The sequence below is a fragment of the Parasteatoda tepidariorum genome, chromosome 1, assembly GCF_982258835.1.
Source record: "Parasteatoda tepidariorum strain Cologne lab strain chromosome 1, Ptep-v5.0, whole genome shotgun sequence".
NCBI lineage: Eukaryota > Metazoa > Arthropoda > Arachnida > Araneae > Theridiidae > Parasteatoda > Parasteatoda tepidariorum.
The window spans coordinates 122,497,364-122,630,303 of NC_141755.1; the positions used below are offsets into that span (position 1 = coordinate 122,497,364).

At 29.9% G+C, this 132,940-nt stretch overlaps 1 protein-coding gene and 2 long non-coding RNA genes across 27 annotated transcripts; 1 reads left to right on the forward strand and 2 right to left on the reverse strand.

Moving 5' to 3' along the window:
* Window positions 1-43,455: 43,455 nt before the first annotated feature.
* LOC147816853 (uncharacterized) lies at window positions 43,456-81,737 on the reverse strand. Of its 8 annotated transcripts, none has more exons than XR_015429264.1 (8): window positions 81,393-81,714; window positions 79,229-79,350; window positions 67,272-67,460; window positions 62,860-63,069; window positions 60,973-61,087; window positions 58,856-59,028; window positions 49,815-49,939; window positions 43,456-43,620 (listed from the first exon to the last, which is right to left on the reverse strand). It is a non-coding gene; the product is annotated as an uncharacterized LOC147816853 (long non-coding RNA). The 8 variants fall into 8 exon arrangements; XR_015429267.1 differs by having other exon boundaries at window positions 80,370-81,701; XR_015429258.1 differs by lacking the exon at window positions 67,272-67,460 and having other exon boundaries at window positions 81,393-81,737.
* A 137-nt stretch (window positions 81,738-81,874) lies between these two features.
* On the forward strand, window positions 81,875-102,440 carry LOC147816854 (neurofibromin-like). Of its 18 annotated transcripts, none has more exons than XM_087161070.1 (7): window positions 81,886-82,006; window positions 85,056-85,227; window positions 86,812-86,968; window positions 88,328-88,629; window positions 92,948-93,157; window positions 94,527-94,655; window positions 101,035-102,440. In XM_087161070.1, the coding sequence occupies exons 5-7, from the start codon at window positions 93,089-93,091 to the stop codon at window positions 101,158-101,160; spliced, it is 324 nt and encodes a 107-aa protein (XP_087017196.1). In that variant the 5' UTR covers window positions 81,886-82,006; window positions 85,056-85,227; window positions 86,812-86,968; window positions 88,328-88,629; window positions 92,948-93,088; the 3' UTR covers window positions 101,161-102,440. The 18 variants fall into 18 exon arrangements, 17 of the variants coding, with proteins under 17 accessions (XP_087017441.1, XP_087017196.1, XP_087017385.1 ...); XM_087161259.1 differs by having other exon boundaries at window positions 94,527-94,610; XM_087161096.1 differs by having other exon boundaries at window positions 81,895-82,012.
* Window positions 102,441-105,135: 2,695 nt separating this feature from the next.
* On the reverse strand, window positions 105,136-121,648 carry LOC147816855 (uncharacterized). The gene is made up of 3 exons (XR_015433147.1): window positions 121,551-121,648; window positions 117,731-117,902; window positions 105,136-113,316 (listed from the first exon to the last, which is right to left on the reverse strand). It is a non-coding gene; the product is annotated as an uncharacterized LOC147816855 (long non-coding RNA).
* Between the last annotated feature and the right edge of the window lie 11,292 nt (window positions 121,649-132,940).

Consider the following 132,940-nt stretch of genomic DNA (forward strand, 5'->3'; position numbering starts at 1 on the left):
TTTTATTCGAGAAATTTCAAATAATGCTTAAAAACTGGTAAAATCCCGGAAAATTAGTTTATTTTTATTATATTATTTTTTTAAACTCCTTTTACCATACTTTCATGATAGTTTAACAAGTGAAATATGTTGTTCTTAGTATAAAATCAAGGGTGTCTCTTTGTGAAAGAAAGCATAATGGAATAAAAAATAAAAGAAAAGAAAATGGCTGGAAAAAGGATCAAATTTCAAGCCAACCTACTTCCCTTTAATATTAAGTTATAATTTTCAAACTCGGACCGAATATAGGCCTCTATGTGCCGGACCCGTCTACCGAAGCAAAATGTTATAACCCAACTAGGGGGGCCGCAATGGCCCCTTAAGTCTTCTGTTTAGCAAACCGGGAGAGGGTACTTGAAGCTATGTTGTAGCGGGAGCCTCGCATAAGCGTGATCCAGCGGCTAAGACCGTGAGCTAGTGATTTACGCATGGAGCGAGAGGGCGTTGGTTCAAACCCCAGCTGTGATATATTTTTATTTTTTTTTATTTTTTTCTTATTTTGTTTATTTTACATTATATTATTTATTTAATGTGTTTTTCGATACATTAAAGGATCCTATAAGGAAAAAAAAATTTTATTCGGGAAATTTCAAATAATGCTTAAAAACTGGTAAAATCCCGGAAAATTAGTTTATTTTTATTATATTATTTTTTTAAACTCCTTTTACCATACTTTCATGATAGTTTAACAAGTGAAATATGTTGTTCTTAGTATAAAATCAAGGGTGTCTCTTTGTGAAAGAAAGCATAATGGAATAAAAAATAAAATAAAAGAAAATGGCGGGAAAAAGGATCAAATTTCAAGCCATCCTACTTCCCATTAATATTAAGTTATAATTTTCACACTCGGACCGAATATAGGCCTCCATGTGCCGGACCCCTCTACCAAAGCAAAATTTTATAACCCAATTAGGGGGGCCGCAATGGCTCCTTAAGTCTTCTGTTTAGCAAACCGGGAGAGGGTACTTGAAGCTATGTTGTAGCGCGATTCTCGTGTAAGCGTGGTCCAACGGCTCAGACCATGTGCTAGTGGTTTACGCATGGAGCGAGGGGGCGTTGGTTCAAACCCCAGCTGTGATCAATTTTTAATTTTTTTTATTTTTTTCCTATTTTGTTTATTTTACATTATGTTATTTATTTAATGTGTTTTTCGATACATTAAAGGATCCTATAAGGAAAAAAAAATTTTATTCGGGAAATTTCAAATAATGCTTAAAAACTGGTAAAATCCCGGAAAATTAGTTTAGTTTTATTATATTATTTTTTTAAACTCCTTTTACCATACTTTCATGATAATTTAACAAGTGAAATATGTTGTTCTTAGTATAAAATCAAGGGTGTCTCTTTGTGAAAGAAAGCATAATGGAATAAAAAATAAAAGAAAAGAAAATGGCGGGAAAAAGGATCAAATTTCAAGCCAACCTACATCCCATTAATATTAAGTTATAATTTTCAAACTCGGGCCGAATATAGGCCTCTATGTGCCGGACCCGTCTACCAAAGCAAAATTTTATAACCCAACTAGGGGGGCCGCAATGGCCCCTTAAGTCTTCTGTTTAGCAAACCGGGAGAGGGTACTTGAAGCTATGTTGTAGCGCAATTCTCGTGTAAGCCTGGTCCAACGGCTCAGACCATGTGCTAGTAATTTACGCTTGGAGCGAGGGGGCGTTGGTTCAAACCACAGATGTGATATATTTTTAATTTTTTTTTATTTTTTTCTTATTTTGTTTATTTTACATTATATTATTTATTTAATGTGTTTTTCGATACATTAAAGGATCCTATAAGGAAAAAAAAATTTTATTCGGGAAATTTCAAATAATGCTTAAAAACTGGTAAAATCCCGGAAAATTAGTTTATTTTTATTATATTATTTTTTTAAACTCCTTTTACCATACTTTCATGATAGTTTAACAAGTGAAATATGTTGTTCTTAGTATAAAATCAAGGGTGTCTCTTTGTGAAAGAAAGCATAATGGAATAAAAAATAAAAGAAAAGAAAATGGCTGGAAAAAGGATCAAATTTCAAGCCAACCTACTTCCCTTTAATATTAAGTTATAATTTTCAAACTCGGACCGAATATAGGCCTCTATGTGCCGGACCCGTCTACCGAAGCAAAATGTTATAACCCAACTAGGGGGGCCGCAATGGCCCCTTAAGTCTTCTGTTTAGCAAACCGGGAGAGGGTACTTGAAGCTATGTTGTAGCGGGAGCCTCGCATAAGCGTGATCCAGCGGCTAAGACCGTGAGCTAGTGATTTACGCATGGAGCGAGAGGGCGTTGGTTCAAACCCCAGCTGTGATATATTTTTATTTTTTTTTATTTTTTTCTTATTTTGTTTATTTTACATTATATTATTTATTTAATGTGTTTTTCGATACATTAAAGGATCCTATAAGGAAAAAAAAATTTTATTCGGGAAATTTCAAATAATGCTTAAAAACTGGTAAAATCCCGGAAAATTAGTTTATTTTTATTATATTATTTTTTTAAACTCCTTTTACCATACTTTCATGATAGTTTAACAAGTGAAATATGTTGTTCTTAGTATAAAATCAAGGGTGTCTCTTTGTGAAAGAAAGCATAATGGAATAAAAAATAAAATAAAAGAAAATGGCGGGAAAAAGGATCAAATTTCAAGCCATCCTACTTCCCATTAATATTAAGTTATAATTTTCACACTCGGACCGAATATAGGCCTCCATGTGCCGGACCCCTCTACCAAAGCAAAATTTTATAACCCAATTAGGGGGGCCGCAATGGCTCCTTAAGTCTTCTGTTTAGCAAACCGGGAGAGGGTACTTGAAGCTATGTTGTAGCGCGATTCTCGTGTAAGCGTGGTCCAACGGCTCAGACCATGTGCTAGTGGTTTACGCATGGAGCGAGGGGGCGTTGGTTCAAACCCCAGCTGTGATCAATTTTTAATTTTTTTTATTTTTTTCCTATTTTGTTTATATTACATTATATTATTTATTTAATGTGTTTTTCGATACATTAAAGGATCCTATAAGGAAAAAAAATTTATTCGGGAAATTTCAAATAATGCTTAAAAACTGGTAAACTCCCGGAAAATTAGTTTATTTTTATTATATTATTTTTTTAAACTCCTTTTACCATACTTTCATGATAATTTAACAAGTGAAATATGTTGTTCTTAGTATAAAATCAAGGGTGTCTCTTTGTGAAAGAAAGCGTAATGGAATAAAAAATAAAATAAAATAAAATGGCGGGAAAAAGGATCAAATTTCAAGCCAACCTACTTCCCATTAATATTAAGTTATAATTTTAAAACTCGGACCGAATATAGGCCTCCATGTGCCGGACCCCTCTACCAAAGCAAAATTTTATAACCCATTTAGGGGGGCCGCAATGGCCCCTTAAGTCTTCTGTTTAGCAAACCGAGAGAGGGTACTTGAAGCTATGTTGTAGCGCGATTCTCGTGTAAGCGTGGTCCAACGGCTCAGACCATGTGCTAGTGGTTTACGAATGGAGCGAGGGGGCGTTGGTTCAAACCCCAGCTGTGATCAATTTTTAATTTTTTTTATTTTTTTCTTATTTTGTTTATATTACATTATATTATTTATTTAATGTGTTTTTCGATACATTAAAGGATCCTATAAGGAAAAAAAAATTTATTCGGTAAATTTCAAATAATGCTTAAAAACTGGTAAAATCCCGGAAAATTAGTTTATTTTTATTATATTATTTTTTTAAACTCCTTTTACCATACTTTCATGATAATTTAACAAGTGAAATATGTTGTTCTTAGTATAAAATCAAGGGTGTCTCTTTGTGAAAGAAAGCATAATGGAATAAAAAATAAAAGAAAAGAAAATGGCGGGAAAAAGGATCAAATTTCAAGCCAACCTACTTCCCATTAATATTAAGTTATAATTTTCAAACTCGGGCCGAATATAGGCCTCTATGTGCCGGACCCGTCTACCAAAGCAAAATTTTATAACCCAACAAGGGGGGCCGCAATGGCCCCTTAAGTCTTCTGTTTAGCAAACCGGGAGACGGTACTTGAAGCTATATTGTAGCGCAATTCTCGAGTAAGCGTGGTCCAACGGCTCAGACCATGTGCTAGTAATTTACGCTTGGAGCGAGGGGGCGTTGGTTCAAACCCCAGCTGTGGTATATTTTTAATTTTTTTTATTTTTTTCTTATTTTGTTTATTTTACATTATATTATTTATTTAATGTGTTTTTCGATACATTAAAGGATCCTATAAGGAAAAAAAATTTTTATTCGGGAAATTTCAAATAATGCTTAAAAACTGGTAAAATCCCGAAAAATTAGTTTATTTTTATTATATTATTTTTTTAAACTCCTTTTACCATACTTTCATGATAGTTTAACAAGTGAAATATGTTGTTCTTAGTATAAAATCAAGGGTGTCTCTTTGTGAAAGAAAGCATAATGGAATAAAAAAGAAAAGAAAAGAAAATGGCGGGAAAAAGGATCAAATTTCAAGCCAACCTACTTCCCTTTAATATTAAGTTATAATTTTCAAACTCGGACCGAATATAGGCCTCTATGTGCCGGACCCGTCTACCAAAGCAAAATGTTATAACCCAACTAGGGGGGCCGCAATGGCCCCTTAAGTCTTCTGTTTAGCAAACCGGGAGAGGGTACTTGAAGCTATGTTGTAGCGGGAGCCTCGCATAAGCGTGATCCAGCGGCTAAGACCGTGAGCTAGTGATTTACGCATGGAGCGAGAGGGCGTTGGTTCAAACCCCAGCTGTGGTCAATTTTTAATTTTTTTTATTTTTTTCTTATTTTGTTTATTTTATATTATATTTTTTATTTAATGTGTTTTTCGATACATTAAAGGATCCTATAAGGAAAAAAAATTTTTATTCGGGAAATTTCAAATAATGCTTTAAAACTGGTAAAATCCCGGAAAATTAGTTTATTTTTAATATATTATTTTTTTAAACTCCTTTTACCATACTTTCATGATAGTTTAACAAGTGAAATATGTTGTTCTTAGTATAAAATCAAGGGAGTCTCTTTGTGAAAGCAAGCATAATGGAATAAAAAATAAAATAAAAGAAAATCTCGGGAAAAAGGATCAAATTTCAAGATAACCTACGTCCCTTTAATATTAAGTTATAATTTTCAAACTCGGACCGAATATAGGCCTCTATGTGCCGGACCCGTCTACCAAAGTAAAATTTTATATCCCAACTAGGGGGGCCGCAATGGCCCCTTAAGTCTTCTCTTTAGCAAAGCGGGAGAGGGTACTTGAAGCTATGTTTTAGCGGGAACCTCGTATAAGCGTGGTCCAGCGGCTAAGACCATGAGCTAGTGATTTACGCATGGAGCGAGGGGGCGTTGGTTCAAACCCCAGCTGTGGTCAATTTTTAATTTTTTTTATTTTTTTCTTATTTTGTTTATTTTATATTATATTTTTTATTTAATGTGTTTTTCGATACATTAAAGGATCCTATAAGGAAAAAAAAATTTTATTCGGGAAATTTCAAATAATGCTTAAAAACTGGTAAAATCCCGGAAAATTAGTTTTTTTTTTATAATATTATTTTTTTAACCTCCTCTTACAATACTTTCATGATAGTTTAACAGGTGAAATATGTTGTTCTAAGTATAAAATCAAGGGTGTCTCTTTGTGAAAGAAAGCGTAATGGAATAAAAAATAAAATAAAATAAAATGGCGGGAAAAAGGATCAAATTTCAAGCCAACCTACTTCCCATTAATATTAAGTTATAATTTTCAAACGCGGACCGAATATTGGCCTCTATGTGCCGGACCCGTCTACCAAAGCAAAATTTTATAACCCAACTAGGGGGGCCGCAATGGTCCCTTAAGTCTTCTGTTTAGCAAACCGAGAGAGGGTACTTGAAGCTACGTTGTAGCGCGAGTCTCGTGTAAGCGTGGTCCAACGGCTAAGACCATGTGCTAGTAATTTACGCTTGGAGCGAGGGGGCGTTGGTTCAGTCCCCAGCTGTGATAAATTTTTAATTTTTTTTATTTTTTTCTTATTTTGTTTATTTTACATTATATTATTTATTTAATGTGACTTTCGATACATTAAAGGATCCTATAATTAAAAAAAAATTTTATTCGAGAAATTTCAAATAATGCTTAAAAACTGGTAAAATCCCGGAAAATTAGTTTATTTTTATTATATTATTTTTTTAAACTCCTTTTACCATACTTTCATGATAGTTTAACAAGTGAAATATGTTGTTCTTAGTATAAAATCAAGGGTGTCTCTTTGTGAAAGAAAGCATAATGGAATAAAAAATAAAAGAAAAGAAAATGGCGGGAAAAAGGATCAAATTTCAAGCCAACCTACTTCCCTTTAATATTAAGTTATAATTTTCAAACTCGGACCGAATATAGGCCTCTATGTACCGGACTCGTCTACCAAAGCAAAATGTTATAACCCAACTAGGGGGGCCGCAATGGCCCCTTAAGTCTTCTGTTTAGCAAACCGGGAGAGGGTACTTGAAGCTATGTTGTAGCGGGAGCCTCGCATAAGCGTGATCCAGCGGCTAAGACCGTGAGCTAGTGATTTACGCATGGAGCGAGAGGGCGTTGGTTCAAACCCCAGCTGTGGTCAATTTTTAATTTTTTTTATTTTTTTCTTATTTTGTTTATTTTATATTATATTTTTTATTTAATGTGTTTTTCGATACATTAAAGGATCCTATAAGGAAAAAAAAATTTTATTCGGGAAATTTCAAATAATGCTTAAAAACTGGTAAAATCCCGGAAAATTAGTTTATTTTTAATATATTATTTTTTTAAACTCCTTTTACCATACTTTCATGATAGTTTAACAAGTGAAATATGTTGTTCTTAGTATAAAATCAAGGGAGTCTCTTTGTGAAAGCAAGCATAATGGAATAAAAAATAAAATAAAAGAAAATCTCGGGAAAAGGATCAAATTTCAAGATAACCTACGTCCCTTTAATATTAAGTTATAATTTTCAAACTCGGACCGAATATAGGCCTCTATTTGCCGGACCCGTCTACCAAAGCAAAATTTTATATCCCAACTAGGGGGGCCGCAAGGGCCCTTTAAGTCTCCTATTTAACAAACCGGGAGAGGGTACTTGAAGCTATGTTGTAGCGGGAGCCTCGTATAAGCGTGGTCCAGCGGCTAAGACCATGAGCTAGTGATTTACGCATGGAGCAAGGGGGCGTTGGTTCAAACCCCAGCTGTGGTCAATTTTTAATTATTTTTATTTTTTTCTTATTTTGTTTATTTTATATTATATTTTTTATTTAATGTGTTTTTCGATAGATTAAAGGATCCTATAAGGAAAAAAAAATTTTATTCGGGAAATTTCAAATAATGCATAAAAACTGGCAAAATCCCGGAAAATTAGTTTATTTTTATTATATTATTTTTTTAAACTCCTTTTACCATACTTTCATGATAGTTTAACAAGTGAAATATGTTGTTCTTAGTATAAAATCAAGGTAGTCTCTTTGTGAAATCAAGCATAATGGAATAAAAAATAAAATAAAAAAAAATGGCGGGAAAAAGGATCAAATTTCAAGATAACCTACGTCCCTTTAATATTAAGTTATAATTTTCAAACTCGGACCGAATATAGGCCTCTATGTGCCGGACCCGTCTACCAAAGCAAAATTTTATATCCCAACTAGGGGGGCAGCAATGGCCCCTTAAGTCTTCTCTTTAGCAAAGCGGGAGAGGGTACTTGAAGCTATGTTTTAGCGGGAACCTCGTATAAGCGTGGTCCAGCGGCTAAGACCATGAGCTAGTGATTTACGCATGGAGCGAGGGGGCGTTGGTTCAAACCCCAGCTGTGGTCAATTTTTAATTTTTTTTATTTTTTTCTTATTTTGTTTATTTTATATTATATTTTTTATTTAATGTGTTTTTCGATACATTAAAGGATCCTATAAGGAAAAAAAAATTTTATTCGGGAAATTTCAAAGAATGCTTAAAAACTGGTAAAATCCCGGAAAATTAGTTTTTTTTTATAATATTATTTTTTTAACCTCCTCTTACAATACTTTCATGATAGTTTAACAGGTGAAATATGTTGTTCTTAGTATAAAATCAAGGGTGTCTCTTTGTGAAAGAAAGCATAATGGAATAAAAAATAAAAGAAAAGAAAATGACGGGAAAAAGGATCAAATTTCAAGCCAACCTACTTCCCTTTAATATTAAGTTATAATTTTCAAACTCGGAGCGAATATAGGCCTCTAAGTGCCGGACCCGTCTACCAAAGCAAAATGTTATAACCCAACTAGGGGGGCCGCAATGGCCCCTTAAGTCTTCTGTTTAGCAAACCGGGAGACGGTACTTGAAGCTATGTTGTAGCGGGAGCCTCGCATAAGCGTGATCCAGCGGCTAAGACCGTGAGCTAGTGATTTACGCATGGAGCGAGAGGGCGTTGGTTCAAACCCCAGCTGTGGTCAATTTTTAATTTTTTTTATTTTTTTCTCATTTTGTTTATTTTATATTATATTTTTTATTTAATGTGTTTTTCGATACATTAAAGGATCCTATAAGGAAAAAAAAATTTTATTCGGGAAATTTCAAATAATGCTTAAAAACTGGTAAAATCCAGGAAAATTAGTTTATTTTTAATATATTATTTTTTTAAACTCCTTTTACCATACTTTCATGATAGTTTAACAAGTGAAATATGTTGTTCTTAGTATAAAATCAAGGGAGTCTCTTTGTGAAAGCAAGCATAATGGAATAAAAAATAAAATAAAAGAAAATCTCGGGAAAAAGGATCAAATTTCAAGATAACCTACGTCCCTTTAATATTAAGTTATAATTTTCAAACTCGGACCGAATATAGGCCTCTATGTGCCGGACCCGTCTACCAAAGCAAAATTTTATATCCCAACTAGGGGGGCCGCAATGGCCCCTTAAGTCTTCTCTTTAGCAAAGCGGGAGAGGGTACTTGAAGCTATGTTTTAGCGGGAGCCTCGTATAAGCGTGGTCCAGCGGCTAAGACCATGAGCTAGTGATTTACGCATGGAGCGAGGGGGCGTTGGTTCAAACCCCAGCTGTGGTCAATTTTTAATTATTTTTATTTTTTTCTTATTTTGTTTATTTTATATTATATTTTTTATTTAATGTGTTTTTCGATAGATTAAAGGATCCTATAAGGAAAAAAAAATTTTATTCGGGAAATTTCAAATAATGCATAAAAACTGGTAAAATCCCGGAAAATTAGTTTATTTTTATTATATTATTTTTTTAAACTCCTTTTACCATACTTTCATGATAGTTTAACAAGTGAAATTTGTTGTTCTTAGTATAAAATCAAGGGAGTCTCTTTGTGAAATCAAGCATAATGGAATAAAAAATAAAATAAAAGAAAATGGCGGGAAAAAGGATCAAATTTCAAGATAACCTACGTCCCTTTAATATTAAGTTATAATTTTCAAACTCGGACCGAGTATAGGCCTCTATGTGCCGGACCCGTCTACCAAAGCAAAATTTTATATCCCAACTAGGGGGGCCGCAATGGCCCCTTAAGTCTTCTCTTTAGCAAAGCGGGAGAGGGTACTTGAAGCTATGTTTTAGCGGGAGCCTCGTATAAGCGTGGTCCAGCGGCTAAGACCATGAGCTAGTGATTTACGCATGGAGCGAGGGGGCGTTGGTTCAAACCCCAGCTGTGGTCAATTTTTAATTTTTTTTATTTTTTTCTCATTTTGTTTATTTTATATTATATTTTTTATTTAATGTGTTTTTCGATACATTAAAGGATCCTATAAGGAAAAAAAAATTTTATTCGGGAAATTTCAAATAATGCTTAAAAACTGGTAAAATCCAGGAAAATTAGTTTATTTTTAATATATTATTTTTTTAAACTCCTTTTACCATACTTTCATGATAGTTTAACAAGTGAAATATGTTGTTCTTAGTATAAAATCAAGGGAGTCTCTTTGTGAAAGCAAGCATAATGGAATAAAAAATAAAATAAAAGAAAATCTCGGGAAAAAAGATCAAATTTCAAGATAACCTACGTCCCTTTAATATTAAGTTATAATTTTCAAACTCGGACCGAATATAGGCCTCTATGTGCCGGACCCGTCTACCAAAGCAAAATTTTATATCCCAACTAGGGGGGCCGCAATGGCCCCTTAAGTCTTCTCTTTAGCAAAGCGGGAGAGGGTACTTGAAGCTATGTTTTAGCGGGAGCCTCGTATAAGCGTGGTCCAGCGGCTAAGACCATGAGCTAGTGATTTACGCATGGAGCGAGGGGGCGTTGGTTCAAACCTCAGCTGTGGTCAATTTTTAATTATTTTTATTTTTTTCTTATTTTGTTTATTTTATATTATATTTTTTATTTAATGTGTTTTTCGATAGATTAAAGGATCCTATAAGGAAAAAAAAATTTTATTCGGGAAATTTCAAATAATGCATAAAAACTGGTAAAATCCCGGAAAATTAGTTTATTTTTATTATATTATTTTTTTAAACTCCTTTTACCATACTTTCATGATAGTTTAACAAGTGAAATTTGTTGTTCTTAGTATAAAATCAAGGGAGTCTCTTTGTGAAATCAAGCATAATGGAATAAAAAATAAAATAAAAGAAAATGGCGGGAAAAAGGATCAAATTTCAAGATAACCTACGTCCCTTTAATATTAAGTTATAATTTTCAAACTCGGACCGAGTATAGGCCTCTATGTGCCGGACCCGTCTACCAAAGCAAAATTTTATATCCCAACTAGGGGGGCCGCAATGGCCCCTTAAGTCTTCTCTTTAGCAAAGCGGGAGAGGGTACTTGAAGCTATGTTTTAGCGGGAGCCTCGTATAAGCGTGGTCCAGCGGCTAAGACCATGAGCTAGTGATTTACGCATGGAGCGAGGGGGCGTTGGTTCAAACCCCAGCTGTGGTCAATTTTTAATTTTTTTTATTTTTTTCTTGTTTTGTTTATTTTATATTATATTTTTTATTTAATGTGTTTTTCGATACATTAAAGGATCCTATAAGGAAAAAAAAATTTTATTCGGGAAATTTCAAATAATGCTTAAAAACTGGTAAAATCCCGGAAAATTAGTTTTTTTTTATAATATTATTTTTTTAACCTCCTCTTACAATACTTTCATGATAGTTTAACAGGTGAAATATGTTGTTCTAAGTATAAAATCAAGGGTGTCTCTTTGTGAAAGAAAGCGTAATGGAATAAAAAATAAAATAAAATAAAATGGCGGGAAAAAGGATCAAATTTCAAGCCAACCTACTTCCCATTAATATTAAGTTATAATTTTCAAACGCGGACCGAATATTGGCCTCTATGTGCCGGACCCGTCTACCAAAGCAAAATTTTATAACCCAACTAGGGGGGCCGCAATGGCCCCTTAAGTCTTCTGTTTAGCAAACCGAGAGAGGGTACTTGAAGCTATGTTGTAGCGCGAGTCTCGTGTAAGCGTGGTCCAACGGCTCAGGCCATGTGCTAGTAATTTACGCTTGGAGCGAGGGGGCGGTGGTTCAATCCCCAGCTGTGATAAACTTTTAATTTTTTTTATTTTTTTCTTATTTTGTTTATTTTACATTATATTATTTATTTAATGTGATTTTCGATACATTAAAGGATCCTATAAGGAAAAAAAAATTTTATTCGGGAAATTTCAAATAATGCTTAAAAACTGGTAAAATCCCGGAAAATTAGCTTATTTTTATTATATTATTTTTTTAAACTCCTTTTACCATACTTTCATGATAGTTTAACAAGTGAAATATGTTGTTCTTAGTATAAAATCAAGGGTGTCTCTTTGTGAAAGAAAGCATAATGGAATAAAAAATAAAAGAAAAGAAAATGGCGGGAAAAAGGATCAAATTTCAAGCCAACCTACTTCCCTTTAATATTAAGTTATAATTTTCAAACTCGGACCGAATATAGGCCTCTATGTGCCGGACCCGTCTACCAAAGCAAAATGTTATAACCCAACTAGGGGGGCCGCAATGGCCCCTTAAGTCTTCTGTTTAGCAAACCGGGAGAGGGTACTTGAAGCTATGTTGTAGCGGGAGCCTCGCATAAGCGTGATCCAGCGGCTAAGACCGTGAGCTAGTGATTTACGCATGGAGCGAGAGGGCGTTGGTTCAAACCCCAGCTGTGGTCAATTTTTAATTTTTTTTATTTTTTTCTTATTTTGTTTATTTTATATTATATTTTTTATTTAATGTGTTTTTCGATACATTAAAGGATCCTATAAGGAAAAAAAATTTTTATTCGGGAAATTTCAAATAATGCTTAAAAACTGGTAAAATCCCGGAAAATTAGTTTATTTTTAATATATTATTTTTTTAAACTCCTTTTACCATACTTTCATGATAGTTTAAAAAGTGAAATATGTTGTTCTTAGTATAAAATCAAGGGAGTCTCTTTGTGAAAGCAAGCATAATGGAATAAAAAATAAAATAAAAGAAAATCTCGGGAAAAGGATCAAATTTCAAGATAACCTACGTCCGTTTAATATTAAGTTGTAATTTTCAAACTCGGACCGAATATAGGCCTCTATGTGCTGGACCCGTCTACCAAAGCAAAATTTTATATCCCAACTAGGGGGGCCGCAATGGCCCCTTAAGTCTTCTGTTTAGCAAACCGGGAGAGGGTACTTGAAGCTATGTTGTAGCGGGAGCCTCGTATAAGCGTGGTCCAGCGGCTAAGACCATGAGCTAGTGATTTACGCATGGAGCGAGGGGGCGTTGGTTCAAACCCCAGCTGTGGTCAATTTTTAATTATTTTTATTTTTTTCTTATTTTGTTTATTTTATATTATATTTTTTATTTAATGTGTTTTTCGATAGATTAAAGGATCCTATAAGGAAAAAAAAATTTTATTCGGGAAATTTCAAATAATGCATAAAAACTGGTAAAATCCCGGAAAATTAGTTTATTTTTATTATATTATTTTTTTAAACTCCTTTTACCATACTTTCATGATAGTTTAACAAGTGAAATATGTTGTTCTTAGTATAAAATCAAGGTAGTCTCTTTGTGAAATCAAGCATAATGGAATAAAAAATAAAATAAAAGAAAATGGCGGGAAAAAGGATCAAATTTCAAGATAACCTACGTCCCTTTAATATTAAGTTATAATTTTCAAACTCGGACCGAATATAGGCCTCTATGTGCCGGACCCGTCTACCAAAGCAAAATTTTATATCCCAACTAGGGGGGCCGCAATGGTCCCTTAAGTCTTCTCTTTAGCAAAGCGGGAGAGGGTACTTGAAGCTATGTTTTAGCGGGAACCTCGTATAAGCGTGGTCCAGCGGCTAAGACCATGAGCTAGTGATTTACGCATGGAGCGAGGGGGCGTTGGTTCAAACCCCAGCTGTGGTCAATTTTTAATTTTTTTTATTTTTTTCTTATTTTGTTTATTTTATATTATATTTTTTATTTAATGTGTTTTTCGATACATTAAAGGATCCTATAAGGAAAAAAAAATTTTATTCGGGAAATTTCAAAGAATGCTTAAAAACTGGTAAAATCCCGGAAAATTAGTTTTTTTTTATAATATTATTTTTTTAACCTCCTCTTACAATACTTTCATGATAGTTTAACAGGTGAAATATGTTGTTCTTAGTATAAAATCAAGGGTGTCTCTTTGTGAAAGAAAGCATAATGGAATAAAAAATAAAAGAAAAGAAAATGGCGGGAAAAAGGATCAAATTTCAAGCCAACCTACTTCCCTTTAATATTAAGTTATAATTTTCAAACTCGGACCGAATATAGGCCTCTATGTGCCGGACCCGTCTACCAAAGCAAAATGTTATAACCCAACTAGGGGGGCCGCAATGGCCCCTTAAGTCTTCTGTTTAGCAAACCGGGAGAGGGTACTTGAAGCTATGTTGTAGCGGGAGCCTCGCATAAGCGTGATCCAGCGGCTAAGACCGTGAGCTAGTGATTTACGCATGGAGCGAGAGGGCGTTGGTTCAAACCCCAGCTGTGGTCAATTTTTAATTTTTTTTATTTTTTTCTCATTTTGTTTATTTTATATTATATTTTTTATTTAATGTGTTTTTCGATACATTAAAGGATCCTATAAGGAAAAAAAATTTTATTCGGGAAATTTCAAATAATGCTTAAAAACTGGTAAAATCCCGGAAAATTAGTTTATTTTTAATATATTATTTTTTTAAACTCCTTTTACCATACTTTCATGATAGTTTAACAAGTGAAATATGTTGTTCTTAGTATAAAATCAAGGGAGTCTCTTTGTGAAAGCAAGCATAATGGAATAAAAAATAAAATAAAAGAAAATCTCGGGAAAAAGGATCAAATTTCAAGATAACCTACGTCCCTTTAATATTAAGTTATAATTTTCAAACTCGGACCGAATATAGGCCTCTATGTGCCGGACCCGTCTACCAAAGCAAAATTTTATATCCCAACTAGGGGGGCCGCAATGGCCCCTTAAGTCTTCTCTTTAGCAAAGCGGGAGAGGGTACTTGAAGCTATGTTGTAGCGCGAGTCTCGTGTAAGCGTGGTCCAACGGCTCAGGCCATGTGCTAGTAATTTACGCTTGGAGCGAGGGGGCGTTGGTTCAATCCCCAGCTGTGATAAATTTTTAATTTTTTTTATTTTTTTCTTATTTTGTTTATTTTATATTATATTTTTTATTTAATGTGTTTTTCGATACATTAAAGGATCCTATAAGGAAAAAAAATTTTTATTCGGGAAATTTCAAATAATGCTTAAAAACTGGTAAAATCCCGGAAAATTAGTTTATTTTTAATATATTATTTTTTTAAACTCCTTTTACCATACTTTCATGATAGTTTAACAAGTGAAATATGTTGTTCTTAGTATAAAATCAAGGGAGTCTCTTTGTGAAAGCAAGCATAATGGAATAAAAAATAAAATAAAAGAAAATCTCGGGAAAAAGGATCAAATTTCAAGATAACCTACGTCCCTTTAATATTAAGTTATAATTTTCAAACTCGGACCGAATATAGGCCTCTATGTGCCGGACCCGTCTACCAAAGCAAAATTTTATATCCCAACAAGGGGGGCTGCAATGGCCCCTTAAGTCTTCTCTTTAGCAAAGCGGGAGAGGGTACTTGAAGCTATGTTTTAGCGGGAGCCTCGTATAAGCGTGGTCCAGCGGCTAAGACCATGAGCTAGTGATTTACGCATGGAGCGAGGGGGCGTTGGTTCAAACCCCAGCTGTGGTCAATTTTTAATTATTTTTATTTTTTTCTTATTTTGTTTATTTTATATTATATTTTTTATTTAATGTGTTTTTCGATACATTAAAGGATCCTATAAGGAAAAAAAAATTTTATTCGGGAAATTTCAAATAATGCATAAAAACTTTTAAAATCCCGGAAAATTAGTTTATTTTTATTATACTATTTTTTTAAACTCCTTTTACCATACTTTCATGATAGTTTAACAAGTGAAATATGTTGTTCTTAGTATAAAATCAAGGGAGTCTCTTTGTGAAAGCAAGCATAATGGAATAAAAAATAAAATGAAAGAAAATGGCGGGAAAACGGATCAAATTTCAAGATAACCTACGTCCCTTTAATATTAAGTTATAATTTTCAAACTCGGACCGAATATAGGCCTCTATGTGCCGGACCCGTCTACCAAAGCAAAATTTTATATCCCATCTAGGGGGGCCGCAATGGCCCCTTAAGTCTTCTCTTTAGCAATGCGGGAGAGGGTACTTGAAGCTATGTTTTAGCGGGAGCCTCGTATAAGCGTGGTCCAGCGGCTAAGACCATGAGCTAGTGATTTACGCATGGAGCGAGGGGGCGTTGGTTCAAACCCCAGCTGTGGTCAATTTTTAATTTTTTTTATTTTTTTCTTATTTTGTTTATTTTATATTATATTTTTTATTTAATGTGTTTTTCGATACATTAAAGGATCCTATAAGGAAAAAAAAATTTTATTCGGGAAATTTCAAATAATGCATAAAAACTGGTAAAATCCCGGAAAATTAGTTTATTTTTATTATATTATTTTTTTAAACTCCTTTTACCATACTTTCATGATAGTTTAACAAGTGAAATATGTTGTTCTAAGTATAAAATCAAGGGAGTCTCTTTGTGAAAGAAAGCATAAAGGAATAAAAAATAAAAGAAAAGAAAATGGCGGGAAAAAGGATCAAATTTCAAGCCAACCTACTTCCCTTTTATATTAAGTTATAATTTTCAAACTCGGACCGAATATAGGCCTCTATGTGCCGGACCCGTCTACCAAAGCAAAATTTTATAACCCAAATAGGGGGGCCGCAATGGCCCCTTAAGTCTTCTGTTTAGCAAACCGGGAGAGGGTACTTGAAGCTATGTTGTAGCGGGAGCCTCGCATAAGCGTGGTCCAGCAGCTAAGACCATGAGCTAGTGATTTACGCATGGAGCGAGAGGGCGTTGGTTCAAACCCCAGCTGTGGTCAATTTTTAATTTTTTTTATTTTTTTCTTATTTTGTTTATTTTATATTATATTTTTTATTTAATGTGTTTTTCGATACATTAAAGGATCCTATAAGGAAAAAAAAATTTTATTCGGGAAATTTCAAATAATACTTAAAAACTGGAAAAATCCCGGAAAATTAGTTTATTTTTATAATATTATTTTTTTGACCTCCTCTTACAATACTTTCATGATAGTTTAACAGGTGAAATATGTTGTTCTAAGTATAAAATCAAGGGTGTCTCTTTGTGAAAGAAAGCGTAATGGAATAAAAAATAAAATAAAATAAAATGGCGGGAAAAGGGATCAAATTTCAAGCCAACCTACTTCCCATTAATATTAAGTTATAATTTTCAAACTCGGACCGAATATAGGCCTCCATGTGCCGGACCCCTCCACCAAAACAAAATTTTATAACCCAATTAGGGGGGCCGCAATGGCCCCTTAAGTCTTCTGTTTAGCAAACCGGGAGAGGGTACTTGAAGTTATGTTGTAGCGCGAGTCTCGTGTAAGCGTGGTTCAATGGCTCAGACCATGTGCTAGTAATTTACGCTTGGAGCGAGGGGGCGTTGGTTCAAACCCCAGCTGTGGTCAATTTTTAATTTTTTTATTTTTTTCTTATTTTGTTTATTTTATATTATATTTTTTATTTAATGTGTTTTTCGATACATTAAAGGATCCTATAAGGAAAAAAAAATTCTATTCGGGAAATTTCAAATAATGCTTAAAAACTGGTAAAATCCCGGAAAATTAGTTTATTTTTATTATATTATATTTTTAAACTCCTCTTACAATACTTTCATGATAGTTTAACAGGTGAAATATATTGTTCTAAGTATAAAATCAAGGGTTTCTCTTTGTGAAAGAAAGTGTAATGGAATAAAAAATAAAACAAAATAAAATGGCGGGAAAAAGGATCAAATTTCAAGCCAACCTACTTCCCATTAATATTAAGTTATAATTTTCAAACTCGGACCGAATATAGGCCACTATGTGCCGGACCCCTCTGCCAAAGCAAAATTTTATAACCCAATTAGTGGGGCCGCAATGGCCCCTTAAGTCTTCTGTTTAGCAAACCGGGAGAGGGTACTTGAAGCTATGTTGTAGCGCGATTCTCGTGTAAGCGTGGTCCAACGGCGCAGACCATGTGCTAGTGATTTACGCATGGAGCGAGGGGGCGTTGGCTCAAACCCCAGCTGTGATCAATTTTAATTTTTTTTTATTTTTTTCTTATTTTGTTTATTTTACATTATATTATTTAATGTGTTTTTCGATACATTAAAGGATCCTATAAGGAAAAAAAAAATTTATTCGGGAAATTTCAAATAATACTTAAAAACTGGAAAAATCCCGGAAAATTAGTTTATTTTTATAATATTATTTTTTTAACCTCCTCTTACAATACTTTCATGATAGTTTAACAGGTGAAATATGTTGTTCTAAGTATAAAATCAAGGGTGTCTCTTTGTGAAAGAAAGCGTAATGGAATAAAAAATAAAATAAAATAAAATGGCGGGAAAAGGGATCAAATTTCAAGCCAACCTACTTCCCATTAATATTAAGTTATAATTTTCAAACTCGGACCGAATATAGGCCTCTATGTGCCGGACCCGTCTACCAAAGCAAAATTTTATATCCCATCTAGGGGGGCCGCAATGGCCCCTTAAGTCTTCTCTTTAGCAATGCGGGAGAGGGTACTTGAAGCTATGTTTTAGCGGGAGCCTCGTATAAGCGTGGTCCAGCGGCTAAGACCATGAGCTAGTGATTTACGCATGGAGCGAGGGGGCGTTGGTTCAAACCCCAGCTGTGGTCAATTTTTAATTTTTTTTATTTTTTTCTTATTTTGTTTATTTTATATTATATTTTTTATTTAATGTGTTTTTCGATACATTAAAGGATCCTATAAGGAAAAAAAAATTTTATTCGGGAAATTTCAAATAATGCATAAAAACTGGTAAAATCCCGGAAAATTAGTTTATTTTTATTATATTATTTTTTTAAACTCCTTTTACCATACTTTCATGATAGTTTAACAAGTGAAATATGTTGTTCTAAGTATAAAATCAAGGGAGTCTCTTTGTGAAAGAAAGCATAAAGGAATAAAAAATAAAAGAAAAGAAAATGGCGGGAAAAAGGATCAAATTTCAAGCCAACCTACTTCCCTTTTATATTAAGTTATAATTTTCAAACTCGGACCGAATATAGGCCTCTATGTGCCGGACCCGTCTACCAAAGCAAAATTTTATAACCCAAATAGGGGGGCCGCAATGGCCCCTTAAGTCTTCTGTTTAGCAAACCGGGAGAGGGTACTTGAAGCTATGTTGTAGCGGGAGCCTCGCATAAGCGTGGTCCAGCAGCTAAGACCATGAGCTAGTGATTTACGCATGGAGCGAGAGGGCGTTGGTTCAAACCCCAGCTGTGGTCAATTTTTAATTTTTTTTATTTTTTTCTTATTTTGTTTATTTTATATTATATTTTTTATTTAATGTGTTTTTCGATACATTAAAGGATCCTATAAGGAAAAAAAAATTTTATTCGGGAAATTTCAAATAATACTTAAAAACTGGAAAAATCCCGGAAAATTAGTTTATTTTTATAATATTATTTTTTTGACCTCCTCTTACAATACTTTCATGATAGTTTAACAGGTGAAATATGTTGTTCTAAGTATAAAATCAAGGGTGTCTCTTTGTGAAAGAAAGCGTAATGGAATAAAAAATAAAATAAAATAAAATGGCGGGAAAAGGGATCAAATTTCAAGCCAACCTACTTCCCATTAATATTAAGTTATAATTTTCAAACTCGGACCGAATATAGGCCTCCATGTGCCGGACCCCTCCACCAAAACAAAATTTTATAACCCAATTAGGGGGGCCGCAATGGCCCCTTAAGTCTTCTGTTTAGCAAACCGGGAGAGGGTACTTGAAGTTATGTTGTAGCGCGAGTCTCGTGTAAGCGTGGTTCAATGGCTCAGACCATTTGCTAGTAATTTACGCTTGGAGCGAGGGGGCGTTGGTTCAAACCCCAGCTGTGGTCAATTTTTAATTTTTTTATTTTTTTCTTATTTTGTTTATTTTATATTATATTTTTTATTTAATGTGTTTTTCGATACATTAAAGGATCCTATAAGGAAAAAAAAATTCTATTCGGGAAATTTCAAATAATGCTTAAAAACTGGTAAAATCCCGGAAAATTAGTTTATTTTTATTATATTATATTTTTAAACTCCTCTTACAATACTTTCATGATAGTTTAACAGGTGAAATATATTGTTCTAAGTATAAAATCAAGGGTTTCTCTTTGTGAAAGAAAGTGTAATGGAATAAAAAATAAAACAAAATAAAATGGCGGGAAAAAGGATCAAATTTCAAGCCAACCTACTTCCCATTAATATTAAGTTATAATTTTCAAACTCGGACCGAATATAGGCCACTATGTGCCGGACCCCTCTGCCAAAGCAAAATTTTATAACCCAATTAGTGGGGCCGCAATGGCCCCTTAAGTCTTCTGTTTAGCAAACCGGGAGAGGGTACTTGAAGCTATGTTGTAGCGCGATTCTCGTGTAAGCGTGGTCCAACGGCGCAGACCATGTGCTAGTGATTTACGCATGGAGCGAGGGGGCGTTGGCTCAAACCCCAGCTGTGATCAATTTTAAATTTTTTTTATTTTTTTCTTATTTTGTTTATTTTACATTATATTATTTAATGTGTTTTTCGATACATTAAAGGATCCTATAAGGAAAAAAAAAATTTATTCGGGAAATTTCAAATAATACTTAAAAACTGGAAAAATCCCGGAAAATTAGTTTATTTTTATAATATTATTTTTTTAACCTCCTCTTACAATACTTTCATGATAGTTTAACAGGTGAAATATGTTGTTCTAAGTATAAAATCAAGGGTGTCTCTTTGTGAAAGAAAGCGTAATGGAATAAAAAATAAAATAAAATAAAATGGCGGGAAAAGGGATCAAATTTCAAGCCAACCTACTTCCCATTAATATTAAGTTATAATTTTCAAACTCGGACCGAATATAGGCCTCTATGTGCCGGACCCGTCTACCAAAGCAAAATTTTATATCCCATCTAGGGGGGCCGCAATGGCCCCTTAAGTCTTCTCTTTAGCAATGCGGGAGAGGGTACTTGAAGCTATGTTTTAGCGGGAGCCTCGTATAAGCGTGGTCCAGCGGCTAAGACCATGAGCTAGTGATTTACGCATGGAGCGAGGGGGCGTTGGTTCAAACCCCAGCTGTGGTCAATTTTTAATTTTTTTTATTTTTTTCTTATTTTGTTTATTTTATATTATATTTTTTATTTAATGTGTTTTGCGATACATTAAAGGATCCTATAAGGAAAAAAAAATTTTATTCGGGAAATTTCAAATAATGCATAAAAACTGGTAAAATCCCGGAAAATTAGTTTATTTTTATTATATTATTTTTTTAAACTCCTTTTACCATACTTTCATGATAGTTTAACAAGTGAAATATGTTGTTCTAAGTATAAAATCAAGGGAGTCTCTTTGTGAAAGAAAGCATAAAGGAATAAAAAATAAAAGAAAAGAAAATGGCGGGAAAAAGGATCAAATTTCAAGCCAACCTACTTCCCTTTTATATTAAGTTATAATTTTCAAACTCGGACCGAATATAGGCCTCTATGTGCCGGACCCGTCTACCAAAGCAAAATTTTATAACCCAAATAGGGGGGCCGCAATGGCCCCTTAAGTCTTCTGTTTAGCAAACCGGGAGAGGGTACTTGAAGCTATGTTGTAGCGGGAGCCTCGCATAAGCGTGGTCCAGCAGCTAAGACCATGAGCTAGTGATTTACGCATGGAGCGAGAGGGCGTTGGTTCAAACCCCAGCTGTGGTCAATTTTTAATTTTTTTTATTTTTTTCTTATTTTGTTTATTTTATATTATATTTTTTATTTAATGTGTTTTTCGATACATTAAAGGATCCTATAAGGAAAAAAAAATTTTATTCGGGAAATTTCAAATAATACTTAAAAACTGGAAAAATCCCGGAAAATTAGTTTATTTTTATAATATTATTTTTTTGACCTCCTCTTACAATACTTTCATGATAGTTTAACAGGTGAAATATGTTGTTCTAAGTATAAAATCAAGGGTGTCTCTTTGTGAAAGAAAGCGTAATGGAATAAAAAATAAAATAAAATAAAATGGCGGGAAAAGGGATCAAATTTCAAGCCAACCTACTTCCCATTAATATTAAGTTATAATTTTCAAACTCGGACCGAATATAGGCCTCCATGTGCCGGACCCCTCCACCAAAACAAAATTTTATAACCCAATTAGGGGGGCCGCAATGGCCCCTTAAGTCTTCTGTTTAGCAAACCGGGAGAGGGTACTTGAAGTTATGTTGTAGCGCGAGTCTCGTGTAAGCGTGGTTCAATGGCTCAGACCATGTGCTAGTAATTTACGCTTGGAGCGAGGGGGCGTTGGTTCAAACCCCAGCTGTGGTCAATTTTTAATTTTTTTATTTTTTTCTTATTTTGTTTATTTTATATTATATTTTTTATTTAATGTGTTTTTCGATACATTAAAGGATCCTATAAGGAAAAAAAAATTCTATTCGGGAAATTTCAAATAATGCTTAAAAACTGGTAAAATCCCGGAAAATTAGTTTATTTTTATTATATTATATTTTTAAACTCCTCTTACAATACTTTCATGATAGTTTAACAGGTGAAATATATTGTTCTAAGTATAAAATCAAGGGTTTCTCTTTGTGAAAGAAAGTGTAATGGAATAAAAAATAAAACAAAATAAAATGGCGGGAAAAAGGATCAAATTTCAAGCCAACCTACTTCCCATTAATATTAAGTTATAATTTTCAAACTCGGACCGAATATAGGCCACTATGTGCCGGACCCCTCTGCCAAAGCAAAATTTTATAACCCAATTAGTGGGGCCGCAATGGCCCCTTAAGTCTTCTGTTTAGCAAACCGGGAGAGGGTACTTGAAGCTATGTTGTAGCGCGATTCTCGTGTAAGCGTGGTCCAACGGCGCAGACCATGTGCTAGTGATTTACGCATGGAGCGAGGGGGCGTTGGCTCAAACCCCAGCTGTCATCAATTTTAAATTTTTTTTATTTTTTTCTTATTTTGTTTATTTTACATTATATTATTTAATGTGTTTTTCGATACATTAAAGGATCCTATAAGGAAAAAAAAAATTTATTCGGGAAATTTCAAATAATACTTAAAAACTGGAAAAATCCCGGAAAATTAGTTTATTTTTATAATATTATTTTTTTAACCTCCTCTTACAATACTTTCATGATAGTTTAACAGGTGAAATATGTTGTTCTAAGTATAAAATCAAGGGTGTCTCTTTGTGAAAGAAAGCGTAATGGAATAAAAAATAAAATAAAATAAAATGGCGGGAAAAGGGATCAAATTTCAAGCCAACCTACTTCCCATTAATATTAAGTTATAATTTTCAAACTCGGACCGAATATAGGCCTCCATGTGCCGGACCCCTCTACCAAAACAAAATTTTATAACCCAATTAGGGGGGCCGCAATGGCCCCTTAAGTCTTCTGTTTAGCAAACCGGGAGAGGGTATTTGAAGCTATGTCGTAGCGCGATTCTCGTGTAAGCGTGGTCCAACGGCTCAGACCATGTGCTAGTGGTTTACGCATGGAGCGAGGGGGCGTTGGTTCAAACCCAGCTGTGATCAATTTTTAATTTTTTTTATTTTTTTCTTATTTTGTTTATATTACATTATATTATTTATTTAATGTGTTTTTCGATACATTAAAGGATCCTATAAGGAAAAAAAAATTTATTCGGGAAATTTCAAATAATGCTTAAAAACTGGTAAAATCCCGGAAAATTAGTTTATTTTTATTATATTATTTTTTTAAACTCCTTTTACCATACTTTCATGATAATTTAACAAGTGAAATATGTTGTCCTTAGTATAAAATCAAGGGTGTCTCTTTGTGAAAGAAAGCATAATGGAATAAAAAATAAAATAAAAGAAAATGGCGGGAAAAAGGATCAAATTTCAAGCCAACCTACTTCCCTTTAATATTAAGTTATAATTTTCAAACTCGGGCCGAGTATAGGCCTCTATGTGCCGGACCCGTCTACCAAAGCAAAATTTTATAACCCAACTAGGGGGGCCGCAATGGCCCCTTAAGTCTTCTGTTTAGCAAACCGGGAGAGGGTACTTGAAGCTATGTCGTAGCGCGATTCTCGTGTAAGCGTGGTCCAACGGCTCAGACCATGTGCTAGTGGTTTACGCATGGAGCGAGGGGGCGTTGGTTCAAACCCAGCTGTGATCAATTTTTAATTTTTTTTATTTTTTTCTTATTTTGTTTATATTACATTATATTATTTATTTAATGTGTTTTTCGATACATTAAAGGATCCTATAAGGAAAAAAAAATTTATTCGGGAAATTTCAAATAATGCTTAAAAACTGGTAAAATCCCGGAAAATTAGTTTATTTTTATCATATTATTTTTTTAAACTCCTTTTACCATACTTTCATGATAATTTAACAAGTGAAATATGTTGTCCTTAGTATAAAATCAAGGGTGTCTCTTTGTGAAAGAAAGCATAATGGAATAAAAAATAAAATAAAAGAAAATGGCGGGAAAAAGGATCAAATTTCAAGCCAACCTACTTCCCTTTAATATTAAGTTATAATTTTCAAACTCGGGCCGAGTATAGGCCTCTATGTGCCGGACCCGTCTACCAAAGCAAAATTTTATAACCCAACTAGGGGGGCCGCAATGGCCCCTTAAGTCTTCTGTTTAGCAAACCGGGAGAGGGTACTTGAAGCTATGTTGTAGCGTTAGCCTCGCATAAGCGTGATCCAGCGGCTAAGACCGTGAGCTAGTGATTTACGCATGGAGCGAGAGGGCGTTGGTTCAAACCCCAGCTGTGATATATTTTTAATTTTTTTTATTTTTTTCTTATTTTGTTTATTTTACATTATATTATTTATTTAATGTGTCTTTCGATACATTAAAGGATCCTATAAGGAAAAAAAAATTTTATTCGGGAAATTTCAAATAATGCTTAAAAACTGGTAAAATCCCGGAAAATTAGTTTATTTTTATTATATTATTTTTTTAAACTCCTTTTACCATACTTTCATGATAGTTTAACAAGTGAAATATGTAGTTCTTAGTATAAAATCAAGGGTGTCTCTTTGTGAAAGAAAGCATAATGGAATAAAAAATAAAATAAAAGAAAATGGCGGGAAAAAGGATCAAATTTTAAGCCATCCTACTTCCCATTAATATTAAGTTATAATTTTCACACTCGGACCGAATATAGGCCTCCATGTGCCGGACCCCTCTACCAAAGCAAAATTTTATAACCCAATTAGGGGGGCCGCAATGGCTCCTTAAGTCTTCTGTTTAGCAAACCGGGAGAGGGTACTTGAAGCTATGTTGTAGCGCGATTCTCGTGTAAGCGTGGTCCAACGGCTCAGACCATGTGCTAGTGGTTTACGCATGGAGCGAGGGGGCGTTGGTTCAAACCCCAGCTGTGATCAATTTTTAATTTTTTTTATTTTTTTCCTATTTTGTTTATATTACATTATATTATTTATTTAATGTGTTTTTCGATACATTAAAGGATCCTATAAGGAAAAAAAAATTTTATTCGGGAAATTTCAAATAATGCTTAAAAACTGGTAAAATCCCGGAAAATTAGTTTATTTTTATTATATTATTTTTTTAAACTCCTTTTACCATACTTTCATGATAGTTTAACAAGTGAAATATGTTGTTCTTAGTATAAAATCAAGGGTGTCTCTTTGTGAAAGAAAGCATAATGGAATAAAAAATAAAAGAAAAGAAAATGGCGGGAAAAAGGATCAAATTTCAAGCCAACCTACTTCCCTTTAATATTAAGTTATAATTTTCAAACTCGGACCGAATATAGGCCTCTATGTGCCGGACCCGTCTACCAAAGCAAAATGTTATAACCCAACTAGGGGGGCCGCAATGGCCCCTTAAGTCTTCTGTTTAGCAAACCGGGAGAGGGTACTTGAAGCTATGTTGTAGCGGGAGCCTCGCATAAGCGTGATCCAGCGGCTAAGACCGTGAGCTAGTGATTTACGCATGGAGCGAGAGGGCGTTGGTTCAAACCCCAGCTGTGGTCAATTTTTAATTTTTTTTATTTTTTTCTTATTTTGTTTATTTTATATTATATTTTTTATTTAATGTGTTTTTCGATACATTAAAGGATCCTATAAGGAAAAAAAATTTTTATTCGGGAAATTTCAAATAATGCTTAAAAACTGGTAAAATCCCGGAAAATTAGTTTATTTTTAATATATTATTTTTTTAAACTCCTTTTACCATACTTTCATGATAGTTTAACAAGTGAAATATGTTGTTCTTAGTATAAAATCAAGGGAGTCTCTTTGTGAAAGCAAGCATAATGGAATAAAAAATAAAATAAAAGAAAATCTCGGGAAAAGGGATCAAATTTCAAGATAACCTACGTCCCTTTAATATTAAGTTATAATTTTCAAACTCGGACCGAATATAGGCCTCTATGTGCCGGACCCGTCTACCAAAGCAAAATTTTATATCCCAACTAGGGGGGCCGCAATGGCCCCTTAAGTCTTCTCTTTAGCAAAGCGGGAGAGGGTACTTGAAGCTATGTTTTAGCGGGAGCCTCGTATAAGCGTGGTCCAGCGGCTAAGACCATGAGCTAGTGATTTACGCATGGAGCGAGGGGGCGTTGGTTCAAACCCCAGCTGTGGTCAATTTTTAATTATTTTTATTTTTTTCTTATTTTGTTTATTTTATATTATATTTTTTATTTAATGTGTTTTTCGATAGATTAAAGGATCCTATAAGGAAAAAAAAATTTATTCGGGAAATTTCAAATAATGCATAAAAACTGGTAAAATCCCGGAAAATTAGTTTATTTTTATTATATTATTTTTTTAAACTCCTTTTACCATACTTTCATGATAGTTTAACAAGTGAAATATGTTGTTCTTAGTATAAAATCAAGGGAGTCTCTTTGTGAAAGCAAGCATAATGGAATAAAAAATAAAATAAAAGAAAATCTCGGGAAAAAGGATCAAATTTCAAGATAACCTACGTCCCTTTAATATTAAGTTATAATTTTCAAACTCGGACCGAATATAGGCCTCTATGTGCCGGACCCGTCTACCAAAGCAAAATTTTATATCCCAACTAGGGGGGCCGCAATGGCCCCTTAAGTCTTCTCTTTAGCAAAGCGGGAGAGGGTACTTGAAGCTATGTTTTAGCGGGAGCCTCGTATAAGCGTGGTCCAGCGGCTAAGACCATGAGCTAGGGATTTACGCATGGAGCGAGGGGGCGTTGGTTCAAACCCCAGCTGTGGTCAATTTTTAATTATTTTTATTTTTTTCTTATTTTGTTTATTTTATATTATATTTTTTATTTAATGTGTTTTTCGATACATTAAAGGATCCTATAAGGAAAAAAAAATTTTATTCGGGAAATTTCAAATAATGCATAAAAACTGGTAAAATCCCGGAAAATTAGTTTATTTTTATTATATTATTTTTTTAAACTCCTTTTACCATACTTTCATGATAGTTTAACAAGTGAAATATGTTGTTCTTAGTATAAAATCAAGGGAGTCTCTTTGTGAAAGCAAGCATAATGGAATAAAAAATAAAATAAAAGAAAATGGCGGGAAAAAGGATCAAATTTCAAGATAACCTACGTCCCTTTAATATTAAGTTATAATTTTCAAACTCGGACCGAATATAGGCCTCTATGTGCCGAACCCGTCTACCAAAGCAAAATTTTATATCCCAACTAGGGGGGCCGCAATGGCCCCTTAAGTCTTCTCTTTAGCAAAGCGGGAGAGGGTACTTGAAGCTATGTTTTAGCGGGAGCCTCGTATAAGCGTGGTCCAGCGGCTAAGACCATGAGCTAGTGATTTACGCATGGAGCGAGGGGGCGTTGGTTCAAACCCCAGCTGTGGTCAATTTTTAATTTTTTTTATTTTTTTCTTATTTTGTTTATTTTATATTATATTTTTTATTTAATGTGTTTTTCGATACATTAAAGGATCCTATAAGGAAAAAAAAATTTTATTCGGGAAATTTCAAATAATGCTTAAAAACTGGTAAAATCCCGGAAAATTAGTTTTTTTTTATAATATTATTTTTTTAACCTCCTCTTACAATACTTTCATGATAGTTTAACAGGTGAAATATGTTGTTCTAAGTATAAAATCAAGGGTGTCTCTTTGTGAAAGAAAGCGTAATGGAATAAAAAATAAAATAAAATAAAATGGCGGGAAAAAGGATCAAATTTCAAGCGAACCTACTTCCCATTAATATTAAGTTATAATTTTCAAACGCGGACCGAATATTGGCCTCTATGTGCCGGACCCGTCTACCAAAGCAAAATTTTATAACCCAACTAGGGGGGCCGCAATGGCCCCTTAAGTCTTCTGTTTAGCAAACCGAGAGAGGGTACTTGAAGCTATGTTGTAGCGCGAGTCTCGTGTAAGCGTGGTCCAACGGCTCAGGCCATGTTCTAGTAATTTACGCTTGGAGCGAGGGGGCGTTGGTTCAATCCCCAGCTGTGATAAATTTTTAATTTTTTTTATTTTTTTCTTATTTTGTTTATTTTACATTATATTATTTATTTAATGTGTTTTTCGATACATTAAAGGATCCTATAAGGAAAAAAAAATTTTATTCGGGAAATTTCAAATAATGCTTAAAAACTGGTAAAATCCCGGAAAATTAGTTTATTTTTATTATATTATTTTTTTAAACTCCTTTTACCATACTTTCATGATAGTTTAACAAGTGAAATATGTTGTTCTAAGTATAAAATCAAGGGTGTCTCTTTGTGAAAGAAAGCATAAAGGAATAAAAAATAAAAGAAAAGAAAATGGCGGGAAAAAGGATCAAATTTCAAGCCAACCTACTTCCCTTTTATATTAAGTTATAATTTTCAAACTCGGACCGAATATAGGCCTCTATGTGCCGGACCCGTCTACCAAAGCAAAATTTTATAACCCAAATAGGGGGGCCGCAATGGCCCCTTAAGTCTTCTGTTTAGCATACCGGGAGAGGGTACTTGAAGCTATGTTGTAGCGGGAGCCTCGCATAAGCGTGGTCCAGCAGCTGAGACCATGAGCTAGTGATTTACGCATGGAGCGAGAGGGCGTTGGTTCAAACCCCAGCTGTGGTCAATTTTTATTTTTTTTTATTTTTTTCTTATTTTGTTTATTTTATATTATATTTTTTATTTAATGTGTTTTTCGATACATTAAAGGATCCTATAAGGAAAAAAAATTTTTATTCGGGAAATTTCAAATAATGCTTAAAAACTGGTAAAATCCCGGAAAATTAGTTTATTTTTAATATATTATTTTTTAAAACTCCTTTTACCATACTTTCATGATAGTTAAACAAGTGAAATATGTTGTTTTTAGTATAAAATCAAGGGAGTCTCTTTGTGAAAGCAAGCATAATGGAATAAAAAATAAAAGAAAAGAAAATGGCGGGAAAAAGGATCAAATTTCAAGATAACCTACGTCCCTTTAATATTAAGTTACAATTTTCAAACTCGGACCGAATATAGGCCTCTATGTGCCGGACCCGTCTACCAAAGCAAAATTTTATATCCCAACTAGGGGGGCCGCAATGGCCCCTTAAGTCTTCTCTTTAGCAAAGCGGGAGAGGGTACTTGAAGCTATGTTTTAACGGGAGCCTCGTATAAGCGTGGTCCAGCGGCTAAGACCATGAGCTAGTGATTTACGCATGGAGCGAGGGGGCGTTGGTTCAAACCCCAGCTGTGGTCAATTTTTAATTTTTTTTATTTTTTTCTTATTTTGTTTATTTTATATTATATTTTTTATTTAATGTGTTTTTCGATACATTAAAGGATCCTATAGGGAAAAAAAAATTTTTATTCGGGAAATTTCAAATAATGCTTAAAAACTGGTAAAATCCCGGAAAATTAGTTTATTTTTATTATATTATATTTTTAAAATCCTCTTACAATACTTTCATGATAGTTTAACAGGTGAAATATATTGTTCTAAGTATAAAATCAAGGGTTTCTCTTTGTGAAAGAAAGCATAATGGAATAAAAAATAAAATAAAATAAAATGGCGGGAAAAAGGATCAAATTTCAAGCCAACCTACTTCCTTTTAATATTAAGTTATAATTTCAAAACTCGGACCGAATATAGGCCTCTATGTGCCGGACCCCTCTAATAAAGCAAAATTTTATAACCCAATTAGGGGGGCCGCAATGGGACCCTTAAGTCTTCTGTTTAGCAAACCACGAGAGGGGACTTGAAGCTATGCTGTAGCGCGATCCTCGTATAGGCATGGTCCAACGGCCAAGACCATGAGCTAGTGATTTACGCACGGAGTTAGGGGGCGTTGGGTCAAACCCCAGCTGTGGTCCTGTTTTAACTTTTTTTATTTTTTTCTTATTTTGTTTATTTTATATTATATTTTTTATTTAATGTGTTTTTCGATACATTAAAGGATCCTATAGGGAAAAAAAAATTTTATTCGGGAAATTTCAAATAATGCTTAAAAACTGGTAAAATCCCGGAAAATTAGTTTATTTTTATTATATTATATTTTTAAACTCCTCTTACAATACTTTCATGATAGTTTAACAGGTGAAATATATTGTTCTAAGTATAAAATCAAGGGTTTCTCTTTGTGAAAGAAAGTGTAATGGAATAAAAAATAAAATAAAATAAAATGGCGGGAAAAATGATCAAATTTCAAGCCAACCTACTTCCCATTAATATTAAGTTATAATTTTCAAACTCGGACCGAATATAGGCCTCTATGTGCCGGACCCGTCTACCAAAGCAAAATTTTATAACCCAACTAGGGGGGCTGCAATGGCCCCTTAAGTCTTCTGTTTAGCAAACCGGGAGAGGGTACTTGAAGCTATGTTGTAGCACGAATCTCGTGTAAGCGTGGTCCAATGGCTCAGACCATGTGCTAGTAATTTATGCATGGAGCGAGGGGGCGTTGGCTCAAACCACAGCTGTGATTAATTTTGAATTTTTTTTTATTTTTTTCTTATTTTGTTTATTTTATATTATATTTTTTATTTAATGTGTTTTTCGATACATTAAAGGATCCTATAAGGAAAAAAAAATTTTATTCGGGAAATTTCAAATAATGCTTAAAAACTTTTAAAATCCCGGAAAATTAGTTTATTATTATTATATTTTTTTTTAAACTCCTTTCACAATACTTTCATGATAGTTTAACAGGGGAAATATGTTGTTCTAAGTATAATATCAAGGGTGTCTCTTTGTGAAAGAAAGCATAATGGAATAAAAAATAAAAGAAAAGAAAATGGCGGGAAAAAGGATAAAATTTCAAGCCAACCTACTTCCCTTTAATATTAAGTTATAATTTTCAAACTCGGGCCGAATATAGGCCTCTATGTGCCGGACCCGTCTACCAAAGCAAAATTTTATAACCAAACTAGGGGGGCCGGAATGGCCCCTTAAGTCTTCTGTTTAGCACCCGGGAGACGGTACTTGAAGCTATCTGGTAGCGCGAGTCTCGTGTAAGCGTGGTCCAACGGCTCAGACCATGTGCTAGTGGTTTACGAATGGAGCGAGGGGGCGTTGGTTCAAACCCCAGCTGTGATCAATTTTTAATTTTTTTTATTTTTTTCTTATTTTGTTTATATTACATTATATTATTTATTTAATGTGTTTTTCGATACATTAAAGGATCCTATAAGGAAAAAAAATTTATTCGAGAAATTTCAAATAATGCTTAAAAACTGGTAAAATCCCGGAAAATTAGTTTATTTTTATTATATTATTTTTTTAAACTCCTTTTACCATACTTTCATGATAATTTAACAAGTGAAATATGTTGTTCTTAGTATAAAATCAAGGGTGTCTCTTTGTGAAAGAAAGCATAATGGAATAAAAAATAAAAGAAAAGAAATATCGGGAAAAAGGATCAAATTTCAAGCCAACCTACTTCCCATTAATATTAAGTTATAATTTTCAAACTCGGGCCGAATATAGGCCTCTATGTGCCGGACCCGTCTACCAAAGCAAAATTTTATAACCCAACAAGGGGGGCCGCAATGGCCCCTAAAGTCTTCTGTTTAGCAAACCGGGAGAGGGTACTTGAAGCTATGTTGTAGCGCAATTCTCGTGTAAGCGTGGTCCAACGGCTCAGACCATGTGCCAGTAATTTACGCTTGGAGCGAGGGGGCGTTGGTTCAAACCCCAGCTGTGATATATTTTTAATTTTTTTTATTTTTTTCTTATTTTGTTTATTTTACATTATATTATTTATTTAATGTGTTTTTCGATACATTAAAGGATCCTATAAGGAAAAAAAAATTTTATTCGGGAAATTTCAAATAATGCTTAAAAACTGGTAAAATCCCGGAAAATTAGTTTATTTTTATTATATTATTTTTTTAAACTCCTTTTACCATACTTTCATGATAGTTTAACAAGTGAAATATGTTGTTCTTAGTATAAAATCAAGGGTGTCTCTTTGTGAAAGAAAGCATAATGGAATAAAAAATAAAAGAAAAGAAAATGGCGGGAAAAAGGATCAAATTTCAAGCCAACCTACTTCCCTTTAATATTAAGTTATAATTTTCAAACTCGGACCGAATATAGGCCTCTATGTGCCGGACCCGTCTACCAAAGCAAAATGTTATAACCCAACTAGGGGGGCCGCAATGGCCCCTTAAGTCTTCTGTTTAGCAAACCGGGAGAGGGTACTTGAAGCTATGTTGTAGCGGGAGCCTCGCATAAGCGTGATCCAGCGGCTAAGACCGTGAGCTAGTGATTTACGCATGGAGCGAGAGGGCGTTGGTTCAAACCCCAGCTGTGGTCAATTTTTAATTTTTTTTATTTTTTTCTTATTTTGTTTATTTTATATTATATTTTTTATTTAATGTGTTTTTCGATACATTAAAGGATCCTATAAGGAAAAAAAATTTTTATTCGGGAAATTTCAAATAATGCTTAAAAACTGGTAAAATCCCGGAAAATTAGTTTATTTTTAATATATTATTTTTTTAAACTCCTTTTACCATACTTTCATGATAGTTTAACAAGTGAAATATGTTGTTCTTAGTATAAAATCAAGGGAGTCTCTTTGTGAAAGCAAGCATAATGGAATAAAAAATAAAATAAAAGAAAATCTCGGGAAAAGGGATCAAATTTCAAGATAACCTACGTCCCTTTAATATTAAGTTATAATTTTCAAACTCGGACCGAATATAGGCCTCTATGTGCCGGACCCGTCTACCAAAGCAAAATTTTATATCCCAACTAGGGGGGCCGCAATGGCCCCTTAAGTCTTCTCTTTAGCAAAGCGGGAGAGGGTACTTGAAGCTATGTTTTAGCGGGAGCCTCGTATAAGCGTGGTCCAGCGGCTAAGACCATGAGCTAGTGATTTACGCATGGAGCGAGGGGGCGTTGGTTCAAACCCCAGCTGTGGTCAATTTTTAATTATTTTTATTTTTTTCTTATTTTGTTTATTTTATATTATATTTTTTATTTAATGTGTTTTTCGATAGATTAAAGGATCCTATAAGGAAAAAAAAATTTATTCGGGAAATTTCAAATAATGCATAAAAACTGGTAAAATCCCGGAAAATTAGTTTATTTTTATTATATTATTTTTTTAAACTCCTTTTACCATACTTTCATGATAGTTTAACAAGTGAAATATGTTGTTCTTAGTATAAAATCAAGGGAGTCTCTTTGTGAAAGCAAGCATAATGGAATAAAAAATAAAATAAAAGAAAATCTCGGGAAAAAGGATCAAATTTCAAGATAACCTACGTCCCTTTAATATTAAGTTATAATTTTCAAACTCGGACCGAATATAGGCCTCTATGTGCCGGACCCGTCTACCAAAGCAAAATTTTATATCCCAACTAGGGGGGCCGCAATGGCCCCTTAAGTCTTCTCTTTAGCAAAGCGGGAGAGGGTACTTGAAGCTATGTTTTAGCGGGAGCCTCGTATAAGCGTGGTCCAGCGGCTAAGACCATGAGCTAGGGATTTACGCATGGAGCGAGGGGGCGTTGGTTCAAACCCCAGCTGTGGTCAATTTTTAATTATTTTTATTTTTTTCTTATTTTGTTTATTTTATATTATATTTTTTATTTAATGTGTTTTTCGATACATTAAAGGATCCTATAAGGAAAAAAAAATTTTATTCGGGAAATTTCAAATAATGCATAAAAACTGGTAAAATCCCGGAAAATTAGTTTATTTTTATTATATTATTTTTTTAAACTCCTTTTACCATACTTTCATGATAGTTTAACAAGTGAAATATGTTGTTCTTAGTATAAAATCAAGGGAGTCTCTTTGTGAAAGCAAGCATAATGGAATAAAAAATAAAATAAAAGAAAATGGCGGGAAAAAGGATCAAATTTCAAGATAACCTACGTCCCTTTAATATTAAGTTATAATTTTCAAACTCGGACCGAATATAGGCCTCTATGTGCCGGACCCGTCTACCAAAGCAAAATTTTATATCCCAACTAGGGGGGCCGCAATGGCCCCTTAAGTCTTCTCTTTAGCAAAGCGGGAGAGGGTACTTGAAGCTATGTTTTAGCGGGAGCCTCGTATAAGCGTGGTCCAGCGGCTAAGACCATGAGCTAGTGATTTACGCATGGAGCGAGGGGGCGTTGGTTCAAACCCCAGCTGTGGTCAATTTTTAATTTTTTTTATTTTTTTCTTATTTTGTTTATTTTATATTATATTTTTTATTTAATGTGTTTTTCGATACATTAAAGGATCCTATAAGGAAAAAAAAATTTTATTCGGGAAATTTCAAATAATGCTTAAAAACTGGTAAAATCCCGGAAAATTAGTTTTTTTTTATAATATTATTTTTTTAACCTCCTCTTACAATACTTTCATGATAGTTTAACAGGTGAAATATGTTGTTCTAAGTATAAAATCAAGGGTGTCTCTTTGTGAAAGAAAGCGTAATGGAATAAAAAATAAAATAAAATAAAATGGCGGGAAAAAGGATCAAATTTCAAGCGAACCTACTTCCCATTAATATTAAGTTATAATTTTCAAACGCGGACCGAATATTGGCCTCTATGTGCCGGACCCGTCTACCAAAGCAAAATTTTATAACCCAACTAGGGGGGCCGCAATGGCCCCTTAAGTCTTCTGTTTAGCAAACCGAGAGAGGGTACTTGAAGCTATGTTGTAGCGCGAGTCTCGTGTAAGCGTGGTCCAACGGCTCAGGCCATGTTCTAGTAATTTACGCTTGGAGCGAGGGGGCGTTGGTTCAATCCCCAGCTGTGATAAATTTTTAATTTTTTTTATTTTTTTCTTATTTTGTTTATTTTACATTATATTATTTATTTAATGTGTTTTTCGATACATTAAAGGATCCTATAAGGAAAAAAAAATTTTATTCGGGAAATTTCAAATAATGCTTAAAAACTGGTAAAATCCCGGAAAATTAGTTTATTTTTATTATATTATTTTTTTAAACTCCTTTTACCATACTTTCATGATAGTTTAACAAGTGAAATATGTTGTTCTAAGTATAAAATCAAGGGTGTCTCTTTGTGAAAGAAAGCATAAAGGAATAAAAAATAAAAGAAAAGAAAATGGCGGGAAAAAGGATCAAATTTCAAGATAACCTACGTCCCTTTAATATTAAGTTACAATTTTCAAACTCGGACCGAATATAGGCCTCTATGTGCCGGACCCGTCTACCAAAGCAAAATTTTATATCCCAACTAGGGGGGCCGCAATGGCCCCTTAAGTCTTCTCTTTAGCAAAGCGGGAGAGGGTACTTGAAGCTATGTTTTAACGGGAGCCTCGTATAAGCGTGGTCCAGCGGCTAAGACCATGAGCTAGTGATTTACGCATGGAGCGAGGGGGCGTTGGTTCAAACCCCAGCTGTGGTCAATTTTTAATTTTTTTTTTTTTTCTTATTTTGTTTATTTTATATTATATTTTTTATTTAATGTGTTTTTCGATACATTAAAGGATCCTATAGGGAAAAAAAAATTTTATTCGGGAAATTTCAAATAATGCTTAAAAACTGGTAAAATCCCGGAAAATTAGTTTATTATTATTATATTTTTTTTTAAACTCCTTTCACAATACTTTCATGATAGTTTAACAGGGGAAATATGTTGTTCTAAGTATAATATCAAGGGTGTCTCTTTGTGAAAGAAAGCATAATGGAATAAAAAATAAAATAAAAGAAAATGGCGGGAAAAAGGATCAAATTTCAAGCCAACCTACTTCCCTTTAATATTAAGTTATAATTTTCAAACTCGGGCCGAATATAGGCCTCTATGTGCCGGACCCGTCTACCAAAGCAAAATTTTATAACCCAAATGGGGGGGCCGCAATGGCCCCTTAAGTCTTCTGTTAAGCAAACCGGGAGAGGGTACTTGAAGCTATGCTGTAGCGCGATTCTCGTGTAAGCGTGGTCCAACGGCGCAGACCATGTGCTAGTGATTTACGCATGGAGCGAGGGGGCGTTGGTTCAAACCCCAGATGTGATCAATTTTTAATTTTTTTCATTTTTTTCTTATTTTGTTTATTTTACATTATATTATTTATTTAATGTGTTTTTCGATACATTAAAGGATCCTATAAGGAAAAAAAATTTTATTCGGGAAATTTCAAATAATGCTTAAAAACTGGTAAAATCCAGGAAAATTAGTTTATTTTTATTATATTATTTTTTTAACCTCCTCTTACAATACTTTCATGATAATTTAACAGGTGAAATATGTTGTTCTAAGTATAAAATTAAGGGTGTCTCTTTGTGAAAGAAAGCGCAATGGAATAAAAAATAAAATAAAATAAAATGGCGGGGAAAAAGGATCAAATTTCAAGCCAACCTACTTCCCTTTAATATTAAGTTATAATTTTCAAACTCGAACCGAATATAGGCCTCTATGTGCCGGACCCGTCTACCAAAGCAAAATTTTATATCCCAACTAGGGGGGCCGCAATGGCCCCTTAAGTCTTCTGTTTAGCAAAGCGGGAGAGGGTACTTGAAGCTATGTTTTAGCAGGAGCCTCGTATAAGCGTGGTCCAGCGGCTAAAACCATGTGCTAGTGATTTACGCATGGAGCGAGGGGGCGTTGATTCAAACCCCAGCTGTGATCAATTTTTAATTTTTTTAATTTTTTCTTATTTGGTTTATTTTACATTATAGTTTTTATTTAATGTGTTTTTCGATGCATTAAAGAATCCTATAAGGAAAAAAAATTTTTATTCGGGAAATTTCAAATAATGCTTAAAAACTGGTAAAATCCCGGAAAATTAGTTTATTTTTATTATATTATATTTTTAAAATCCTCTTACAATACTTTCATGATAGTTTAACAGGTGAAATATATTGTTCTAAGTATAAAATCAAGGGTTTCTCTTTGTGAAAGAAAGCATAATGGAATAAAAAATAAAATAAAATAAAATGGCGGGAAAAAGGATCAAATTTCAAGCCAACCTACTTCCTTTTAATATTAAGTTATAATTTCAAAACTCGGACCGAATATAGGCCTCTATGTGCCGGACCCCTCTAATAAAGTAAAATTTTATAACCCAATTAGGGGGGCCGCAATGGGACCCTTAAGTCTTCTGTTTAGCAAACCACGAGAGGGGACTTGAAGCTATGCTGTAGCGCGATCCTCGTATAGGCATGGTCCAACGGCCAAGACCATGAGCTAGTGATTTACGCACGGAGTTAGGGGGCGTTGGGTCAAACCCCAGCTGTGGTCCTGTTTTAACTTTTTTTATTTTTTTCTTATTTTGTTTATTTTATATTATATTTTTTATTTAATGTGTTTTTCGATACATTAAAGGATCCTATAGGGAAAAAAAAATTTTATTCGGGAAATTTCAAATAATGCTTAAAAACTGGTAAAATCCCGGAAAATTAGTTTATTTTTATTATATTATATTTTTAAACTCCTCTTACAATACTTTCATGATAGTTTAACAGGTGAAATATATTGTTCTAAGTATAAAATCAAGGGAGTCTCTTTGTGAAAGAAAGCATAAAGGAATAAAAAATAAAAGAAAAGAAAATGGCGGGAAAAAGGATCAAATTTCAAGCCAACCTACTTCCCTTTAATATTAAGTTATAATTTTCAAACTCGGGCCGAATATAGGCCTCTATGTGCCGGACCCGTCTACCAAAGCAAAATTTTATAACCAAACTAGGGGGGCCGGAATGGCCCCTTAAGTCTTCTGTTTAGCACCCGGGAGACGGTACTTGAAGCTATCTGGTAGCGCGAGTCTCGTGTAAGCGTGGTCCAACGGCTCAGACCATGTGCTAGTAATTTACGCATGTAGCGAGGGGGCGTTGGTTCAAACCCCAGCTGTGATCAATTTTTAATTTTTTTCATTTTTTTCTTATTTTGTTTATTTTACATTATATTATTTATTTAATGTGTTTTTCGATACATTAAAGGATCCTATAAGGAAAAAAAATTTTATTCGGGAAATTTCAAATAATGCTTAAAAACTGGTGAAATCCAGGAAAATTAGTTTATTTTTATTATATTATTTTTTTAACCTCCTCTTACAATACTTTCATGATAGTTTAACAGGTGAAATATGTTGTTCTAAGTATAAAATTAAGGGTGTCTCTTTGTGAAAGAAAGCGCAATGGAATAAAAAATAAAATAAAATAAAATGGCGGGAAAAAGGATCAAATTTCAAGCCAACCTACTTCCCTTTAATATTAAGTTATAATTTTCAAACTCGAACCGAATATAGGCCTCTATGTGCCGGACCCGTCTACCAAAGCAAAATTTTATATCCCAACTAGGGGGGCCGCAATGGCCCCTTAAGTCTTCTGTTTAGCAAAGCGGGAGAGGGTACTTGAAGCTATGTTTTAGCAGGAGCCTCGTATAAGCGTGGTCCAGCGGCTAAGACCATGAGCTAGCGATTTACGCATGGAGCGAGGGGGCGTTGGTTCAAACCCCAGCTATGGTCAAATTTTTAATTTTTTTTATTTTTTTCTTATTTTGTTTATTTTATATTATATTTTTTATTTAATGTGTTTTTCGATACATTAAAGGATCCTATAAGGAGAAAAAAAAATTATTCGGGAAATTTCAAATAATGCTTAAAAACTGGTAAAATCCCGGAAAATTAGTTTATTTTTATTATATTATATTTTTAAACTCCTCTTACAATACTTTCATGATAGTTTAACAGGCGAAATATATTGTTCTAAGTATAAAATCAAGGGTTTCTCTTCGTGAAAGAATGTGTAATGGAAAAAAAAAAAAAAAATAAAATGGCGGGAAAAAGGATCAAATTTCAAATCAACCTACTTCCCTTTAATATTAAGTTATAATTTCAAAACTCGGACCGAATATAGGTCTCTATGTGCCGGATCCCTCAAAAAAAGCAAAATTTTATAACCCAATTAGGGGGGCCGCAATGGCCCCTTAAGTCTTCTGTTTAGCAAACCGAAAGAGGGTACTTGAAGCTATGCTGTAGCGCGATCCTCGTGTAGGCGTGGTCCAACGGCTAAGACCATGAGCTAGTGATTTACGCATGGAGCGTGGCCGCGTTGGTTCAAACCCCAGTTGTGGTCAATTTTTAATTTTTTTTATTTTTTCTTATTTTGTTTATTTTATATTATATTTTTTATTTATAGTGTTTTTCGATACATTAAAGGATCCTATAAGGAAAAAAAAATTTTTATTTGGGAAATTTCAAATAATGCTTTAAAACTGGTAAAATCCCGGAAAATTACTTTATTTTTATTATATAATTTTTTTAAACTCCTTTTACAATACTTTAATGATAGTTTAACAGGTGAAATATGTTGCTCTAAGTATGAAATCAAGGGTGTCTCTTTGTGAAACAAAGCATAATGGAATAAAAAATAAAATAAAATAAAATGGCTGGAAAAAGAATCAAATTTCAAGCCAACCTACTTCCCTATAACCCAATTAGGGGGGCCGCAATGGCCCTTTAAGTCTTCTGTTTAGCAAACCGGGAGAGGGTACTTGAAGCTATGTTGTAGCGGGAGCGTCGTATAAGCGTGGTCCAACGGCTAAGACCATGTGCTAGTGAATATAGGCCTCTATGAGCCGGAATGTAAAATAAACAAAATAAGAAAAAAATAAAATTAGAAGAAAAGTAGTATAGGCTAACAGAGTTGGCCAAAAATGTAATCGATTACATTTTTTGATTACAGTAATCAATTACTTGTAATCATGATTACAATTTTCAAAAATTTAGATTGCAGCTGTAATCATGATTACAATATTGATTACAGTAATCAATTACTTATAATCGTGATTACAAAGTTTGATTACAGCTGTAATCATGATTACATAGTCGATTACAGTAATCAATTACTTGTAATCATGATTACAATTTTCAAAAAATTTTGATTACAGCTGCAATCATGATTACAATTTTGATTACAATAATCAATTACTTGTAATCATGATTCCAAGTAATTGCGATTACAAGTAATCACAACAAAAACGATTACAAGAAATTATGATTACAAGTAATCAAAATATATGATTACAAGTAATTTGATTACATGTAATTTGATTACATGTAATTATGATTATATGTAATCTAATTACTCGATTACAAGACTATTGTATTCTTATAAATGATTATATTTTACAGCAGATAGTAGAATGTATTTTATAATGATACATTTTGCACGTATTAACATGTACTGCATTTTGTACGTATTTGTATACGTACAAATGAATGTAACTAAAATGTATGTACATATGATTTTATCTAGTGCATATGTTCAGACATTTTAGTTTCACACACATGTACATACACTTATATTGTAGGTATAAAATATATGTACGTATGTATATAGATAATAATTACGTATGTAAGTGCAAACAATGTAGACATGTACATTTATACACAATGAATATATGCATTTTATGCAAATATTTGTGTATGTAAAATGTATATCTATGTTCATGTACGCATGTATATACAAGTACTTGTAGTTTTACGAACATACATACATGGTCTGTACAATGTATGTCCCATGCATGTATGTGCAATTTATTTATGAACAGTACAATATATGTATGCATGTACAATATAGGTATATCTGTAGGATGTACAATATATGTATGTATACATGTACATGATATGCATGTCCAGTGTATTTATGTACATGTACATAATATGTTCATGCTCAATGTAAGTATCCAAATATGCATAATACATTTGTGTACGATTGTACGTACATTGGGCGTATTTATGTTTCACATATATTCATACTTGCATTCGATGTAGGGGTCTATGGTCCAATCAAGGCTGCTGAAGATAATTTTTATAGGCCAATTAGGAGGGTCACAGTGGGCCTCTAAAGGTTTATTGCGAAGATGAGAGGAGATAGCTTTTGAAGCGAAACTGTGGTAGGCTTCTCGTATCACCGTGGACTGGAAGGTAGGCCACCAGACACGCAAATTCGCTGAAGGAGGGAGGGGTCCTGGGTTCGAATCCCAGGGATGGACAAATTTTAAAAAAAATTTCTTTTTTTTTTGTTTATTTTAAATTATATTATTTTTTTTAATTTGTTTTTCGATATTCTGGAGGTTCCTGCATGTAGGAGAAAAAAAAATTTTGTTGGGAAAATGGGAAAAATCCAGGAAAATCAGTTTATTTGCTCTTTTTCGACTTCTATTGTAACATTTTGGATATTCTAGCATGCATGGGTTGTTTTCTGCGTGTGAAGTCCAGCAAAGAAAGCGTAATGGAATAATAAAAAAAAAGAATGGCTCGAGAAAGGTTCAAATTTCAAGACCCCCTAGCTCCCTTTAATATCAAGGTATAATTTTCAAACTCGAACCCTAAGTAAGGGTCTATGGTCCAAACAAGGCTGCTGAAGATAATTTTTATAGGCGAATTTGCACTTGCGAAGATGAAAGGAGAGAGCTTTTGAAGCGAATCTGTGGTAGGCTTCATGTATCACCGTGGACTGGAAGGTAGGCCAGCAGACAAGCAAGTTCGCTGCAGGAGGGAGGGGTCCTGTTTTGGAATCCCTGGGACGGTCAAATTTTCAAAAAATTTTCTTTTTTTATGTGTTTTTCGATATTGTGGAGGGTCTTGCATGTAGGAAATAATTTTTTTTATCGGGAAAAAACTGGAAAAATCAGTTTATTTGCAACATTTTGGAGAATCTAGTGGTTATTCACGTGTGGGATGCTCTGTGTGTGAAGTCCAGCAAAGAAAGCGTAATGGAATGATAAAAAAAAAAGAATAAAATGGCGCGAGTAAGGTTCAAATTTCGAAACCCCCTAACTCCCTTTACTATCAAGGTTTAATTTTCAAAGTTGGACCATAAGTAGTACACTATTACCCGGTAATATAATACGTGTTCCAATTAAAATATTATGGGTCAATATTAAGGTTTTATATCGGGCCTTGTGCTAATATTGAAAAATGACTTCGAATCGCCCCGTTTTAAAGGTTTCTAGAAGACAAATCTCCTCATTTTAAAGCGATTGAACGCACTATTTAAGATATGCGTAGATAGTAAACTACAGGGCCACATTGTGAACCCCAGATGAGGTTTATAATTACTTCCCTCTGGTAGGTTACACTTTTACCCGGTAATATAATACGTGGTCCAATTAAAATATTATTGGTCAATATTGACGTCTGGTATCGGGCCTTGCGTTAGTTAATACTGAAAAATGACTTCGAATTTTTAAAGCTCTTTAGAAGACGAATTTCCTCATTTTAAAATATACATATATAGCAAACTACAGGGCCACATTGTGTACCTGATACAAAGTCTATTATTATTTCCTCTGGTGGGGTACACTATTACCCGGTAATATAATATGTGGTCCAATTTGAATATAATAGGTTAATATTAGAGGGAGGTATAGGACCATATTTTTATACAGGTTAAATGCAGGCAACACATATTTTTTTTTACCTCGTCTCATATCATAAATGCAACATTATTTTAGAGACACCTGTTTCAACTACCTATTATTATATGGACAAAATAAAAATGTTCAATAATTATTTAACATATGTATCTGTTTTTGAAAATTTTGGCACCAGTCCTTTGACTCGGGATTTATATCAAAGAAGTTCCCTTGTGAACCAAAAATTAATTAAAAATCATTAATGTATCTATCAAATGATCCCCTCAAATGCAGCAATTAATAAAAATTAGAAACAAAAGAGAACAATGCCAATAACCGAAATAGACTCAAGTAGACACTAAATGAAGGGTACAGATTTTTTTTAAAACCCGCGTCATATCTTACTTGCATCATCATTGATTTTAGCAATACCAGTATCTAGGGTGAAATGGACAAAATAAAAAAATGTTTAATAAATATTTTTTTATGCTTTTGAAAATTTTGACATATATGCTTGGATTTGGTATTGATATCAATCTCTTTTGATCCAAAAATTATAAAGAAATTAGTGTTCGACCTCTCAAAGGCAGCTATTAATAATAATTAGTTGTAGTTGTCGCACTAGAGCTTATCGTTAAGACATGGTTCCCAGTAGATCATCGAAGTTAAGCATCACTGGCTTCAGTGTGCGGGAGGGTAACCATCTTGGCTCAGTCTGCGAAGGTTGTGAGACAATAATAATTCGAAAATAAAGGAGTGTAATGCTTATAATTGAAATAATTTAGATATAAATAGTTTGTAGTTTAAATATGAATCCTCATTCGATATCTTAAGGACAAACCCGACCTTCGATCCACACATTCATGAGGGTGTCGAGCTTGATTAAAAGCAACCATGTATAACAACTTTATTCAGTGATTAGTTTGTATTAATTGCATATTTATTTTAACCACTTTAAGTTAGAAACAGTAACTCTTTAGTTACATTGTTATTAATTAATTATTATTAAGTAAATAATATAACTTTTATCTGAGCTTTGATTTAATAAATGTGAAAGAAATAAAACTAGATTTAAAAAATGTTTTTTTTCTTCAAATAACTTCTGACAACCTTGTTTTCGGAAGTAAAGGAGAACACATATTGAATTATATTTTTATTACATACAGAGCCATTAAAATATTTAGAAAATAAGTACAATATATTCTGCAATAGGTGAAAAAAATAACATGAATATAATTATTTCTTGTATCTTTTCTCAGAAGACGTTTCAGACTTAGCTTCTTTACAGGACTCTCGATACATATACTGCAATAAAAAGTAAATTGTTATTACCTTTTTATAACATAGATTTACAATTATAGAATGATAATGAAGTTTTATAGTGCCCTGTTTTATACATTTCAGATTTTCAAATACATGGCTTACCATGAATAATTTCAAGAAATTTTTATGAAGAAATTTTCACTTACTGAAGTTACAATTTTTTTACAAATTTTTTTTTAAAAGTGTAAAATAAAAATTATAAATAAATAAAAAAAATTTGAAATCACTGAAGTTTAAAAGATAATTCCCTCTAGAAATGATGTTCTTTCTTTCATTTTTAGAAAGAACATCATAATTTAATAAAGAACAGGGAAAAAAAAAAACATTTTACATTTTAATGAAATATGACTGTGAGTGGGGATTTTGTTACTAATTCAAATATTCTGAATTTTCAGTTTTAAAAAATAAGATTTTTTTTTGGCGATCTAAATCTATGACTTTCTATGATTTAAAAAAAAACAAACTAAAATCACCAAATTTCATGACAAATTTTGTTCAGTACTGAAACTTTTGAAAACTTTTAACTGAGTACAAATGCTTTAGGATCTCAGCTCAAGTTGTCCGTAACCAAAATTGTTCACAGTTAACCATTTGAAATAAATAAATAAATAAAATAAAAAGATGTAAGTTATTTTAATTAATTAATATTATTTTATAACGTAATTATGGCTCATTCTTAATGATACAATTCATGGATTCAGTTGGCTGGATTTCAATGAAAATATCTTGATATACATTAAAAATAGTTTGCGAATTTAACTATATATACGTGGATCACACTCTAGAACAATGGTTCCCAAATGGCATTCCGTGGAAAGCGTGGAACTTTTCAAAGCGCTTTGTTTTTTAGAAACATTTTTTGAAATCTGTAATTATATTTAAAATAATATGTCAAAAAATGAGAAATGAAATTGTTTAAAAAAATATATAATTTTTCTAACAACAGTTTTAAAAAAGTATGAAAAAAATATGCATTTATAAGAATTTGCAATAGTATTTTACATCGTGCTTTTCAAATCAAAATAAAATAACTGAATTTTTTAATAAAGAAAATTTTTTCCCTAATAATTATTTTCAATATTTAAAACAGTTTCTAATAGCAATATAAAAACAAATTTTCAACTAGACTAGATTCATCTCTAAGACAGTGTATTCAATTGTTGAACATAAAACCTAAATTAAAATTATTAAATATAATGAAATGAAAATTTTCTATTTCTCTTTTTGAATATTAAAAGTTAAAAATAAAATATTTTATTTTAATTACAGAGCTACATACTACCTTCCTTTAATCAGGATAAATATAAATACTAAAAGGTCTTTCATGCTCTATCCATTCTTTAAATAAAAATTAAAATGGATCATGAAAAAAAAACTATGATTACCACATATATTAAAAATTTAAAACTAAGTTGTTTCTTTATGTTTCACTGCATTTTAAAAATATTTTTGCACTAAGTTTGACTTCACAGCATTTTACATCTTTACCATTCAACAGTTTCATGGCCACTTGTAACTCAAATAACATTTATTCTTAGTAGCAGCTGATTTAGAATGAAAAAAGAATATTTGTATGGAAATATTTAGCAATCTTGCTTAGGTATATTGAATAATAAAGTAAGTTGAACCATTTTTATTGCTGTCATTAACATCCTTACCCTTTATGAGTTGATTTTAATATTATTGTAAATTTTTGTTTTTTATTAGTTTATACTAGATAAGTCTTTGTACAAAATATATAAAAGTTTTTACAAAAGTAACAATATTTGGTTTCCGGCAGAATGTACTAAATATTTTACAGATAAGGAATTTTAGGGATTTTTATTGTCACCAAAATACGAAACCTTTATTACACTAATACATAATGCATGTACATAAATGGTCTGCAATATTTTTCATTCGTGATTGACATTATATGAATTCGAAACTTTCAGTTTCATGTTAACTCATAATTTTAAATAGCAGTAGAGAAGTAAATAATCATTGATAATTAGAAGATTTTATAATTTAAAAAGGGTGTTCTGAATAAAAAGAAACTGAAATTTTTAGAACAAAGAAAAAGAAAGATAGGAAAGCTTCAAACTGATTACTCTCAGTGAGATCCACTTCATTATGTATTCATAATACTTATCTAAATATTCAAGCGAGACATAAAATGTATAAAAATTCTATTCGAATAGGGATTTTTTTTTTTACTAGAAAACTCCCTCAATTATAGAGAATTTTCAAAAATGTACAAAAATGAGGAAAATTTTTATTACATCCAGAAAAAAATGGCAAATTCCAGTAGAGTTGGTAGCTATGGTGTAGGACAAATTCCATACATCTTAAACTATATCATTATCATACATCTTAAAATTTGTATAAGAATGGTAATGACAGTTTGAGAATTTTAATGACAAAAATCAAAATAGAATAATACAATGCAATTTTTATTTATTTTACAATCTTAATTTAAATTTAGTACATTGAATTGTATACATAATTTTACATGCTAAAATTTTGGCCATTTTTTGTATAATAATTTTGAATTTTAATATTTTATTTAATGTTAAATGGAAACTCATTAAAAATACTTTTGCATTTTGTTTGATTTTATTTTTTATCATTTAAAATTGCTACAATAATTTGTAACCATCAGAGATACCTTATTTTTTTTTATTCATCTCAAAGAGTCATTAAGTTATAGGATATTTTTTTAAAGACTCGGTCATCAAAGGAAATAAAGTTCTTTTTTTGTGTGAATAATAAGCTATTTTTATAACTGCTGTGTGTTTGCAACAACTATTGGGTCATCCTAGATGCCACTCAATTTCAGAAAAAAATTCCCTGATTTTTCCAGGTATATCAGATAAATTTCAATGGAAATTAATATCATATTTTATTAATACCAATACCATGCAATTTTTTATCAGAAAACTTTGATTTGTTTTATTCGTTATGTCAAAAAATAGATTTTGTGAGCAAAACCATATAATTGAATGGGAATGGATACGTAGAAAAGTTTCACTTAAAAGTAGAATTTTATAAAATAATTGTAATAAACATTAGAATTACTTAACTCGAATCTCAATCACTGATTATTGTCATTGAAAATTCTGGGAACGGTTATTTTCTAGGTATGATGTAGGAATTTTCCAGGTATTTTATAAAAAAACTGTTTTCCCTGTCCTCTATAACACATGAAAGCCCCACTCATGTTTGACCTTTCTTCAGTCAATATTATTATCCATGCTAATTCTGAAAACGAAGTAAAGCATCAATATGAAGAAAAGTCACTTTTGGGAAACTGGTTTTACATTTTAATACTTGAACAATTATTCCAATGCTACATTATCTGAGCTAAGAATAAGTCTTCGATTTAAATAATTTTCATTAAGAAAAATTTCTCTAAGTTGACAGTTTTAAAAAAGCTGAATAACTTTTAAAATATTTAAATTTTTTGCTCATTCTATGGTCAGGATAATTCACTAAGGCAAGATAGTGTTGTGATGCCACAATGGACATTACATATTTTCTAGCTTTTAAAATTTCTTTGATTTCTTAAACTTGCTTTTTTACACATTCTTAATCAAATTATAATTAAATTAAATCAATTAGTTAATTTTTATAAATAGCGAATATAAAATATTTTATTCTTTTCTCATTGATCAATGTAATGGCTAACTTTTTATTTCAATACTAATGCAGACTCATTAATTCACTGTTGCGCTTAATAGAATTTTTTTTAATTTCATTTATAACTCTTCATTCTTAAAATTCTTACCACAAATATGTTTCAGACCTATGAAAAAAGAGATTATAAAATGCAAAGTAAGGGGGGGGGGGAGGAATACCTAGCAGATTGGGTAAAAACTTCACATATAGGAAATTAATTTTTAATAGTTTGCTCTGTGCATCATAGACAACAACAATAATACCGAGCAAATACCTTCAAGTTTTTTAAGCAAAATGTATCAGTAAAAGATGCATTTGTAAAAAAACATGCACATTTCAACATTAAACTTAAAACACATTCTGGCATTTTTTGTCCTTTATTCCTCAGTAGATTTAAGATGTTAGATTTTAAATATGAATCCATCATTACAGTTTTTCCGCAATAATTATCATCCATGATACTAAATTGTTTGTTTTCAAACTATTTATGTTTGAAATTTTTATTTTAAGTCTTTTAAATGCCAAATTTTAACAGTATTTTATGAAATAAACATTATTTGGGCATTAAGACTTTCAAATGCTAAGTAAAAATAAAATAATATGTATTCAAATCTGAAAAGTGATATAAATTCAGACTTTGTTTACATTTATAGGAAAAAAACTTACCAACATGTTATTTTTTCTTGATACTTTTAGAGATTTTAAAACAACTCACAAAAACTGAATTTTTGGAATTTATTCATGATTTATGACAAAGAATGATAAGAACAGTTTTTGACAAATATATAAACACAAAATCCTTTGGATCAGAAATCATTTTGAAAAGCATGTTATGATTAATTATAAATTTAAAAAAAAAGAAGTTTATCCCCTGACAACATTCACAACACAGAAACATACATCAAGCTTGCAGGTTTTCAGGGCAAGACAGATTTTTTACAAAACTATTTTTAAAAAAATGCATATGATAAAAAAAAATTATTGTTCCAATTGTTTAGTCAGGAAAGCCTCCAAAAAATGCAGAGGCTCATGTTTTATAACTCTTTTTACATATTTTGCAAAAACTCAAGAATTTTTTTAAAATAAAGTTTCAGAGAATGTTCAGCTCCTTCACTTTATTTTAATTAACGCAAATATGCTGAATATGTATGTAAAATAATAAATGGACTACCTTGAATAACTTTTGATCTAATGATCAGATCTTCATGTTCTAAGACTCAATCTTAATGGCTCGTGCGGGTGACATAAAATATGTTAAGTAATTAAGGCAGACAATATTTTATGTTACGAAATTACAAACTTTCTCTGAATAAACATACCTTTGATTCAACGGATTCGGATTTCTGACACCTAAAATATAGGAGTAGCGGAAGTTTGGGAAATATTGTCTAAATAGTTTGGACCCTTTAATCTTAATTTTACTTTTAACATATTTTACCATATTTCAAGAAATTTTAGGCAGATTGAAGAATTTTACACACAATACATCCAATTGTTAACATAATTTAGTGAAAGATAATTTCATGCAAAAATTACTTCTAGTGAGAATTTATTGTTTATTATTTTAATTAATAATAGTAAAAAAAATTGAATTGTAAAGGATATAATTTTGATACCATTCTAAAAACTATACTTTTGAGTGGAAAAATAAAAAATTCGAGCATACTCGGTCGAATAGTTCCTGAGAAATCGAATTTTAAAAATATGTCAAAATTCGATTTCTCAGAAACTATCCGACCCATTTCGCTATAATTTTGTATTTTAAAAATTTAAAGCTTAATTCTTTAAAATTATCCAAAAAATTATATACCTTAGAATCCAATCATTTTTTTTGACTATTTTTAAATAAAATAATAAAAAATAATAGATATATACTAAAAGTTCTAGTTTCCATGTCTATCTTTAGATAAAAAATTTTATAATAATAAGCAAAAATTCAATTTGCTTAAAATGTCCTACTTATGGTTAAATGAGTAAAAAGCAAAATTAACATTAGGAGGTTCAAACATTGGACCGCTTTCTTGACCAGACTACTGGGACCATATTTTCTAGAATACGGCTATACTCTATATTCTGGGAGTAAGAAATTCGAGTACATCGAAATAAAGGTATGTTTATTAAGAGAAAGTATGTTTATGTATGTGACTTAAAATATCGTCTACATTAATTAATCAACATATTTGAGGTTAACCATCAAGATTGAGACCTAGAATGTGAAGATCCGATCACATTAAATCAAAAGATATTCAGGGTGGTTCTTTTTTATTTTGTCCATTATACATTAGGCAACTTTGTTAAAATCTTTAATGTAAAAATTAACTGAAAATGTGTCATAAAACACTAAAGAATATAAAAAGTTTGTTACTTCAAAAAGAAAGCGTTTGCTTTTCTTCGCTATTAAAATTAATGATTAATATCTTATAGAATGCATGAATTAATCAATTACAAACAATTTTTTTAAAAATTAGGATGAGAAAAGGCCTTTAAAATAAAATAAAACAGACAAATAAATAACTTACTTCTGAGTCTGGCTGAAGCTGCGGATATAGAGGAAGAAGTTGACTTACAGGATGAACTGGTAGAAGACAGAAGAGAAGATGATGGGTTGGGATTCAAATCCTGGAGGCGAATCAGTGCCGTTATCCTACCGAGAAACATAAGATAATGAATGACAGATACATAAAAATACAAATTTAACCAAAAATATAAATATAACCTTCAGAAGTTAAAAACTTTTCAATAAAATATATTTCTCGAGAATCCCACTACCTTATGTTTTTTTAATTTTATTACCAGCCAGTCAAACATTCACAACAGCAATTCTTCTAGCGTCTGGCAAGACTAATTTTTTATAAAAATTTTAACCATTTACCGTCCTTTTATAATCCACCAAAGCTTATCCAATGGTTCCCACAGCACTCAAACCGAGAAAGAACTGTTCACAGGCCTTGGAGATAAAATTTAAAGTGAAATTTGTATTTATATGTAGTGTTTTTTCTACCTTATGAAAAGAAACTTAACTAATATCAAGAAACAAGAAAAAAATTTTAATAGTTATCAAGTTGTAAAATAAAAAATAAATAGAATGCTACGATTAATGTTCATTGAATTTATCTGACATAGCAATTAAAAAAATAGTTAAATATTAATGTACTAGCAATAAACTTTCCTTTTTTTTTTTAACAATTAGACCTATAAGCTAAAAATTATCACTACTGATGTCATCTTTAAAATATTTGAAAAATTTTATTAAATTTAAAACAATGGGCAATGCTTAACCAATCAGAAAATTCTATTTCATTTTTTTGCTTGAACAGTTTGCCATAGATTGTTTGAATAATGACAGTGACCTTCTTCATGCTCCAAATTCAGATGGCTGATTTATGAATCTTTAAAAGACACATAGACATTTATATATAGAGAGAATTTCTTTTTCTAATGATATTAATTATAAGGATCAGACCATAGCTAATGAAATTTAAAATAACTTTTATGTTTGGAAAAATGAGTACTTACATAATATTAACTCGTTTAATCACAAAACTAGGGAACAAAGCTAGGGATCTAGGAACATTCTTTCAAAATAGAAGAACATGAAAATATTTAGAGGAAACCAGTTCATTGTTACAAAAGTCGTATTTTAAAGCAAAATGCAGATATTTTAAGTTAGTTTTGCCACTATCTTAAGTTTACAGAAGTCAGAGTAGTGCAAAACTTAAATTTTGCTATCTAGACAAAAGAGTTATTGTTTCTGATGAATTCGTTCATGTTAAATCGAAAAAAAGAAATCAATTCCCAATTGATAGAACTAAAAGTTTAGAAGTTAATGTGGTTTGTTGAAAAAATAATGCAAATTTAGACTTATAAATATTTAAGCATCTGACATAGCTGCTTGAGCAAGTGAGGTATTATCTGGTATGTAACATTTATTCTAAATAGAACATGATCAAAAGAAAATAAATAATTAAAACAGTTGTTCTAAATCCAAACCAAGTTGCTAGAGTTAGACCAAAATTTGAAGATATTCAAAAAGTCAATGATGAAATAAAAAAATTCTCAAAGGAAATCCAAACAGTCCAAAATGTGTTCAGCTGAAGACAAGAGTTTTAAAGGCTTTATGTTTTGATTTACACTTTTTATTGCATAGCTGTCTAGGGAAGTGGTTTGGAAAAGCAAAAAAGACAATACCCAAAATATAGATTTTATAATTTAGAATGAAAAACATAATTTTACCAATTTATGAGTTAAAAATTGCAATTTAAACACGTGAGATATAATATTCTGCATATTGTTTTATTCTGAATGTGATTTTTTTTAAAAAAAGAGCCAAGAATACAAAACTAGAAGCTTTACCTGTAAAAACTCTTAAATTACTATTTAAATAAATAAAATTAATTAATATACATCAGGCATTGCTATCAAATATGCTGTTGAATTCTGAATGCTTCATAGTTTGGAAGTTAAAAGGGTTTTTATGTAGAAATAGGTTTAACTCATTATTTAAACCTTTTATGCATGATAACCCTTATAACTACTAAATTGTTTATCCTATTCATTTAGGTTTTGATTTAATTCGATTTGGCATAAAAAAGAAAAGCCATACTTAATTTGCTAGATAATGTTTAAGTTCCCTCCACACCTTCCAGCTTACATATTATGCAACTTTTTATGGCTTATTAAGATAATATTTCTTCATAATACAATTATTATTTTTTTTTTTTTTTGATATTTGGTTTTTACAACATCTTTTTTAGTAATCTTTGCAGTACTATGATCATTTTAAGTACTCAAGGAGCTTTTCTTTTGTGTTCTTTCAAATGCACAAATTTTTCAAAATGATTATTATCATCATCATTACTTTTTCCCATATCTTGTACCACTGTCAAGATAGAAACACAAATCTCCAGTTGGCATTTTAAGTAATATAATCATGTAGTACATAGCTATTTTACAATACATAGACAATCTAACAGCTGCTGACACCTTTAGCTGCAGCTGTTTGAAAACAAAAGTTAAAAGAGTGCACAGGCACTTGAACTTTTACAGTATAAACACATGTATTTATACTGTATTAAGTCATTGCTTTTAATAGAAACTCCCCTGATTTTGATATACTTTAATTAAAAAAATAAACATATGTAAGATACATGAAAAAATAAAAATAACCTATCATTTAAATGGTTTTATAATATCTGACATAAATCATTATGTAATAAAAAATATTCACTTAAGTTAGTGTTTGAATATGGATATTTAAGTTTAGAAGTCTAACAAAAAGATTTTCTAATAAAAATGAAGGGTTAGTCAATGTTCAAAAAAACTTTAAGAGAGAGAAAAAAAAAGAAGAAAACTCTGCTCACAAACTCCCATTATTGCACCACATTCTTTTCTTTTAAAGGTTGATCTTTTTGCAAAATAAGCTTATTTAACGAGTAAAATACACAGTTATTATAATTTTATATAGGAACATTTTCTTAATATTCTACTTATAATGATATGAACGATTATCCTGACTTGAAAATAATACACTACACCCGAGAAAAAATAAATTTAAACAAAGGAAAACAGAATATGTGATACAATAAAGGCTTTGTAGTGGGTCAAGGACAAATTAAAGAAACAATAAGGAGATTTTCTGGAACAGCAGACATATGCCAGACTAATTTTAAAAGAGACATACCGTAAACTAAAAAACATATAATTTGCTCTACCAGGGTGACCACTTAAATCAGATTTCAAATTTCCCTGATTTTTCCAGATTTTCCAGATAAAAATCTCAAAATTTCCAGGTTTTAGTTCCTTCATTCTAATAAAGTGTAGGATGTGGGTACAAGAAAAGTGTCTATATTAAAAAATATTTTATTCAAAATGTTATTTTTTTAACATATCTTGAAAAAAATAATTTATTTTGATAATTTGGCAAGATTTTTTATTCATTTTTTAATGTTTTGGTACAAAATTTTGAATCAAAAATCAATTATTGACCAACAAAAGTGTAAAATTAAATATTAGTATATAGTTAGTTCTTAAAAAAAACTTTTTTTAAAATTAAAATATGTTATAAAAGGTTAAAATGAAATAGAAAAAAGTAGCATTATTGCAACAATTGTAACAATTTTTCGATAAATATTGCTGTTAGCGATTGTAAAAAAAATGTGTGATTGGTTGGTTTGCTGAGAAAAAGTAATTCACAGATTTCTTTTAAAGGGAATACAAAAGCTTTCAGAAAAAGAGTGCAATACAAAATCTATTATTGTTATTAAATTATAAACAACTAATTTTTGGAGAATTTTATAAAATTAAAAATACAAAAACATTTTGTCAAAATGGAAAAAAATTACCACGAAAGCATTGAAACACACTTAAGCCATAAATGGATTCAGCCCAAGGATAGAATTTAAAAACAGAAGCTAATATCCTAATCCCTTCTTCCACCTCCCCCACAATCTTTCCTAAATTGCACAGTCCATAGCGGTCAAAGGTTTTCACATTCGTTTAGCAACAGTGGGAGAATTTTCCGCTGCATTCTAGTTTAACAGATCTGTAATGGAGCAAATTTTGATGCAAGCAAAGTATTGCTAAGTTGATGATATTTCAACTGCTTGCAGATACATTTCCGTCTAAAAAAAGTGGGTATAATGGATGAAATAATTTAAATTAAGAAAATTAGTAAATAATTTAAATTAGTGAAATTAAAAAAATTTCCAGCTCTTCTTTAAAATTCCCTGATTTTTCCAGGTTTTTATCCAAATTTCCCTGATTTTTCCAGGTTTTTTCCAGTATAAAAAAAATTCCCTGATAATTCCAGGTTTTCCAGGTGGGTGGCCACCCTGTCTACTTACATATATTAAAGGTTTTCAAAAAAGAATAATAAAATATACTATTTTTATTTTCCAAATTAATTAAGAACAGAAAGTACACAGCAGTAGTTTTTATATTTCGATACACTTTATTAATGGAAAATAGGACAATTTTTAAACGTTTGAGATCAAATATAAACAACTGTATAGTGAAAATACTAGAATAATCCAAGTCATTATCAGATAAAAATAAAACATTTAATTTTTAAGCATTATATGATGCATACATGCAAACAATATTTTTGAGAGGAACTTATTTTATATCATACAAATTCACTATTTTAAAATTTGCTCATTTTTTAATAAAATGATTTATTGCTAAATATGAAAACATTAGAATATTCTATTTCTCGTAAAATTTATTCATGGTCAAAATTATAGTAAATAGAAGTAATTATTTTAATGATAGTTAATAGAAGTAATTATTTTAATATAAAAGTAAAAAGAAGTAATTATTTGAATAGTGCCTGAAACCTGAGCAGAACATTGGGGGGAGGGGGGCAACCTAAAAGGTATAGTTAAAACAAATTGATTCAACATTTTCATAAATTTAAGTTTTAATCTCGTGTTTTTCCAAAGCAAATTACATAAGACTATTAAACAAAAGCTTACAAGAACGTGATGATGCAAATTTTAATTAAATAAATGGTTTTCATGAATTAAATTTTTTTTATATGTATGATATACATTTTGTAGGATGGATAATAAGGAAAGAAAGTTATTTTGATATTTGAGGCATTACTTAGTTACTATATTAAAGTTAACTAATTTTATTTGTAATTAAGGCATTTCAATTCTTTCTCTTGTACCAAGAAATTTAGGATATCAAATTTGTACTATGTTAAAAGAAATTAAGCAGAATTTGAAATTAAGATTCTACTTAGTCCATTTTTCAAGTACCGAGAGAATATTACTTAAGATTTTAAGAGACAAATAATATTTTAATTCCTTAGCTTTAATCACAATTTCTTAAATACAGATTTAAGCACTAGCAAACCTATAAATAATTACAATCACAGCGAATAAATTAATATTCAAAATGATTTCAAGGCTGTAGACTAAAAAATCATTAGATATTTATACCACTTAAACTAAGATTTAAAGTTTCCCTGTAATTTGGTCTTTAAAAACACAATTATTTAAACGTAGTAGATAAAACGTGCCTAGCCAGATTTTTCAACAAAAAATAAGCACCTTTTAAGTACTTTTCAATCACTCAAAAAATATTTTTAATCATTTTCTAAAAGAAAAATCAAAATTATTATTTGTGCAGTAATAAAAGTAATTTTCTTCTATTTTTAAAGTTCTTAATTTATGAACAAAAATCACTATAATTTATAAAAAAATTAAAAACTTTATATGATCATGATAAAATAACTAGTTTCTGATAAATATTGCAGAGAAAATTGCGAAAGTCATGTATTTTTTGTAATTTATAACAACAATCGATACAGCAAAGAAAAAAATCTCTTTTTAAAAGAAAGAACATTAAGTACCTTTTACAAACCACCGAAATAAAAAAGCACTTTTAAGGCCATTTAAAAACTGTAAATCAAAAATGAACACCTTTAAGCACTTTTTAAAAATGCTATGTACCCTGACTTAGGTTACAAATAACATTCAAGAATATTAAAGGTTAATTGCAGTGGTATATGAGCTTTTATGGTAAATAAGTTTCACTTAATCTTAAAAACGTTATGTGTTACTTTATTGAGGATAATTCCTGTTCCCCTAGCTTTCTTTCAGTAAACTGCAAGTGAGTAAAAAAAAATTTTTTTTGTACAAACTATGATAACTTATTTTTATACACTATATCAAGAGTTTAATTTTAAAAAAAAATTGGTTTACAACTAATAGGAAAAACTATTGTTTTATAATAATTGTGCCAACCTAAAATACACTTAAGATGGAAATTTATTACTGAATAAAGGATTGCAATTTTTTAATTATTTAAAAAACTTTTAACGTGCTTAATATGTTTTAATTCTATAATATTATTACATATGTTGTTTCTATTTTGTCAGATTTCAAACAATATTAAAATAAGAATGATATAGTTTAACAATAAGCACATAGTCAGTAAATATAATACAAAATTTTAAAATGAAAGAACAAGTTAAAATAATTTATCTTAACATGTTTAGATAACTTATGAATACATTTTGTTTTGTGTCCCACAGATAGTTTTGATTTAAAAACAAAATTCGTTAAAAAAATGATGAGCTGAAAAAAACCCATATTTTCTCATAACTTAAATGTATTTTTGTTTTCATAATTTTTATTTGAAGTTTGCTTAACAAATTTTTTTTCCCTTTTTGCACCAATAAAACTTATTTTGCTCCTTTAAAAAAAGGGAAAAAAACTTTCTACATAATGCAGAAGTTAGCAATTTCAGTTTTAGTTATTTGTTGATATTTGTTAACTGTAGAGTAAACTGTCGATTAACCACAGAATTGAGTGGCCCACAAAGTGTGGATCAGAAAATTAGTGCATAATACACAAAACATTTAAAAAAGACAAACAACATCAATTTCTTCTTAACATAAATAATAAATCATTAAAAGTTTACAGGTTGTAGGCACAAAATATACTAAAATTAAATAACTTTTCATTGAAATATCAATTAAAATATCTTCTATGTTATTTTAAAATGTTATTTATTAAAAAGAAAAAAGTTGATTATTTTCTTTGTGCGTTTTTAACGTATTTATGTGAGGAAACAGTAATTACATTTTTCAAAGTAAAAGCAATTTAAAACTGTAACTAAATTCTTGTTTTTTATGTTCTGTATTTTACTTACTTACATCATTTACTAGCATGGTTCACTGTAAGTTAAATATTCAAACAAATGTAACACAATTAAAAAATGTTACTGTGTGCAGTGTTCACATTCCTCTCTAAAATGTATTTAAGAGAAATAAAAAAAAAACTTTTTTTAAATTTTTCATCGAATAACAGTTTAAAAATCTATCAGTTATTTAAAATTTAACTAAAATTTACTGTAAACATAGAGAATAAGAACCTTAAGATAAATGTAAAACTTTACAGCTGTATAGGAAATTTTTTAATTTTCCCCCATCAAATATTGAAGTGTTGTTAATATAAAAAGAACATTCTTAGTGAAGAGAAAAATGAATAGCAAATCTAAAAACATTATTAGAGATCGATTCTGCAATGTTCTTATTTTAAGAATCTTGATAAAATTACTTACATAAAAAATTACAGTTCTATATTAACTAGTATATCATTTTCAAAAAAATATAAAATTTTTAAAAATACTGAAGAAAATTAAGCAAGTTGCTTGAGAAATATGGGCATATCTCATGCAGAAATAATTTATTTTGTACTCTTAATTATTTGAATCACAAAAATTATTAATTAAGTTTTTATAATGAGAGTGGAATGTATATATTCAATTGTATAAAATCTTGCTTTATAATAGATATTTTTCAAACTTTTGAGTGAATTCCATATAACAAAGTTCCAGAAAGTAAATTCCAGAGACAAAGTTTTTTTTTTAAAACATGGAATTATGCAATACAGTAAAAGCTTTAAAGAGTATGGCAAATAAAGAGAAATCTGCTATTACGACAATTTTTTAAGTAATCGTCAAAATAGTGATATTAAAAGCACAAGAATTATATATTTATAAGGAGTTAAAAATGTCTAGCATTCAATTATTGTGAAAAAAAGCTTTATCGATACAAAAAAGTGAAAAATTAATATCGATTCACCTTATTAAATTTCACCTTATTTAAATTATAATTAAAATTTTATATATATATATATATATATATATATATATATATATATATATATATATATATATATATATATATATATATATATATATATACTTAAAAAAATCATTAATTTTTAAATGCCATTCAGAAGTTATTTTCGCTAATTGTCTAATATTTATGCAACCATCTACTAAGAGCAACAAAAAATAATAATGATGTATAAAAAATAACAATGACAAGCTTTGTTTACATAAATGTGTGTAACAGTTAAGGTTAGCATAAGAAGGAGAAAAAAAAAGAGCCTAACACTGGGGAGCTATATTCTCTTGTGCGTAATGTGTTCATTCATTTGATCATTTCTCATCAAATTTATTTGTAGAGATAAACGCAGAATTTATGAATTTAGTTATTTATCACAGAAGTTCAAGTTTATGACCAATTCTTTTCATTAAATAAAACTCCAAAAATCATAAAATTTAAACAATGTAATGAAATTAGTTTTAGGTAATAAGTTAATTGAATTTTCTTTAATAAATCAGTATCAATTCCAAAAATTATTTTAGCATAACATTATATACTTAGCCCTATATAATTTTCCTCAAAATAATACTATTTTCTTCAATATTTAAAAAGAAATTTGTTTATCTAACTTTATTAAACTCTGATTATAAAAATTCATTTTATCTATTATTTTGTAATCAATGAAAACTCAAGGTATCCGACAGTAACAGCTGTAAAAAATTTCTAGTAGAAGGAGTTGTACTTAATGATACTAATGGGTAAAATAATGGATAATTTAATAAGGGATAAAATATGTTAGTAAGAGCAAAATGAAAAATTCATGAAATAAGCCCACATATTATTAGAAACTGTTTACGAATTTAGAACAGAATAGAATAGTTAGTTTTAGTTTTAGAACAGAATAGTTTTAGTTTCAATTTTTTTTTTCTTTTTTACTTGTTATGATGAGCATCTTCATTGTCCTTTTTCCTCAGATCTCGGCAATCAACTCTGTTATCTTCTTCTGAAATGATTATACACTTCCTCTCATTGTTTCTGTCAGCAATTATTCAGTACTGACAATCCAGGTAATAAACCACTGGTTAATTGGTTCTGGCTCCAGCCCCAGTCTATAATATTTCAAAACATAAAACACAATTCAATTTAAAAACAAAACAAAATTATTTCTAAGTTCTTCATTTACATGCTATGGTTAGAATTATTGAAATGAAAACTAAGAATGAAAAAAAGAGACAATGATTAACTTAAAAATTAAACTTAACAACTTTATTGAAGAAAGAAAATAAGCATAACAGAGACGTCAATAGCACAGAGTTGTCTATATGCAGCATTGCAGATCAAAGACTGACTGAAATAGATAGTTCTACAGAAAAAATAGACAGCTAATAAAGAATTTTGGGACTTTTCCCTTAATATGTTAGATATCAAAAAAACAGGCTTAAGTGTTTTACCCTTATCACAGCCCCCACCCCACTTTGCACCACTGTCAGAGAATTAAACATATTTCATGTTCAACTTTGGAAGTTCTCTCATGAACTACTTTTCATTGTTTACTGTGATTGCAGCAGCGCCAATAATTTTCTTCATGTATATAGTTTATTTATTTTATTAATTTTTATTTAATAAAAGTATAATAAAAACGAAACAGTCTGATTCATATTATATACAACACACATAATTTTTAACTTAATTTGCTAACAGGAATGAAATGGAGATTATTGGCTAAAAAGTAAAATTGGAAGGTTTGGTACCATTAAAGCTCACTTAGTATCAGAAACTCTAGGACAACTGGTTCCAAGGCAATTCAAACAATCACACAATTAACTTATTATTTTAACTGTGTCAACATTGGAATGGATAAAACAAAACTGAATGAGTTTCTTATATACATAACTTTCATTAATTTAAAAATTTCTTTCTTTTTTAGTACATATTTTATTATGTTTAATCCATTTTTCATTAATAAATATTTCAGATAAAAATACTTTTTTTGAAAAAATAGTATAAAATAATAACTTTTTAAATAATGTATAAATTTTTACACTTAAAATAATACAAAATGCAGCAAATATTTTTTTCATTACACATGCTTTTAATCCATAACTAATAAACAGAGAGAAATCAACATGCTATTTACATGGATGTGTTTTTTTAAAGTTAATTAATTGCATTCCAGAAAAGTTCATTAGTTTTCCTTTTTTTAATTATATTATCATTGAAAAAGTGACTGAGTGCTTTGAAACATTTCGAAAATGCATTTTTGAAATTACAAAATATTTACAATTATGAATTTAGATATTTTTTTGCCAATAGTGATATATCTAAATATCTTCAATGAAATTGAAGATATATAGAGATTATGATATATAGATTTGTTTAAAAATGTTTCTTGTGTTTTGAAAAGTCAATTTATATTTTTTCACACAAAATACCTATATATAAGTATAATTTGAGGAGTTTACTTCTGCAGGTTTTATCACTTTTTTTACAAAATTGAAAGAAAAAAAATATTTTTCATAAGGGACAATATATGAAATAAAAGGAAACATTTTGGAGTAACTAGGAGCTTTTCCTTGTTATTTCAAAGTAAACCAAAAATGAGTTTAAATTTCAGACAACATTAAAATTCTAACAGCACTAATATTTTATATACACTACATACATGCAGACAATTTTCTCTTTGATAGAAGAAACAAAAAATTTGCTCAGTCTAATAAAGAGGTATTTTAAATCTGTTGCTTCAAAAATGTATCTGAATGCTTGATTAAATAAAAATCACATTTAAAACATTTACTAAAACTCAACTGAATGAAAATGTTATGTAGAATTTGTAGTAATATTTAAAATTAAAAAAAAAATTCAAACATTTTTTGACATTGTTAAAAAAAATAATTCAAAAGTTTGTAAGACTTGAACATTTTCTATGAGCATAAAAGATTTCCCCAAAAGTTAGGAACCTTCCAGTGTTTTCATGAAAGCTGGCAGCTATGCAGTTTATTTATTTATTTACCTAGAGTTATTACGAAACATACAATGACTATTACCATACTTACATACATGGATATCAGAATAGGATTTCTGTTTTTTTTACATTCAGCCATTCTTTAGCTGTTAGTGATGGAGTAGGTCTAGCAGTGTCAGGAACAAATCTTCTTGAAATTGCTCAGACTAATTAAAAATAAGTTTTGAATATAATTTATAAGTAAATATATAAAACCAGTTTTGATACTTAATGAATAAAATCAAGAAATACCATCAAGACAAGCGACAATTACTATAAGACATCATGACATGAATACATTGCCAGGCAAAAGGTAAAACAGTAACTAGAATCAAAAAAGGAATTCTCTGTTCTAAAGTAGAACTTAAGAGAATTTTCAAGGGTAGTTACGAAGTTAGTTGTAAATATGTTGATTACAATATCTTTTATTCTTTTGTGTTTATCATTTCCCACATGAATGAAAAAGGTAAAAATATTTTTTTTCATATGAAAAAAAAAGGAAATACTGTCAAACCTCATTAATGCAAATCACTTAGGATGAAATATCGCTTTACATGAAATATATGTTAGGTCCCGGGAGTCAGCAATAAATTATTATTGTGTTTTATATAATATTTAACATGAAAATTTCTTGCTGATTATCGCTTTACATGAAAGGTCACAACACAGATAAGAAGCATGTGCATAATGTGTGAATTATTCATTTTGAGGAATGCTATTTCTATTATCCACGTTTGTTAGGAGTAGCAGATGGGTAAATAAAGAAAATAGTTAAATAAAGTTATTAAAATTTTTAAGCTTATTCTAATTTGCTTGGTACACAAGCGTAGTATACGATATGTATTAACAGTACATAATAAATTGTGTTCATAATATATCCAATAAGATAAAACCTGGTTAACATAAATAATCATGTTGTGTTAACAAGGTTCGAAAGGAAATTTCGAGGAAGGAAATTCAAATTCAGAGGAGGAAAGTTTTTTCGATACCAGTTTTTAAAATTATTACATGCTTTCTTTTAAGAAACAAAAGCATCCATAGTATTTAATGTGATATTTTACTAAAGGTATTTCAGCACTTCTAACGTCTAAGCACTAGAGCCTGTTGTACATCAATCCTTCATTTTCTTCACCTGACATTAATCGAATACTTAGAATCTCCATCTGTTTTAGATCTGGCTATCCTGTGGGTAACCATTGTTTCTTTTCACTGTTTTCCTAGTTAAGTAGTTGGGGAAATTTGTTTTAGTAAAGTGATCGACCTTGTGCTAAACCCCCAAAGTTATCTTCGTACAGTATCTTCCCTCTGACCTGGGTTACTCTGCCTAAGCTACCCTAAGATAACGTCTCAGTAACCCCCAAACATTTCATAGTGAAAATAAGGCCGAGAGACATGTAAAATTTCATTGATTTTATAATATGCGATAAATTAGACATCATATGCATATTTTTTAGTACAAATCTATTTTTAGATTTATGAATATACTTTTCCGAAAAGTGTAATAAAATGCCCTTTCGTTAAAAATCTGTAAATAAATTTTTCTATTTATTTTCATTTACATATTTTTAACCCAAATCATATTATGTACTAGTTAGAGAGATAAAAATAAAATATAAAGTAATAGATAGGAACATATCAATATATCAGCCCTTCCCAATTAACATCCTGGCAACTCAAAAATTCGTATAAACATCTGTAGAACTATTCTTTTCAGGTAGAAAGTGAAAGTTTTTCATTATATTCAAGAAAGTTTAATTTCCAGATAGTTAAGTTCTCAATAATAACTCAATAGTTATAAAGCAGACTATCCATAAAAGTTATTAGATTTTCAAGCTTCTTATAATTTTGAAATTGATATACTTTTATATGAATTTTATAAGGATATTGTATCATAAATAAAAATAAATAATTTACTTAATAGGACTTTTTAACAACTTACTTTTCTCGGCACAATCATATAAATCGTTTCACAGAGTGGTTTGACAGCATGCAGTTTGTAGAAACAAAATATTTCACATTGCAAAACATCCAGACCTCTTTCGGGCATGATTCAGAGGCCCCGCAGCGGGAAGCCTGTCAAAACTTGATATAAATAATGACACCAGGGTGGTTCGTTAACTATTTCGTAGTAACGTATGCTTCTGTCACCCTAAAATAATTAAAAAGAAAGACTTTGTTACGCAATTGAAAAACAATCAGTTTAAAAGTTATTTGTAACAAATTTATGTAAACAGATAAAATTTAATTTCATGCATAAAAATTATTAATGTATTGTTGCACTTATGCGAAATCAAATTTATACAACGCTATAATAAGTTTTCTTCTCATACATAACATGTTATGAATATTCGTTTTAGATTTAATTTAAATTAATAGCTTTATAGTGCATTATTGTTATTACAGAAAACCAAACTTTACTTCTTTTTTAAAATAAATGTTAAATGCCTTTATTTTCCTCATTTTTTCCCTTCAAGAAATGAGCTATTTTTTAAATACTTAAAATAAAAATAATTTTAATACTGTGTCAATATTTGTGGCATTCAATATTCTTCTAATTTATTTATAAAATGTAATTTTCAGTAATCTAAAGTTAGCTCGTAAGAAATAAATAAAATAAAATAAAAAATTCAAAAAAATAGCAAATAAGATGTATGTTTTTTAACTAAGAAATTTCAAAATAAAAAGGGAACTATTAATAGGAAATTTGAGAAACTTTACAATAAAAAGGAAATTTTAGAATTTTTTTTTTCTAATTCTTTAACAATTGTAGCAGGCTTTAAAATTTATCAAAATATTATGAACAAAACAGTAATTTAAGCACAGTTGCTAGAGAAAATAATTTTAACAAAATAATTTTACAAATCATAAATGAATTCATATTTCTAAAATATACTTAAAGACATAGTTAATTATATTATTTTAACTAAACACTTTTCAGAAATTAAATATTTTTAATTTATAATTGATAATTAATGAAGCTTTTTTAATGGTTCAATATACCGTATGACAAATATTAGGCACAGTCATTAAATGCAGCAACAGCTACTTCATAAAATTTATTTGATGAAACTTAAAAAGATTATCCACAGCTGTAAAGTCATTAAAATTTTTATGGCATATGGTCCATTTTTGGCCCATAACATATTATAGCTAAAACAAAGATTTTGATGGCATTTGCATTTTCGGATACTTATGCAATATTAGAGAAAGTCTTTTAATTAATGGAGCATATTATTAGTTTTTGGGAAGCAATTTTCTTTTTAGAGCAAATGTATATATATTTTTTAATTTTAGGGTTCTTTTTTTTCTTTAAATTTTGAAAGTACAACTCTTACTTTACACCTTCCACAGAATTTAACTCCAGTAGACTATTCTAGTTATAAATAACTTCAAAGAGCTTAAGTTAATTTACAGCTGATACAAAAGTACAGTCTATTTAAATAAAAATCTGAACCCTCTAAATCTAGCCTTTTGTAGAAGTTGATTTATGAACTATGTTTGACGGTACACATGTATCAAAACAAGTTTTCTTTCTTTAATCTTTTGTTATTTTAGATCTTCATATTAATTTCAAAGTTTAATGCAAATTACATCTAATTTTTTCAATTGTTTAAATACAATTGTATGTTATATGAAATTTCAGGAAAGAAACCATGTCTCAGATTAAAATTTTTATTTAATTACAAAGGATTTATTTATTTCATTTTAAGAGCATTTAAGGTATGTTTTTCATGAGCATTTTTTATTAGAGAATTACTTTTAGAAATAACAGAAATAATTTGGTCATTTTTCTGAACATTAAAAGGAAGTATGACACTGGATCAAAAAAAAAAAATATTTGAAACAAATCATGCTAGTATTAAACCAAGAAATGAGTCAAAATTAATCTAAGAAAAATTCAAGAAATTTTCTTTAACAAAATCATAACTCTTTACACCCTATGTTCAGATTTTGACAATTTTCTGTTTATCAGAAATTCTGCTATCATTATAATAAAAAATTATTATTTATAAACTGCTTACATACATTCCATACTTTCCCCCCAAAAAATGTTTACTATCTCAAGCGAAAAGGGAGTGGGAGTGAAAGACTATGCGAGGACTTACAATAATTGAGAAATATATACCAGAATCAAAGTCATATCCAAACAAGGGATAGGTGGAGGGCGATTTCATAACGTTAAAAACTTTGAGTGAGGACAGCAAAATAAAAAGGAGGGAAATATTGATGAAGATAATGAAGATTTTTTTCACCTAACTGTTTGACATGTTTCAAAGGTTACATTTTCTACAAAATTTTGAAACATTCCTTGTGGATGATTATAACCAAATGCGACAATTTAGTGTGATTGCCACAGATCTCTTATATCATACAATAAATTATAAATTTTATTAAACTTTGAATTAATACCATTATTGTTAACATTTTTAAATGATTTTACACGTTTAAAAATTTACACATTTTTTAATGTTTTAGAATGAATGATTTTAAAAATTACATGGGATTAAAAATGTATGCAAAGTTTCAAAAACCATTTTCCTGGCATGTCACTAGTGATCTTTTCAATAATTGCTGCTTTTCAATAGTGCATACATGTCTGCCTGATTTTTTATTTCTTAACTGCAAAAGATCTTTCTGAACATGGAATGATTGCCAAAATAATTTTTAAAAATAAGTTTTTCAGACAATTATTTGTCTACCAATAAAAAACTCTCACCCTGCAAGATTAAGAGTGTTTTTGGAAACTCTTTTACAAAGAAAAAGAAGAAAAAAAAGCTATAGCCTGGGTGCCTCAAACATGACAGTTAAAATTTTAAATACCACAAAATTTAAAAATCCATAGAAAAATTACCTAATCTGCAGTGCGCAAATCAATCAACAAAGCACCCTGAATAATATTTGATCTAATGATGGGATTTTCACGTTCTAGGACTCAATCTTAATGGTTTGGGTGGATGACCTCAAATATGGTAATTAATTTGTGCAAATGATATTTTGAGTCAAGAAATCAGACACAAAAACGTACTTTCTCTGAACAAACGCACCCTTTTCCTGATGAATTCGAATTGCTGACTGCCAAAATGAAGGAGAAATATGATGATAAAAGCTATCTGGGAAATATGATGATAAAAACTTGGATCCTTAATGTTAATTTTACTTTTTGCATATTTCTCCATATGACCAGAAATTTTTGTGCAAATTAAAAAAATTCTTGGACACAATTATAAAATCGGTTTAGACACAGATAATTCCATGCAAAAAATAAATTTTAGTGAGTATTTATTATTTTTTATTGTTTTACTTAATAGTAAAAAAACTCTTGTGTAAGGTATATAGTTATTTACATTATTTTAAAGAATGTAATCTTAAAGGGCAAAGTACAACAATTGAGTGATATCGGTCCAATGGTTTCTGAGAAATCATCTTTTGAAAACTTTGTATAGTTAAAATTCGATTTCTCAGGAACCATTGGACCAATTTCGCTCAAATATTGTAATTTGTAATGCAAAAATACATTCTTAAAAACGATGTAAAAAATTGTATGTCTTATTGTTAAAATTTTTTTCGATTATCATTAAATTAAATAACAAAAACTAATAAATACTCACTAAGTATTATTATTTAAATGGACTTATCTATTGCTAAAATTGTGAACTAAAAGTTGTTCTGTCCATGTTATATTTATTATGCAAAGTTATATTTTGCATGGAATCTTAATAAAAAAAAATTTATAATTATAAGCAAAAACTTTTCAATTCGCTTAAAAAGTTCTCAGACTGAAGGTGAAATACACAAATGGTAAAATTAACATTAAGGGGTTCAAACTTTGGACGTGTCTCTTGATTAGACTATTGGGACTATATTTTCCAGAATGCCGCTAGATCCTATATTCTAGATTTCTGAAATTCAAAACCCTAAAAAAAAAAAATGTTTATTCAGAGAAAATACATTTACGCGTGTGACTTAAAATATTGTCTGCACTAATTAATCCGCATATTTGAGGTCACCCTCTTGAACCATTAAGAGTGAGTCCTAAAAGGTGAAGATCCGATCATATTAAATCAAAAGCTATTCAGGGTTGTCCTTTTATTTTGCACACTATACATAAAGAAATTTAGTTAAAATCTTTCATGTAAAAATTAACTAAAAGGAGTCATAAAATAAGGAAGAAGATAAAAAGTTTGCTACAACTTCAAAGAGAAAGAGTTTGCTTTTCATCTCTACAAAAGTTAAGGATTAATATCTCATAAAATGTATAAATTAATTTAGTGTAAATAATTTAGTTGAATTCTGAATAGATAATTGTTGGCTGACCACCAAAAATTCAAGAAATTAATTGTTTAAGCTCACTCAGTGGCACGATAGCCCATAGAGGGCCAAGGCCTACTGAGCCCATCTCAGTTTTCTTGACCTTGGACTCTGGGGCGCAGGAGCAGATGTTCCGGTCAGGTGGTCAGCCGAACGCCGAACACCCAGTGTTTAGTTCCCAAGCACGCTTGGTACTCATTTATCGACCCACTGAAGGATCGAGCCCAGGACCTGTGACATAAGGAATAAGGTTGACATAAGAAAAGGTACTATGATTATGCATACCTTTTGTATAGCAATGAAATAACATCAAAAATGTTTTTTTTTTTAAATTTTTTTTTCAAAATTGGAAATAGCATATAAAATAAATATAGGATTTTTTTTTAGTTTTCTTTTTATACTTTTTATAGTGCGCAGCTTAGCAGTAAAAAATCAAAGACTGTATGTAATATAAGCAGAAAAATTTATTGAAATAAGGAAAGTAAAATTTTCTGCATTACTTCGGTCAAATATCAATAAATTAAAGGTCATAACAACTTTTTATTTTCTAGACAAATTAAATTTAAAAATTTTTTTAAAAGAAAATTATTTTTAAGAAAACTAACATTAAGATATGTTATCTGTGATTTTAATTTATATGTGGTAATAAAGAGTTATTGAATTTTACTTTCCGTGACCTTTAATCATAAATTTTATCCATTACTTCTATTATTTTACTTGTTAAGTTCGCAGAATTGTCGTGTACTTTATTTAAGTTCATTTATGTTTTATTTTTAATTCCAGCTTACTTTTATTCTTATTTTTTTTTAAGTTTATTTAAGCTCTTATTTTAAGTTTTTTTTTTCGCAGTAGAAGTTTAGACTTTAATAGAATTGCAGAAAATATAGTGACAAATCTTTTCTACATTTCGCATTTCTCTAACTTCTGCAATACACTTTTAGTACTATACGCCCATTTTTTCAGATCACCTTTCACAGTATTTTTGACCATGAACAGAAAAGAAATCGTACCCTTTAGATGAAACTGTATGATAACTCGTATGGAAACTAGTATGATAACTAGTATGATAAGAATTGTCTAGATTATATTTACATCACAATAAGGGTTTGTTTATCGCTTTGCGTACCCCCATTTCAAATTAAACTTCTGAAAACTATTTTAATAACTTAACAAAAACATCATGTAATCATCTACTTTAGATTTCAGACAATCAATCGATGTATATTTTAGTACGAATGTCAGTACTGTAATACTTACATTGGTTGTTTCCGCCCATCTGGATTAAACAACTTTTAAATTCATGAAATATTAGGGAGATCTGAAAGTAATGTCATTTCGATGCACTTGATATTTGTTACCAAGATTTTATTTTTAATCAAAAATGTATTCACCCTCGTTATCAACAACCCTTCAATTCCGGATTGTAAAAAAAGGGATTTTTAAGACTATCGAATATTCAATGTGCCGAAGCGTCATTACTTTCCAGGTTTCCTGGATATTTACAAACATGATAATTACAACACAACTCGAGCTTACACCCTTGAGTTTACACACACTTTTATTTGGATTTCGAATGATATTATAGAAAAAATTGTACTTTGAATCAAATTAATGATGAATTTAAATAAAAATAAAACATCTTTTTGAAAGAAAAAAAATCTTGTTTGCAATTAAAGTATATAAAATGTGCAATGATTTTAATATTTTATTTTAGTTACTGGAATTTTCACAACGATTACTTAAATATTTTAAATATAATCAGTTATACTTTTAAAAAAAATCGTTTTCGTTAAAATGTATGTATATTTAAAATGTATTTGAGTGGAATAAAATATTTACATTTATTTTGTGGACTTGAAAAAAATATTTAGTTTATCATAACTCACTTAGTTATTTGGAGTTTTAACAGCTTGTACATTTTTTTATTATTATTTATTAAGGAAATTTGAGTTTATTATTGAACTTATTTATCATTATTGAAATATGCTGCATTTATATATTCACATGTATGAGAAATGTATTTACTAATGAAAAGAATTTCGATTTTTTCTCTATCTATGAAAATGCTTTAATATCATTAAACTAAAGTACAAATAAAACTAGTGTTTTGAGTGATGGGATTTTTAGAAAAATGCCGAGAAAGTCTTTAACATTACAGAAAGAGGAGAGTGTTTTAAGAGTTAACTTCATTTGCCAGATAAAATTTTTTTAACTGATTTAAATAAGTAGATAAATTATTAGTTTTAACTAATTTAATAATTAATTATAAATTAGTATTTAACTAATTTTAATAAATTAGTTAAATACTATGGAAAATTAGTAATATTAAAAATTCATTAATTAGTTCATTAAATATTGCATTTGTTTAGACAAGAAATAATTTCCTGCAATTTACTCTAAAATGAAAAATACTTTTTCGAAAATTAATTGAAATTTAAAAATACGAAACGATTTTATTTATTCAAAGATTTAGTATAATAAATTAAGCAATAAATATTTTTTTTTAAAAAATTCAATATTTCGAAAGTGTTGGAGAAAATAAAAATGTTATCTGTTTTTTAAAGGTAAACTTTTGGTTTGATTGTGGTTCAAACATGACATAGATATAAAGGCAGAAAGATCAATCACTCGACCAAACGGACGTCACGGTGAACGTTGACATCACTGGTCTAGTAACTAGTTTGTACTCTATATCCACGCCCTCTAGTGAACTGCGGTGCTTGTTTATTGCAGCTGTACATAATTTGTTCTTTTTTTATTTGATTTTTATAAGTTGTAATGATTAATAATAATTGATAACATTCAGTCTCTTTACCAGAAAAATCTGAAATTCGCAAATTTTATGACACATTTCTTTCCCAGATTTTTTTAAAGATTTATAATTCGTAAATTTTAAACTTAAAAAGAAAAAAAAAAAAACAAAGAAAAAAAAAACTAATATGTTATTAAAATTTAATTCTTTATATTATTCTGAAATTCAAATATTTCAACTAAAATAAAACACAATTAATCTATTTACAAAAAATTAATAAATATATAAAATAAAGAACATTTTAGTAAACATTCCAAGCTAGTCAAAACATTAAATTTCATATAATGCACAAGAAATTGGAAAATGATAATAATTGCTGAGATATAGTCTCATTATTGTCTGTTAGCATACAATTAGTTTGCTAGTAAAACGTTTTCTTGGTTTTCATTTGTGTGTAATGGAAATTCTAATTATTTTCATTCAAAAAGTCTTTCAAAATATGATTTTACTCCTCTATTTCAATTACAAGGTACTTTAATATCTGGGTCCAGTTAAAAGTTAAAAATGTAAGAAAAGTGTTTCTCAACATCCACTAAGATGACAAATTGTCTGTCAAGGATGATAAAAAATTTAATGGTTAAAAAAATAATTCATTGCGATAATGAACATTTAGCTGTAATGTTATTATTGTTCAGTAATCTGAGAATTTTTCGTGGTTTTCCTTTGCATTTAACGCAACATTTGATTTGTCTAAATTTTACTTTAATTTTGAATAATATATAGGTTACTACAAAAGCTTTTATAAACATGATTTTACTCTGATATTTAAATTGCAAGTTACTTTGATTTCTGGGTCGTGTTAAAAGTTAGAAATATAAGAAAAGTATTTCACAACATCCACTAAGATGACAAATTGTCTGTCAAGGATGATAAAAAAATTAATGGTTAAAAAAATAATTCATTGCAATAATGAACATTTAGCTGTAATCTTATTATTTTTCAGTTATCTAAAAGAATTTTTCGTGGTTTTCCTTTGCATTTAACACAACATTTGATTACTTTAATTTGAACTTAATCTTGGTTAAAATAAATTATTTTAACAACTTTTATAAACATTGTTTTACGCCGATATTTAAATTGCTACTTTGATTTTTGGAATGAGTTTAAAATTACAAAAAATATGAAGAGCATCTCGCTAATCATCGAAATAATTGACTGTCTGTCAAAGACGTTTAAAAAAATGATTTATTATATAAAAAAAATTCATTTCGATTACTGAGCATTTAGCTGGAACTCTTTAAGCGTCAAGCAATCTGAATGATATTTTCGTGGTTTTCCTTTACGTGTAAAGCAAAATATGCTAGTTTTCTTTAAAAAAAAAAAAACATTCATAAAGGCAGCAATGTTTAAATATTTACATAAATTTTGAGTTATTTTATCTTTATTCCTTGTTAAATCAAGACAAGCATTTGCTTGTGGGCCATTAATTAGCAAGGTAGATAGTCTTACGTGGACATTAAGAAATGAATTGGGAGATTTTGATAGGGATATATATATATATATATAATAATGCTTTGAATAATTATTCGTGCAAAGGCATTAATAAAGATCGGAAATTGAAAGATACAATCGAATTCATAATAAATGCTACAAATAATTATTTTCATGAAAAAGATTTTTATTTTTAATTCTCAGCGGAAAATTAAAAAAATTAAGGTTGCATGGCTTATATTTTGTTTAAAAAAATGTGTCATTAATGTGCATTTTTAATTATAACGATTTTAAAACAATAATAGTAAACTTATAAAATTCAAAGTGTTTTAGTTTTGAATTAGTTCAGTTAAATCAAATTTTTAAATATAAAAAAATGCTAATATAAGCATCTATACTTCAGTTATAATAGAACCAGACGCTTTAAACTAATAACTATGGTTGAATAAGCAAATATCCTTCCATCGGTTTTAATTAACCCAAGTTCTGAAAACCGAAACTAAACAAAACCGAAACTATAGTATATAATTGCTCGTGAATCATCTGAATGATCTCTGGTTTTAAAACTTCAATAAACAAACAAATAAATTATGAGTAATGAATAGACATCTTTAAGCAATATACAAAATAATATACTGGTTTACGGAAATGAAAAAATTTTAGAATTTAAATTAAATTGCTTTTTAATGATCAACATCGATTACGCGCAATGCTAAGGTACGGCGGGGATGTCAGAAAATAATCCCTGGGACGACGCGAACGCCACTTTTTGTGCGTAAAACCGGTCTGTCAAAAGCGTGTTGCTTTTCTAAAACCCCCCGGGAAAAGATAAATGTCCTTATCCCCTATATTAGTCCCTGAAACATGAAAAAGAACGCAAACTATTCACGTTTATTCAAACAGAAATATTCTAGCACAACAGTGAGTGATTTATGATGACAGCTTATACGCCTCTCAATTTGTGAGCAGTAGGAGGTTGAGGGGGAAGGAAATATTCTAGTTCAGAAAAAGACGTGATCGCCGCTCCAGAGCAAGAACGTGAACCCGTGCATACACGGGCAAGCCGCTTCTAGCATAGAAATCATGCACGTGTTATAACGGGCTTTATGCCAGGAGGGTGAATAAAGTTATAGAAAAATGTAGATATTTTAAGTTCAATGTGAGCTTTTGCAGCTATCTTGAATTTACAGAAGAGGTTAGAGTGGTACAAAACTTAAACTATGCTATCTAGACAGGGAGGTGTTGCTTCTGATGAATTTGTTCATGTCAATAGAACCAAAAGTTCAATACTTAATGTGATTTAATGGAAGAAAAAAAAACAATACAAATTTAGACCAATAAATATTTAAGCATCTGACACTACTGCCTGGGCAAGAGAGGCAATGTTTTGTAAGTTTCCTTTATTCTATTTCCTGATATTTCAAAATCAATAAAACTCAGAGTTAATGCCTCATATCAAACAGGTAAAATTCAAACATATATAGCTAACAATTCAGATTATTCTCATCAAGAACCATATAACAGTATCAGTAGAATAAATAGAAATAATCATTCAAATGGTAACCAAAAACCAAACACAAATTTAAAAAAAAAACTGAAAGGCAAAGTAAAAAAAAAAATCAATTCAGCATCTTCAATCTCATGTTTATCCCAAACAAAACTATTTAAGACAATAAAACAAAAGCTTACAAGAAAGCAATGAAGCTAATCAAGTTTGTTATGGGGATTGATGGACTGAAAGAAAATATTAGTGAGGAAACTATGTTTCGTGCCTCTTATGGAAATCAAGGCATTTGAGTTTGGATAAGCATTTATACAACAGTATGGAATTGCATGAGAACAAATGAAGATGATCTTATTTTCCAACTGGCAACTAGCCTCACATTATACATTAAAATATTTTAAGATCTTTCTTAACACAAAATTCAAAATTACAATACCACCGTAGCCAGTTATTACCAATTTCCCAGATCTTTCCCAAATTTATGGATATTAAAGAAAAACTAAAAGAAGTTGCTCTAATAAAAAAAGTTGAACTAGTAAAAAGCAATATGACCAGGGTTCGCCAAGTAAGTCCACTTTGAAAAAACCCGCCAAGGTTTTATTGGGTGGGCCCACCTTGAAAAAACCCATTTGGTGGGCTTTTTCACAAATTGTTTTTTTAAAATTTGGTTGAAAAAGAATTATCTCCTGACACTATCATTGGACACTGCTTGGAAGTTAACAAATATTTTAGAAATGTACATCAAGCACATGGATGGGCAAGTGAAAAAAAACTGCTTGATGCTCCTTTTACCAAATGATACTAGGTGGGGTTCATATTGTGACTGCGTAAAAACTTTTGCCAACAATTATCATAAATATCAAGAGATTGCCCTTGAGCATCAAAATGAATCTAATAATAATATGTCAAAAATATTAAATAATGTTGGGCTTAACCAATAAACTATCAATTTGGAAAAACAGATATCAATTGTTTCTGAAGCTTTAAAAAAGCTTCAATCAGAAAACATTTCAATTTCAGAAGCTGTTATGAATTAAATTACTATCATGTGATGGAGTGGAACCCCATAAACATTTCGCAAAAAGATTCCATCAGGCTGTTCAGTCACCTCATTTGTTAGCAGAAAACTGTCTTTCTGAGCATCATCCAGAATTTCAGCCAGGTGTTATGGCATTCAAAATTACGAATCCTGAATACTTTCCAAAATCAATGAAGTTTATCACCATTAAGAAAACAGTTAAAAATTAAAATATTACTTTTAAGATTTTTTAAATATTATTTTTAAGATTTTATTTGAATATAATTTATTTCGTTTCTTTTAATCATGTTTAAAAATATTGAAAACAAATGAAAAACATTTTCTATTAGGTGATATATTAAACAACAATTAACAAATTCAAAGTTTTATTTTTTGGTTTTAAAAAAAATAAGTTTTTTAAATATGCTTTTTTGTAATTTTGAGATTAATTTGTTTTTTGAAATTATAAAGTTGAAATTTATCTAAAAATGCAGTCTTTTTTCTAAGGTTAAATATTTGAAAAATGGGACAAGTAACTGATACTCTTTATAATTATACGTAATTTTAATTTCACTTTCTATTAATCGCATTATAAAAACATGGAAGACCGTTAAAGATTTATTCCAGTTTAATTTTATTAAAGTAAAAGTCAGATGAAACTTTAGTTTTTACTGATTATAAATTTGTAATAAGTAATAGATATATACACATAAGCAACAAACGAAAACAAAAAGATTAATAAACTTGTTCCTTTTATATTACTGTTGCATTTATATTTTATAGTGCTTCAGTTAAAAATTGTGAAATGTTATGTATTTAAGAATAAAGATTCAAACATGTATTAGTAATAGTGCATTCTTTAAACTTATTTTAATTTTAATATATATATTTAATATATATATTTTATATAAACTTTTTTTGATTTATTTCTATTTTTAAGCTCATACATCACTATTTAATAAATAAAAATATTTTCACAGTAAGTAGTTTATAGGCACTAAATGAAAAAACCCAATTTTCCCCGAGTTTTTTCAAATAAAACCCAATTTTCCCAGGGTTTTTTCAATAAAACCCTGTGAAAAAACTAATTTTTTAATTATTTTATTACACAAATTAGTTTTAAAGTTGCAGAAAAAAATAACTTTAAATTTAAAAGCTTTTCTTTTATCAAAGACACCAATTTTAATAAAACTGTTAACAATATCAATTTTAAAATCTAAATATTCAACATTAAAGCAATTCTCATTAGTTTTCTTCAAGACCAAATCTCCAGGATAAATACTATAAATAAAATTATAATTATCACAATTAAACAAAATCAAATCATCAATATATCTAAAAGCTTTAAATTCATTATGCTCAAGAAATTTAGATTAAAAAAATGCAAAAAATATTGACAAAAGCCCCAGAAAAGGAATTACCTTGTGGAATTCGAATAATTTGTTTATAAAAATCTAAACCCTTAAAAAGAACATTCTCAAAAAGATTAAACTTACATAAATCCAACCAATTAGACTTATCAATTTTCTCATTAAATAAATACCTATCATAAATGCCGTCACAAATCTCAATAATCCTTCCATGTGGTATACTTGTATACAAATTTTTGAAATCAAAAGTATTAATGCTGGAAAAATATCATTATTATTAATAAAATCCAAAACTTCAACATTAAATTTAAATAAATTTAAAAATATAAAAAAATTTAAAATGTTTAAAAAGTGTAGAAATAAAAAATGTAAAACTTGTCCTTTGGCTGATAGTTCTCAGATTGACAGCCATTCTAAGGTATTTTTTTGTAAAAGTTTTAATATTATTTATTTAATTCAGTGCAATTGTTGTAATTTGTGTTATGTTGGTCAGAAGGTCTTGAATTTCATAAACGGATTAATTCCCACAGGTCTGCTATAAATACTTTTAATAATAGTAATTGTTTCACTGATTATGAAATTTTACATTATCAATTTCATGATTTTGTAAATGTTACTCTTTTTATTTTAGATTTTATGGAACATTTAGATAATAGACTTGATTTAGAAAACATTTACATTGGTAGAAAACATTACTACATTACATTTTAGTTCATTTCCTAGCGGTACTTATATAGGTTATGATTTATCTAGGAAAATTAAAAATCTTAAGGATAAATTTATTGTTACTGTTGTGGATAAAGCTTCAAATAATTTTTGTATTATGTGTAAATAATTTTTTAAAAAATTGATTTTTGGAGAATATAATACAAATAATACTTATTTAAAATTAAAAGAAGATAAAAAAGTTATTGAAAAACGAATTATTGCATTGAGTAAAAAATTAAAATTGAGGTTAAAGAGGATTACATTTCCATATTTATTTCCAATTGTAAATTTCATAAAAATCCGATTAAATTTAGATTTATAGCGTGTGGTACTAATAGTTATAATTCTGATATTAGTAAAAGGTTTTTTAGTTTTCCAAAAATTATTTTGCTTAAAATTAAAAAATAGAAAAATATTGTTATAAAAAGTAATGTTGAAGTTTTGGATTTTATTAATAATAATAATATTTCGAGCCTTAATACTTTTGATTTCGAAAATTTGTATACAAGTATACCACATGGAAGGATTATTGAGATTTGTGACGGCATTTATGATAGGTATTTATTTAATGAGAAAATTACATTTTAATGGTTTAGATTTTTATAAACAAATTATTGGAATTCCACAAGGTAATTCCTTTTCTGGGGCTTTTGCCAATATTTTTTTACATTTTTTTAATCTAAATTTCTTGACCATAATGAATTTAAAGTTTTTAGATATATTGATGATTTGATTTTGTTTAATTGTGATAATTATAATTTTATTTATAGTACTTATCCTGGAGATTTGGTCTTGAAGAAAACTAATGAGAATTGCTTTAATGTTGAATATTTAGATTTTAAAATTGATATTGTTAACAGTTTTATTAAAAATGGTGTCTTTGATAAAATAAAAGTTTTTAAATTTAAAGTTATTTTTTCTGCAACTTTAAAACTAATTTGTGTAATAAAGTATTTAAAAATTTAGTTTTTTCACAATTGGTTACGATCAAAAATATTTGCAATAATGTTGAATGTTTTCGGGAAGCTGTGAATAAATTTTTAAATAATTTGAGTAATAATGATTTTCCTTTTAATTTTTGTAATGTTAATTTTTTAATTAAGAAAATGATTGAAGAATTCTAGGTTTTCATATTTTTTTCGTTCAACAGGGCGCAATTCAAGTCTTAACTGAGCAGCCCCAGTTAAGCATTCTATTAATTTGTTACGTATTTCTTTCTCTTGACTTCTTTCATTTTATTCTCCATCTGCCCATTGTAGTAGAGGGCATTGTTTTCTTTAGTTTTTAGTGTTTCCTTTTCATTCAGCTTGCTTGTGAAATCGATGTTTGACCTGGTTAAGTGAGTTTTTATTTTTCTGATGATTTTGTTCCAGTTTCTTTTCAAAATTTGTTATTTGTATTTCATGTTTTTTCCTGGACTTCTATACAAAACCATCGGGGCACTGAGGGAGTTCATTTAGGCATTTGCTTCTCCCTCAATTAGAAATGATTTTGTTTTATGGCGACCGGGGCCAGTACCCCCTGAAGACGTCGGCTTTGGTGGTCATATTTTTACTTTTATATCCTTCGTTTCCTTTATTGCTACTTTTTTTGAAATTTCTGCTGCCTTTTAACGCGTTTTTTTCAAACAAGTTTTATCTTTTTAGAATTAAAAATATTTGTGTTTTCTTTTAGTAATGTAAAAATAAAATTACAATTATTAAAAATTTTACATATATATATTTTTTACATAAGAAATCTATTACACAATAATACTCAAAAATAAAATAAAAACAAATATAAAATTTTTGTATCGAAATAAATTTCATTCTATGACTTTATAATTGAAATAGTTATTTGATTTCAAATAAAATTTTAAGTAACAATACACAAATTTTATTTCGATTTGTTTTATCAATTTGCCTTTAAATGTTGAAAAGAATATGTAAAATATTTAGTACATAAAATTTTAGTCGGCAAAGTAGATTATTAGATTTGTTCAAGATAATTGTTGGTTTAATAATTTTTAAATTGTACAGTTGAGCGTTCATTTTTTCACAGTTAAAATATATTAAAAATCCCTTAAGAACAACAATGCAACACGGAAGACTAGATATGTACTAGTTGTGTATAGAAGTTGATTTATTGCGACATATTAACTTCCAAGATATTACCAAAGACTTTGCGACAAAAAATAGAAGGAAAATTTAGATATACATAGTGTAAACCAAAATAAATACTTTACCTGACACTTTTACATTTTTTTACGAAATATTTTTTCTAACGTTAGATAATGCCATGCATAATCTCTATAATGTTTCATTAGATTTTTTCCATATAAGTATTAGTATTAATTTATGACTTCAAAACATAGTTCCCCACTTTATTTTATACAAAGAATTTCGGAATATATATCATCAGTTAGCTATTATAGAACACACTGTGTGAATCTAAATAGTTTTAAGTGCCAGTGTGTTTATTTTTTAAAAAGTTTCTTAATTTCATTTTGAATGGAAAATGTTTTCACAAAACTTGTAATTAGCAATTATGAATAATTTTTTTACATTATTTTAATTTTTTTGTTTTAATTTAAATAAATATTTTCTTTTATAAAATCTTGTTTTTATATTTTGAATTAACTTGCAATTTAATAGTGAACATATATTTAATTGCAAGATAGGGGCACCAAATTATTTTTAGTGCTTAGGGCCTCAAAAGGTCTTAATCGGGCCCTGAAAATAAGTAAAGTTGAATTCTCAATGAAGTATAAAATTTAAAATAGTACCTATAATTAAAATAAAATGTAAAAAGAAGAAAAAAAACATTTTGGAAGTTATACTAAGATGGAATTTTCAGTCAAGTCAAAAAATATAATAATTTATCCATCATGTCCAAATTGAACAATTAATTATGAATTTAAGAAATTATGAAGCTAAAAGAGATTTATGAATGTGAAAAATCAGTCTCAATTATAAGTGAATTAAAGTTAAAGCAATAAGTTCCAACTAACTGAATGAATCAATTCAATTTGATGCATTTTGCAGTAATTGTTAATATTTAATATGTTTTACAAAAATTGAAAAAATACTAATTACGATAAACTAACACATTAATGAAAAAAGTGACATTCAGCAAAAGTAAACATTTATTATTAATTCAATTTATCCTTCAGCTTACCTCTAATAGTAAAGGATGAATCGCATAGCATCCAACCTTTATATTATATCCAAATTCAACAAAGAAGACATCAATGTGGCCAGTGAGATTTTTTTATCATTAGCAGTACTTGGATTAGAGACCTGAAAGTCAAAAAATATTTAATTAAAAATGAGACATGAAATAAAACAAAGAGAACATGACTGACACAAATGCCAAAAAACCAATTTCTTAAATGTTACAAAACACCAAATACACATGCATGATTCAAATTGATTAAAGAAGCAAAACCTATAGATCAAATTTTTAAAAATATCTAAAATATTATAAAAATGTGCATTTTTAAAAAGAATCAATAAAAATAATAAATTAAATATATAAGAAAATACATTTTTTATCACTTATTTTTATGCAAATGTTCAGTAGAAATGAGGTTATGAAAAACACTAGCTTAATTCTTTCGCTTAAACAATGAATGTTTCAATACAGAATTCATTGAAAATCTCAATTTTCAAAATTTACTCAATTTCAAAATTTACCACAAACAAATTCACTCCCATTCAATTTTCAAAATAAATAAAAAAAATTATAATCCTGTTAGGATTTTTCAATGACTTTGAAGGACCTACTCAGTAACAGTATGCTAAAATACATGTCAACAAGATTTTATAACATTGAAGCATATATTAATTGTATCAATTCTACATTGTTTAAATGTTTTAGCAATTTTTTAATATCTGTTGTTCACATGCAATGTGGTTTAATTAAGTTTGAAGATTAGCAAAAAATCTCTAATTGACATCAGCATACACACAAACTTTTAAAGAATCAACCAGTAGGACTTTTCATTAAAAATTTATGAAGCATATTAGAATTTGAAAACTAATATTTAGCATGTCTGTTTTAATTTTAAAAACACAATACCTTAGAATATCAGTAAAGTATTTTGGACATAATAAAATTCCTTGTAGTTTTGACAGATAACAAACTTAAGATTTACAAAACTATAGTTTCCTTAAAATAGATCATAAATTTCAAAACGTGATTGCTTAAATTTTTACAGTATAATAATTCACTATGCCTGGTTTTTTAAAGCATGCATACATAAATTGTGATATGTTGCCTGTAAATAAAATGACATGAAACATAAAGCAAGTCTTACAGATCAGGTAAATTATGTACAACATATGATTTGCAAATTGAAATGCAACGTATGTTCCGTAAATTGAAGCATTCAGGGTGCATTCTGAAAGTAATGCGCATTTTTTGGGAAAAATAGATTTATTGATCCTATGGGTACAAATGGTTAAAATTCTTCAAAATAGTTCCCTTGTGCATCAATACACTCGCGGAGACGATTCTGCCACGTCTGGAAGGCACCCTGAAACTCATTGACAGGAATGCCTCTCAGGAACCTTGTAACATGAGCTTGGATGTTCTCCACCGACTCCCAGAGCTTTCAATTCAGTCGGGGGAGCAACAAAAAAAAGTCACACTGCGCCTAGTCAGGGCTATAGGGAGGCTGAGGCACCAGCTCAATTCCAGCAATTCTTCACTGTACAAAACTCGAACTTCTATTTGCTCCTCCGTCAACACCTTTGGCACAAGCTTCTCACAGACCTTTCGCATTTGCAATCACATGTACCACACATTTTGACTAGTTCAGGGTGTTAGCGATTGCCTGAATGCTTAACCGATTATCTGACTTCAAAACTTCACGCACATGCTGGACGTTTTCATTAGGTCGAGCTGTTATTGGGCGTCCAGGACAAGGCTCGTCGGCGACCTTCTCCCGAACCTCCTTCCACACTGAGATCTTGAAATGTATTCCTCCTTAAAGTTGTCTTGAAGCATGTAATGAGTTTTCGTCGCATTCTTCCCAAGTCGCACACAAAACTTTACCGCGTACCACTGTTCCAGGGAACACTCCATCACGCCGTGACACGATCGAAAAAAAGACTTTGCGTGAAGACACGTCCTACCTCTCCTACTGCTCGGAGTGACCCGAGACCAGGCTTGTTTGGAAGGACAAATCCCCCACCACAATATTGGTTCTGTTTTTTCGTTGATTAAATGTTAAACATTAACAGATATTTGTCTTTTAAAACATTTAATTCTATAATAAGATAATTATTCTACAATTGTAATTATCTAAAACTAATTGCTAATTGATATAAAGCTTTACTGTGTTCCATTGATATGTTGAATGCTCGTTTTGGCTGGATGCTCAGGACAGTTGCATCCTAGCCACTATACACCATCAAGAGCAGAGTTTAGACTTTAAACCCGTATGACATTTATTCTCCCTGATATTTAATAGACCCCTTAATAAATCCTTAAAAATATAAGCCAAAAATTTACATAAATAATGACAATTTTTTTTCTTGTTCTAAAATTTAACAAACGTACTTAAAATAATTAAAAAGAAAGCAAAAATAATGAAGAAATATTATTATTTCATATAAGCATCTAAAGACATTTAATCTCTCTGATATTTAATAGCTTACAGTATATCATAAGCTTACAGCTTACTTTGTTAATAAATTTTTATGTTTATGTGTACAATGAGCTTACAGCTTACTTTGCTAGAGCAGAAGGTGTGGTGTTGCCAACAGCTTTTTATTTCTTTTTCTCAGGGATCTATTTTCCAGCTCTTTCGAATGCTTTGCAAAAGCAAGGCCCTATAACGGGCAGAAGTAAGCACTAATAATCAATTATGCTAAATTCGTAGTTTCGTCGACCGTTGTAAAAATGTTCTCTCTTGAAGAACTGATTTTTTCCTAAAATTGAAATTTTCTGGTGAATGTGATTATTTAATATCCATTATCTATCAAAATGTCTCGAATAGCTGGTGCAGCTACTATGCGAATGGTTGAGAGAACTCGTCGGATGCCTACAAAACAAGCTCTGATTTTAACCTCTTCGGCTGTCAATCGCATGTAGCAACGTATAAAAAGGAACTTATGTTCCATAAATCAAAGCACATATGAATAGCAAATGATAAAGTTTGAAAAATGGCACAAAGTAACAAGTCATAAATAGCAATGAGTGATTAATAAATCACCAAAATGCAAACTCTGTCACATGATTCTTTGATCACTTTAATGCAAAACACAACACAGTTATTTAGTAATGATTGTTATGTAAAAAATAATGCATAATCTAGTAATCATTAAATACAAAAGGAGAATCATAAATTACTTCAATGAAAATTGCAAACAGTAATTTTGAAATCCCTTTAATGCTATTTTCGATAGGCAAATTTTAAATCCTTCTAGCACAAATCTCAGTGTGTGATTTGTAAATCACTTGAATTAGAATCGTGATGCATGATTCGGAAAAAAACGTAATAGCATGTAATACTTAACTTAGCAGGATTCAGGAAGCATCTCAATGCAGACTCTGATGAGTTATTTACAAATCACCATAATGAGACACATAATTTGTAAATTACTTTCACGTGAACCCGTATGCTTGATTATTTATTCACAGAATATTTTCCTATGAGGGATAAAAATATAATGTATAAAACTGAACATAAAACGATAAAAAAGTGAAATGAAGTTAACACAGTGATTATATTTAAACTTCGGGGAAAAAAAAATTGCATATTAACTGTTTCTTCAGTGGCGACCCGCACTACCCTCCCTTTGATCCCAATAAATGTACCCTCTTTGTTCTTTTTAGAAAAATAAGACACCCTTCTTTAGAAACTATGTCTTTTCATTTAGATTCTATTTTGAAAAAAGAATTAATTCATTGTCTAAATAATAATTACATTGGTAAAATTATGTGTTTATAGGTTAAATTCGGATTACTTTTACAAACAATTACTTTGTTTGGATTATTCTCAACTGGTCAAATTTCTATAATATAAGTATCTTTTTGGGGCAGGTAGGAGGGGGATATTATTTTTTTAAGTAATTTAAATATTTTTATTTTTTAAAAATGTATTTTTTAAAGTTTATTTTCTTATAATTTTTAGTTAAAATTATTGATAAAAGCTTTCTACTTGTTTATCAATTAATCATTTTTTGTTAGTTTTCTTTTATTGAAAAAAAAACATGCACAGAGATTGCCATTAAGCATACCTTTAATTATTTTTATACTATACAAATTTTCTCATATTTTGATAATGAAAAAGAATTACTTTTTGAAATATACTCATTAAATAAGATATGTTATTAATGAACAAAGAATTCTTGTTTTAATTCTTTTTTATTAAGTATACTCCAAATCTTTGTTTTGCTGCTCCAAAATTTCTTTTTTCTTGTTCCAAAACCATGTTTTGCCACTTGCACCACTTCCAAAAAATCTCATTTTTAAAATGGAATCCCCCCCCCCTAATTTCATCCTGTTCCAAATATCTGAACTCCTAACAAAATCACCACTCAGGCATATTTTATTAGAATATAAAATTATTTTATCATATTCTTTAAAAATTATGGTGTTTTTTCAAAAAAAATGAAAGAAAAAACATCATTTCTTGAGGGAATTATCTATTAAACTCTTCTGTGATTTAAAAAAATTTTTTCACTCTGAAATGAGAACAGAAAAATCAGGAGTATTTCTTTCCTTTCAGATAAGCAAGAAAAGTTTCTTTAGAATATAATTCTATAGAAAAAAAAAAATTTGCTTTTGCATTTTTTTCAGCTATTTTATTGTTTCAACTCTTTCTTTACTCTGTTTTTTAAATTTAAAATCTATAAATATGAAGATGCAGGGTATAGCAGTTTTGGTTATACCTATAATTTTAATTACTGTTATTATAAAGCTTTTTTTCATTTATTGTTCCTTTTTTTGCAAATTTAGGGTTTTTTAGTATGTAGTAATAAGCTTATTTTAAATATAAACTTTTAAAATGCATTCATTTTAAATATGTTTCTTCAATAAAACTATTTTCTAATGTCTGAAAAATCAGCAATAATATAAATTCTAAATCTACGTGGAAATTCATGAAAAATGGGGGGAAGTTAAGACACATTATAAAAATTGCATTGCTACCTATAACCAGAAATAAGAAATAACATCCTATGCCTTTGATTTACCTCCACTTCACAAACTGGCTGTTAATGTGCATTCAAAATAGGACTTTTGTTCACCTAAATTATCTTAATTTTAGATTAATTTTTTGCCTTTTTTTAGTTATTATTATTAAAAAATAGATCCAAATAGGTCCTGAAATGATATTTTGTCATAATTTAATGATTTGGTGACTATCTTGTCAAGCTCACCAAATATGTTTTGGTCACCAAACCATTAAATGCTTGCAAGATAAATCATCAATAAGTTAATGATTCGGTAACTATCTGGCCGAGGTTGCCTAGTTGGTTTTGATCATTAAATTATGATAAAACAGCTATTTTTGGTATATTTTTATAGAAAATGAAAGAATTATATAAAATTAAGATAATTTAGATGAATAAAAGAGTATTTTATGTGTACAAAAACAATCAATTCTTATTGGGGAGGTGACATACCCTACAGCATACCCTATCATAAATGGACCCCTCAATATAGGGTGACATTTCTGGTCATGAGTTGCTGGAAAATTCTTATGATGTGCCCAAACTTCCTTCCACGTTTTGTCCATCTTTTATAAATCACTCTATACATTAGTTCAAGTGTGAAATTAAATTTACAAATCTGTTGATCAAATTTTGTATTTTTTAGTACTCAACTAAGAATTTCTTTTGTGAAAATAAAATGAGAATAATTAAATCAACTAAGAACTTGTTTCGTGTTATTAAAATGCATTTATTGAATTGAAAAACAAATATTATAATAATTGTAAAATTAAAAATACAAATAATGAACTTGTTCTATGTGATGAAATTTTAATTTACAGGTTTGATGGACAGTTGTTACATTTGTTAGTGTGCCACAATGAAAAATTTGGTACTCAAATTCAAAAACATGTTAAGGAACTTGTTGCTCATGAAATGAGTCCCACATTATATCCGATTCTTTTTGATCAAATAAAAGCTATTGTCGAAAAGTTTTTTGATTTGCAGGGTCAAGTAAGTTGTTTACTTTTATTTCTCTATATAATTAATAAATAAAATCAGTCTTTAAAAGTCAATTATATCTGATAATGTCAGATTCATTGTAGAAAATTTTGAAACTTGATAACCTTAGTTAAGTAAATGCTGAGGACTTATAAAAAGTGTATATATTTAAGAAGCCTCAAAAAAGTAACATAAAGCTAAAATCGTTAATTGTGGGGTGTTTTCAGGAAGTACATATACTTCACCGTTAACACCGAAAGACTCTGTGAGTCCATGGACAATGCGAACTATAACCTTGAAGGTTTAACTTTTTCCTTGAGGTTATTCATTATTTTTATGTTAAGCTTTGTTTCAGCAGCACGTTTTTATAATATCTGCATCAGTTTAGAATACCGCCAGGTGTAAAGTGTATTCCATAATAAGTTTTCGTCATTCAAAAGGTTACGTATGGTAATAAGTTTATAGTTAATATATAGGTAATAGTTCATGTAAGCAAAAGGCATACTATTCAAAACAAGCGCAGGGGCTTGATGACATTGTTGTATGACAACACTCATTCTCACACTGTGCAAGAGTTTCAAATGGAAAATTTCAGGTCATCCATCATACATCCATCTTGTATCCAGCTTTCCAGCCCAGCAATTATTTCTTTACTGGAAAAACATATTTTTCAGGGCAAAATTTTCACAGCGATAATGAAATTATAACTTAAGTTGAATTCATGGTTCCAACAACATGCAGCAAAAGTTATTGGTTCCAACAGCAGGCAGCAAAGTTCTATGATTGTGGAATACAGAAAATTGTACCCAGACTTAACAAATGCTTTGAGAATGGTGGCAACTATGTCGTAAAATAAGGCATGTACTAATAAGTTATTTGTAATGTACTTTTAATCAATTAAACTTTTATCAAGTGAGAAAGCATAATTGTATCTTTACTTTTAATAAAGGCCTCGTAAACAATCAAAGTACAGCTCATCCATTTCATAATAAATTTCCCTGCAGCTACTGAAGCACAAAGTAGTATTCTAGTAAGAGCAAAAGTGCTTAACATCGGAGAGTGATGCTCATTAAATGCTAGTTACCCAGTAAATAACCCTTACAAAGGAGGACAAACTTATTAAATATGAACAAATATTTTAAAAAAAAAAAAACTTTTCTGCTTATGCTATGAAAATTTCCTCCTGTTATTTAAAATTTTACGTCTAAAACTGCTTATAAATTGGGTTTTTTAATAAATTATAAAACTTTTTTTTTTTTTTTTTATGCTTAGTGCAAATATTAAATGATTTCCCCAATATACATAAAGATTAATTCTTGTCAAAAGATTTGTTTGATATTGGCAGCAATATTCTTTTCTTATATTATATATTTATTTTAAGTTGGAAAATAATTTCCCTTTATTATATTTTAATAATTTTATTATAATTAAGATGTATTTTGCTAAGTTAAAATTCTTTAGATTTATTTAGTATGCACGACTTTTTTAAGAAAACTATTGTGTTAGTAACCAAACTTATATTTTAGTATTTACTTTTAGTTAATAATAGTTTTTTGTATTATTATATTCACTGTGTTTTACCTATATTTATTGTAGGTAATTGTCACAGAACCTAATACTCAATTTATTGAACATATCTTCATCTTAAAAAGTGTAAAATAAAGTTGAAATAAGGTAGTAAAAATAAAGTTGATCATACTGCAGAACATTTGGGAGTTAGTAACATAGGAGGCATGATGTTAGCTATTGTAAGGTAACTGCTTTTTTTTAATTTTTGCAGGGATTACTAATCAAATCAATATATTTTTGAAAAATGGAATTTTCACTTTTAGAGCAAGTTTCATGGTGCTTCTTATTAATTGCCTTAACCCTTTGATCCAGAATTTTTATGAAACATATTTTTTGCACTTTTTTTCTTTATTTTGTATTAATTTGTAATTATTATATATTCTGTAATTATTATATTTAGCATTTTAATAATTGATGATTAGAAAATACAACATAGAACATCTTCATCTTTTTCTGCGTTAAAGGTAAAATCTTCAAAACAAAAATTGTCGCATTTGCACTTTTTTGCAGTTATTTAGATCTAATCGAAACAGTTAATCATTATTGAAATTTCTTTAATATTCAAAGGCAAATATTGATAAATTTTTAAATATAAATGAAAAAAAAATTTTTTTTCCCGACTACTTATTTTTTGGATTTTATATTTTATTACAAATATAATTCTGATAATCTGACAGATTGTTTTTACAGATTTTTTCGTAAAACTATTATACTGTTTTTTTTTTTTTTTTAAATTACAAAATACAAAAATATTTTTTTGCTTGCAATTAGACTTGCATCAGGAGAAAGAAATATAAAAGGGACACCAGTGTCCCATCTGCATCTAAGAATTACGAATCTTTGTTACACTTAAATACGCAAATTGCTTCTATATTATTTAATTTTCATAAAATAAAGTTTGAAATATGAATTATAGATGTTTTGTTAGAATTTTAAATTTAAATAAATCAGTGGATTGACTTATACACCCGTAATGAAGTCAGACATTTGTTGATCAGGAAATATCAGTGCCTTATAAGCAAAGATAGATATGAATAACTCTATCCATTTACCAGTTTCAAAAACTATTTCTTAATATATAGAATTAAATGTATGTTTTTTTTTCATCATATTTCGTTATATCTTAAGGTTTTTTTAGAACACTAAATTATATTTAAAAAAATTTAGATAATTTAGTTTTCATAAGTTGTACAAGGGTATTTCAAAATATTCGAGATTATTTCACAAGGAAAACTTTTTAAACATACCATAAAGTTACAAATTTAAAAATTCGAGAACATCTTCTGTGTCGAATTCAATAATGATATGCATCTTTATTTGTTGGCAAATATGTCATTTCCCGAAATAACAATGTGAATTAAACTTTAAAAGAATTTTGTAGGTCTAATTTTTTGTTTTTATTTATTTTAAAAAATTTGATATTTTATATACCAGAAATTTGCTATTTTGTAATAAAAAATAAAGGGTCGATTTATACATCGAGATGTGCGTTATATCTTCGTAATTTTCTTAATTACTTTTCTCATGTCTTAATTTATTTTAGGTACGTCCGCCACTTGGGTACCACTGTACATGCTATTCAAATTAAGACAAAGCTTTGCCAGCTGGTTGAAGCCATGATGGTTAGGCTAGATGATTTGGTCAAGAAATGAAGTTTCGCAATAAACTCGTGGAATACCTTACTGATTGGGTGATGGGCAACAGTTATCAACTGGCTCCCCCTAATTCTGGAGATGTCACAACTTTAACGAGGGATCTTGACCAAGCGTGCATTAAGCCACTTCACCACTACAGCCAGAGGAGAGTGATCGAGGTGATTTGATGGAAGCTAAATCTATTCTTGAAGTAAGTCGTATTCACTTTTTACCTATTTATCTTTCAGAGTAACCACAGAATAGGGAATTTTAGTAAAATACCAAAAATTCTCAGTAAATGAATTAATTTAAATGTGAGGTACCTAAAAGCCCAGTTTCCTTTTCTTGGTACCTTTTTTATTAATGTATTGGCCAGCCTGGTAGTTGAACTGTCAGGGTGGTTGAAAAAACTGCACCTGACTGCAAAGCCAATTGTTGTGGGTTTGAGTGAATGCTCAGGGCATGGATGTTTCTCTCTGTGTGTGTTGTCTGAATATGACCCAACCTATGAATCTGTGGCAGTGTGATGTGGAGTGGGTAATGTTGCTCTCCTCTGTAACTTAGGTTCATAGATGGCCGTCTAGTAACGTTAAACAAGCAACAGTTTCGGCATTAGCCGTGTCTAAAAGCAAGAGTTTGGTTCCTGCTGTTAGAAAAAAATTTATGAAATGCAGTTAAATCCAAAGTAACCTTTGTTTTTTAAATGAATTGTGCTTTTAGAACTACAGTAGACGCCGCTTAATGTGATCACATCGGGACGAACCTGATTTGATAACAATAACCGATTGATTACAATAAACGAAAAAAAAATTAAGCTAAAAAATGATTTTTTTTCGTCTTTTAAACACTTAGATGTTGCAGTTTCACTATCCCCCTCCCCATTTTATTGTTTGACCAATAGCGATTCAGTAAGGGACCTGCCAAGATCAAGTGGCATACCCGAAACAATGTTCTCTTTTGAAGGTCACCCCTTACCCCCTTCCCATAGCGGCTGGAACATATCATCTGTCACATTGTTTAGTTCTTCTGAAAAGGTGCTCGTGACAAACATTGACTCGTTACTGGCAGGACTTCTTTTCTCTTTATTTAGGATTTCCGGGAATTTGAAATCGTACAGTGCGGCGGAATTTTGCAATGCTTGACCGAAAATGGCAAAATACTCCCCCCCTCATAATAACACATGTTTAAAAGATAATATACCAGCCCCGTTTGGACTTTTGGTAAGTTTCAGGAAACACTTCACAAAACACAAAAAAAGTTTTCCATCTTGTTTTTATTGATTTCAGGAAAATAAAATTTACCTATAAACTGATAACAATAAACGAACATTTGATTACAATAAACGATGATTTTTCAATGTATTTTGATATAAGCGGACGGGACTAAGCGATTTTGATAACATTAAACGATTGATAACATTAACCGTGATCACATTAAGCGCCGTCTACTGTAATTTCAAAATTTGTTCATGATTACTTAAATTGATTGACAGTGATTATTTCCCTAGTTCTGCTAAAATGTTGAAATAACTATATAAATTTTTCTTTTGCAAAGTGTGTACACACTTTAATAATGTATTGTAAAAATTTTAAGTTATTTTTATATACTTTTACCTTATCTATTTACAATACTTTTCATAGTCATTTTGTTTACCTGAACCTTGTTGCTTCTTGTATGTTTTTTTTTTAACAATTTCTCTCTACTCAATTTTATATTTTTAAAGTAGTAAATATGGGTGTAATAAAAAAATTCTGAAAAATCTCCATATTTAATATCTATTTTCTTTCAAATATTTCTCCTTATTTATGAATTTACTAAATGAGTGTGGTGATTCAACAGAAGATAAAGAAGTTAAACATAGAGTTAATGTATCCAGACTTAATGAGCTCTGAACATGCACTATTCAAGCTATGTCAAATCTTATAAGTGCTAATGTTGATAGTGGACTCGTGCATTCTATTAGTATGTTTGTCTTTCTTAGCTCTTAAAATTTAGCCCATATTTGTATGATTTAGTATATTTTGTAAAGTTTATTCAAAAAATGTTGCTTCAAATTAATATAAGGAAGTAAAAATGGAAGAATCATAATTAATCGGAGAAAGTAAAGCTCTCTTGCAACGACCAGATTGCTCAATTCGGGTAAAGCTAATGTGGTCAATATTGTGCACTGACCGCCTTTACTTCCCAGATAATCTGGTATTCGTAGATCTGAAGTGGAGTGGGCTTCAAGCCGTTACATAAGATAGAGACTGGTTCTTCACTTTGTGCAATTGTGTATTAATCAAAGTATTGAATATAATATTTCATGTTGTGTTCATATGTATGTGTTTGTTAATCTTCAATTTATTTATTTATTTTAATGGTCAAAATGCCTGTTTTTAAAGTCAAGCCATTTTTTTAACTCAAAGTAATTCCCGTGTTCGTATTTGCCCACTCTCGTGTGTGAGGGGCAAATCTTGAATTAAAATTTCAATCACTTTCTAACTGGCTAGAGCATTCAAATCTTTCATGGAGCCTCGCGGTATAGCATCTTTTTAAGCTCATGGTTGAATTTTGATTTAAATATACTCTTTGTGCTCTCATTTAAAAACTTGCTCTATTTTTGTACATACACCAGGTCAACTTCTTTTTCATCAAAATAGGGGAAAGTAAAGAAAAAAAGATTGATTAACCTAACACTAAGTGAAACTAAAATCATGGTAAAAGTACAGAATTGTTTATCAGAGCCATTAGAAATAAAAAATGGTGTGCGACAGGGAGATTCTTTAGCCTGTCTCCTCTTTAATCTAGCATTAGAAAAGGTAATAAGAGATTCAAAAATCAATAACAGAGGAACTATATTTAATAAGTCAATACAATTGTTGGCTTTTGCTGACGATATAGGAATTATTGCTCGAACACCAAGAGCACTTGAAGAGGCCTTTATTTCTTTAGAGAAAGAGGCCCTGAAGATGGGTCTAAAAATAAATGAAAATAAAACTAAATATATGCCTTGTACTAAAACAGCCCACAGGAGTACCCATCTAAAAATTGGGGGACATTCATTCGAGGTAGTGGACAGCTTCACGTATTTAGGCTCTGAAATAAATAACAGGAACGATGTAACTGCAGAAATACGAAAGAGAATCACAGCAGCAAATAGGTGCCTTTATGGATTAAGAAAGTTTTTAAGATCAAATGTAATCAAGAGAAAAACAAAGCTGTTATTATTTAAAGGCCTCATTAGGTCAGTTTTAACATATGCTTGTGAAACATGGACATTGACTCGTGCAGATGAAGAAATGCTGAGCATATTTGAGAGAAAGATATTACGGTGCATTTTTGGAGGAATTAATAAAAACGGTCAGTGGTTAAGAAGATCAAATTTAGAACTTTATCGATCATATAATGAACCAGACATCATAAGATTCATTAAGGTCCAAAAGATAAAATGGGCAGGCCACTTAGTAAGAATGGAAGAAGACCGTATTGTGAAAAAGATTTTTGATGCCCGGCCGACAGGAACACGTAGAAGGGGCAGGCCAAATCTCAGATGGCTAGATACCCTGGAGAAAGATTTATCTATATTAAAAATAAAGAATTGGAAGTCCATTGCCAAAAGAAGGACAGCTTGGAAAAAACTACTGGAGAAGGCCAAGGCCCATCCTGGGCTGTCGAGCCAGTGAGGAAGGAAGGAAAGAAAAAAAGATAGTAGGTAGTTTATTTGCCACAGCCTGTTCTTTCTTTCACTTCCAGAAGCTCACATCTCAGTTATCCTTTCTTAAGGTGGTATCCTGTTAAAAATTGAACAATAAATTCTTTAAAACTGCAAATTAAAATACAAATTAGAGTTATAAATTATTAAAGTGTACTCTGTATTTTAGAATGGTTTAGATTTTTTTTACAGATCTTTTAGTTTATCAAATTAGGAAATAAATGAAATCTGTTTAACACAAAAATTTGACTCTTAAGTTAAACTGAAGTGAAATAAAATATGTTGATGTAAAACATCAATCATGTACAACATTATATGGCATAAGTAATTGTCTTAATTTTTCAAACAGGTGTAACCAAATAAAAGTCTATTGCTTAGAAACTTACTAGATACCTTCCCAAATCAGCAACTTGGAAAGGAGTTCAGATTCCTTTTTACCTCTTTATTATTGCTACTTAATGTCTCCTTAACTGTGTGTAATCCCTAACTTTGAATTATATATTTAGTTGAATTTTGAGGAATTTCAAGCATATCATATAATGTTCTCCGCTATGTAACCTGTTGAATTTTGAACATTTCCAATTCTATTCTTTTTTTTAAATGATGCCATCTTGTTCTAAGAAAATCTTTACACAAATGCTTTGCAAAACATTATACTTTGTATGGCAATAAATTTTCATGGTGGACCAGAGGGATAGTTTTAGACAAGTTATTAATCCCAATGTTGATCTAAAAATTAAGTAATTCTTTATGATAATGAACCTAATGCTCATTAATGTTTTATCAAAAATAATTGTTTTACTTTCAATTTTATTAAATTGATTTATATTTTTAGGCTTAGGGTACCATAAGGATCTTCAAAGAATGGATCTTCATGGAAGTTCTGACCAAAATTTTACAGCAAGGAACTGAATTTGACATGCTTGCAGAAACTGTGTTAGCAGATAGATATGAACAGTTAATTTAGCTTGTTACAATGATTGGTGATAAGGGAGAAATGCCTATTGCAATGGCTTTAGCTAGTGTTGTCATGAATCCTCAAATGGTGAGCAACTCAAATTTGTTTCATTGCTAAACTTATAGTTTCAAGCATTTATTTTAGTAATTAATTGACTTCTATTGTTAACTGTCAAACTTTAAAGGATAATTTGAAAACACTAAATTATTTAGTTTTTTTTTATACAGAGTGCATAGTGTTTTTAAAAAGTGCTTAAAAGTTTAAAAGTGCTAAAATTTAAAAGTGCTATTTTAGATTTTCATTTTTTAAAAGCCCTTGGTGCTTTTTTCATTTTGTGTTTTTAAAAAGTGCTTAATTTTCCCTTTTTCAAAATGAGATTTTTCCATTACTATGTTGATTTTTGCTTCGATTTTTATTATTATTATTATAATTTTTTTTTTTTTTTTTGAAATGATGGTTAGAACAAGATAAAATCTTTAATTGTCAAAAACTTTCCAACCCTGCTTAATTATGATACTTAAGTGTTTAAAAATATTTTTGATTGCTTGAACCTGTTACCCTGTTACAGTTTTTCATTATTTTAATTCTGAAAGATAAAAGTAAGTTAGCACTTTTCTTGCATACTAACTCAAGGATATTACCAAACATGTATATTTGTGTAAATAATTGATAATACATTGATCTGATGTTACATATGTTAAAGTTTGTATATTGGCTTTATTATTTTAGTACTGACAAGATTAATAAATTATCACTCCCCATGCTTGAAAAAAAAAAGCTTTAACAAAACATATATATTTTATATAAATAATTAAGAATACATTGAATTATCTGTTAGTATGTAACTTATGAAGTTTGTTTAATGGTTTCTTATATTAGTTTTAATAAGATAAGAAATAAGTTACTGCCTTTGCATGAAAATTCAAAGCTATGACAAAACATATATATTTTGTATAAATAATTGACAACTAATTAAATTATCTGCTAATATATTACTTGAGGTTTGTTTAATGATTTTATTATATTAATTCTGATGAGATAAAAATATGTTATCATATTCCATGAATAAAATTTCAAAGCAATAACAAAACATGTATATTTTGTATAAATGAAAATATGTTAAATTATCTGATAGTATGTAACGTAAGATTTGGTTAATGTTTTCATTATTTTTATTTCAATGAGATAAAAATATGTTATCACTTCCCATGCATAGGAAATCAAATATATAAAAATATTTGTCTATTTTAATGAAATAATCAAAAGTATTTTAAGTCATTTGTTGGTACATAAGTTAGAGTGTATTTCAAACTTATTTTTCTGCATGATGTATCATATTTTCTGACTACTTATTTAAAATTCTATTAACCTGTGATAAAGTTTGTTCAAAAATTTGCTTGCAATATTTGTAAGGTTTTTTTTTTTAATTAAAACTTTTGTTATTTATATGTTTTAGGATGAATTGGCTAGAGTATTTGTAACTCTGTATGATGCTAAGCATTTTTTAGCCCCTTTGCTGTGGAACATGTTCTACAAAGAAGTAACTCTATTTTATTTACATGAATTTGCAAATTTGCTATATGATGTGTGTATGACTATTTTAGAGTAATAAAAAAAATTTTTCTCCTCAACTGAAATGCTCAGTTAAAAAAAGTTTCTATTTTTAGCGAAATTTGTGTGTGCGAAGCTCTTGTGACGTTAGATGTAAATCCAAAGTTATTCATCCAAATTAACAATTTTTTAATGTATATTAGCAGTCACTAATTTAATAAAATTAATGAAATTTTTGATAATTTTATTAATTGCTTATTCAATTTATTTTGTTAAAAAAAGATTTATGTGAAATGATTTATTTTAATTAAACTAATGGCTTTTTTTTGCTTTCAAAGAACTATCAGCAAACTCTTTTAGTGAAAATAAAAAAAATTTTAAGTAACAACTCTGTTATATGCAAATTTTTTAAAAAACAATTTTGAAAAATTTCATTGAATTAGTAGCAATAAAATTATAACTGGTAAAATCAGCAGTAGAGTCACAACATTCCTTTGCAAAGTAGTACAGAGTTTTTAAATTTAAATATTTATTAAATATATAATTCCATTTTTAAAAAATATGAATTATAAGTATTTCTTTCAATTACTAATTGAATATAAAAACACAAAATTAGACTGAAAACCATTTATGTACCAATAAAACCAATTGTCGGACAGTTCTTACATATTTGTACTAAAATATAAAATTTTAAAAAAAGTAGTATACATGTTTTTTCTCTTATATTCAAAAATTCTTCCAATGATTTTGTAAATTCGTCGCTTTGAAACTAAACCATGGTAACTCAAAAAAGCGAGTTTTTCAGGAGAGCGATTTCTAACTTTTCAAGATGGCGAATCGCACCAATGCGATAACAATTTCTCTGCTCTCTAAATTAATTTTTTGAAACTATGAAAATAACACGTTGTTTCTCTAAAAGTGTGTTTTTTTTTACACAAAATGACCCAACTATCTCATTTTTCGATTTTTTGAGTAACTACGGTTTAGTTTCAAAGCGACGTATTATCGAAATATCAGTACTGAGTTACTGCTTTTCGAAATAATTGCAAGTTTGAAACATTATTACAGTCAAACCCCGCTATAGTGAACACGGCTTATAGTGAACGAAATGCTCGGTCCCGTGCCTTGCTATACACGTATAGTGTTATTATTAGTGGATATAGTGAACCAAAAAAGTGAGGAAGTTGGATATAATGAACTTTTTTCTGTCTTCGACTGATTTCCCCCCTATTTTCTTTGTAATAATTTTGAAATTTCTACTTCAAAATAAATAGATATACCGATTTTTAAAACCATCTATAGAAGCTACTTTTATGTGCTCGAATGGCAGGTTAGACAGGTTTAAAAAGCGGAATAACAGAAATTCAGGATCTGAGAGTCGGGAAGTGTTTCCATATCTGATGTTGAGGATTGCTCATCAGCTAAAGATTACTAATTTTTATTTGTACGTAAGACGAAGAGTGATGAAAAATAACACATTTTTTGCTACCACATAATATTTTACAGTCATTTATATGAATATAATGTAATAAAAGGGAGGAGTTTGGGAACTATTAGTGAAATTGCCTGCGTAACGGATATAGTGAGCTCCCGGTTATAGTGGACAGAAATTTCGGTCCCTTGAAGGTTCACTATAGCGGGGTTTGACTGTATATGAAAGTGAGTCCATATAAGTCAAGACACATGCCCCTCTCTGCCTATCTATCCCTATTTCATAATCATAAATTATTAAAGTTCTGAATATAATATTTTTTACTTAGTTTGACCAAAATTAATACAAGCTAATGAAAAAAATATGAGAAATATGTTTAAAAGAAATTCTGCGTCCAAAATTTAAGCTAATAATCCATCTTGGTTAAAAACATTATTTGATTGACGAAAGCGTGAACAAATCGAAAGGAACGAAAGAGGAAATCTAATTAAATTTTTTAATGAAATTCGAAAGAATAGCGTCAAAAATATAACTATCACAACGCACTCGAAAGTTTTTCAAGTCCAAGCATCTAAAAAGCAACGAAAAGCGTTGAATTCTATTTTTGACCAAACAACACGATATTAAATTTATCTCCAAATATTAACTCATAGTAGGTCATATGTAGTCTCCAAATGTTAACTCAAGCTTTAATAGCCCCAACTGAAAGAAGAACTGGTTCAGATAAAACCCAATTTTTTTTTTCTATTTAATCGACTTTTCGATACACATATGTATTAAATCATATTTAGTAAAACTTTTCAAATTAGTATCGTATGCCTTAATTTTCACCCATTTGTATGACTTATAAGTCTTTAAAAAGTCATAATCAGAATATCAAACACTTTAAAATGTCATGTTTTTTCACTGATAGGACATTCCCTTGATTATCTTACTACTTATTATTTGAACCCCAAAGACTTTGAAATAATAATTTATAAATTTCATCCCATTTTTTTAAAACATTTTACTGCAAATATGTTGACACTTTCATTTACAAAATTTTCATTCACCAAAATTACAAGTTTGAAAAATATTATGAATTTTTTAAATATAGGCTGTGCCATTCAAGGGTTGGTTGCCACAAGTTTGAATTTTGTCTCCACACGTTAACCCACGGAAAGAAGCCCAACAAATGTTTTTCGGGGATCTACCAAAACTTTAGAAGCTCGTTAACCCTATTGTAGGAAATCAATAATACAGCGTTTTGTTCATTCGAAAAAAGTTATGACAATCAAAAATTGCGGTTAAATTGCGACAAATAAACGATTCAATTTTAACTTTCAACACACCGCGACGCTGATATATGTTATAGATAATTATTAAGCTTAAAAAAATTAAATATGGATAATCTGAAATATAGCAAGGAAGGTGGGTTCATATTTCTCTCCACTAATATGTTAGAACACATACAAATCTTATGCTTAGCAAAGACAAATGCGAATTAAAAAAATACTTTACAACCAATGTAACTATTTTCAAAGAAATATTATGTTAGGAGTTAAAAACTAGCCTCTAATCACTATGGAAATTTTAAGGTCGTAAGCAAGCATTGCTCATAACTCTTCACCTCACTCCATATTTAAAGACGTAGTGGCTCAGGGGGTAGAACATTCGCCTCCCAATGAGATAAACTGGGTTCGAATGGCATGAATTTCGGAATTGGTACGAATTTTGCTTAAGTGCTGACGTAAAACATCATCAGTGGTAGACGGATCATAGGTTAGAGTCCACTTGCCGACAGCCTGACCGTGGGAGGTTTTCCTCTCCATGTAATGCAAATGCGGATTAGTTCCATAAAAAAGTCCTCCACGAAGACACATCTCTCCCAATACTTCAACCAGGGGGTCCCTCGTCTTCTGGATTGGGTTCAAACTTACAAGGTTAAGGAGTTGAGCCTTATTAGTCGTGAAACCTAAATTGGGTTGGCTGTTCAACCACAGTTATAAAATAACTCTTCACCCCATTGTAAGTAACAATAAGCAAATCACAAACCATTCGCCCTCTTAAGTGCTTTCGTATTATTTGACCGATTACAAATTAGATATTTAGTTTTGCAGGCAATGCCAGAGTTTTTGCTATCATTAAAAGTATAATTTCAGCCACATAAAATTGTGCCCTCGAGGTATAACATATAATTTAAGCCACATAAAATTGTGCCCTCGAGGATTTGCCTACGATAAAAATATCGCCGCGACAAATTGTGCGCATGAAGGATTGTGTCCGCGATGAATTGTGCACTTCGACAAATTGACGCACGACACCCCGTTTTGACCATTGTAATAAATCGTCGACCTAAAAAATTTTTCTTCACTCAATCCGTTTGTAAAAAGAAAACAAAAACTAGTTTTAGTCAATTTTAGACCATAAAACCACAGTTTAATTTTACCTCTAAACATAAGCTCATTGCCTCGTAATGTTAGCTCATTGTTGAATATTAACCCATAAAATTTCGTTTGGCCATTCGTCAGAAAAAGGCATTTATTTTTGATATATAATGATGAATCTGAAGTTGTCAGCAGTTGAATAGATGTTCATTAGTCAGTTATATTGATTTTTAACTAATTACAGATATGTAATACGGTTTATATTACGGTAAGTTTATATTGCAGTTACGTTTTATACTAATACAGCTTATATTACAGTATTATTTTAGTAAATTCTGAATTTTTATGACCGCTGCATTTTTAGACACTTTTGCTGGTTTAGGAGCATTTTTTTTAAATGGCCTATAGTCTTTTTGAACTTATCTGTCGAGAGGTTTTGCATAGAGTATTTTTTTAATGTTAACTGTAATGCTAATTTTAGATACACTGATCTGTGTTGCGTCAATGATTTGTAAACTCTCTAGATCAGCTAGTACTACTGTCGTTTGCGCTACATCATAGCGAACAAGTCATAAACTAAGTCTGTATGCTTGTAGTTACTTTTAAAATTTGCATTAACTTTTTAAACTGAATTGTTTTGAACAATTTTTTTTTAAAATTTCATGTAGCTAAATAATTGTCTTCCAGTTTTTTACGCATAATTTCGAGAAATGTAGAAAAAAATTTAATCATTTTTTTAAACATTATTAATAATGAGTAAAATATAACAATAGATTTGCCAAGTGAATTACACTCAGCATCAACTACAGTATCGTTGTCAGTTATTATCCCGGTATTTTATAATCGTCGTTGAACAGCCGTTTATGGGTTTAAGACTACCAATGTTCAACTCCGTAGCCTTATTAACTCAAGAGTTATCGTTGCAAGATGAATATCTTTGACAATAATCCACACGATATTACCGTATTCGATCATTATTGTTGCCGATAAATTCGTAATATTGTCGTTGTTCTTAGCTATTTAATTATTTAAACATTCTATATCTGTTAATATGTTAGTATGTAAAATTCATTTTTGCTCCACCTAGCTCAAATAATTTCTCATTCTATGGCATAAGATTTGAATAATGTTTTATGTTTTTTCTTTTTAATTTCTGTAGTTATTTAGTTTGGGGTATGAATTTTGAGATTAGATTAATATAGACAATTAGGTATAAATAAGAGGAGCATCCCCACCTTGTATCTGAATAGTCTATTCCCTCCCAAGGCAATCTTTGTAACCAATTATCAAACTTGTTTTTCCAAAACCTTAAATATTTAGTAGTAACCTTAAATATTGTTAGTATTTATTATTTTTTGCAAGTTCATTTAAAAATGTTTTGAATTGATTTAAAATGCAAAGTAAAGAAATTGTTACATTTTGACATTAAATCAGAGATTTGAGAAGCATTTCTGAGGAATAAAAATTCAAAATATTCATATTACTGAATGTTTCTTGTTCAGAAACTAACAAAATGATTTTGAGCAAATTAAAGATTTTGATTGCTGAAATTATTTTAAAAAGTTTTTTTGCTTGCCTTATAACAATTGAATAAATTAGTTTTACGTACGAGTGCAACATATTTTTCATAGTTAAATTGGTTATACCACAGCCTACATCACAAGTCGTATTATTCCTACTGAATTCAACCAGCAAACGGCATTTTTTGCGAGCCTGGATTCTATCAACAAACTAACATTTTCCGCGAGCCTGACTTCTAGCTACAAATAAACATTAAACGAAGTTTGTTGTTTTAAGTCGCTTCTAGTCAGGTTGGAATTGTATTAGTCTAGTTCATTTTGAAATAATTGATTTTATTGCTTTATCTAAGTTTATGTCTTTAATAAACATATTTAAAATTCAGTTTATTAATTAAGGTAAATGTAATTAATTAATAAAAGGTAAATGTTATTACTAGTAAAATTTTAGAAGTGGAAGTAGTTGTGTTTTTATTTTCATATTATACCCAATTAAGTACATTTAGGGTCGGAGAAATACACAGAGTTAAAGTTACATTAAAAAGACGCTTTACTGCGAAATAAATACTTTGTGGCTAATTCTGTTTCAGCTGATAGTTGAAATTCCGCACCCTTTTCGTACCAACCACAATGCTGACGTAAAATAACCATAATGGTAGACGGATCACGGTCTCTTTGTCTTCAGACTAAACGTGTGAGATTTTCGTGGATTTTTACTCCATGTAACGCGCAACGCAAATGCGGGTTAGTTCCATCGAAAAGTCTTCCATGAAGGCAAATTCCTCGCAATACCTAATCCAGTCCTTGTCTTCTTGATTGGGTTCAAAATTACAAGGCTACGGAGTTGAACATTAGTAGTCGTAAACCCAAAAATTGGGTCGGCAGTTCAGCGACAGTTATAAAATAAGACAGAGATGAAACAGAATTTGATAAGAGGTTCTCTCGTAGCCAATCAACGTCTAAATGGGCTATCCCGACTTAATTTTTCGGGAAGAATTTATCACCGAATATGTATTACGCACCTAATGCTGGTTATTCTTTATTTTTTTTTTTGCAAATTATTAGCATCCGATTAACCTTATAAAATTTCTTTTGCAGATGCATTGGCTTAGACTTGGGGGAATGATTCTCAGTATTGTGATCTGCTTTCTGAACACAGTCTACAGCCAGCATCAAAATTGGAACGGACATTACTATCAGCATTATTCATCCACTTCAGTATAGGTTGCACCGAACCACAACCACCAAGGCGGAGATCTGGATTTGTAAAGTTCAATTAATGAACCATCTTCCAGCTTTGGAAAAATGCCTTGGAAAAACCCACAGTCCAAGCCACAGTGGCAATCTCCAATGTACCAGCCGAAATGGCTAGATTCGCTTTCAAAACCGCAATGGCAACTATCGAAAGCACACCACATGAAACCGTTTATGAAACGACCATTTAAGAATTCAAACTCACTAAACAACCAGCCGCATGACTAATGGAGAGCAGGACCTAAAGAGTGGCAAGGAAGATTTCGTACTAAACCTAATGGCATATTTTTCCGACAAACTACAGCCCAACCCAGAAATTGGCCAGATTACATTCCTCCACTTTCTATTATAAAACTTTCTATGGATGATCCACATGCACTTTACAACTTCAAATAATAATTATTCATTAAAAATGAGGCAAAGCATTTATATGTTTTAAACAAACTCCCATTTGTTAGTGTACGATAAATATATCTGCAAGAAAGTATCTTAAAACAAAATCGAAGCTTTTTAGTACATATATGAATATCTACTGTCTGTCTAACTAAAGAACTTCCCTCGCTACAGCTAGAGCACCGTCTATGACCATGGTTACGAGTTTAAACTATTTCAAGTAAAGCAGGTTTTGACTAGAGTCAGTGAGGGAAGTAAGCAAGAGCCGGACCTCTTTCAAAAAACGTTTTTCTTGTTTCCATAGCAACAGACGGCTCCAAACACTTTGACTGAAAAGTTTTTAGATTGGGCTGATAGATGCTATTTGGCGAATGCTTTTCTCCCCATGCATTGAGGTGAAATTATTTTTCCTATTTTGAGCTGTAGAAATTCCATATTTTTAAACTCAATATATGAAAAAGAGTTTGATTTAGGCATTTTTAAGAGATTATGGTACCGGACAGTGTCTGAATCATTGAAACAATTTTGTATTGCGCTCATTTAAGTTTTAACTCACTGAAAAATATTCCATTGCTTTACCTGAATTTTTAATGCCATGACCAATTTTGAACTAAAAAAAGAACAGTCAGCAAAAAAGAAATTTCAAAATAAAGCTGCAGAAAATTAGAAAATTGAGTAAAGCGATGCTTCATAAGAGTAATTTAAATTTTTTTGACTGAAGCAGTCGGTTTTCTTTTTAGTTATGTAGTTTGAATCTAGGAATGTTTTTTAAAATTATTCTTTTAATTATTTACCTTTTTAAGTTTTTTTTAGGTGCTTTGTTATGTATTTCAAATAAAGGAAAGTTTTGTTTTTAAGATTTTATAAGTCTCTCTTTAATTGAACTAGGCTAATGATAGAATATATTGTACATTATAGGGGGAAAATGCGGTGCATCAACAATGCAATGATCTACAGTGCTTGAAATTGTCCTTCAAATGACGGTTTTTATACATTATGATTGTAATTATCATCAAGACATGCAGACATAAGTTTTCCACTATTTATTCATGTGTTGCCACAGAGATGACTTAATGCTCACTTGTTAATTTCATATATTCAAGAATTTTAACTCTGAAGCCAGAGATTATTTAAAGCATCAAGTCGAATCGTTAGGGTCTTCTATAATGGCCACCCTTAATGTTTGTTTTTAAGTGAAAAATGAAGCCACAAAAAGAAATGCATTCGCTAGGAATCTCAAAAAAATAAAAGTTACTAGAAAATATCAAAACCTGTTTGTTCACCAGAAAGGAATTGGAATGTGATTATTAGGATTTATTACAAATCTGCAAATAAAACTTATCATGATTGCTGATAACTCAGTTTTATCTGATGAAATAAAAGTGAAATTCCTTTCATTTTTGACTTAATTTCCAAATCTAAAGCAATCTTGAAGAAATTTATAAGAAGCTGCAAATTAAGTTACATAAAAAAATAATAAGCATAAACACATAATTGTCCATCTTAAACTGTGAAGACAGTTTTTTTCAGAAAACAATATTTGCTTTTATTTAAATGATCAAAATGGGAATTTTTAATTAGGCAATGAGTCATCACAAGAATTATATAATTAAATATTCAAATAATTTCCAACCAATATAATGTACAACCGAAATAACGATATGAAAACTCATTAATTGCTTAGAAAATTAGCTCGTTTGAAATAAAGCATCAACTTTTGTAAATTAATGAAAAAAACAATAGTATCCTAGATGACAACTTCAGAATTGGAAAACACTAATCAGAAGGCGTAAATCAAGTTTAATTAACCGCATAGTTTACATCTTAAAGTGTAAAGACGGCACTTTCAGAAAAAATGTATTTCATTTGATTTAAACCAAAGGAAAATTTTTATGTAGCAAAGAGATAACGTGCTTGAATTTTATACAAACTATGCAAACAAAATAATGCGAAAAGAGCATTTATTGATGAGAAAACTAACTCTTATTTGAAATAAAGCATCAAAGTTTGAAAGGGAAAAAAACTAAATTCTTTGAGTTTTGAAAGCTTAGTTTTGAAGAAAATATCCCAACAGCGATTTTTGTTGTACATAGCAGGTAAGTATGCATTGCAAGTACATATTTCAAACATTAATGTATTTTTAAAGAGCTTTTTATTTTCACTGAAAACACAAACTTGTTTTTCATACCGTAATAATTTAATTTTTGAATAGACCCAAGAAATAATCCAAACATAGATAATTAAACTTGCTTCTGTAATTATTAAACTCAAATTACGAATTAAAGCCTTTTATTTTCCTTATTTATATCAAACTAACACAACTTAAGGGAGAAAACTAATTTTTATTAAAATATAGATTTGATTGCCTCTGCGATCTTTAGACAAATTAAAATTATTCAGAAATATCTGGACTACTCAGAACTTATAAAAGTTCTCTCTTAAACGACCTTTCGTTAAGTTTTAAAATAAGTTTACAAATTTGAATTTATGTTGAACTATGTAAGAAATTAAATCTGAAATGTTTGCTGAAAATTCAACTCAGAACTTCACAAGAAATAATTTATAAAAAGGATTTTATAAGATTAAACAAAAAGAAATTTTAACAAATTTTTGACCTTGTATTTAAAAATCAAAGATAATTTAATTGGACTTACAAGTGACAAGTTTTAACCGAGAAAAAAATTAAAATTCATAAAAGAATTTAGAAACTTGCATTCTATGGGAAAAATCAAAAAGTTATTAACTAAAGAGATTACAAGTGCCAAAACTTTTGATTGGACTCTTCGTTATGCAAACACTTTTTCTGGTTTGACAAAGAGTATGCTTAGATTAATTTCGATGGAATCTAAAATGTTCATTTCATGAAAAATCTAAACTTTTTGAACAGTTTGAAACTAGAATTAAACAAATTTAGTGTTTCTCTTATACCATTAAAGCAATTGTGGTGCGCTTGTTTTCCAGCGCAGTCATCCATTGCCAAGAATATTACTGCCACACATATTAGTCTACCAGTTTAGAGGGAGGACCCATTCACACATCCACAAATCGTAATTTTGACTTGAACTAGAGAACGATCAATTTCCACTCAGTACCCACAGAAGTAAGATTTGTTATGGAAACATGGGACTAGTTCGGGAAACATTGGTGACCAGACAGATTTAACGTGCACCAGTCACCATTTAATAATTTCTTCGGTAGGCGGCGATCCAACTCACGATCTTTGGACATGGGCCGAACGCCCTACCGACCAAGCTACCCCTGCCCCCATATGCTTCGTTGCAAATCAGTTAAGCTAAGGTTGTATGTCAAAAACTAGTGTTCAAATATGTTCCTTATAGATATTTAAGGTGACCTCGTAATCTTTAGTTCACCAACATCCTGAGCCACACAGCAAGAATGACATTTAACTTCAAATTTTGCCCAAACTATATATTAGAAAAAAACTTTCTAGTAGAACCGTAAAAATTCCATTTTGTGCGAAAGTATTAAGTACTGGAATTTTTCTAATCTCGATCCTTAATCTGCAAACTAAAACCACACTAAAAACAAAAATTTTTAACTAAAAATTTAATTTATTTTCAATATAAAATACACAGTACAGATAAGATTTTTACAATTTATCTTTTACTATAGTCTAGCATTACAAAAAACTAAAAATCTATAACCAAAATACTTTTATGATATATAGTACAAATATCAGAGTAAAATTTCTTTCAATTACTGTAAAAAGTTTCAAACACTAGTTCAATACAATTATACAATGTAAATATTAACCACTAATTTGTTTCGTTAAACATTTACTACTAATTTGTCCCGGAAAAAATTTAGTATTAAAAATGACAACGTTTTTATTTCGTTTATGATAAATTTTCCACATTATTAAAAAGCAGGTGATTAATAAATAGTATAATATTGTATATTACAACTAGATCTAATAATCCTGATATTGCAACTAAATCTGATATTTTAAATTAAAAGTTTTAGATCTTTGTAAAAGGACTGTTTTGTTGACTAGAGTATTACAGCATGTTATAAAAAAAAATCAAACTTCAGAAATTTTACTAGCAGAGGGGAAGGAATTTCCAAGCAGTTCAAGTTATTATTAAATTTTAAGCCATTAGAATTTAATTTTGATTAGTATAAACTAAACTTTGAAAAAGAGATTTCTTCGATTCATCCAAAGTGAAAATCCTCCTTTCCAAAATGATAGATTCAGTTTCATTAAATTTTAAATCCAAATAAAACGTAGTCTTCTTGCTAATGTAATTGACAGAGTTTACAATGATTCCTTTTAATGTGAATTTGTTCTGTTACTAATTCTATTAAAATAGAAATGTTCGCAATCTAGATATATAAATAAAACCAACTCTGCGATTATGACAACACTTTAAAATTAAGTAAACTCCCAGAAATTCAGAAAAATTTTACATTTTGGTTGCTGATTATTCAAACTTAAGCATTTTTAATATTTCTTTAAAAATATGCAAAACTGATTTGGATTTATTGTAAATATACTAAAGCAATATAGTTCTATATTCAAATTTATACTTTATAGTTTGGTATAAGTTACAACAGGAGTTTTACACCAATAATGTTTTTATATACGCATTAGATTAATTTTAGTGTCACACAATTAATGAGTTTCAAAAATGAAAATACATAAATTTCTTATCCAACACATCAGAGTAGCATCAATATACATCAATGACATTTACATTATGAAAAGTTATAATTTATAAATTCCGTTAGGTACATATTTTATAATATAAGTTTCATTTTATGCTATACACATAGATTACACATTCGATATCTAAGACAAGACTGATTACATAAAGCCTAAAATGCAGTGGAATATACAGTTTAAGTCGATGTTAATTTAGCTGATACAAAATATTTAGGAAAAACTAAAAGTTTAAAATTTGAATAATTGTCGTAAAGTAGAATTAAAAATAGTATTAAAAGTAAATTAAATAAAATGTACACTTTACAAGTTAATGCACGGCATAGGCTTCTCTTGTTTGTAAAAAAATTCAGGTTTCCCAAACACAATTTTAAAATATGCTGATCCAAAAATATTAAAATTGTCCTAAAAATAAAAATTTTTTATCTAATAATAAACCGCTAGTTTAAAGAAATTTCCTAAGTGCTTAGAATTTTGAATAAACAAAACTGTTAAATGCAATTTAATGATACTCACTCAGGTCGGTAACTGAATTTGTTTTCACGAGATTTTAATAAAAGTACGAGTTAATTGTTAAAGTTTTCGTTTTCACAGACACTTTGCTAAAATTTCAAAATCTACAGAAAAGTTTTATTACCATTTTTAGGCCGATTATAAGGTAATATATAGAAAGTACAATAACTTTAATAGTTACGCACTTTTAGCATACAAATCTTAGTTTACCATTTTCTTGAATCGCTTAAAACCAATTTTCATACAACTTAAAAATTAAAAATTTAGTTAATTTTGAATACTAAACATTTTTTTTATCCAGCTCTCACTTCCTTAATTTCTAAGTTACAATATATCACTTTGACGTCTTAAATTTCTTAACGAAAAGAGTTCTAAATTAAAGTATAACTGCTGAGAGTTTTTACGTACGGCAACGTGCACTAGGGAATCAAACTTTCGAAACTGCTGAACGAGTGTGGACGTCGAAGAGGGCCGTCTACCGCTACCATTTCTAACTCCACACTTGTGTAGGACAAAAAATTTCGAAATTTTTGAACAATTTTTTTTTTTTTGTTAGCGCTATATCAATCTCCAAATCAAACAGAAAGATTTCAAAGAATTAATAGTAATTAAGTTAATAGTGTTTAGAAGTCTACGAATCTCAATAAAGTTTAAAAATATGATTTTAGTAGCGCAGAAAATTTTTGGTTACTCTTTCTAAAAATGTCAAATTGCGATTGTAGATTTGAGTAATGCACCGATGATTAATTTATTCAGTATTCCTGTTACCAAATTAACGGTTAATATTTTGCGTGCGTGCGCGTGTGATACTACTTTCGCTCTAACCCCTCCCCTCCCTTCAAGAAGTGTTCTCGTGTTTCGATTTAAATTAAAAATCATGATCGTCCTGCAATTGTTTTCCAGCTGTTTATTTTTTAAAATTTTGCTTATCTGTCAGAGCAAGCTACGTTTGCGTAAAAAAGTACTTGAACGTATAACTTCAATTTCACTGTCATTAAAATTTCGGCCAAATTGTATTTAAAAAAGATATAACTCGTACACTTTTATTGAAAAAAACATTGCCTATCCATCTAAGAAAAAAAACTGTTCTACATACCATATTTTACTTTTAAACTAAAAACTTAATATCTAGGCAAAACTGAAAATTTAGTAAACCAAAATTTTCGGAAAAAATTTTATAATTTATTTTGCGAAATTTTCTGCACAACGTTAATTAAAAAAATTTTTTTAACTCAATTCTGCATAATGTTTGGTGCTTTATAGGAGTTTAAGGAAACTAATTCCACCACTGAAGCAACAAGTTAATGTTAGATGTTAAGTTAGGGTAAGTTAAGTGATTAGTAAATTAGGAATTATTTTGTTACTTCAGCAGCAAAATTAAGTTACATTAAACGTCCTAAAAATTATAAAAATTTGCTAAACAAGAAATTTGGAATTTTATTTGTCTTTAAATATAAAGCACTAAAAAAAATCTCGATCATAAAAAATTTGTTAACCTGTTGAAATTCCCCCAACACGTTAATGTCTACAACTTTTTTAAAATTATCCGGATAATATATCCCGACTTTTAAATATTAAAGTAACTGCTTGTTTTTACATGAATTTTTTAAATTTTATATTCGGCAATAACTACATAAGTCATATAAACCTTGGCATGAGAGTTCGTATATTAATTATTTTAACTGCAAGTCAAAGTATGTAGAACAGTAAAAATATGTTAAATTAATTATATATTTTTCAAATGTATTTAGAGAATTAAATTAAATGTATTAAATTACTGAAATTTGGATTTAAAGTAATATCGCACATTATAATTTGTGTGTGTGTTCACTGCCCTTTTTTAAGTTTATTTCAGTCTAGCTTTCGATTCAAAGTTATGAATCCGTGAAAAGTGCAGAGGAGGATATTTTGAAATTTTATTTCTCACAATTCTGGTGTATTGATTTTTGTGTGGATCCGTTTAAATTTCGTTAAAGGGATTTGATTTACAAAACTTAATGCATCAATAAAGAAGAAATGAGACCTGTCTGCGAATTTGTTTAGAGATTTTATTCTTTAATGCTCCAGCATGAATACTAAAAGTTAATTTAAATAGTTTGTGAACTACTGTAAAACAAATATCATAAATTGTGCAATTAGAGATAGTAACAACTGTTTAATTTAAGAGTTTTTGTATTTAAGTAACTTTTTAGAAGTTTGAACGTCAGTTTTTTCTTAACATTAAATTATATAATAAATTAAATCAAATAAATATAAATTTAAAAAATTTAAGCTTAGATCATTCTAAAGCACTCCAGCATTGTAGTACCGAAACTATAGTACGACCTTTTCTACATACTTTTATTTACGATTTATTCACTTTAGTTCACATTGTCTAAAGCAAATTCTATTCTTTTTGGTAATTATCATATAACTTAATTAAAATTTAGTTTATTTTGAATACTGAACATTGTTTTTTATCCAGCTTTTACTTCAATTTCTAAGTTACAATATCTCACTTTGAAGACATAAATTTCTAAACATAAAGAACGTTCGAAATTAAAGTACGTCAGAGCGGAGAGTTTTTACGTACAGCAACGTACAAGTGGGGAAGAGGGAGCAGACCTGCCGCCTACCGCTACCAATTCGAACTCCACACTTGCTCAGAAATTTCAAAACTTTCCGTCTTACGCAAGCTTTTATGTTAGCGCTATATCAATCTCCAAATCAAACAGAAAAATTTCGGAAAATTAATAGTAATTAAATTAATAGTGTTTAGAAGTCTACGAATCTCAATTAAGTTTTAACCTCGAATTTAGTAGCGTAGAGAATTTTCCGTTACTCTTTTTTAAAAATGTCAAATTGCGATTGTAGATTTGAGTAATGCACCGATGATTAATTTGAACTAACAGTTAATATTTGGAGCGCGAATGATACTACTTTCGCTCTAAACCCCCTTCATGAAGGTCTATACAACTGTGTATAATCCTGGTTTTTCGATTTAAATTAAGAACAGTAATCGTCCTGTAATTTGGCTGTTTATTTTATAGAATTTAAGCTTATCTGTCAAAACTGACTACGTTTGCGTAAAAAGTACTTAAACGTTTAACTTAAATTTCACTGAAATGAAAATTTCGGTCAAATTGTATTTTAATAAATATAACTCATACCTTTATTAAAAAACATTGCCTACCTATTCTAGTAGTACACAATTTCAACTTAACATCTCAGGCACACAGATTTCCAGAACAGGTAGTCTTAAAACATTACTACAGAATTAAACGACATAAATGATTGATCATTCGTCAACTGATCTCATGCTGGGATTGAGCTACGAAACTGGAATAGAAAAAGAGCAGTAATTTCCTAAATATAGCCTAGCGGCCTTAATTCGATCAAATTTTCAATGTTTAAAGAGAGCAGGCACATTTTAAAAATCAATTTAACTGTTATGAAATTTTATATAACCAGAGCTTATTCTACTTCCCATTACATAATATACTAGCTCATAATAACTTTGTTCAGCCTTTTAGAAATTTTGAAAACTTTGGGAAAACTTTAATAAAAGCATTTTCATAGCTTTTCATATTAAAACGCAGCAATCTGTTTTAATACAAATCCTTATTTTTTTTAAAAAAATTATAGAGATTTAAGACAGAAGACAGTATAATTCATTGATTGCTAATAATGCTTTAAATTTTAGACTGGATTCTTTCTGCAGAGTTGAAAATAGTAAAAATCTGTATATTAGAGGAAAATATGGTATCTGACGAGGGGTGCAGACAATTAAGAAAATGTGTAGTCCTTGTAGACAGCTATATTTGCATTTTGTTTTATATGTGCTTCTTATAATTGTTTAATATTTTGTTTTTACCCTTTCTTTTTAAGAATTTTAGAGCTTTAGTGAAAATTCCGTACTACACTTAAAATTAACTAATAAAACTTTAAGATAGAACTGCATTTTTATCTTGAAACTGTTTTCAACGCTTAAAAATACTCAAAATATTACATCAGACAAGATATTACGTAGATGCAATTTGAAAAAATCACAAACAATTAGGAAAGGTACAAAATGTACTACACCTTCACGATAATAAATTTGTAAACTTTCAAGTATTAGTTTCTTTAAAGAGAATCATTTCATTTAATTATATTTAAAAATTTACGATTTCTTAATAAGCCTTAAAGGTTTTTAAACTGCTGTTTAGTATTTTATGAAGGAATTCACTATTTTGTGTTCGTAAAAAAAAAAGAAAAAAAAATTAAAAAAAAAAAAAAAACTGTTCTACATGCTACTATTTTACTTTTTTTAGAAAGAAAAACTAAAAATTTAGGCAAAACGGGAATATTATTAAACCAAAAGTTTCGAGAAAAATTACATTTTATAGTTTTTGAAAAATTCTTTATACCGTTAATTTTAAGTCTTTTTACTCAATTCTGCATAATATTTGCTGTTTTAGGGGAATTTAAAGAAACTTATTCCACTACTGAAGCAGCAAGTTAGTGTTAGATGTAAAACGTTAAGGTAAGTTAAGTGATTAGTAAATTACGGATTATTTTTCTACTTCAGCAGCAAAAATAAGTGACATTAAACTTCCCTGAAAATTTGCCAAACAAAAATATTTGAATTTTATTTTTCTTTAAATATATAAACGTTACAGCCTTTAAGTACTTTAACAAAAAATATTCATTCATAAAAAAAAAATCAGTTTAGTAAGTTGTGAAAATTTTTCCCCTCTTCTAACTCGTAAATGGCTACAACTTTTTTAAATTATCCAGATAATACATCCAGACTTTTTAACTATTAATGTAAAAACAAGCAGTTACTTCGATAACAATTTTAATTTAAATTTTATAATCGGTCTTAACTACACTAAGTCTATATAAACCTTTGCATGACATGAGAGTTCGTATATAAATTATTTTAACTGCAAGTTAAAGCATGTAGAACAGTAAAAATATGCTCAAATATACAATTTAGAAAACCTAAAATTTGAAGTCCTGTTTTCCTTTTAATGAGCACCTTTATAATATCTCCCTCTGCTTAGAGTGTAAAACATTCCTCTATTAAGTTAAGACTGAATTCCTTCCTTTGTTTTTCAAAAAATTACTTAGCTATAAATCTAGTTTTGTACATGAGAGGTAAATTTATATTACAGTATACAAATAATATTTTTTTTTTCAATGTATTTAGAAATTTAAATTAAATTTATTAAATTTGTATTTAGAATAGTATAGTACATTATGACTTGTTCACTGTCAAGTTTATGATTCCAAGTTATGAATCAGTGAAAAGTGCAGGGGTGGAGGATATTTAGAAATTTTATCTCTCACAATTTTGGTGTATAGAGTTTGTGTGGATCCGTCTAAATTCAGTTAAAGAGATTACAAAACCATTAATGCATCAATAAAGAAGAAACGAGACATGTCTGCGAATTTGTTTAGAGATTTTATTTGAATGTTCTAGCATGAATACTAAAAGTTAATTTAAATAGTTTGTGAACTACTGTAAAACAAGGTTCATAAATTAAGCAATTAGATATAGCAATAACTGTTTAATTTAAAAAATTTTGTATTTAAGTCCCTTTTTCGAAGTTTGAATGTCGGGTTTTTGTTAAATTAAATTGTGCCAAAATTTACGCTCCAAATAAATACAAATTTAGAAAATTTAAGCTTAGATCATTCTAAAGCATTCTAGCATTGTAGTACCGAAACTATAATACGAATATTTCTACACACTTTTATTTACGATTTATTCACTTTAGAATTTGCTTTATACAATGTGAACTATTCTTTTTGGTATAGGAGTTCCCGATTGAAAACCCCATTCTACTTCACGCTAATATGAGCCAAATTTCCCCTCGTAAAAGAATAAACTAAAGTTCGAATTTAAACTTTTTTTTATAACGGAATTTTTAAGCATTCTAAAAAAATATAGTTGACAAATTTTCTTGGTACAAGGTGAATGTCTAGTACAAATGTTTTAAATTACTGGTATCATGGCAGCGACAGTTTTTTAAAAAAATGGAGTGATACAATAAAGTTAAACGACGAGAACAGTTTAGAGTTTAGGAAAACTGCGTGCCTGAGAAAGATAGAAATATGGCAGATAATTCTTTTGCATTTAACAGAAATGTACCTGAAACATTTTGCTAGAAATTTTGAAAGTTTGCGCAGAAGGCTTAAAAAGTAAATCTTCGTAAGAAAATTAAGACTAAAACTTTCTCGAATACCTTAAATTCTAGCAAAAGTTTTTTTAAAATATTAAAGCCAAAATCTAATTTTTTTAACCTAGTATTTTTATCAATCATAAACTTTTACATAGTTAATTTACTTTTCAAAAACAAGAGAAATTATTATAGATAACAGATCTAAGATAACATCTTACAGATAACAATGAAATTTGCAATGAAAAGCACCGAAGATACGAGACCAGTCAATAGAACATAAATAAATGTTGAAGACCTGAATACTGCTATTGTGACAGAGGTGTAGCAGAGAAATCGCCATGAGTTTATTGTAGAAGGAATACATGAAACCAGTAGTTCCTATCTGCCATTCTGAAAACAAAAATATTTGTTACTTCTTAAGCAAGGAAAAAATGCTAAATCCTTAAAATTAGTGATCTCAAATCAAAAAATTGTGGCTACGACTTTATATTTAGGTGTAGTGAAGCGCCATACATACTTCTATTGATCTAGATGTTTCCGTACATCAATAATGCTCTTTTACAACACTTTCAGTAAAGTTTATCATTTGTAGCTGTTTTACTAAAATTTGTAATTTCCATAAGAGGACGCCATGTCGCGGAATAAAATTTTACTTATTACGATAAGGTATAAAGCAATAGTCATTCATTTAGAATGTACGTATACAATATTTCTTAAAATTCGTTAAGGAAACACAATATTCAGAAGGCTTGAATCCAAAGCAAATAGAAATAGAATTATTTCTTTTACAGATTTATCTAAATTTTCTGAGAAAATTTAGATATAACTAGAAACGAACTTGTTTTTGTGGAATGTTTAACAAAGTGGAAATCGAACTTCTTTTAAACAAAAAATGTCAATTATTTGAGAATTTAAAAACTTACAAGATTTGTGAAAATATTCCTGAATGGAATGAGTTTGGTGACATCATTTATTGATTTCAAATTATATCTTTTAACATTTATATGAACTCGCGATTTGGTATTAACTAGAAATAACGCAATTTTAAGAATTTTTCATCATATTCGGGTAGATATTACACGAGTGTTTACAAAAGAAAATATAACTTGGATTTTGCTAAATTTATGTAAAAAACTGATGAAAAGGGACCCTTAAGCCAATGTAACATAGGGGTAAAATTCATCTATCATTTGCTTCTTTATGTGATACTTATAAAAATTGTGTAAGATTGGACATAAAACAAATCTTGAAAAATTTAAATAGACGTGGAAATTCTAATTGAAAATTTCTTAAAACTTAATTCAACACTCCGTGTTATATGTTAAGAAATTTACTGATTTTTTGCACCATTTAAATTTAATAATTAAAAATATTTAGACCAGGTTTGACAAGATTTCACACAGTATTACACAAGGTAAAAGGAGTTCTAGTTCAAAACACTTCCGTCTAAAACTAAATTACAAAATATAAATTAAGCATTATAAGCGAGATTTCTGTCTTAAGCTTTAAAATGGCTCTGGGTATAAAGCGTTAGCCTATAAATATGATTCCAACTTTGCATCGTATAGCAGGGGTGGCCAACCTGCGGCTCACGAGCCACATGCGGCTCTTTGAAGGATTATTTGTGGCTCTCGATAAATGTACCGTAGTTCCCTTCTCATCTTTGTGCTATTATATTTTAATATTTTTCTGAATCCATTTGTATAGGTGAGTTGTCCATTTCCAATATAATTATGAACCCAAAAGCATCTGAAGAATTAAAATTAATAAAGATGCAAGATCAGAGCTCTACAATTAAAATATAAAACGACCAGAATCGAAGTATCTAGAATTAAAAAAAGACTGTTCCGAATATTGAAATAATTAGACAAGCAATGTACTTAAGTGAATCATTTTATTTCACTTCAAAATTCGTGAAATCCAAACACCGAACAGTATTAATTAACAAGCATCTCAAAGAATTACTGAGAAGTGCTGTCACCAATTATTCACTAAATTTTAAAGAATTATCAAAAGTAAAATAAATGTGTTTATAATTTTTAAATTCACACATATTTTGTACTTTTATGCATATGTTTTCAATGAATATAATTTCAGCTGAAAAAATTTTTAATACCTTTTTATGCATACCTTTTAAATACGTATTTAATAGCAGCTCGCGAAAAATTTTAAATTTTGAAAAATGGCTCTACTATCAAGGAGCTTTGCCACCTCTTGTATAGTGTAAAGTTAACTATGCCGATTCTTATGTGTACCTTATGGACTGTAATTATAAGTTATGCTGTTACTGAATTTTTAAAAAATATGGCGTCTACTTTACACCAAGTTCTTGGTTCTCAGCCCTGGGGGTTTAAAGTCACCTTGCCCTCAGGCTAACCGTGGAAGGTTCTTTTGGTCTTCCTCTCCATGTAACACAAATGCGGGTTAATTCCATCAAAAAGTCCTCTACGAAGGCCCCCCCCCTTCCAATACTTGATCCAAAAGTTCCCCTGTCTTCTAGATTCGGTTCAAAATTAAAAGGCTGCGTAGTTGAACATTACTAGTCGTAAACCCAAAAATTGGATCTGCTGTTCAATGACGGTTATACAGTATAAAATTAAAATAAGCTTTAAAATTTCTCATGAACTACTAAGTGTGGGAGTCTTAAGCATATCCAATAGAAACTAATTCAAAAAGAGTTATATTTGTTTACCTTAACTAGATTCTTATTCTCAAGGTGAAGCATTCGTAAAAACATTTTGTAAATATTTAATATTTCAATATAATATTCTTTTATATAATAAATTTTATATATTTGTCAATGGTCAATATTTTGAGAATATCGCAGAATCAAATATGAACACATAAAATTTTATAAACATAACTTTAAAAGAACGTCTAACTGTGGAATCACCCTTTCAAAATTAATTTAGTTTTATTTTCCAAAAACCTTTCGGGCACGTTAAAAACTGTTTACTGACCAATTAATCAACAAATCTTAAAATTGAATAAGTGAATTATTCAACGTTTGTGATTCAATAATCACCCAAACTGTGTTTAAATAATTTTTTACTAACCATTTAATATACAAACATAGAAATCATTATTTTCGTATAAACTAATACACAAGTCAATCAATAGCAAATTTTAAAAGCCAAACTGAAAAAAAAAATTTAAACCTATTTTTAAAAAATTTAAAATTCTAATAATTTAGACATAATAAAGAAATAAACTATGCTGCCAGTTCATGGAAAGTTGAACAATTAGTCAAATTATAGATTTTTCAACTTAGCAAAAATATTTCAAAATTTGGGTTGAGACTAAAATTTACCAGTATTTGCAAATTAAAAGAGAATGCAGATTAATTGTTTGGAGCTTAAATTTATGAATGTTTATAAGCTAGATAGGGGATTTTTAAAAGTTTTAAAAAGAATTCCTTCAAATAATTTTAAATTTAGATCGAATAACTAAGTTCTCGATGCGACTATCAGCACCTTATTTTTATGCCTCCTAAATTATCAAGATGAAACTTTATAAATTTAATTTATACGAGTTTCTTCACTCTATTTCGAGTAATAGAATCTATGTAATATCCACAAACAATTATATTTAACGATCTCGAATATTTATGGACCAATAATTTATAATAATTTATATAAAAGTATTTTCAGATAATACTTATCAGTTTTAAAAAGTTAAATAACGTTAAAAAAATTTGTCATTTTAATTTTAAACATACTTAGAATTTAAAGGCAGCCGACTTGCATAATTTTTTTATTTTTAGGAGTTTAAAAAAAAAGATAAGCTTTATTTGAAAATAAGTATGACAGATCAATTTTGCAAAATTTTAGGTTTTCGAAATAAATTTTAGGTCTTTCTGGAACCTCTAAAAATTACGAATTACGCCCTAAAAATATTTTATATAATTTATTATGATATATAATATAATATAATATTTTATATAATTTATATAATATAATATATAATATTTATAATATTTTATATAACATAAGATGAACATAGAATGTAGATCAGTGGTTACCAACTGGCGGCCTGCCAAGCGTTTTTTTTGTGGCCCGTGAACTGAAATATTAGTTGTCCTTTTTTGCGAACAATTTTCGTAAAAAATTTATATGGGTTTCAAGTACTTTGCTTTGTTAAAAAACCTAGTTTCTTCGTTTCTGTGAAATTTAATATGCCAACGGTGCAAAAAAAAAAAAAAAAAAAAAATTTAAGTCAAAAATCTACTTATTTTAATTTGTAATTAAATACTTTCGTTTTCTACAACATGATAAAAATCTGACAGTAATATTTAGTGTTGCTTTAAACGTAAAATGAGTCCTATATAAAATTTTGATAAAGTTGCGGCCATCCATTTGACTGATGTTTTTAATTACGGCCTTCGGCCTCAAGTAAGTTAGAAACCCCTGATGTAGACGGAATTTTCTCCACACTTGAAAACCCAACGTCAACCTAGATTTAAGGTTTTAATATAGAAGGCTGTTTTCCAAGGTTTTGGATTAGGGTAATGAGCATAGAATAGAGTAGATTGTCACAGATCTAGTTTTGAGGTTAGAAGGTTTACACGTAAACCACATAACAAACCTTTTCAGGTTTACATTAAAAGGTTTTTTCTGAGTGAAAATAAACATTGATATTTGGGATTAATTTTTAATTACCCTGTATTTAACGTTTGCACTCTTTGAAAATTTTTAAGTGTTATAGTGACAGCCCTAATTCCTCAAACTGGAGAAAGAAGTTTATCATAAGAACGTAAAAGGTATCCAGGGTTAAAATATAAGTTATGTAGGAAAAAAAAACTCACCCTTTTCTTCATATGCACTTCAGAAGCATTTCCAGCCAAATATTTTCATTGTCTAGTCTCCAGATAAACCCAAACATCTAGCCGAATATTTCCACCATCATTATTGTAGTCGCATCTCCAGATATATTCTCCATAAAACCACATCCATTTTCCATGTAACCTGGATGAAAATCTGTAAGAGATTGTGATATTACCTTAAAAAACTAAAATTAAAAATACTTAAAAACGTCTTAAAGAGAGGTCAACATTTTTAACTGGTCAAAAGATTGAGTCTTCTAAATCTATGTAATTAGTATAAAAATACAAAATCAGAACTTTTCGAACATTTGAAAAACTAAATAAAAATTTGCACTAATATTAATCTCCAAGTTTCAATAAAGTTTATTTTATATATATATATTTTTTTTAAGAAGTCCTAGCATTACCACCACAATTATTGCCAAAAAATTTTCAAATTGTTTCTTATTGTTGGCTTGCGTCGCACTAGAGCTGCACAATTTGCTATTGGCGACGGTCTGGGGAACATACCCGATTAGGATCCAAAGACTCCCAATCTCCAATTTTTGGATGGCTCTGCTTCGGTAGCCAGACGACCAGCGCGAAGTCTTGCACCTCTCGGTAGAACAGTTTGACGAGGACTTTTTGTTCTATTGGAAACAGTGTCTTGACGATCAGTTCACTGCGAGACTTGATAATTTGTAAAATATGTTTTGATACATTAATACGAAGCACGAAGTTATTATTAACCTTTTTGGAACTGAACGCTGCAATTACCTGAATTTAAAAACGAAACATGACGTAAAATAGGCAAATAACCAGACTTCAAAATAATGGCAGAAATGAGATTTATAAAGTCGTAAGGGAGACAATATTTCTAGAAATTCGATTAATGAAGCTTAAATTGCCTTTAGTTTTTAATTATAAAAAAGTAGTAAACTTTGGATAGAGTAGGATAATTTTTTTATTGTGTATTTCCTTGTATTTTGGTCACAAATACAAAATGCGCTAGACTTGCATGGCATAAAATTGTCTTTCATTGTAATTAAAATTCCCGACCTACGAAGAGCTGGCAAACTTAATTATTGTACGAAAAGTAATACAGTTTAATTATTTCTCTATTTTCAAGTTTAATTATTAAGCATGAAAAAAAAGCTTTAAGTTAAAAATTTGAAATGAGTCGAAATGCTTGGCAGAAAAAATGTTAAAACACTAAATGAGAAGTAGTAAACAATAACATTACCTACATTGTCAAACAAAATGAAACTACCAAGAGTGGTGGATAAATTGTAAAACATATAGATTCCTAGCAAAAAAATGACTATTGCATTTAGAAGGTCCGTATGTGCTGTATACGAAACTAATGGTTGCTGGTTATTAATACTACAAAAACTTAGATTTAGGAATACTATTTTCTAACAATACTGCTATCACAGCAACAAGGGAAAATTTTTTTTTAAAATTAAATAAATTTTCCTTTCATAAAAAAGCATTGAACTAAATAAAATAAGACTAAAATTTTTTATAAAATATTGATTCGGAGTAATAGGTTAAAATATTAGGATATAAACAGTTTTTTTTTAAGAAAAAATATTTTGCAAATAAATTATTTAACCTTACGCTTAAAAAGAATCAAAAGCTAGAAAATAAGAAATTAGCATCGATTTTCTCTTTAGAATTTTTGCAAAAACATTTTCGTATGGAATGATAAAATTTGAAAAAAAAAATTATAAAACTGTAACATAAAATTCAGTAAATTGATAACGTATCTCAAACGCTTTCAAGGATTCTAAAAATTAAGTATTATAGCTACTTCATATTATTAAATCCTGAAATACGATGCACATTTCAACACTAGCAATTAATATTAGGAATAAATATTTCAAGCACAACAAAGCGTTTAGGTGAGTTTACCTAGGGAAACAATAAAGTGCTACGTGTAACTATTTATTGACTACTTATTTTATAAAGTAAATAATGCACTAACAATGCATTAAAAGTAAATAATGCACTCTTATATAGGTTTAAAAAAAACTGCGTGAAATTACTTCCGGCTGCTGGGTTTTGCTTAATTAGTGAAATTTCACATGGACAGTCTCTTTATACAGTTTTCAATGATCAATATATTTTGAAAATATCGCAGAAACAAATATGAAAGCATAAAACTTTATAAATTTAAAAAAGTAAGTATAGCTGCTGAATCACCCTTTCAAAACTAGCGTAGTTTTAATTTCCAAAAACCTTTCTGACACGTTAAGAAACTATTTACTAACCAATTAATCAACAAATTATAGAAATTGAATAAGTGAATTACTCACTTAACGTTAATCACCCTAACGGAATTTAAATCATTTTTTACTAACCATTTAATATACAAACATTAGAATTCATTATTTTGGTATAAACTAATACGTAAATTTATCAATAGCAAATTTTACAAGTCAAATCGGAAAAAAGGTAACTTTAAACCTATTTAAAAAATTTTAAAATTCTAATAATTTAAACATAATGTAAAAGAAACAAACTTTGCTGCCAGTTCTTAGAAAGTTAAAATATTTGTCAAATTAAAGACTTCTCAACTGAGCAAAAATATTTTAAAGTTTGGGTTGAGACTAAAATTTACCAGTGTTTGAAACTAAAGAAAAATGCCGATTAATTGTTTGAACTTTGGAATTTAATTGTATGGAATTTATGAATGTTTATAAGCTTGATAAAGAGGTATTTATAAGCTTTTCTCAAGGACTTCTTCAAATAATTTTAAATTTAGTACGAATAATTAAGTTCTAAATGTGACTATTAGCACTTTATTTTAATCTTAAATTATTAAAATGAAACTTCATCAATCTAATTTATACGAGATTTTTCATACTATTTAGAGTAATAGAAGCTGTGCAATATCCAACAACAATTAAATTTAATGAACTGAAATATTTATTGGCCAATAATTCAGAATTTTTATAAAAGAATTTTTTAGGTAATAGACTAGTACTTATCAGTTTTAAAAAGTCAACGTTAAGAAAATTCGTTCATTTTAATCTTTTGCTTAAAATTTAAAGGTTACTGATGTGCATAATTCTTTTATTCTTAGGCGTTGGAAAAAATAAAGTAACAGATTTTTGAAAAATGTATGACAACTCAGTTTTACAAAATTTTAGGTTTTTGAAATAAATTTTAGGACGCTGTGGAACCTCTAAAAATTAAGAATTACGCCCCAAATATTTTAAATAATTTCTTATGAGTTCACAGTCACCAGACCGAATTATGCAGTTTTTACTTTACGCATTTGAAGCAAATTACATTAGTTCCTAAAGTAAAAAACTAAAGTTCATGATAAAAATACTCAAATAAGATTCCACTGAATCAGAAAAAAAAAATTGTACAAGGAAATCAGTTTTAAAAACATATTGCAAAACATATTGCAAGTTTGAAGATCACCACTTGCTTATTTTTATAATTTATTTTTTGTCAAACAAGTCAGCGTTGAGTGATTGAAATTTATATAAATTATAGGATAATTCAAAATGAATATAGCGATTACAAACAGCTATAACTATTTAATCAAAAATAATTTATCGATATGGTTAACACAGAATGTGAGGTGACGCAGAATCCTGCGCATGCGCGAGTTCATAAGTGAAAATAGAGAGTCCCGTGCAGAAAGTATTCCAAGTTTTAGAATTTGCCATTTAGTTATCACAGTGTAGAGAAGATTTCGCCAGCGTTACAATCAAGAACCTCCAAATTAAAACATACGCAGATGGCATAATATGTTCGAAGAAACGGGAAGTTTGTGCAAAGGGAAAAATAGCGGAAGGCCACCTACCTCAGAATGTTTGACAAGAAAGGACTACCGCCTAGATGGGGTCTAGGTGACCAAGGGAAGTTGCATAGAAAAATCTGGTGCATTTATACAAAATGTTGAAACTCCTTCTAGATTCTGTGTAAATTTTATCTATACTTTTTCATTAAATATTTATAGCCGCTTGTAAGAGCTTATATTATTTTCGAACTACCCTGTATTTAACGTTTGGAACCTGAAGATTATTAAGAGTTATAGTAACAACCCTAATTCCTCAAACTGAGGAAATTTTATCATTAGAATGTAAAGGTATCCAGGGTTAAAATATAAGTTATGTAGGAAAGAAAAACTCGCCTATTTCTTCATATACACTTTAGATGCATATCCAGCCAAATATTTTCATTGTCTCATCTCCAGATAAACCTACATATCTAGCCGAATATTTCCAGTCATTATTGTAGTCGCATCTCCAAATAGAGTAGGTCTTTCCAGCATGTAGGCAAACTATTCCACCATCATTATCGTAGTCGCATCTCCAAATAGAGTAGGACTTTCCATGCATTTAGGCAAACGTTTCCACCATCATCATTGTAGTCGCATATCTAGATATATTCTCCATAAAACCAAATATTTTCCATGTAATCTGAATGAATATCTGTAAGAGGTTGTGATATTACTTGAAAAAATTGAAAATACTTAAAAACGTCTTAAAAAAGAGAAACATTTTGAACTGTTCAGAAGTTTGAGTTTTCTAAACCTACGTAATTAGAATAAAAATACAAAAATCAGAACTTTTCGAACATTTGAAATAAACTAAATAAACATTTGCTCTGATATTAAACTTCAATAAAGTTTTAAAAAAATTTTTAGTCCTTCCAGCATTACCCCCACAATTATTGCCAAAAAGTTTTCAAATTGTTTCTTGTTGGTTTACGTCGCACTAGAGTTGTAGACTATTGGTAACTGGTCTAGAACACATCCTTGAGGAAGATCCAAAGAAATGTCATCACAATTTTGATCCTCCGCAGAGGGGATAGCTCCCCTGCTCGATAGCCAGCCAACCTGCATACAAAGACTAGCACTTTTCGGTAGAGCAGTTTAACGAGGACAAATACCGCACACTGTCTCTTTGCAGGCCGATCAAAGTGGTCACCCACCCGCACACTGACCGCAACAATTAATGCTCGACTTCAGTGTTCTATTGGGAATAATGTCTTGACGATCAGTCCACTTCGGGACTTATTCATGATTTGTACAACATGTTTTGATTCATTTATGAGAAGCACAACGTTATTAATCTGTTTTAGAAATGAACGCTACAAGTACCTGCATTTAAAATGAAACATTGTATAAAATAAACTACCCGAGTTCGAAATAGCAGAAATGAAAGTTTTATTTGGGAACTCACAAGGGTGATAATATATTTTTAGAAATTCAATTAACCTTAAAAATTGTGTTTACTTTTTAATTGTTAAAAAATTTAGCACTCTTTGTATAATGTAGGATATTTTTATGGTGTATTTCATTATATTCTGGTCACAGAAAACGAATTTACTAGACTTACAATATGCATGGCATAAAATTGACCAAAAGGTAAATTTATTTAAATTTAATTTTCTTAAAGTCTTTATTATAGTTAAGATTTCCAACCAATGAAAGTAAATACAAAAATAAGTTTACATAAATCAATGCTTTGTACAGACATACAAAGAAATCAAAATCCTAAAATTTTCAGCAGTAAAACTGGTCCTAATGTTTTTCAATATAGTGGAACTGGGTTTTAAGAGGCTTTCAAAGTTGTGTAATAATTTCTGTGTTTTTTTCATAGAGACTAAACCCTAGATTCTGTTTTGTGTTTATAATCAATACTAAGTAGCAAACCTTTTCATTTATATTAAAAATTAATTTCATATACACTTATAAAATCCATTAAGGTATCAAAATACACAGAGTGGTTAAAATTTGTATACCATTCTCACATTTTAATATCCAGGATTGGCTAGGAGCCTGCAAACTTAATTGTACACAAAGTAGTACAGTTTGATAAATAATTAAACTTTAAAAATAACTTGAAGATAAAAATTTGAAAGGAGTCTTGAAGGCTTTGTAGAAATAGTGTTAAAATTCTAAATGCGAAGTAGACTAGTAAACAAGGACATTACCTACTTTCTCATAAACAAAATTAAAACTAACAAGAGGGGTAGATAAATTGTAGATGCTATACACTTGTGGAAAAAAAAATAAAACTATTGAATTTCGTTGCTCCGTATGCGCTGTATGCGAAACCAGTGGTTGGCGCTCACCAACCTTAAAAAAATTAGATTCAGAAAAAAATATTTTTATCTATACTGCTATCATAGTAGCAAGAGAAAATCTTTTTAAATTTCAATGAATTTCCCTTCATTAAAAAGCATCTAAGAACGTATATAAAATAAGACTAAAAATACTCAGTTATGTAAAATATTAAAATCCTAATATTATAATCTATTGTTCCGAATAAACAGTTCTTAAAAAAATTTTAAATAACTACTTTGACCATACTATAAAAGAAAGCAAAATTTTGAAAATAAGAAATTTGTATAAATTTACTTTTGAATTTTTGCAAAATAAAGTTTTCGTATAAATTACAGAATGCTAAAATTATAAAAAATTATAAAATTGTAACATAAATTCAGTAAATCGATAACGCATCTCAAACGAATTCAAGGATTCTAAAATTAAATATTATAGCAACTTCATATTATTATATTCTGAAATACGATGCACATATGAACATATAGGATTAAATATTTCAAGCGCAACAAAACGTTTAGGTGGGTTTACATTGGGAAACCTAGAACAAAGAGTGCTACGTGTTACTTTTTATTGACTACTTATTTTAGAATAAGAATACATTAAACCACTTCAAAAGTATAATCAAGCAAAATTCGGCAACCCGAATTCCGTCTGGTAAATTAGAAAATTACTAGGCGCAATTATTCATACATTAAAATAGAGAAAGTAAACTTACCTGATCGAATCAAACTTCACAATTGCAGGGCACACAAACTTCAAATCATAGACAGATTATTTACTTTTGTTCATAACACCGAAAAAATCGACTCGTTCGTTGTAATGGAGCTGGACAACTGAGGCCTTAAAAAAAATCGACTCGTAGGCGACCAAAAACTAAATATCGCACTCTTATATAGGTTTAAAAAAACTGTGCGTGAAATTACTTCCGGTTTCTGGTTTTTGCTTAATAAGTGAAATTTCATATAGATAGAGTCTCTTTGTCCTAATGGTATTTTCCTTCCACCAAACGTTGTGAAGGATAGCGATGGTGGGTTCGAATCCAACCGTAACCTGGTTGTATTTTTGGACTGAACTTCCTTATTTTGTGATTTCTGATTTTCCACTTTACAAGAATATATAAGGCATTTCTTTGTATATATAAGCTCATAACCCTGATTATGTATGAACTGGGGCCGCCCTTGCAGAGCGGTATCACTCGCCAAAAGCTGTGCAAAGCGTGGAGGTAGCGGGTTCGAATCCCGCTGTTACACTGGATGTATCTTTTTGCTGTCATTCTATTTGACAAAGGTTTATAAGTCTAAATTGAGCACACATGCCTGCAAATGTATGTAAATCCAATAAACCAAATAAATATGCATGTACTATGAACAAATGGTTGAGGTCTTCATGGCCACTGAGTATTGTCAATCCGCTAAACATTCTAAAGCGTAAGGGTCGTGGGTTGGGTTCCCACTTTAATCCAGAATGTATCTTTCATTCTTACTATACGATTTTAATTAGTAACTTGTTGTTCCCTGTTCTTTCTTTTGAATTAAGCACATAGGTCTGTATTTATTCATTTATTTGAATGCATATCCAGGCTTGTATGCTCATCACAAAGTACGACTTATAAGAGCATGTCAACTTGAAGAACAGATAGTACAAGCAAGAGAAAGATATCATAAGGATACAGGATTGATATCAAACGGATATCATACAGGTTTATGACGGAATTCGAACCCACCACGTCCAAGCTAACCGAAATGGCAAGAAAACTCAATCAGGGAGGCCCTCTCTCAAACCTGTAAATTTTTGAATTTCGTGTCGATATTTACTCGTTTCAATTGAAAGATTGGATGAAAGTTAATAAACTTGTTTTTCAGCAGTAAAAGTTATGCTATGAAAATAAAAAAGCTACAGTTTATGTGCCTTATACTTGAAGCAAAACGATGATTTTAAACTATATATATAGATCATCTCAGGGCCGGGATTGCCTGGTTGGTAGGGCACTGGGGCCATGTCCGAGAATTCGTGGGTTTGATCCCAGGCTGACCAAAGACTCCCCGAGTAGTAAATGGTGACTGATGCACGTTAAATCTGTCGAGTCGCAAAGTCCTCCATGTTCCCACAATAAATCAAAACCTCTCTCTTTCTCTTCTCCAAGCTTTGGACATGTCATTATGGACCCTCTACCATATAGTCCAAAGTTTGGCTACTGCTCCGGTTCCACTCCAGCCTAGGAACGAGCCCAGTCAGCAAGAATTTATTAAGAATTTAGATCTGTACAAAGTCACAATATTTTTAAAGAATACAAAGATTAAATATGATACAAGTTAATAACACATAATAACAAAATAAAGAAAGAAGTATAAAAAGAAAAACAAAAAAAAAGCTTGAAGGCCATAAACTATTTGTTATTGCCTTAACTAAATAAACAATTTTGAAAAAGATCCCCTCCCCCTTCTTTCTTTCTTTACATTAATCAAAACCTCTGGGGGTACTGATCCAGGAGTTTCCTTGTCTTCTGGATTCGGTTCAAAATTACAAGGCTACGGAGTTAAACAGTAGTAATCGTAAAGCCAATATTGGGTCGGCTGTTCAAACGGATATAATATATATACATACCCTCCAACTTATGAAGATTTTGAAAATAATTCTTTCTAGTGGTAGCGAACCAAAGTAGAAATTTTTAAAGCAAATGGATCTCTCATAAAACTTTTATCAGAACTTAAGAATCTAGCCATATGGCCTGCACTTAATAGTGGACAAGTTACGCTAAAATTAGTAATAGTGGACAAGATACGCTAAAAATAAATTTTTTTAAATATTAAGACATTAATTTTGCTACCGTCTGAAAAGAAGATTTCTGAAACTACGGAAATTCCGTAGCAGTTGGAGGGTATGTATATATTCATGCTGTGAAGAATTATCTGGGCCTTAGAACGAACGAATAGTTTAAATATTTTGAAAATTATTAAACTTACTTAAAAATCGCCAATTTGATAGACAATTGATGAAAATTATCAAAATCACTGCCTTATTCGCAGTCTCTTTTAAATTTTTATGACCCCAGATAATGCAGCATTGGAGGAAGTTTTTAAATATTAAAAAAGAAATTAAATCACAAACGCATTTCATTTTGGCAAAACTGCAGCTTTTCTCTGTATTGACGTTTTGCTAAAGCCTTAGGAAGTTTAGAATTTTGATTTTGAACGTTCTAAACTTGTCCTGGCAGTTATTAGTAACTGTTACAAACTCACTGCAGTTATGAAAATAGCATATTATTTGATAAAAAAGCATAATTTCATATGATGACGAAGCCTTTGAAAAATAACCTTAAAATCCCATAAAACCCAGTAAAGGAACACTTGTTCCTTCACTGGTTTTTCATCGTTTGGTGATCCAGTGAATAAACACCCCTTATCTCAGTACTTTATTATGCTATGATGCTTAAAAAAATAAAACGTAACTTCAATAACTATATTTTGAATTCTCTTTTTCACAGTGAGAAAAATAAAACTATTACATGCAATTAATTCCACTTCAAACATATAAATAGAAACACTCGCCTTATAATTTTTTCAAAGAAACAAGGTGTTGCAGAGATAATAACAAATTCAAAAATTTTTTTCCAGAGAAGTCTATTTGACCAGGTAATCCAAAACATTGTTAGACGACTTCTTATTGTTTGGTAGTAAGCTATTGTTACCAATCAATCTAAAGAAAAACTTTCAAATTCTTATTTTTAATCAATATATATGAAATGTTCCTTCGCTGGTTGGCTTACCCTGCTTATACTCAATTTTACAGCTTTCACTCCTGTAAAACATTTCAGTCGCTGCTTTAGTAACTTAGAACCTTAATTGATTTACAGCTGTTCAGGAGTGCAGTTTGTTAAAAAAAAAAAAGGTCAAAATAGAGCAAGCGTGCATTAAATGCATGTTTCTATGGAGTTATATTTTACATCCTTAATTTATTATATTATTTTTTGCTTATATATATATATATATATATATATAATTTGCTGTACACATATATGTATTTACTTTCCATTACTCAAATAAATACAAAGCAATAAAAAGCTTTAAATTTATTTTAATTTTTAGAAAATATAGTAGGCTTTGTCAGCTGTTTTGCATCAAATAATTTAAAAGCAACAGAATGTTTTTAATTTTTTAGCTAGACTTAATTTTCAGCTAGATAAATTAATTAAGACGATATGTAATTTGAAATTAAGACGATATGTAAGATATTAATAAATTTTAAGATGATTAAAAATGTTGACTACATATTCGTATTTATAATTTTAAATATATATTGAAGAAATTGATAAATATATTACTCCGAATCTATGCATACGTATATATACTATTGAAATCGTATCAATTATTGAAAGAACTAACTTAAAATTAAAATTTGAAAAATCTGTTGTATTATCACATTCTAACTGAAATATGCTTTATAAAACTCGGCATTCGTTGCATAAAAATTTTTTTTTTCAAAGCTCTTTATTAAATTACAAATAAACTTTCAGACGACATAAAATATTGTATTTTATATTTTAAAAAAATGATAGCATTTGGTTATTAGCGAAAAGAATATGAATGAAATTTACGCTACGGGTGCGTAACTCAAGTTCTTTAGTTAAACATATTTAAATATTAATCACCCCATTTAAATAATCTTTCTTTCTACTAAATTATTTTATAAAAATAATTATTAAAAATCATTGTTTGCATGATTGCATTGTTTGCAGTTTTTAAATCCAATATTTTTAATACAATATTATGTGCGGCAACCTAACCTCAAAACGAAACACGCAATTGATTAGTCCGATTCACATGACTTCGCCGTCGATCTTTTTTCCCACAATTACTACAATGGATTTCGTGATTTTTAATTATTATTCTTTTATTGTGACGATTATTTACAAAATGAAGAGGGGAATAATTTCTATGCCCCCCCCCAACAAAATGCGAGAATATCCCCCATAATATACGATTAAAAAATTATTATATGTTCAATTTTAAAAAAATTATGCATATTTTTTTCCTTTTGTAAATGATTTTGTTATTTTAAATTAGTAAGATTATTAAAAGTCAGTAAGACATTAGTTGTGGAGAGTTTTGTCGAAAAAATTCTATCCCAGGGATCTTATCTTGCATATTTTTGCACTGTATAATGTAATATTGTACAGATTTGCCCAGTCAAGATTACTTTCCCTAAAAATTATGTGGTGTTATTACTGTCATTTTTTTTAAAAATAAATAAAGTGATTATTAAAGAATTATTTTAAACTGAATATAAATTAATTATAATTTTTATTACAGGTATGTAAGTGTTTGCGTTCCAAAAGAACGAAAAACTGTATCAGCTTGATGAATAGTATTTTTTGCTTTGAATTATATCTTCTCATTTAAAATATTTTATGATGTATCTCATTGTGAATTCTTCATAAAAATATTAAAAAAGTATCTCCTTTTTATGTCTTGTTTTTTTATTTATTTAATTCAACACTAAAATAACACTGACACACTACAGTACTCCGCCACCAGAATTTTAGCTGTGATAGAATTCGATGAATGGATTTTACTAGTTGATTCATTGCTGTTTTGTGAGAAGCCGGGAGAGCTGTATTAAGATCACTGTACTTTTGAGTGCTGTTCGTGAGAGCTGACTTAAGTTCACGGTCGTGGTCGCTCCTGTGTTGCTTTTAGCAATCGAGTGTACACATTGTACGTGATCGAAACTGATGGTAAATTATATATTTTTTACACACAAACAAATTAAAATTTGTCTTAGAACCGTCCCGCAGTGGACTGATCGTTAAGACACGGTTCCCAGCAGATCACCGAAGTCAAACATCACTGACTACGGTCAGTGTGCGGGTGGGTGACAACTTGGATCAGTCTGCGTTGGGACCGCGGATGAGCGGTATTGGTCCTCGTTAAACTGCGCTACCGTAAAGTGCTCGACTTCACGCGCAGGTCGTCGGGCTACCGAAGCGGGGGTGCCATCCCCTCCGCAGAGGATCAAAATTGTGATGGCATGTCTTCGGATCATCCTCCGGGATGTTTCCCAGACCGTCGCCAATAACCCATTGTGCAGCTCTAGTGCAACGTAAATTAACAACAACAAATCAACTTAGAACCTGTGTATTATAGTTTTAGTTCCTGGCATTTATTAATGAAATTGAAAAATATGTTTTAGTTCCTGGTATTTATTAATAAAATTGAAAAATATGTTGATTTTTTGCATTTTTTTTCCAAAAAAATTGTTAAGGGAAGCGGTTAAGGAATATTTTAATGTTAAGAACACATGAAAATAAGATTAATTGATGAAATTTAGTCTCATGACTTTTCTCAAGACTGATTTTGGACAGATGAGTGTCAATTTCATCTATTTATTTTTATGGTGCTGAAAAAGATATTCTATATAAATCCTTGCTTATATTAAACCAGGAAAAAATATCCTAAATTAAGATGTAACAACATAGAAATCAAAGATTTCAATAATGAATGAAAACAACAATTTTTTTATTCTACTGAACAAAAATTAACAATTCTTGCAATTGATGACAGCATTCAAGGTTAATATATTCAACACGCAATTACATATACACATAGTAACCTATAGGCTCGCATTGCGTACCCCCTAATAAGCCTATAACTATTTCTTATAGTAATATGATACTTATTCCACTAAAAATATTATTTGTCAATATTAAGCTAAGATATCGTGTCATGTGATAATAGGGCCATGTGCTAAAGAGCCGTTTTGGGGGCCTCCTGATTGGCCGATAATTATTTCCTCTGGTAGGGTACTCTGTAATATAATGCGTGGTTGAGTTTGTAAATTATAGGTCCATATTAAGGGGGATATAATGACAAGTAGTTATACAGTAGAAATATATATATATACATTATATAGAGGAAATACCCTAATGAAACAATTATAGGCTTAATACGGGACCTCTAAAGTGGCCGTAAGATATCAAGGTATAATTTTAAAACTCGGACCCTAAGTAGGGGTCTATGGTCCAAACAAGGCTGCCGAAGACAATTTTTATTGGCCAATTAGGGGGGTCACAGTGGGCCCCTAAAGGTATATTGCGAAGATGAGAGGAGAGAGCTTTTGAAGCGAAACTGTGGTAGGCTTCACGTTTCACCGTGGACTGGAAGGTAGGCCACCAGACAAGCAAGTTCGCTGCAGGAGGGAGGGGTCCTGTGTTCGAATCCCAACGACGGTCAAATTTTCAAAAAAATTTTTTTTGTTTTTAGTTTATTTTAAATTATATTATTTTTTTAAGTGTTTCTCGATATTCTAGAGGTTCCTGCATGTCGGGGAAAAAAAAATTTTATTGGGAAAATGGGAAAAATCCAGGAAAATCAGTTTATTTGCACTTTTTCGACCTCTATTGTAACATTTTGGATATTCTAGCATGCATGGGGTGTTTTCTGTGAGTGAAGTCCAGCAAAGAAAGCGTAATGGAATAATAAAAAAAAAGAATAAAAAAAAATAAAATGGCTCGAGAAAGGTTAAAATTTCAAGACAACCTAGCTCCCTTTAATATCAAGGTATAATTTTCAAACTCGGACCCTAGGTAGTGGTCTATGGTCCAAACAAGGCTGCTGAAAAGATTTTTTATAGGCAAATTAGGGGGGTCACAGAGGGCCCCTAAAGGTATACTGCGAAGATGAGAGGAGAGAGCTTTTGAAGCGAAACTGTGGTAGGCTTCACATATCACCATGGACTGGAAGGTAGGCCACCAGACAAGCAAGTTCGCTGCAGGAGGGAGGGGTCCTGGGTTCAAATCCCAGGGACGGTCAAGTTTTCAAGAAATTTTTTTTTTTTTTTTGTTTATTTTAAATTATATAATTTTTTATGTGTTTTTTGATATTCTGGAGGTTCTTGCACGTAGGAAATTGTTTTTTTTTATTGGGAAAATGGGAAAAAACAGGAAAAATCCAGGAAAATCAGTTTATTTGCACTTTTTCGACCTCTATTGTAACATTTTGGATATTCTAGCATGCATGGGGTGTTTTCTGTGAGTGAAGTCCAGCAAAGAAAGCGTAATGGAATAATAAAAAAAAAGAATAAAAAAAAATAAAATGGCTCGAGAAAGGTTCAAATTTCAAGACCCCCTAGCTCCCTTTAATATCAAGGTATAATTTTCAAACTCGGACCCGTGGTAGGGGTCTATGGTCCAAACAAGGCTGCTGAAGAGATTTTTTATATGCCAATAAGTGGGGTCACAGTGGGCCCCTAAAGGTATATTGCGAAGATGAGAGGATAGAGCTTTTGAAGCGAAACTGTGGTTGGCTTCACGTATCACCGTGGACTGGAAGGTAGGCCACCAGACAAGCAAGTTTGCTGCAGGAGGGAGGGGTTTTGGGTTCGAATCCAAGGGACAGTCAAATTTTAATAAAATTTTCTTCTTTTTGTTGCTGTTTATTTTAAATAATATTATTTTTTTGTGTGTTTTGCGATATTCTGGAGGTTCCTGCGTGTAGGAAAACTTTTTATTTCTTTGGAAAATGGGAAAAAACTGGAAAAATCCAGGAAAATCAGTTTATTTGCTCTTTTTTGACTTCTATTGTAACATTTTGGATATTCTAGCATGCATGAGGTGCTTTCTGTGTGTGAAGTACAGCAAAGAAAGCGTAATGGAATAATAAAAAAAAATAAAATGGCTCGAGAAAGGTTCAAATTTCTAGACCCCCTAGCTCCCTTTAATATCAAGGTATAATTTTCAAACTCGGACCCTAGGTTGGGGTCTATGGTCCAAACAAGGCTGCTGAAGAGAATTTTTATACGCCAATTTGGGGGGGGGTCACAGTGGGCCCCTAAAGGTGTAATGCGAAGATGAGAGGAGAGAGCTTTTGTAGCGAAACTATGGTAGGCTTCACGTATCACCGTGGACTGGAAGGTAGGCCACCAGACAAGCAAGTGAGCTGCAGGAGGGAGGGGTCCTAGGTTCGAATACCAGGGACGGTCAACCTTTCAAAAAATTTTCTTTTTGTTGTTGTTTATTTTAAATTATAATATTTTTTTATGTGTTTTTCGATATTCTGGAGGTTCCTGCATGCAGGAATTTTTTTTTATTGGGAAAATGGGAAATAGCTGGAAAAATCCAAGAA

Excerpts from the sequence above, each read along its gene's own strand:
- LOC147816854 (XM_087161070.1), top strand. The coding sequence starts at position 93,089 with ATGATTGGTGATAAGGGAGAAATGCCTATTGCAATGGCTTTAGCTAGT. Across the intron at positions 93,158-94,526 it reads TTGTCATGAATCCTCAAATG|GATGAATTGGCTAGAGTATT; the intron begins GTGAGCAACTCA and ends TATATGTTTTAG. Across the intron at positions 94,656-101,034 it reads TTGCAAATTTGCTATATGAT|ATGCATTGGCTTAGACTTGG; the intron begins GTGTGTATGACT and ends TTTCTTTTGCAG.